This window comes from Scardinius erythrophthalmus, assembly GCF_964197995.2.
Source record: "Scardinius erythrophthalmus genome assembly, chromosome: 15".
Classification (NCBI taxonomy): Eukaryota; Metazoa; Chordata; class Actinopteri; order Cypriniformes; family Leuciscidae; genus Scardinius; species Scardinius erythrophthalmus.
In genome coordinates, this window is record NC_138235.1 from 32,357,530 (window position 1) to 32,501,708 (window position 144,179).

The following is a 144,179-nucleotide window of genomic DNA, read 5'->3' on the forward strand; positions in this document are numbered from 1 at the left end:
TGCATATTACAAAGGCGTTTTCCTCCCACTGGAATAACATGCCCCAGTGAATCGTTCACAATAAGACTGGGAACATGCATCAGTCAATTTTGATTTCATGTTGAGGGGAAACTGTATCCACTTTAAGGAGTTACTCATTGGCATTCCTAAATCATGTGCTACTCACTCAGTGCATGTCACTTTGTGAATACACAGAGTTCAAGGAGTGAGAAAAAGAGGGAGAAAGAAAAAAAGAGAGGCAACGAATTAAAAACAGAAATTTAAGCTTGCCTCTGTTTCTTCCCTCTAGGCATTTTGTGGCTTGTGAAAAATGTGCTGTATATTTGAAGGGTGGAGTCACGTGACCCAGAGAGGGTTCATGAATCAGAGCGCATAATTATTTCTAAGAGAGACGAAAAGAAGAGAAGGAGGGAGGGAGGGAAAGAGAGAGAAAGAGAGAGAGAGAGAGAGAGAGAGAGAGAGAGAGAGAGAGAGAGGGGCAGAGAAAAGGAAAAAGATAGAAAGAAACGACCGTGTAGTGTGAAAGGGACTCTGATGAACGGAGAGCGCGAGCTTTTCTTCTCCTCGCGGATTTCAGTCACAACGGGTGAGTTTAACTTCCACAGAAGCGATCAAACGATGTTTTAAATAAGTTTAGCCTACTCTCTTATGTCTGTCAGACATGCTACATATAACAAAGGAGAAACCGGAGTGATTTAAAATTAAACTTGAGTAGGTGCGAAAGAGAAGCGAGAGAGTGATAAAAGAATCGTATTAATCGCTCGCAACTTTTTTGTTCGTTCGCTCGCGCGACTCGGTTCTCTTGAATTCATCTAATTGCAGCGCGTGCGCTGTGCGTGTGTTTTCATTTATTTTCGTGCGGCGTTGATGTTTGGCGTGCTAGTGTTTTCTCGATCCGCGATGTGTGTGAAGAGACTGGTTACGTTTCTCGTCCTTACGCATACCTTTTCCTAGTGAGTTGTACCACGACACACGTAAATATTTCTCTGACAGGTCTTTCTTGCCTTAAGTGTTGTGTTTAGCCCTCTGTGGTGTGGCTTACAAGTTTTAAGTGTTTGTTTGTAAATCTGAGATTAATGTGTGCAAGTGTTGTCTACCTACAACTTGTCAAGCATCTCATGCAACGTAAAAACGTTTAGTCAGTTAACCTAAAATGTGGTAACAGGTAAATTAACTTTTTTATTTTAAGTAAAAGATATGATTTAATGTTATAAACCTGGATACATTAAGAGACATCAATAAAGTGTAGTTTAGTTCTTTAAATGGATAGGGGATAACATTTTACAAATGTCGTTTCCTTGCAATGACAATGAATGAATGGTGACTGAAGATGTTGCACCTTAAAACAGATGCAAACTCACCATACAGTCCTACAACTCAGAGCCATTTGATAGCGACTGTGCAAGGAGCAGATATAAAAGTTTTCATCCACTCATCATTTTGACATCTGCCCTAGCTCTTAATGAGAAAAGTAGTCATTTGTAAACTATTTGGTTGATCCAATTCACAAAACTGATCTGAACTGAATGATTTGTTCCGGTTCTTGAGTTGCCTCAATAGTCCAGACACAGGAACATTGTCAGTTAAAAACTTTAATTCATATGGCTTCCGAAGCATGAGTCATGTGGATGCTTTTATGATCTTTTCTTAGTGATTCTACATCCCTCTTGAGGTTTGAAAGCATTCAGTTCATTATAATTACATGGAAAAAAACAACCTGGAAATTTTGCAAAACATATTCTTGTGTGTCCAGCAGACAAAAATAAAATTTCATAGCGGTGAGCAAGTAATGACACACTTTTCATTTTTGAGTGAACCGTCAAGGTAACAACACTGCATATTGGCGTTGTACAGTGCAATCACTTTGAACAAGTATTCCATTTGTTCCATTTTCAAGTAACAAAATGTAGACAAATTCACATACTAGTGTGGTTACGGAAGTTTTTGTGTTAGTCGTTTTATTGTATTACCTGATGGGTGAACTCACAGGACTGTGAAACTCATTGCATTGATTGTAGCACCTGTTCTTTGTGCTTTTCTCTGACTCACTCTGTGATCTGACAGAATTTGCTTTCTTTTGCTTTTCAACATGTTGTGTGTGAGATTTTCACGAGTTGAAAGGTTTTTTTTTTTAAAGTTTATGCCAGCAGTGTTTAATAGTGTCAAAGCCAGCCGTGATTTATGAGGTCTTCTTTTAACATGTGACAGAATGTTCACATCCAAACACACATCTGGGGCTGAGGAGAAGTCTGAGCGCGTTACAACATTAAAACCAACAGACTTACTCCACACATGCACAAACAAATGTATGCACGGCTCCTTTTTTTTAAAATGAGAAAGGAATGGGCCAGCCCTATTCTGTCTTGAGCTGTTTATGTCTCACAGATCAGCAACATGAGTTTACAAGAACTCAGACAAAAGAAGCAGAGACAAGGAAAAACAAACTATTGTCAAACCAGATATTCACGTTCCACCAAAACCAAAACTCCCACTCTGACTCCAGCGGGACTGTGCAGTCTGATCTCAGCGGTACAGTAACTGTAATGGAATACGGGAGTGTCTTAATGTGTTTGTGTGTTTGGGTAAACTGCTGTCATTATATTCTTGAATGTATTTTCCTTCTCTTTTGAGTGACAGTGAAATGTGTCTTTTATTCACACTATATCAACCAACGTTAACCGCAGTATTAGGTTTACAGAGTTACTTGCTGGATCTTCTAGTTTTTAATTATTTGTTTATGATTGACAGAATGGCCCTTTGTTTTTTGTATGCATGTTTAGGTTTGACTTGTTGCTTGGGCCATGCGTGTTATTATATGAATAAATGAATGTTTTCATTAAGGCATGCATGGTTAGACACAGCCCCCCCCCCCCCCCCCCCCCACACACACACACACACACTCACTGTCTGTCAATCTATCTAGATCCCAATTTTACTTCAGTCTAGCTCATCTGCCAGCTTTCTGACTTGGAATCATAAATCTAGGAGTTTATCCCTGACTCTCTCAGGAATCTTGTGGTGGGGGGGGGGCAAAAGAATATAAGTGGCAGGGAGGAGCTGAACAGGTGGTTTATGGGGGATCTGGGAAGGTGGAGGGGATTTTGTTCTGTACTCTGTAATTATGAAGGAAACCATCAGATCACTATTTCCCTTGTATATTTTTGCAGGTGTGCAGGGATGTATCTCTTTGACTGTGTGCGGATAAGACTTTATATGTCAGGCTGTGTGTGTGAAGGGGAGAGAGTGTCCGACATCTGCTTATAGAAGTTCCTGTGTGTGTCAGGGCTTTTATTAATGTGTCTATGCTAGTGTGTGTTTATACTCATGAGCGTGAATGCTTCCCCGAGCCAGTGCTACTGTAATGAGCGCCATCTATTACCTTCTATTGCCCTGATTAAATAAACTGTGTTCATCTGAAATGGCTAGTTTAGCTCAGAGGCCTTGTCGTTTGTTTTTATAAATCTGATTTCTTGTCTGATTACGCTACGTAATAAACCACAACTACAATCTAGCGGCGATCATGTTAATGCTCTGATCCTTAACCAATTATTTAACCCGGTTTCCCACAGAGGAATACTGTGCATACTGCAAGCGTAAATAAGCTCACTGGTCGTGTCCGTTTCCTCTCCGTTCAGCAGTTTTATTTCTTTTTTTTATGTTGTTTATTCGTTCTTGCAATGTGCGTGCACTCACCTTGTCCACATCACATCGTGGAACAGAACTGTCAGAACTGTCAGAACAGTCTTTCGTCCACTCCATTTATCCCATCACTCTTTCCATTGCTCCCCCTCTCTCTCTCTGTCTTCCATGTGTCACAACCACGTCCAAACCTCGGAAGTTTGTTTATTTATTTATTTAAACTAAATATATAACATATATAATACAATTTATATAAAATTTTCACTCCAATTTTCACTTGCTAGTAAATTTCACAAATAATTACAAAGAATATTTAAGTAACAGATTGAATTAAACTTGAAAAAACGACTGAAATAGCATTGTCTTGTAAAACATAATAATATATTTTTTTTACAACTTAGGTTTTTTACATTGTATATATATTATTTATTAAAATGTTTTATAAATAAAATCAATAATTAAAAAAGTTTATACGTGTGTAAATATATATATATAAATGATTATATATAATATTATTAATTAAATATAATATTCATTAAATGTTTTATAAATATTTTTCAAATTAATTAACAGTAATTTATATAGTAACAATAGTTTATGTAAAACGTTTTATATAATATGTATAAAAATAAATAGAAACATTTTAATTAATTCATTTAAAAAATGTTTTTAATAATATTTAATATTTTTAATAAAATATAATATATAATATTTTTGCTAATTAATACATATTTCTCTGACTGCTTCAGCTTACCTAGTGTTTCACAATCACTGCATTGATTGTTTTAGTTTAGAGAGTGAATCACTTTAAAATTTCAAATGACAGCGTGAAATGATATGCAGTGTAATTTGAGGTAGAAAGCTCACATGGTTTATTGTGAATGAAGTGTACTTGAGCCTTACAGCTGGGGCTGTGGCAGTACATACTTTTTTAAATTATTACCGAGGGGCATGTTATAGTGGCGTGATGGATATTATGGCATTATCAGTGTTGTACGGTGATTGGGTGTGAAGAATGTTTGTTGGGTGCCAGGAAAGGGCTCAGTGTCAGACTGGTTTTAATTGATGGGATATGTGACTCCGAAGCAGAAGATCATCTATCACTCTTAATGTTGTGCTACCATTTGACCTGTCAGAACGCAGAGGAATTCGAACGTGTCAGTTTTATCTCCCACAATAAAAAGGTTTATGAAGGTCTTTGTCGGAAATGACTGCCTGATGACAATGATACGCTTTGTTTAATTTTGCAGCGGCCCAATTTGGCAAGGCTATATTTTTCTATTGTTTATTAATGTCGCTTGACAGGACTGCAACCAATGTCCCCTGCTGTGGTGCTTTCATAGGGGATGAAGAAAAAAAAATAGCCTATTGAAAGATAAATAAATTAGTCATTAATAAGTTATCTTTCTGCATTGTGTGTGTTTGTATGTGCGTGTTAATGACGTCTGGCCTTTGAACCTTCAGCACTCAGTTCTGACCCTCCTTCTGACCATGTGACCTCCACAACGCCTGGAGGTTCCTCAGCTGCAGACTTTCCACACAATACGTCTCGTCTCCCAACATCTTTCTTCAATTGAATCCACACAGATTTCTTTCAAGGTTACAGCACATTGTGCTGTGTCTTTTTGTAATATCTCCCATGCATAACAAGCAGACAACTAGTTTTAACCATCATGGTTTGCTGTAAACATCCCTCGGACACATATGCTTGTGTTTTATGCAGGATGTGACAATTGTTTTCCCACAGAAAATATGCAAGCTACAAGCAGATCTCTTATTTTTATGGTCAGATGATGTGGTTTGTGTTTTCTTGTCTTTTTTTTTGCGTATTTAAACTGTTAGACTGCCTCTGAAATACAAGGCGTTTTTGTGAAGCATTAGTACTTTTAGTTAGTATTCTTTTTAGTACTTTTGGGCAGTTGTGGCCTAATAGTGAGAGAGTCAAACTTGTAATCCAAAGGTTGCGGGTTCGATTCTCAATACCGGCAGGAAACGACTGAGGTGGCCTTGAGCAAGGCAACTAACCCCCAATCACTCCCCGGGTGCCACAGAAAAAATGGCTGCCCACTGCTCCGGGTGTGTGTGTGTGTGTTCACTAGTGTGTATGCACTAACTTGGATGAGTTAAACGCAGAGCACAAATTCTGAGTATGGGTTACCATACTTGGTCTTCACGTAACTTCACCGTGCCTTTAATTCAGTGTGTTCTCTGAGAATCAAACCCCTAGCCTTAGTGTTGCTAGCGCCATGCAGCACACAACTTAAAATAAAGGTTCTTTATTAGAATTGATGGAGAAGAACCATTAACTTCCATGGAATCTTTCCATTGCACAAAATGTTCTCTATAGTGCAAAAAGCTTCTTTAGATTATTTAAATGTTATTCATATTCGTTCTTTGGGGGACCCAAAATGGTTCTTTTATGGCATCACCCCGTTTCGGAACCTTTATTTTTGAGTTCCGGTTCCATTGGGTTCCAATGATTCTGATTAGGTGAAAGTGTCTTTCTCTCCTTGTTTTTCCTTGCTTTTTTTTTTTTTTTTTTTTTTTTTTTAAGGAATGGAACAGTTTATACTTGCTCTTTAAGTGAGCTTGATGCCTCTCGTAGAAGTTTCCAGATCCCTCATCCACAAGACGTTTGATCTGAATCCATACGCCCCACTCTTGCGGCCTCCGCTATACAGTTCCTCTGTCTTTCTGGGGATGTTTGAGTGTATATGGTCGGATGTGTCAATCCGTCTTAGCGCTGATCGACAGCAGGAAGGCTAATGTGGAAAGTTAAAGTACCTTTTAAAGTAGAGCGCCGTGAGCTTAGAATGAAGGAGTGGAAATATTCAGAGTTGTAGACAGGAAATGAACCCAAACCGCCGTGCCATCCCAAATCCGTCACAGCTTTGGAGGAAGAATGGATTGCGGTTTTAGCCAGGCTGAGGGAGGAAAAAAATAACTCACCATCGGCTCAGACTGTTAATGCCTCCTGTGACGCCTCTTTTTTTTCATACTTTTTTATTTGTGTACCAGTTAAGAGTGACTTTTGTGAAGGCTCGACTTGGTCTCAAATGGTTGTTTTCCAAGTGAGAATGCGATACCTTCAGCGGTAGGGACACTTGATCCGTCCAGAGGCAATTCTCTCCTGAGTTGAAATGGATACTTTTTTTTTTTCTCTAAACACAACCTGCTTACCCTTTCGCAGTGGCAAACTGCAGCACTTCATAGAGTAGACGTCACCAGCCCCGGCTCGGCCCAGCCCCGAGGAGCCATGAATCACATAGAGCTGATTCTGTCAGAGATACACAGCGCATCACCCAACCATGCCAGGAGCATTTTCTCTCTCGCTTAATCTTTCTTTCTCTGTGGCTAATAGGCCTCGGCATGCTCTGCTAATGATGTGTTTGTTCTGTGAGGAGCAATGTAGAAACGGTGGTGAAATCAGGGTTTTGGAAAGTCCCGGCCTGTTCTTATAATCCCTGCGAAGGTCGGGTCTGCGGTGGGTGCCTGCCGTTGCCCTCCTCTCAACCCAGAGCGGGCTGAGAGTTTGAATAAGCGTGTGTGTAAGGGTCAGCCAGAGAATAGCAGTAATAAGAGAACATGTGTGTATGTACTTATACATATGTGCATGTGTGTGTGTTCGCCCCGGGGGCTTGTGCCAGAGAGAGAGAGAGAGGGCGAGGGCCCTAAAATGAGCTCACTTTCTGCACAGCCTGCCTGCCATAAAAGCAGAACATACTCTGTAAAACTCTTTGCCGATGTGACTCATGAAAATACACAGGCGCCAAGTGTTTTATTAATTCATTATTGTGTTTGGGAAAATTGTAGGAACACACAGATCCCTTTTCAATCAGTTCCCCTCTTTTCAAATGGTTGCATGAGATTTGGATTTTCCCTGGCTCCTTCCCCCCCCCCCCTTCTTTTCCACTATTTTTCTGCTTTTTTATTTTTCTCCCTGTAAAATTTTTTTTGGGTGTGATTTTGATGTTTTTCTCCACTGTCTCTCTCTCTCCAGCCGTTCGTCTTGTTTCTTTTCTTCAGCTTTTCATTTTATTCCCAACATTCTCCTTATTTTGTTTCTTGATGTTCTTACTACTGGCAGAGTCAAAAGTTCAAAAGACTTTGAGTTAATGCAAGCCCTGAAACTTTATAGTGAGAGCCAGAGTGATATTGTATTTCCAGTAGACTCTGTCTTTTTTTATTTAGACAATTTTGTAATGCTGTATTTAGTCCAATACGTACTCCTACTTTTTTTTCTTTTTTTTTTTAATTGCTGGACAACTCATTTTCCATACTATGATCAATAATCTTACTTTTTAAATACATTTAAAAATAAATAAATAAATACATTTAAAAAAATAAGTACATACATTTAAAAAAAGTACAAATTCAAAATAAAATAAGTAAATATCTTTAAAAAAAATAAAAATAAATGAAAATGTTTCTAAATAAATAAATAAATATATAAATACAAATTCATTTATAAGATATATATATATATATATAAAATAAATATAAAAATATAGTAGATATCTTTAAAAATAAATAAATAAATACATAAAAAACTAAAAATATATATTCTTTTAAAAAATAAATAAAGAATCTTAATTTTATCTTAATCTGAGGCTTAATCTTAGAAAATTGAGACAATTTTTAAGATTTATCTTTTGTCTATTGTCTTATGTCTTATATTTTTCTTATCTTAATTGACTTTTTTATAGCACAAAATGATATCTGATTATATTTTATGCCTTGGAGCATTTCAAATCAAATGGAAGTCTGGTAACATTCCCGGTGGATATATAACAAATATTTCCTAACCTTGACTGATATGTGTGGAAAACATAATTACGATATCATTTTAGTTCACATAACGATTTCAATTCAGCGAATAGAGCATTTGGCCCGAGAGCGAGCGGCTTCAATCTGCTGCAATTGCGAAGAATTTATTCTGTCCTGCCTCGGTCTCCGGGGTAAACACGTTGACTACGGCAATGTGTGGTTTTGAATGGTGAGCTCTAAATGATATCTGTTACATATGGAACAGTTCTGAGGGGTCATGGACAGAGCTGGAGCGGGAGGGGGTTTGGGGAAGGGGGGCGATGTGGGCAGGGATGGGTTCGAGGGCACACAGTCGCAGATGAAAACCAGACCTGGAGGAAAAGAGAGGGGGGGAGATGGCAAGGCCTTGTTGTGGCTGGCTATGGGCGTGTGCCTATCTGAAGAGCTGCTTCCTTAGACGTGGCCACCCTAGCTTGGATGCACATGTGGAAGAGTTTACTGTAATGGAACTCTAAATTAGTGGTGGTTTGAAGCTGCCTGCAGCAGTAGGCTGTAATTAACTGGCTCTGCTGAAAGAAACAGAACCAGAGAGGCCAGTGTGTGTGTGTGTGTGTGTGTGTGTGTGTGTGTGTGTGTGTGTGTGTCAGACAGATGTGTATACTGGAGCCATGGAAGAAAATGGCACATTTTTTAGCACGCATTAATGAATGCTTTTGCTTTACGTTCTTACAAAAATTTTAGGGTGTTTCTTTGTGTGCTATTATGTCCCGGGGCCTTTTTGTTTGTTTTTGGACTTCAACTTTTTTCTTTTTGTTATATGAGAGTCTTTTTAATTATACCTGCATCACTTATTTTTGCTACGTTTCAAATATATTTTATGTATGGCCTTACACTTTTAAAAAAAAGATGAGAATTATTAAAGTGATTATCTAAACAAGAAGTCCATATTTCATATTTATTGTGTGAAAATGATTTATATGATTATATATTGATTTACATTTTTTCCCTCAAAATATTACAGTTGTGGCATCTTAAAACAATTTAATAACATTAAAAAAAAAAGGGTTCACAGTGTCAATGACGCTTGAGATGAAATGAGACATGGTGTAAAGTCAATAAACATAAATATTACAGTTTTTATTTCCAGTCAAGCTGTAACTTTGTCAAATCATCCTAAAAGTATGAAACTATTATTTAATTGTGTATTTAGGATACTCAAAATTCTAGAATTTGCAAGACAAACGAGTCAGCCAGTTTATTCCAAAATGTTTTACAATGCCATTTCCACCGCAGAATGCAATTAAACACAATCTGTAACTTGAGATGTGATGGAAATGATATCATGAAAAATGGACAAAAATGAATAGAATTTTCCTTTGATGCATGCATATCCACTTTTGGACATTATTAGTAGATACCTTAAACTAATAAGAGTGAAAGTGTTTTAAGAGATTCTGCAAAAGTGCCCAAGTAACACCTTGGATGTACGTGTGTGTGTGTGTGTGTGTGTGTGTGTGTGTGTGTGTGTGTGTGTGTGTGTGTGTGTGGAAAGAGGTTTCTTTGGGTTTCATTGTGCGGATTACAGTAGAGCTGTGTGCATCTGTTATGGAAAGGGAGCACAGTATTTCTCTCAAATACTATGTGTTCAGGTGCAAGTGTTTTTATGCGACAGTGAGAAAAAGACTGTATGAATGTGTGTTTTGGAAAGCCCAGGCTTCTTTCCTGGCCAGAGTGCCGCCCCCCTAGTGCCCCCCAGTGCCCGGACTCCGTCACTGAATCAGTCTCCCTTTTTTCTCTCTCAGCCCGGTCTATGTTTATGCCGAACTCATGAGCACGATTTTTTCCTTGCTTCTTACCCTGATTCACAAACCACAGCACTTCCAAAAAGCGCTGAATTCTTTGGCTCAGCTCATTTTTCAAAAACCACATTTAAACAACAAGCCGCCAGCACCACCCACTCATAAAAATCACTCAAGGGAGAAGGAACAAAAACTGGAAGGGGACAGCCCAGCATTCACTACTGTAGTGATGAAGATGGGCTTTGTCTTATTGAAAAGTCTGCGTAAGAGAGATTTCCATTCATTGCACTGTTTTCCAGTGCAAATATCTAAACATTCATAAAACAAGATACACGTTTTTGAGAAGAGAAACGACGTTATATATTAAGCCATCAGAAATGTTGCCTTGTTTTAAATGAATTTGTTGTAACAGAATTTCTGGTTCCAGGAATCTGAATTCTAACAGAACTGATTGAGGTTTACAGAGTGTGTGGTTTCATTTTTGACCTTGCTTGTCCATGAAAAGTTAGATAGAATGAATACAAAAAGTGTTTGTGAGAGAAATCGAGTAGAAACGTGATGGAGATAATGCAGAACAGTTTAGCCACACAAGCTGTCACCTCGTCCTTTCGCTCTTTCTCTTTCAGTTGCTCTCCAGCTCTCATCTTCTCAAATGGAGCCTGCGTTGGGGCCTCAGGTCTGTGAGAGGGCCGACTGTAGTCGTGCAGGGTTGAGAGACTGGCAGCACTAACAGAGAAGCTCTTTCTTGTGGAGTTTGGGTGGTTTAAATCATATGGAATAGCCTGGAAACACCACAAACGTCTGGACACCTTTCAAAACGGAGCAGACAAGAGCGCTCTCTTTCTGCCCTCCCTCTGTTTCTCTTCTCCTGCCTCAACCTAACTTTTTCCTTGCCACTTTATTATTTTCCTACCTCCCCTTCATTTCTTTTTTTTTTGCTGTCTTTCTTTTCCTCCCTCCATTTTTACATATCACCCCATCCCCATTGTTTTCCCTCAGACTCCACCCTCGTCTCAAACACACAAGCGCTCTTTTGCAGTGATTGCTGGGTTGTTGTCAAACTGTTGTGAGAAACTCTCAGATTGCTGTTTGTGTGATGTTAGGGGTTTTTAAAAGATTAGTTCAACCAGGCATTAACATTTTGTTATCATTTCATTCCACATTGTTTCATTCCACACCTTAATTTCATTTTGAACAATGTACTAGTCACACATTCCACGCGATATTACAGTGACTGCAGCTTGAGCTTTCAAGCTTCAAAAAGGATGCAGATGATCCGTATGATTTATGCTCTCTATTTTAAGTATTCTGAAGCCATATGATAGGTTTGTATGAGGAACAGACATATTTATTGACTGAAGGCCTGGACTCTCCTTAAAGGTATAGTTCACCCAAATATGAAAATTGTGTAACTCACCCTTCACCTGTCATTCCAAACCCGTAAGACTTTTGTTCATCTTCGGAACACAAGTGAAGATATTTTGAATGAAATCTGTGAGCTTTCTGTCCCTCCGTTGACAGCTACGCAACTACCACTTTGTCGCTTGAAAAAGTTCATTAAGAGATCGTAAAACTAATCCATATGAATTGAGCGGTTTAGTCCAAATTTTCTGAAGAGACGATCACTTTATATAATGAACAGATTGAATTATTCACATATAAACATTCATCAACTCACACATCAGTTATGATAAACGGAAGCTCAAGCATGTTCGCTTGACGTGTGAGAACCAGTGAGGTTTGTTCTCAGTCGTCAAGCAGGTTTGGTTGAGCTTCTGTTTATGTTCGCTGATTAATATTTATATGTGAATAAAAGCCTAAATTCAATCTGTTCATCATATAAAATGATCGAGTCTCTTCAGAAAAACTAGGACTAAACCGACCAGTTCATATGGAGTAGTTTTATGATCTCTTTATGAACTTTTTGAAGCATCAAAGTGGTAGTTGCGTAGCTGTCAATGAAGGGACAGAAAGCTCTTAGATTTCATTAAAAAGATCTTCATTTGTGTTCCGAAGATGAACGAATGTCTTACGGGTTTGGAACGACACAAGGGTGAGTAATTAATGACAAAATGTTGAACTCTATAATGAGTGAAATAAGTGAACAAATTTTTCTTTTGAGTCATTCTGTTCAATGAATCAGCTGACTTGATTCACAAAACCAGTCTGAGTGATTCGGTTTCAAATTGGACTGGTCCATTTAACCTACTAAGCAGGTGATCCAGTCACAAGTGCTCTCAAATTTACTGGGAGTGACTAACGAAAAAACGAAGTAATTCGGGTTTGAAACAACATGAGAGTGAGTAAATGTGCAGTTTGTGGATGTGGTGCAGCTGCTTGAACTCACTGAACTGTTTTATTACTGTTTATTATTCTTTGTACAAATGCTTAACTTACCATATATGTTTCCTCCTGAAGGTACGCAGAGCCGTGACGCATAATTGAGAAGTTTGCCAACAGTCCGTTGAAGCACACGACAGGCCCGACCAGCCTTTGGCAAGGAACCGTCGCCATGTCAGCCAACCGGGAACGGCAGGTGGGTCACATGACCGGTTTCCCACCTGCTGTCTACCCCTTTGCCTTCAATTCCATTCGGAGCCACTCCCCCTTCGACCTGCTGGCCAATAGTAACCTGTTTGGGCGGTTTGGGGCGGACCTTCCCAAAGAGATGGCAGCGTTGTGTGAGTATTGTACCTGTTCTGCTTTAGTTTATTACATTGTAGAAATTAAGTTACTGAAAATGTTCACATTAGATTATTACAAAATTATTAGTTTTAGGGTGTTTCTTCTGAGGCTTAGTTTTTTTCTTCTACTTTTTAATTTTTTATCTTGTCTTGGAAACTTTTTAATCATGCCTGCGTGATGGTACTTTTCACATCAACAAAAAGATAGATCATAAAAATACGATTTTTTACATGGTAAAGTGCATTTTTAAAAATAATATATGTGAAGCAGAATGAATTTTGAAATTTAAAATGCATGGCTGGTGTCACATTCAGTTGAATTCAGACGAGAATTGTGGGATTGTGGCATAAGTGCAGTATGGATTGTTGGATGCTGCACATTTTGGTAGAAATAGTAGGATATACATGCAATGTTTAAAGTATACATAGCATGAGTAGCATGGTATTTCAGAAACATTCTTATTTTGCTGTGAATAAGTAGCCTGACTACGTCAGACTTCGTACTTCCGCTCAATTTCAGTTCGCTTCTGTACTCAGTCTGAGATAGCGACCACCCAGTTTTCCTCCGGCCTCAAAACAGCCGGCCAATCAACGAACAGAGGGCGGGCTGAGAGCCGTGACGTAGACGCTGATTGTACTGTGGATGCGTAGATTTGCTTCACATAATCTGCAAAAGTCGTTCACAGCCATGTTCACTCCGGTATTTCGCTCGATGGTTTTGTTTTCGCATCATACATGTGTTTACAGTGGAAGTTCGATGCGGCTGAGCCAGCGCATAACACACGTCATAACCAAACGTTATGTGATTGGCTCACGGCTAACCAATGATTTTAAACTTCAGACAAGCGCCCCCCCCCCCCCGCGAGAAAGAAAACGCTTTTCAATTATGCCCTTCCAGACTCTGTCTACGAAGCAAAGCGAAGTAGCAGAGTTTGGTATTACCAGGCTAGTGAATAAGTAAGAGGGAAAGAAAACTGTCTCTTAAAATAAATTTTTGAGCATCACCTGAAAGTGTCCTATAACTGTAATCTTTAAAAAAAATCTTTAAAATGTTTGCTAGATAGCTAGGTTTGTTCCCTGGATAAAAGGCATTTTTAACAGGCATTTTGACCCTGTAGTAGAGAGAAAATGTTCAGCATTTTATTTCTAGTGTCACAGGGGGCGCTGTTTTACATCCTACTGCAGAAGCAAAGTGTGTGTGAGAGAGGAGAGAGATACAACAGATGGCAGAAAGAGAGAGAGAGGAAAAGAGCCATTTAACAGATATTTTATGCTGCAAAAAAAAAACCTTTTTGTCGGTTTAATATGTCAAGTTTACATTTTATAGCATTCCAGAAAAATGGCGGATTTCACAAACCAGCTGTCAGAGTTTTCAACAAAAGCGAATCTGTTTTTTTGTTGTTGTTTTTTAGCTGAGGTGTAGTACATTCATTGGCTCTTTAGATCCAGAGTGTGTTGCAAGAATGTGAGCAGTCTGTGGATTGTTCTTGTTTAGACAGTAGCTTAGGGGAAAACACAAGCCACAGACATCTGAAATCTCATCTCAAGTCCTGAGGGGAGAATCTGTGATGGGTTTGGATGGCAACAACAAAGCAGAAGACTATGTGTTCCCCCTCCTCAAAACACACACACACGCACAGATATACACTACTCGCCATCTCCTGCTGTGCCTCTTTTACTCCTCTGCAAGTCTGAACAACACTCCAGCCTTTTAGATGTCAATCAGTACCCACCCCCCTACAGCTGCCCACCTAATCCAATAGGTATTTACAGAGAGAGAGAGTGAGGGAGGGGTGATGGAAGCACCTGGGGATGACGTCCTGGTGCGGTGGAATCCAGTAACACACCCTGCTGTGAAAACACACTGACGGATACACAATAAACAAGCCTTCTCTGTCTCCTGGTCATGAAAATGAGAAACATATTTCGACCTTGCATATGCAGACGGGCTGAATACGAAATTGCCTTTGTGGAAATCGCTGCAACCTTAACCTTATTTACATTCTTGTTTTACTTCCAATTTTTTTTTGCTCAAAAGGATAAAACTTATTCTTCCTCTGAAACCTTTCCGCTGATGTCACTATTGGATAATGTTAAGAAATAGCCGTTGTTTTGGCAAATCCAAATTCAGTCTGGCTCCTTTCTGACATACAGTACTGTTCAGAGGTTTCGGGTCATTACATTTTTTTTGTTTTTTTTTTTTGGAAAGATTTTGAAAAGTTTTATTCTGCAAGGATGCATCCAATGACATCCCACTCTGTTTTTCTACTTTTTTCTGCTTTGCTCTGAAATTGAACGACTGCAATAAAATGAGTTGCAAATGGTAATTCACAGTGACTTTTAAAAAGGCAAATTTAACTCATTTTTGAGTTGGAAACCATTTCTGCCTTGCTCTGGTCAATTGCATATCCAAAAGCACATTGGGCCCTAAGCAATGCCAGGAATTGGGTGAGAGTCAAGACCACAGAGGCCCTAATTTGCTTTTGGGGACGCTGTTTGACATTCTTTTTAGACAGGCATGTCACAAGTTGTTTTACTGAGCCATTTTCATCCCTGGCTCTGAGACGAGGGGAAAACAAAGGCAGACGAGCAATCGTCTCGGTGCTGTTTTTGCAGGAGTTGGTTTAACAGGCCTCTTCATTGTTGTCAGAGCTGTCTGTCGGCTAGACTGCAAAAATTCCCAGCTCATAAAGGCCCAACATACTGAAGGCCCTGTCTTTGAGTGCATCTGTGTATTATTTCCCAGAGAAGATAGTCATGCTTTGGCCAACTTCAGATAGGTGTGTTCAAGCAGATACGCTGACAGGTTCAAGCACCTTCCGAAGATGTGCAGTTGCACAGAGCTCTTACAAAACTTATTGACAGCTGGCATTGATTATTTTTTTCTGCAGTAACACAGTGTTGAAGTGAGTGATGTATGTATATTTGCATTTATACATTTGACAAATATTCATTCCCTTGTAATCGAACCCATGACCTTGGTGTTGTTAACGCCATCCTCTACTGTATGAGCTACAGGAATGTAGTCTCAAAATCAGAGACCTTGCCCTTGAATTACCGATCTGTCTGATTGTGATCGGATCAACTGAGACAGATCCTTATTCCAGATGAAAACTGGGACACATATCATTCTCTACACCATCAGTTCGCAACTGTTTTGATAGGGCTGTGACTACAGGGAAAGATAATAAAAAATATAAAAAATAATAAAACTGCACTTCAAAAAATTATTTTTCAAAGTTTAAGTTATTTACAACTTAGATTTTTTTTTACAGTGCAGTTTTTTTGGAGGACGTATTACAAGAAAATTTTAGAAAAGTCTTTTGTACATCAAAATGTCATGTTTAATTCAATGCTTTTTCATTGTAATAAATTGAAATTAAGTGAAAATTGTTTCTATACCAAATTTTTAAAAAACTTTTTTGTTTTAACACTTTGGTTTAGGGTCCAATTCTCACTATTAACTAGTTTCTTATTAGCATGCATATCACTAGGATATTGGCTGTTTATTAGTACTTATAAAGCACATATTAATGCCTTATTCTGCATGACCATATTCTACATGCATTATCCCTACCCAATACTCAAACTTAACTACCTTACTAACTATTAATAAGCAGTAATTAGGAGTTTATTGAGGCAAAAGTCGTTGTTAATAGTTAGTTAATAGCGAGAATTGGAGCCTAATCTAAAGTGTGACTGTTTTGTTTTGTTGCAAAATTGTCAGTTTTCCTTTTCAGCATTTGTCATAACAATAATTGCTGGGCCTGTGTAGTTCTTCGGGGTCAGGGTCAGGTATCCGGATGGTGTCAGGTGAATACAGCCTAATTATATAGGGCTTTCTTCAGGCTGATTAGTTGACTAATCATTCAGGAATACACTGACTAGTGTGATTTGAAGACATGTTGTTTTTTTCAACCCTACACCATGAAGCAGTCCTGGTCCAGCATGCTAATCCTGGTTCTCTCTTTCTGTTTGTTTTTTTAGCATGCTGTATTTTTTTTCAATCATATAACACAGAGGTTTCTCTCTCCTACTCAAGCTTTTGGGGTGAAATATCCATCTGTGGAGCTCTGCCGTTTCTTTGACACAGAGTTTATAAAGCAGCTGTGCATGTGGCGTTACCGGTCACTGTGCGCGGGTCTCCGTGTGGGAGTCTTACGTGCCGGCGTGCAGAAGCCGCTATCAGTTGATCCCTGTCATTATCGGAGCTCTTCAAACAAACTGTTGGAAGCCCATTACCAGCACTTACCATGTGATAGCATCTCAACTGAGCCCTCAAACTCTCCTGAAACCTTTTACCAATCAGGGGAGGAGGCCTTGCTCCAAGCCGCCAAGAGGGATGTTTTGAAAGGCTGCTTGGTCATTTCCTTTAACCAGACGGAGACCGTGTGGCTCTAATCTAATACTCCTGTTAGGGCCGTGCACAGTCCAGCTGTCTCTCTTGCTCATTTGCCGCACATATCAATGATATTAGTTCCCCTTTGGCTTGCAAGCTTGAGTTTTTATTGTTGGACTAGGGACAAGTTGTTGTGTGAAGGCATTTGTGTTGTATAAAAAAGAACAGCGTGCTTGTTCCAGCTTGCCATCGAGAGAAAGGCAAACATTTTGTTGTTTCACTGCCCCCGCAGGAATAGATCAGTACAGTCACACACTTGTAAACGCATAAATATGTGCCTACTTACTGCACTGTAAAAGTGCTTTTGTGCACGGTTATATAATTGAGACCATATCTTGTGACGTATTTGTATATGACAAACCGATTCAAAGGATCTAGATGTCAAATTGAAACATTATATGACAAGCACTCATTTAAGGGTTGCACTATAAATCAAATATGATTCCGGTTGCGATGCTTAGTGAAGTGATGGTTACAGCATTCCATGTTTTTTTGTTTTTTTTGTGACCTGATTTTTGCTGAGTTTGAGCATTTTAACCAATCACAGACATGTGTTTTGTGTGCATGAATGCAGCAGCCATTCCAAGACGTTTAAATTAGTATATAAACCTTTCAATAATGGCCTTTATGAAGAAATGTTTTGCAATCTGATCTGAATTATGTTTTACTTCATTTTGCTTTAGTACCAAAGTGAGAAGATTAGAATTTTCTGCCACTCACTTGCAATGTAGATGCTGTAACACCCAATATACACTGCAATAAAACAAGGTGTAGATGTGGTGTAAATTAGAACTGTATTTATATTCCAGTAGCTTTTTTATTATAATGGGAGTTTTACAATATACTCACTTTGGTGGCTTTTGTTTATAATTTCATCACAAGTGTATTTACTGTTCCTGTCTCATTTAGTGTTGTATTTATCTAACAAATGTAATTTTAAAGTAAATCCTAATCTTAATTGTGCAGCCCTAAGTGATCACACATAGAATAAAGGATCACTGAAAGGGAGATGTGTTCAGAAAAGAGGAAAATAGTGAGTCTGTGTCATTAAAAGGCCAAGGCACAAGCACTACATTGTATCAGATTATTTATTTACCGAAACATTTTCCCGTTAAAGTGTTGGCTTTCCTTCGCAGCTGGCATGAGTTTGTGTGCAAGAGGGATCAAAATGAAATGAGAGCAATGCGTGTGTCTGAACACTTCTCCATTTCCTCAGAGATTCCACCATCTTTCATCTCCACCTCTGCTTTCCTGCCAGGTTCCTCTCCGTTCCTTCACTCATCACCATCAGCACTTACTTCTACTGTAAACAGTCAGACAATGAAACGTTCTGGTGGATTAATCAGTTATCTAAGGATCTTATTTCTTATTGTGCATTTTCCAATACATTGTTTTTGGCTGGAAGCAGATGAAGTTGGCCATGAAAGATGATGGAGAATTCATTTTGCAACAAATTTTAATATCTTAGATCTTAATAATAGTAATATCACATCTTAACGTGGTAAATTTTCTGATTGAAACAAAATATTCAAAGTGGAAAAAATGTAGGCCGGGACCAGGATGGAGCCAGAATTGGATACAAGTTTGCAGTTTGATACTCCCTTCTGAAACATGACCGACTCTCACTTTTGAGGACACGGAGGCAGAAGGTCAAGGTCACCCATCTCAATGTATCCCAATGAAAACATTTATTTTTCCAAATCTAGTCTTTATTGGTTATTAATCACTGTAAAAAAAAATAAAAAAAAATCATATTATTAATGAACATTTGTTTGTCTTGTTTTCCAGTTAAAATATCTTGAATAATGATCTTGAATATAAGTATATTTTGTCTTACTGATCTGGCAGATTTTTCACTTGTTTTGCCTTGTTTATAACCTAAAGTGCCAGTTCATTAAGACAAAATACAATTAAATGAAAGATTGATTTTCTGATTTTTTTTTTTTTTTGCTTCACAAAAAAAGACAAATTAAAAAGTAATTAGTCATTAGTAATAAGTAATTTTTGCAGTGTTCCCACAGAGCAGTCTTGTGTTTTGCTGTTAAAAACACGAGACAGGTCAGTGGAACATTAAAGGGGGGGTGAAATGCTCATTTTCACTCAATCTCCTGTTAATCTTGAGTACCTATAGAGTAGTATTGCACCCTTCATATCTCCAAAAAGTCTTTAGTTTTATTATATTATATTAAGAAAGATTGGATGTACCGAGTCTTTCCGGAAAAAAACGAGCGGCTGGAGGCGGGCCGTGTGGGCGAAGCTAAAGCTGTGCTAACGCGCCGAGCTAACAACACACAGAGACAATAGATTAGAAGCAGTTTTACTCACCGAACCTTTATCATTGTGACTGCTCGATCCTTAAGCATTAGACGATCTGCAAATCCATCGATCTGGGCTTTGTTTATAAAACAATCATCGTCGAAATGCAGGGAACAAACAGTCTACACAACTCCGTTTATGCTCAGGAAAAACAAACTCCATCCACTGGTGCCTTAACGCCGGGTTCTTTGGGAATCTGTGCAGGGTTGTCTTGCCCTGGCAACCAAAAACACACTTCTTTGGTGACACTGACTTCCCAAAAGCCGGGCAGGGCGCTTTGATGGCGAACTGCTTTCGCTCTCTCTCTCTGGTCTAAGCGTGCGCGCGCGCCCGCGATCTTACCGGAGAAGTGCCCTTAGGACCCATATTAGGAAATTCCGTTACATCTGACGTCACACATACCCATACTCGAAAAAAACTTTCCGAAACTTGTGTCAAACCGGAAGGACAATTTTTGGCACAGAAATACTCCTTCAAACGTACAATTAAATTTATGAAACTTTGTCCATGTTTAGCATGGGAATCCAACTCTTTAACAGTGTAAAAAACTCAGTGTGCATGAAATAGCATTTCACCCCCCCTTTAAAAAAAAGTGCAAGGTCTAGAGATGTGCTTTTTAAAAGTTAAACTTATTTAAACTTGAGCGCCACATTTTTAGAATGTCGTGTCATGCTTAAAGGTCCATGCACACTGAGTCCGAAATTTTCGCACGTTAAGAAATAAATACGACCTCTTGTTTTGTCAATCACGCTTGAACACTGCCTCTGAAACTTTTGTCCGTCATAAAAAAAATTGGATAAGGTTCGATTTTCTGCGTTTTTCGCATCTGTAGCAAGCATTTCACAATTCAGAGCCACCGAATCACGAGTACGAAAAATTTTTGGACTTATGCTGCAAGAGCATCATGCACATACGTCTAGAGCGTGTTTACATAGAAAAACAACGTAAAAGTGGTGCATTGGAATGGAAAAATGTAACGGACCCTTAATGTTCTAATTTGAACACTAACTTAGTGTTTTAACTATTAGCAGGATTTTTGAAAGGCTGTATTGCCTACTAGAAGTAGCCTAAAACAATGCTATAACAATGCTAAATATATATTTGGCTGTTGTTGGCTAAAATAGTTTTTTACTTGTCTAAGTGGCCTAAGTGAAGTAACCAGTTGGCCTGGTTACGAAGACAAACACACACACACGTATAAATATATACAGTATAAATATATATAGAGTGCTTCAGTGCTTTGTCGTTTGTCATTGATAGAGGACGGTTCTGCTTTTTATTCTCTAGTGTGCTTGCTGTCTGTATTGCTGTAATCACACATGCAATGCAGGGCCTTTTGTGTAAAAGGGAATTCATAAAGTCTTTGTTAATATTTTGGCCACAAGCGACTCCCACACTTGTCTGTTTTTTGGAGAGTTGGCGTAACCGCAGTCGGAGTGGGAGACAGAGTCAGGAGTGGCCTCTCTCTGCCAGGTCATTAAGAGCTCAGTTTGGGAATTTTGCAAATTGTTCACAAATGGAATCTCAGCTCGACTGACTCTATCCCGAAAATCCGGTGGATTACTTTCCTCCCCTCTGCCCCTTCTGTACTCCTCCACTCCTATGTGGATTTCCTTTCTTGATCCCACCGTTCCAGGGAGAGAGACTATATAGCGGAGGGGATAGACTGTGCGTTAGGCTGAGGCACAGAGTGTGAACGAGCATTGAAAGGTAAAGAGTGCACTGGCATTTTAGCAAGATGACAGATGAAGATAAAGAGATCAGCGTTGAGAGGGGGCGGAGCTTCAATGTTTGCAACAGGCAGGACTGGGCACGTGCAGTATGAGGATTCTGCCATGGCGATCGGGTGTGGGAGGGGCTTCCTAGTGGATTTAGGGAGGGACCTTGTCCTAAGGGGTGTGGCCTAAAAGTCAGGGGGAGGAGTAGGTAACTTTTTGCCAGTCAAGATCATAACTACAAAACATGTGGTTTCCAGTTTTGAATACCTCATGTCAAAAGTCATGAGAATGCTAAAGAAGCAAGAATACTGGCATGCCAAGAGAGAGAAAGAAATGGCGGGGGGTGGGAGAAAGAAACAGGCACAGAGAATGCTTGTTTGAGAGATTGCCAAGTTTGATAAGTTTGTGAAAAGTTTTACTGTTTCTTTTTTATGCGGTGCAGAACACGAGGAGGCTGAGTGAGACTGGAACAGCCTGTCTTCTAGCCCTGTTTTCCCTTCTGGTCTGGTCTTCCAGTGACACTTCCAGATTCTCGGGGAGATGTATTGTGTGTACGAGTAAGATGTCAGGATAAGATTTCATGTCTCCTCAGAGCCAAACATGTGTACGATATTGCTTCAGGTGGACGCCATGATAAATGTCCGATGGTGTTGGGATGGGAGTTTTGGGACTGAGGCAGTACTGGTGAATACTTTTATGCCTCAAGCTAGTTTTAAACAGTTACATTTCAGTCACACTACTCTATTAGAAATGTTACTTTAAACATAAAAAAGTGATTTTGAAATGTTATTAACTTTAAGCATTTAAAATGCTGCAATGAGACTTAAATCAGTGAATCGTTTTTTAATCCATTCATTTGCATGATCTGTGTGAATTAACTGATTCATTAGAAATTGTATCTGTGTATATCTACAGTGCTGGTCAGAATTATTTAACCCCTTGGTAAATATGATCAAAGATGGCTGTAAAAAATAAATCTGCATGGTTAATCCTTTTGATATTTTATAAAAAACAATTAGCAAAAATCTAACCTTTCATTGAAGTAAAAGAATTGAAAGTGGAGGGAAAATGACATTATGAATTTTTTTTATTATTTATTTATTTATTTATTATTATTATTTATAAATGTTTTACACATTTTGGAGCTATTACCACACTACTTAAAATATAGTAATGTTATTTGCATCACTAATTTGACTTAATTACTCCCCTTGACTGGTGTTAGCAGCACTGGTGTAATATTTGCAACTGGTGCACTATTAATAATAATAATTACACAATTTTGGAGCTATTATATGTCATTACTAATATGTGGTTATGTTAGTAGCATTGCTACAGGCTATAGTCGCTCATATGCCAGGAATTCTGGAATGTGTTTAAACATGCATACTTTTGCATAGGACATGCTGTTGAAATTGAGTGTTGTAGAGCGTTTTGTGTGTGTCAAAGGTGTGTGTTTCATGACTCAAAATGTGTGTTTGAATGGTATGTGCATGTGTGTCAATATCTGCCTGTTTCCTGAGGGAGCTACAAGAACTAGTTGTGGTAATCTGAGGCGTGCGTGCGCAGACGGAGCTAAAATGAAGTGGTGTTCTGTGTCTCTGTCATCGCCGGCAATCTGTCTGGACACATCCACACACACAGAAACACATGACTCTCTGTTGCTTACACTCTGCACAAACTTCCTGAGCTGTATAACATGATACACAGATTTAAAAAACTAGCAGAATAGGCAATGCATGCTCAATCAATCCTTCCTATAAACATTTCTTCCCCCGGGGGAATTTTCTTGCTCAGAGGTTGCTAATGGAGAGGTTGCAGAGGACATAATGGAGTTAATTATGTTTCATTTAAAGGGATAGTTCACCCAAAAATGAATATTCTGTCATAAAAAACCTATTTGACTTTATTTCTTCTGTGAAACACAAAATAAGATATTTTGAATTTTAATTTTAGTTTAAAATACACTTAATATTTAGTATCGATCTGACTGCACTGACATTATTGGATGAGAGTAAAATGAAATTGAGCTGAATAATGAAGCTATTGTCTTTGTAGAGCTGCTTTATACAGTTTAAATTGTATACTATTCGTTTCATAATAACAACAATACTGTTACTGTCTTGTCTAAATTGTATAAAGCACTATATAAATAAATTTGACTTGACTTGAATTTGAAAAAACATTGGACCCCATTGAATGGACAAAAAATATTTTTTCTAAATATTACCTTCAGAAGAAAGTCATTACAGGTTTGTAACGACATGAAGGTGGGGGAACTATCCCGTTAGATGTCCCTAAAATACCTTGTAAATACAAATAGACACAAATACAACATAAAAGGTTTTGAAAGGATTTTTTTCTCAAGATAGAAATCTGAGAAGCAGGAGGCTTAATTTGCCCTCCATTTAATCTCATCGCTGTCTAGGAGAAACAGTTGAGATATTAAAGAGATCTCCTTTGTGATTTTTCATTCCTTTGAGGCCACACGCTTGCAAACCAGTCCTGGCTAATATCTCTAATGCATTGTGTCTGCTGTCTGAGGTCCACATCAGTGAGTCATGCATGTTAAACCTGATTCTGAGGCTCGGTTTGGTGACTGGACGCCTGAGATCAGCTCATCTGGTGCGGCTCGTCTGGCCTGGAAAGCAGAGATGACAGGGAGCCAGCTAAGTGAGATGGATTCCCAGCAGTTCTGGGTCTGTTTGTCATCGGAGTTTTGTCACATGACAGGAAGGAGGGAATCGTGTGTGTGTGTGTGTGTGTGTGAGAGAGAGAGAGAAGTATGGAAGAGCAAAACTGAACTAAACTGTCTTTAAAGATGTTCCTCTGGGTTGTTTAAAAAGTGTAGCAGGGTTGGATGAGTATAAGTTTGAAAACAGAAGGAAAACGAGGGAGTGGAGGTGGTGGAGAGTGATGGAGAATAGCTTGAGCTCCAGAGAGAGAGAAGGAGAGGGAGGGAGAGCAGGATAAGTTGGGGGAAAGTTAGTGGCCCAGTGGGGATTTCTTCTGGAGTTCAACCTCCTTGGCTGGGGAAGGGAGGGAGGGAGGGAGGGGGGGAGGAACTTGGGTCAGCACTATGAAGTTGGATTAAATGTCCAAGTCAACTCTTTTTTTTTTTTTTTTTTTTTCACTCTCAGACTACACTGAACAGTTTCTAACAAAAGATTTTCAGCGGGAGAGAAGAAATCACAGAGTTATAACAGTTTATGTCTCTGAATGACAATACACAGGCGCTTTTATCCATGAGGAAAAAATCAGTTTATCACAGAGGAGCCAACAGTATTAGCAGTACCGCAATATCGAATTTCAGCAGTAAGAAGTGTAGCTGTGGAAAAATTTGAGAACAGAGATGACGAAAAGTGTGGTTTGGACCCGAAGGAAAAGTCTGTGATAGTTTTATATACATCATTCATCTACATATAAATGCTAAAATACATTGTTTTTGTTTAATTAAAGTCAAACACGAGCTTTAACATGTTCGAAAAGGAACATTTGAAAGTAGTTGCTTTCTGTATCTTTGTTTTGTTTCCAATTGTATAAATATTAGGGCTGTCAAAAGATTAATCGCGATTAATCGCATCCAAAATAAAAGTTTGTGTTTACATAATATATGTGTGTACTCTGTATAATTATTTTGTATATATAAATACACACACATGCATGTATATATTTAAGAAATATTTGCATATACTGTATATATTTATATATAATTTATATTATATATAAATATAATTTTTTTATACACATTTTTCGTAAATATATACAAGCATGCGTGTATTTATATATACAAATTTAATTATACACAGTACACACACATATATTATTTAAACACAAACTTTCATTTTGGATGCGATTAATCGCGATTAATCTTTTGACAGCCCTAATAAATTTATAAACATCCTTAAAACAAAATTAGTTCACTTTAGAAGCAACATTGCATAAAAAATGAATATTAAAATATATTTTCAGAGTATATCTTAAATTAAGCTATTTAAAAAAAATATTTTTATTAAACTTAAGAAAACTTAAAAAATTTAGACTTCAGCATCTTAATAAAAATAAGTAACTATTGATATTAAATAAATACACTAGAATTAAAAAGTTGATAATATTCCAAAAGATTTCTGTTTCATACTTTCTATTCATCAAAGAGTCCTGAAAAAATGTTTTACAGTTTCTACAAAAATATTAAGCAGCACAACTGTTTTCAACTTTGATAATAATCAGAAATGTTTCTTGAGCAGCAAATCATTAGAATAATTTCTGAAGGATCATGTGACACTTAAAACTGGAGTAATGATCATCACAGGAATAAATTACATTTTAAAATATATTAAAGTAGAAGCTATTTATTTTAATTACAATAATGTTTCACAATATTGCTGTTTTTTTCTGTTTGTTTGTTTGTTTAATGATAAAATAAATGCAAATGAACATTGGCTTTCAAAAACATTTGAATAGTGGTTTATTTTTTTGAAAATGCATCTTTAATTAGGTGAAATGTTTTTAAACATAAACCTCAATACATTTTGTTAGATTGATGTTTAAAATAAGATTTTTAAAATGTGATGAGGTAAAGCAAAAGCTTAATTCCAAGTCTTAATATTTCATGCAGTTATGCTTCTCAAGTAAACTATCTTTTTTTCTTCTTTTTTCTTTTTTAGATATTTTACTAAAAGTTTTGCTCCATCTTAAAAATGTGTTAGATTTTATTATAATTCCACCATTGTACTTTTTGATCTGTTCTTTTGTTTGTTCTTTTGCCACCCCCAGCCTTTATGACACAACAATTACATGAAGAACCTCAGTGTTACAATTGATGTACTTTACTGTCTGCTCAAACAAAAGGTCCATTAAAGTGCCCTACTCTCTCTCTCTCACTCACTCTCTCTCCCCCACTCATATTCTCCTTCTCTCTCTCTCGCTCTCTCTCCCTCACTCCCTCACTCTTTCTTCCTGTCTGTGTCTATGAGGGTCGCCTAAAGAAAATAAATGAGAACCATAACAAAGTCAAGAGCCACAAGATCAATAAACAGCCTAATGAATACCATTCTCTGCGCATGCCCCGACGTGCTCCGAGAAGGACTCTTTGTTTCTTTGTAAGTGTGAAAACGCAAAGGGGGTTTGGGAAAATGAAAAGCAGAATTCCACAGAGTGGGAGATTGTGAGTGTATTTGGAAGGAAGGGCAGTATGTGTTTATAGAGAGCTCGACCAGCAGCGCAGATTGACAGGAAATGGTGTCTTTTCTTAGGCGGCTGGGCCGTACCACTAGCAGCGGGCCGACGGGGGTGGGGAGGGGGGTGAAGATGGATGAGGCAAGGCCGAGACGCAGGCACCTCTGTTGCTCCTGGCATTGTGTTCAGCTGTTTGCTTGACTTGAACCCTGGTATGGCTCCGTCCACTCCCCAGCTGTTCACTCATTGAAAGCCATTGGCACTGACACTGGCAGAGCTATTTATTTCATTAGGGGTTTTTTTTCAGGTCATGTAGTGCTGATTGCCTGTGTTGTGGAGGTATATGTGGTTTATTAGGGGTAGGGGGAGTAATTTGGGGCAACTAGGATTGTGGGGGGTGAATGGCAAGAACTTGTTGAATTGACTGGTAATCTCTGAGCTGCTTGTTACACGATCTAGTGTTTGTACACCAAACCCAATGGTCATGGTCATGACAACCTGAAAAAATAAATAAATCAAAAAACATTCCCAAAAGTTTCTATTTGTGTTCTGCTTTAAAGTATTTACTCGGCTAGATATTGTGTAGAGTAAAATTTGCCGCAAATCACCACAGTAACATCTTATGAGTGTGCAAATGACTTTAATATGTATAATCGCTTGCTTGTAGAATCTTGGTATCTGATATAGAAATGGAAATCTATCCCAGCAATCTATTAAATGATTCTGAACAGCTTGAAAGGTCATGCAAAAAAAAAGGTCATTAGTCAAAATAGTGTGGGAGACCTGAATAGTCAGTGTAGATGCCATTTGAATTTGTACTTGAATGAAAACAAGGCTATGAGGAATGGAAGTACGTTTCATTTTAAAGGTTGTACTGTATGGTTACTAATTGAGTTTTTTTTTTTAAATAATGTTTAATTTATTAGAATATATAAAGAAAAATATATATATTTTTAATTATTATCATATTATTATTGTATTAATATTAGATCATACATATTAAAAAATAATTGATTTATTGGTTAACTGTTCCTGTAGACCAATAGACCATCATCCTGGTAGACACATTTAATTGCGTTCACAACCTGATTGGTCGGCTTTTATGACGTATTGCCAATTTTGAGACAGAACTTACCGAACATCCAAAACAATGCTGTGTGCTGGGCAAAATGTGCAGCCTACATATGATGGTATTTTGACCAGCTGAGAACTCGTGAAGAGCTTATGAAATGTGTAAAGGAGTCAAAACAGCGGCAGGAATCCCTCCGTCACAAACACAAACGAAGATCTGCTGCGAGGAGAAGCGCTTCTGATGCCTGTATCAAACTGTGATGGGGACATGACGAGAAAAAAACGATATGCGTGAGCATTCGGTCCTTTTTAGGGTCTCATCTTCCTGTTTTTGGTTCGTTTGCATGTCTTTGGTCCATGCTGCATTCATATTTCATTCGAACCGAGTTTGTTTAGAAGTGGACAGTGACCCATCTTTTCAGCGGGCTCGGTCCACTTGTTTAGTGCGCACCAGGGTTCGGATGGCAGCGTTCACACTTTCAAATGAACCACAATCGCACCAGGGTTCGTTTTAATCCAAACTTGCCAAGTGAGAACATACCCTAACTATTTAAATCCATCATTTATATCGGCCGTTCATTTAGAGCAGCCCATGTTGCCCCAGTTGTTTTACACTCTATGAATGACTCATTTTTGTAGTTTCATCTGCTAAGTAAGCAACTTCAGCTTTAACCAAGTGTATGGTTCTATCCCCTCACAGCTTCATTTTCACGCATGTCAAATGAAATTGACGCTGTCTACTGACTGTAGTCCATGGGAAGAGACTCAAATTCATCATGTCTTGGTTGCAAGTGTGAAGACAAGCCCTGACATTCCTTCCCAAGTTCATCTTCCTGTTGGTCTCCTGCTTGGCGTCCTCTAGCGCATGGATTCTCCCTGCAAACTGAATAAAGTTCTTCTTTTAAAAGCTTCTATGAGGGCCAGAGGGGGCTTTGAATATTCGCCACATACTTAATGAGGTAGAGACAGCAGCGGCTATCAGTCATTTACTCTGTTTTTGTGGAGACAAAGGCGAGAATTTTGCCCTGGCATCTGCTGCTTGCACAATGCTCACTCTCTCTCTCTCACTCTCTCTCGCTTGCTCTGGACTTTAATGTGGTTATGATTAGAGACGGGGCTGAGGGATGGGTTCGGGGGGTTGGGGGGGGGGGGGGGCTCATATGTACTGCAAGGGAAAAAAGGGGGAGGTGCGCAAAGCAAGAGCGCCTGTTTGTGTGCAGTGCGTGCTGAAATATGAATCACAAAAGAGACAAAAAGAGGCCAGCTAGAATCAAATAAAAGTTTGTCCTCTAACCAGATCAGAGCTGGCAATGCAAACACACAAATGGCCCCTCCCTGTGGCCCTCTCTCTCTCTCTGTCTTTCTCCACCCTCTCTCTCTCTCTGTCTCTCTCTCTCTCTCTCTCACCCCCCCCCCCCCTTCTCGATCACCCTCTCTCTCTCTCTCCACCCCCCTCTGTGTGCGCAGGACTGAGGCAGTTGGTTCGCTCCAGTGTGTCTGAGAGCCGCGAGTGCTATGTGGGGCTGTTATTTAGGTCTGTTACAACACGCTAGGAGCAGCTCACCCCGAGCAACCAGCACCGCAGATCAGCCGGAGAGGGAAAAAGAAACAAGCAGCGTGAGAGAGAGAGAGGAAACGCTTACAAGAGCAAAAGCAGCGGGATCAGGCAGCACGTATATCCTGAGTAGAGGAATTCCAGCAGGGGATTTAGCGCTGTCGTAGCTGCGGGTGTTGTTATTGTTTTTTTTGGTGACGCGAGGCAATCGGAGGCGGGTGGGCGACAGGGACGCATCATGTTCGACTGTATGGAGGCTCTGGGCATGGGTCCCCGCCAACTCTACGATGTCACCAACCGGGGTGCATGCATGCTTCGGAAGGCGAGTCCCTTCTACGCCGGACTGGACCCTTTCGCTTGGACAGGGACGGCTAGTGTACGCTGTAAGTGCCTTTTCTTATTCATTTAAACGGGGCCTCTGATCTCACGTTGACCCTCTGTGCCAAACGAACCACTCGAGCTGCATTTATCAAGCTGCGTTTGAGATGCTGTTTGAGTCGATCGTTTTCCATGATTGTCACGAACAGAGTCTGGTTTCACCAACAGTGTGGGTAACCTGATTTTTGACCTTGCCAGTTGATGAAAAGTTAAACAGAAAGGAAGTAATGTGAGAGGGAGAGATGAAAGAGAGAGTGTTTGAGAGAAAGAGAGAGAGAGAGAGAGGTGGGTGGGGGGGAACCTGACACTGTGCTATAATTTCAGTCATGCAGATTGCATTTGTCTTCTTCACTTCACAATTGTGCCTGACAGCTCTGGTATCCCAGCATGCCTGACTACGGCTCAGCCCACACAACAGCATCAAACAAGCGTAAAAGTAAAAAAAACCGAGAGGGACATTACTCAAGTATGTCTCACTGATGAAACTCTTAGATTGGGAATTAGAAAGCGGGTTGGGTGATTAGACTGTGACAGGAATCCAAATGGCAAATAATAAATAGTAAAGAATTGGCTTAAATCTACTGAGTGGAAAGTTTAGTAAGTATGAGAGCTTGAAACCTGGAAAGCTTTTCGTTTTTCTCTCTCTGTCTCCATTTCAATAATTTAATTTTTCCTACCTCCGTTCCAGACTTTAGACAGCCTTTGGCTCTAAAAACAGCACTGCTTTAGCAAAACTGGGGTCCATAATAATAGGGGACCAGACTGAGAGAAAGGGAAAATACTGCAATACAATGCGACACTGAGGGAAAAGAACTCAGATGTCCAGATCTGTAAACATAGCCGTTACCCTTTTCCCAAAATGCACGCCGCTCTTGTTGTTTTCCATTTGTATTTGTCGAAGCTTCTGCTTTTTGTTCCTCCTTCTCGGCCTCTGAGGGCAATTCATCTGTCTTCATTAATCGTGAAAGACACCAACGTTTCAGTGGCTGTCAGCCACACTGGGTTCTCTTTAATGAAGACAGATGCCCTGTCTGAGCTCGACCCGGAGGGGAGGGAGGGAGGGAGGGAGGGAGGTCCATAATGCCTCTTCTCCTTGGCCAGAGCCCTGATGATAACAAGATGAAATCTGTTTATTTAATCAGTCATGTCTCACCAACGCTACACAAGCACACAGTCAGGGCCCACGATGGAAAACGAGCCCTCCGAATGCGCCACTGCTGCATCTCGGATTCTGTTCCTTCCTGGTTCCAGCAAATAGTGGAGATCGAGAGGCAATTGGACAGATCCTGCTGCCCTAAGGGAAGAGCAGAAGCGGTGTACTGTTACAAGCCACCATCCCCAGTAACCTCTGTAAACAAGACTAGTCTATCCGACCACAGGATACACTCAGTAGTTGCCTTTCATTGTCCTCTTTGACCAGATTAATCAATGTTTTAGTTCAGTATTACAGGCCAGCTGCAATGCATTTTGGGTAATCTTCTCTAAGACCTAAGTTTGTCTCACTGTCTCTTAAAGTTTCATCTTTTTTGTGTCTTTATTTGATTAGTGAGCAGCAAAAGGGTGTAGGGAGACATTGCAGGCCAAGACTCTAACCTATGTTGCCCACATGAGCACCATGGCTTATTACATCTGGGAGATTTTATCACTTTTTACCTAGTAATCTCTCAGAAGAACGTTTCCTTCTGATAAAAAAAAGATTTCTGCAACTGCCACTTTTTTACACTTTGTTGAATTTTAGCCCACAAGTAGCCTTTTCTAGACTTAAGACTTTGTGTGATGTCTTCATAAACTCTATAAACATTCTGGATTGTGCTGGTCATGTGACTACACTACTGTTCAATAATTGTTGTTTTTTATTCAGCAAGAATGCATGAAATCAATCAAAAGTGACAGTAAACACTTTATTTGAGTCCTGTTTCAAATAAACTCTGGTCTTTTGAACTTTCTATTCATCAAATAATCCTGAAAACGATATTAAGCAGCACAGCTATTTTCAACATTAATAATAATACAAAATATTTCTTGAGCACCAAATCAGCATATTAAAATTAATGAAGGATCATGTGACACTGAAGACTGGAGTTCTTGGAGATATTACATTTTAAAATATGTTAAAATAGAAAAGTTATTTTAAACTGAAATAATATTTTTTACTGTATGTTTAATCAAACAAATGAAGCCTTAGTGAGCATAAGAGACTTTCAAAGACATCTTACCGACCCCAAACTTTTGAACGTACATGGATATTCTTATGTATTTGATATGCTAATTGTACATGTGTGTATTGCATTTAGATGTTTTGCTTTTATTTTCACAACAGAATGATTGAAATGTGCCAGTCTTTAGGTTGGTAATGGCTTCCAGGAAACTTGAACCACACAGTAAACCTTGCATTACTTGCATTGCCCTGCACGATTCACAAAACCCCTGCTGCCTGTTTGAGGTGAAAAGCAAGATAATCTCAGGCCTCTGTCAGTGTGGCCAGTCTTTCCTGTTTTTATGTGCAGCAGTTCAAGACCTTTGCAGTTTTAAAAAAAAATTCAATGTCAGAGGTTACGGAGAGGCTTTGCACGGGCCAATGTCGGCTCTCGTGACTATGTGAGCCGCTGTTGTTCCATCCCTGAAAGGAAAGAGGGCTGAAAGAGCTTTTTTATTAAGCAATCTTTGAATGTATTGAGCCATATGTTACAAAAAGGGAAGTACGCAGGTGATTTAGTAATCTATACCTAAGAAAGATAGCATCACGTCTGCTCTTGATTTCCCTTTTTTCTTCGCTAAGAGGTTGCTTATGATGTGCAACACTAAAATTTCACCATTTTGTTAGACTTTTGGGAAGTTTAATTTACTACACTTTTGAGATTTTGCTGGTTTAAATGAGGACTAGAATTCAGGATTGCCTTCCTGTCCTGATCACTCGGGCTCATTCACACACACACCATTGTTTTCTGCAAAGTGTGCTGTCCGCATCAGAGTCTGATAAGCTCTCTGAAACAGAGCTGTGCATGAAAGACAGGGAAATGAGGGCTTCCTGTGTCCGCTGTCACATGTAGCCCTCTCTCATTTTTTGTATTAATGGAAGAGCTCAATTATTTCGTTATAATTACAAAAAGATCCAATTAAAAGATTAGAGCACCCGACGAGGCAGGAGAATAAAAAATGATCCTTGATTGATTCGATGCTTGTGGGTGTGTGTGTCTCCCAGCGTGTGTGTTTGAGGAAATAGGAAAAAGTGGTGGCTGTGAGGGGTTCACACTGATTGCCTCCCAGTCCAACAATAGAGAGATACTCTGTTAGTACTCAACAAGCCATGAATAATGCTTTTACTTGTTAACTTGTGTTATTCAATCTTGCACTTTATTGCTAGGACGTTTTAGTCTACAAGCAAGTGTCCCTTCTAGCTTTGGGCTAAGGAATATCATTTCTGATGTGTTTTAGCCCTCAGTGGTGTTTTTCTGTGTGATGTCCTAATAAACTCTAAAAATATTCACGCTTGCACAATTCTGTACAGGAATATGTGGCTTGTAAATGTGCAAACTAAGGATGTACTAATATAAAAATTCTGACTGATAAGCCTATAATTATTTTCATGTTATGGCCAATAACTGATGAAAAATTTTGTCTAAATAAATGTAAAATATAACACTAAAATCAGTCATTTTTAAATGCATCTTTGTAAAATGCATCATATAAAAATTTATATTTTTGCCAAATATTACAGTGTTATTAAATGATTAGTGAGTGTTAGATGACAACAAAGGTGATCTACATGTAAAAATAGGGGAAATGAGCATCCACAATTACATATCCAATGCACAACGTGAGTTTTCAAATGTCGAATCTCATGAGACCCACAGTGTCTGTGCTGTCATTTTGTGCTTACATCTTGTATGTCTGCACCAATGAATTATGCATAAGGTGTTTCGGTGTGTTTTGATGATTTAAAGGTGGTGCAGTAGCTGTGTGTGGATGGCCGTTGAACCCTGTCTAAGAGGGAGTTGAAGGCAAACCCAAGAGAGGAGGCCTGACGTGGCCGCTGAGATTCCACAGTGTGCCGCTGGAATCCATTTGCTGCTGTAAGGGCAGTTTATAATATCCCGGCAGGGTCAAGGAACTGTAAATAAGAGAGATCCGCCTCGTAGAACAGCAACAATGACTGTTTAACGCTGCTTGAGGGATGGGTGAATTTTAGACCTTGTGTGAAATGTTGAGACAGTGTAATTGATAGAACCAAAACAAGCTCATGGTTCTGTTTGGTTCAAACAATTAGGGTGAGTTCAACACCTTGTTGTAGATTTCAGGACTACCTCGACGGTCAAGCCACGCCATTGCAGAGTCCAAATTTGTCCCACGTTCTATTCAGGAAGCATTGCTAATTAGCTAATCTTTCCTCTTCACTTTCATGGGTCTCTGAGAGACACAAACAAGGCCAGGCATCATGGGATTGAAAACTCTGGGTGAGGCTCAATGGCTGTCATAGTTTGGACATCACCTCCCTTTTGTCCAATGATTTAGTGGATGTTTACTGAGTGCTCCAGTGCCTGGTTGGCAGTTTCTCTCTGGGGGCGAGGTGTTGGCAGGATCTTTGTCAGTCTGAAACCATGTGTGAGCTCAGTGTGAGGAGAGAAGTTCTGTTACCAGTGTGTTGTTGACTGACGGCTTGGCTCCGTCGTTACTAGGGCTCACTGTTATGTGAAAATGTTAGCCGAAAATATAGCTCAACCCCTCCCCCCAATGTTTATCTGCAGAGGTGGCCGTAGAATCTCCCCGTCAGTTAATCATTGGTTTTATCTAAAATGAGAATCAGGTTGAGGGTCTAGCAGCACTGTTGATGAGGTGATGCTTCTCATGAGACATTGATTCTGGTATTGAGTCTTGTTTCATTGTTCAATGTTATCTCGATGCTTTTTGATACTTGGAAAATCTGCACATTGTTGTCAAGCCTACAAAGCGATAACAATACTTTCAGACTGATCTTATCAGTGCTTTCATGTAGTCTTGTAGCTCTTCTCACAAAAAAACATCCTGTTGTACGATTGGTCTAGGGATGTGCAAGGCTGGTCAGCTAGTCATTCACTAACTGAGTTAATGTAGACTTTTTGTTTTTGCTTTGGTATTTTAATCTGCAATGCTTTAAAGGGGATTTAAGACACCTCTGAGATTTTACGTGCTGTGGTTTAGCATGCTAAAACTGTCAGTAGGGTAAAAGAAGTTTCCCTTTTAAATTCATCCACTTCAAAGCACCATCTCTACTGCCATCAAAAACACCGCTTGAATTACTAATTCACCACCTTTGAATATACATTTTAAGACTATTTCTGTCAGAATGACTTCTTTTGCCACTTTTTAAGACACCATATCAATTTGTAAACCCTCAAAACCCCTGGTCAAAATCTAGCTGTTTTTGAACACAACACTGCATCCTATGTTTTTTACATGCAGATGGAGGTGAAGGGCCATCCTAAATCAGCCATAAAAGATAAATGGATACAAGAGCTCAAGGATGCTTGTTAGGGCAGACCATCTGTACTTTACCCCCACACATCCATCTTTTTAAACGATCATCTGCTGTCTGAAGACTCAGCGCAGTGTTTAGTATGAGCAGAGAAGACACCGTCTGTCTGGTGGATGATGTCTACGGATCGGCTGATCTACGCTTCATTTAGAAAAGCTGTGTTGGCTCTAAATAAAAAGCGCATTGTGGTTTAGATTTGTTTCTCAAGGTGACATCCTTCACGATTACGGGTGAGATCTGTCTGTTGCTCTCCGGGGTTTCGAGAGGACATCAAACCGCACGCAGTGTTGATCTGAAACTTCGCAATTGCCAGTTTCCACGAAGTGTGCCCATCCACACCCTGACATCTTGGGCAGTCACAGAAGGCGTGCTGCCACACTAAAGTGAAAAATTCCACTAACGTAAGCACACATCATATTGTAATTTCCCCTATAGTCAAAGCAGAAGTTTCTCACAGACTCGCCCTTTGAAAGAACAGAAGTGTGCCAGGCTGTTGGACTGATAGTGAAAGAGCCAGTATTTATACACAAGAAACCCTCAGCTACTATGAGCATCGACCGCAGATCATTTAGGCAGCAGGAAGCCACAACTCTGTTGGGCCCACTCCTTATGCAAAGCACAGTTTAGGATTGAGCCTATGCAATTTGCTACACAAGTTGTTTGCTAATTAGGCATCAGGACAATTTGTTGAAACCCAAGCAAGTCCAAAACTTCTGCAGTTTACTCCAAAACTTAATTTTGCAGGATTAAGGTATCAGTCTTTGTAATTTGGCTGCTTCTACTTTTGTGGTTTCTATTGTTTGGGGAAGGAAGCAATAAGGACCAAACAAGGAGCTCCTTTGCCCCAGTTCTGAGCCGAGAGACACTTCAGGCTGTGACTGAAGCTAAGTTGCCCGTCTTAAAGCAGGTGTGCACAGACAGATGGTGAGAGGAAGTCTTCAAGGACCAGAAGATCAAAGATAATGGTTAGATGAGGCTGTCTCGCTGCCTGTTGGCTTGATCAATGGCTGTGTCCATGGAGGATGCATCCAGCCATTGGAGTGGAGAGGAATTAGAGGAGACACTCTCACTCAGGGGTTGACAGCACAGATGAAGCCTGGTAGGGGTGCTGGAGATTCAGTGGAGTTGCAAATTTGGATGTCTGTACCAGAAATCTGTCTAGTCTGAATCAGGCCTTCATTCCCGGTCTTTGTGCGCTGATTACCCCTCACTGTCTGTTTGGATGGAGTCCTACTAGAGGAATAGGACAAAAGTCCCTCAAATGGTTTACTAAATGGGCTGTGTTTGGAACTAGTCAATAAACTCTTCATTTGTTCTTTTCCAGCACTATTTTGGCTGTATGGTTCTTTAGAGATTAAAACAATTTCTAGTAGGTTATAGTTTCTTTGAAAAAAAAAAAAAAAAAGAATAGATGGCTTCCTAAAGAACTAGGGAATTAAAAATGTCTTTATGGTGGATTCCCTATGGCTTTGGGCTATAAAAACCTTTTTGATTCTAATTGAAACTTTTATTTTTAATTAATTAGTCTTTAAGTGGACGCTTTTATCTAGAGCAGCTTACATATTGCAAATTACATTTATTATAGAGACAAGCCCCTGGAGCAACCCAAGGTTAAATTACTTGCTCAAGGGCATGATGGATCCAAGTAGAAAATCAATGGAGTTTGTGAGGCTTAAACCAGCAACCTTCTGGTTACCAGACCAGAAAAAAAGACATCTTTGGTATAATAGAGAGACCACTATCTGTGTAAGCCATAGTTGAAAGGGTGTCTGATTGCCTGTAATCCAGGAAGGACTCAAGTGTGGGCGATTGATTCTCTGAGTCCATTGATGTGTGAGCGCCACTCATTCAGGGGTCATTCAGGCCAAATGCTGGCTCACCTTCATCCAGACTTCATCCAGACAGTCTTAAATGAGATCTATGAGATGCTGCCATGTAGGAAGTCAGCATTGAATACATATTGAGGGTAGTTTAAATTTAAAGGGATAATTCACCCAAAAATCATAGACTCATGTCGTTCCAAACATCTATGGCTTTTTTTAATCTACAGAACACAGTCCATACACTGAATTTCAATGGAGTCCCCATTGACTGGCAAAAAAAAAAGAAAGAAAAAAAAAGTGGTATTCCAGTCATACCTGTTCGGAATGACGTGATGGTGAGTAAATGATGACAGACTGTTCATTTTTGAGTGAACCATCCCAGCAAAGAAGGCTGCTCATACCTGCTGTCCTTTTGCTCACCCTGTGTGATGGCGCTGGCCTGCAGAAGACCTAATCCTGGCCAGCTCGATGACTGAGAATGTTAACTGCATGCATATGTCTTCATGTATGTATTCATGCCTGTGTGCTGGTTATGACATGAGGGTGTAAATTCCTCCAGCCTTGTCCATTCTGGGGTGCATGTAAATCATTCTGTCTCTCTTTTTCTGTCTTTCCCTCTGAGCCATCTCTTGGATGGCAGCCCAGTTTTATCACAGGGCTTCCTTTCAGAAAGGGCCTTACTGCAACAGGAAGGACTCCTCCTTTTTTACAGGCCTGGGATGAAGCACATGAGAGGGAAGGATAGAGGTAAAAAAGTAGAAAAAGGGGAGGAGAGGAGGGGGAGATCAGGTAATGAGCTCACAGACAGCTGTTGACAGCAACTGCTACTGCTCAGCACCTTTAATAAAAGCACACACACACCTCTCAGCTCCATAACTAACACATATGTTGTACCGCATCTGTCGTGCAGAGACATAATTTTTTTAAACTGGCCTCCCTAAGTAATTTTACGAGGTAGGTAAACCCCAAATGAATTTTTTTTTTCAATTTTATTTATATGAAAACAATTATTTATTATTGGCATTGGTCAGAATTACATTTTTTATTTTGTCGATATGCGAGGGTATGGATTTTTTGGTGTTCAAAAATATTTTTCATTAGCATACATTTTTGGAATAATGGAATAATAGTATCTGTAAATTGTTCAAATCTTTGTTTGAATGATTGTTTCTCTCAGTACATAAAAAGTGTCTTTTAAAAACATTTTTTACATAATTGTCAGGTTATTGGCTTCGGTCAGAATTTTTTTTCTTATTTTGTCGATTAGGGAGGGTATGGATTTTTTGGTGTTATTTGGTGCAATTAGCATTGTTTTTTTAGTAAGTTTGCTATAAAAATGGAATAATCATATCTGGAGATTGTTTCTCTCAGTACATCAAAGTGTCTTTTCTTTTTTAGTTCTTTTTTTGTCTTTTATTTACATAAAATTAATAATTGGCATCAACCAGCTTATTGGCATCAACCAAATTTTTTTTTATTGATTACTGAGAGGTTTTTTTTTTTGCATTCAAAAACGTTATTATTTCTCATTAGCATTTACGTTTTTTTGTTAGTTTAGTTAGTAAATTTATCATTTTGCCATTTACCAAGTAATTGACAAAATATTATCTGGAAATTGTTCAAATCTTTGTTTGAACTATTGTCCTCTCAGCACTTCAAATCTTTTCATTTAATTTACAAACAAATTTTTTAGTTTTTTTTCGTGTTCAAAAACATATTCCATTAGCCATTAGCATTAAATTATTATTATTATTATTACTTGGTCTTAAAGTCAATTTGCCAAGTAAATGGCAAAATACGATCTGGAATTCAATTCTTTGATTAAATGGCTGTTTCTCTCAATACATCAAAAGAAATTACTCTCACTGCAATATGTGAATTTAGAAAAGTCGAAAAACAGCTTGCGGTAAGATAAAGCCTGCAATCAGTGAGAATACATCCAGCGGAAAGAAACAGTGATGCAGTGGAGAGGAAGGAAATGAGGTTGTGTAGTATAAGGTGGTACGATGACAACAGCATGTGAGGAGGATCTGGGTGATGGCAGGAAGCCGTGAGCAATGAGACACAGAAGCAGAGAAAGAGCCATGGTCGGTTCCCCTCATCAGGAAGTTGGCAGCCAGGAGGACTGTGTGTCCTTGCCCATCAGGCACCGCTCGCAGAGAGGGGGCCTTGCCAGTCAGTCTATCAATCACACCGCTCCAAAAAACCTGGCCAATCTGTGGCCCGTCTGCTGCACTGGCTGCACGCACAACAAAGCAGTCTGTCCACCCAACTCTGCGGTATGGGGTTGTAATTTGAGGCGAAGCAAAATCATGGAGCTTTCAGTGGAGGGAAGCAGGATTATGTTCTGAGAAATGCAAAGCGAGCGACACGCAAATACACGCCCAACACGCTGAAATACTTAAGAGGAATTGAGACGCAGAGAACTATATTTGCAAATCAAATGGGAGTCTTTAGAGACACTCGTTGGACGGGCGCCCATGCAGAACTGAACACACACACGCTCACATGCCAAGACTAGATTTGGGAACAGTGCTCCACTGAAGATTCAATCACACCCTCAGTCACGTACACAAAATCTGCTCTTCTATTGTGAAAGAATAGTTGTTCCACAGCCAATGCGTCATATGCGGCTCAGCTAAAAGTAGTGTTGCAATACTTAAAACACATGAAGCTGACACTTGTTATTTTGTGCTTTTTGTATACTTGTGATTGTTAGACTTCTAGACTGAACCAAAATAAAGAAACTCAAGGTCACAGCTCGCTTCCTGTTACCCATGAGGCTAACCCAAGTTGTTTATTGTTACCAAAGTCGTTTTTTTAGGAAATGGATTTGAACCTAGATTACTTTTTGCGGCAAAAAATTAAATGTTTATAGTTTGTATGCATGTGCATCTGCACGGCATTGTGGATATTGACCCTTACCCACTAGATCTTAACCTGTAAAAAAAAAAAGATTTTTTCAGGTGACTTAATTGCACGTTACTACATGTACAGTACTTACTATAGTGATAACAGGAAATTATGCATAATTGCAAGTAACTAACCCTAAACCAAACCCTAAACGTAACTCCATAGTAAGTACATGTACTCAATTAATATTACTCAGTACTTATTTGAGTAAGTACAATGTAACTGTCACCTTAACCAATCAAGTGTAACCAAGTTTGAAGTTGCAAGTTTTTCTACTTCAAAATTTCACATTTAATTTAATATTATTTGCTGTTTTTTTTGTAATTGTTTGTGAAGTTGACTGGAACATTTCAGATTTTCTTCAGTGTAACTAAATATAGATGTTATTAATACTATTTTTCTTAATATTTTTTATTTTATTTTATTTTATTAATTTAACAGTTAAAAGTTTTTTTTTTAATAAATATTAAATATTTTATTTTTTATAGTATTTGCTTATTATTATTTACTAAATATTTTAAATGTAAAAGTTGATTTTAAAAATATGAAATAAATCTATACTTTTAGTAATTCAAATAAATGTTTTTTGATATAAATATTTAAATGCTTTTGACACCCCTGTTTTGGTATGTGTACATATTTTGCCAGCATATGATCATCGTGTGTGTGTGTGTGTTGGGGATATAGTGTGTGTGTGTCTGCTTGCAGATATGGCTGTTTTCCTACCACGGGGGCACTTTGTCTAGGTTGACACTGGGATTAGCATAGGAAGGTCCACCTGGAATACCTATGTACAGAGGATACAGAAAGACCAGTTCAGGACAGAAACACAATACCAGGCAGGAAATGAGCAGCATCTACTGATAACTGCAGTCGGCCTCTACCTGTCCCTCCATCAGCAGCCATCCGCCCTCTGCCTTCGCATTGTGATGCAAATCAAGTCCCTGGCTGGAGAGCTGATAAGGAGGCCTCTCATTTCAGAGCGCTTTGTTTCCCTAACAGAGGAAAGCTTAGCAGAGAGGGCCTCCGGGCTGACACAAGAACCCATCCCATTGTGCACCCTGGGAGAAGTGTTGACTGATATTTGGGAAGAGGTGTTAGAGGGAGGGAAAGCGACCGGGGTTTTTACGGCAGGAACCGTCTCGGGTTGTTGAGAGATCCTGATGGATTTTTATCCCCCTCCCATTCCTTTTTTACTGCTAGCTACTCAGACGGTGTCAATCAGTAGCCGTTTCTTCTCGCCACATGCAGTTTGCGGTTCTTTTCAGGCGCTTGTCATTACCAGCATATTGCCAGTATTGCTATATAAACAAATGAGTTCACGCTAGTTTCAGGAGAGAGCATTGATCCTGCTGTGCAACATTTACTTCAAAGCATATACTTAGTATTCAAAACACGTTTGTGTTGAGATAGCATACATGTTGGTGGTTTATACAGGAATTATAACGTTAATGTGACCTAATGTGAGCCTTTTTGAGTTTGTTTTTCACTCATTGTGATATTAATGCGCTTGTTAGTGTTCCCAAAATCATGAAATAATTAAGCTAGATCTTATTCTGACAAAATTACTCTTGCACACTTTAAAATTGAGTGGTAAAAAATAAGTAACTTGACATTGCACAATATTTGGGAAGCAAATGTCATGCACATTGATAGATCAAATGCAATTAGCTTTTTTTACTACATCATATACTCAGAAAGCTTGTGTATTTCTCATTCTCACTTAAAGAATAAGTGATTTGTTTGTAACCATGGCCATGAACAGAAGGCCCTACTGTATGTGAGCTCGACCTTAAATAGGACTATTCGCCTCTCCTCGTTCACCCCCTCCACCCTTGTCCCTTTTTCTGTTTTCTATCAAATTCCTCTTTTTATGCCCCCTTTTCTTCTTTTGAAGTCTCCAAACTCTTGTAAAAAGCCAAGCTGGTGGTTTTTGCTGAACCCTGTGGTGGGACGGAGAGGGAGGGGTTGTTGGTTGAGTTTAGGCTTTCCATTGAAGGTAGTTGAAGAAGGTGGGGCAATAAAAGTTAGAAGTTTAGAGCCTCCCTGTTTTTTATTTTTTGTTTTTATGATTGGGCCTTTTTTTTTTACTAGCTCAGGCTACAGCTGGTGGTGTGAATGGCAGCCCGAGGTGTCTGAGTCTTAATAAAGACCCCGCCAGCCGGGCTAGGGCCTCCAGTCCAGCCATGAGACCACCTTTATAGGCCTAGCTTACGAGCAGGGGCCTCTATTAAAACCTAGCAGGACTGCACTGAGGAATTTAAGGCCGGGAAACAAGAGAAAATAGGGTTTTGTGTGTCAAAAGATGGCAAGGGTGGGGGCTGGGGGTTTGGATTTTGACTGACCAAGGGTCACTAAAAGAAACTATTTGGCATGTGAAAATGTAAAAAAAGTCACGTTAAGTCACCTTTATTTATAAAGAACTTTATACAATACAGATTGTTTCAAAGCAATTATAAAACTAATTTGATTCAGCTATAAAGCAGCGCTACAGAATACAGTGTCATCATTTAGCTGAATTCAGTTCAAGTTTGTTCTTGTTGTGGAAAATGTATTTTAGGGTTTGATCTGGTGTGATATCTCAAAGTCATGACTTTCAGTAAGGCTTGACATCAGAATTAGTGTGACATGAGACACTAGTCCGTCCCACGTGCAAGACCCTGAGTGCAGGGTGGAGTTGTTCCCCCAGGTTATGTGACAGAGATGAGCAACATGTCTTATCGGCTCCGCTTATCTGTCGGCTAGTGTTAAACTGTTTGTGTTTTCTTTTCATTCCAGTGTCAATCACCAGCCTAATCCCCTAAAATCCTGACCCCCTAAGGACGGGGTAGGCTGGGGGGCGGAACTTGAGGGAGATGAATTCTACAGACATGTTAACTAGATTTGACTTTTTACCTAGTTGGCAGATGCTTCTTATACAATACCAGATTTAAAAAGCAGTGATGGGTAGCGCCTTGTGTGTTTCTGCTCGGGGGCATCATGAAAAAGGTTTAGCGAGGAATCATGATGGTTTTCAAAGCACTCATGGGTCTTTGAAATCGGATACGGTTTAAAAGGTTCACGGGAGAATCTTTTCTTCTCTCCATGTGGCGTTTAATATCTCCCTCTCATTAAATCCTCCTGTGTTGTGTAAATAGTGTGAAGTGATGTGATTAAGCGAAGCGTCTGATGTTTTCTTTTCTCTCCTGTTGATCTCTCTTCAGCGGTGGAGACCCAGAGCACCAGTTCGGAGGAGATGGTGCCCAGCTCCCCTTCTCCACCACCTCCGCCTCGTGTTTACAAGCCCTGCTTCGTCTGCCAGGACAAGTCTTCTGGGTACCACTATGGTGTCAGTTCTTGCGAGGGTTGCAAGGTAAACAGCAGAACTTCCATCGCCCGTGGCCTGGCAAATCTCATGTTTTTCATGAGTCTGTTAGACACTTTGTCTTGATGTTTGGCAAAAATGTGAAAAATACAGAGAAGCGTGGAGGTTCATCTCTCGCACATTAAAAATACTTGCTAAAAAAGTATTTTCGCACCTGTCAACAGCAAGAAACTAAGACTGATTGAGGAACTTATGAGGAACAAAAATGCTTATGAAAACACAAAATGTCACTTGAAAAGGTTGTGCAGTATCAGCATAATGTGAACTGTAATGTGATGTAATGTGATGTAGTATGAGTAATGTGAACAGTACATTAAAGCAATGAGAGGCAATGCAATGGTCATTTTTACTATGTTTAAATGATACAATGTGTTGTACTAATTACCACTGTGGTGAAATACAACTATGGTGAAGGCTTCAAGCAGCCTATTGCTTTTAAATGTAATAAAATGATGTGTTCAAAAAAGTTTCTCAAGACCTATTTTAGTTAAAAGCTGAAAAACGTTTGACTTGACACGACATCTTATCAAAACACTGGAAAAAAAAACGTCAAGCAAATATTTACATACAAAAACAATTTAACGGAAGCAAGAACACATTCTGTGTGAACATGCCCAGTTAGTTTCTTTAATCCAATGGTAAGCTGTTTGCAGCAAGTAATGATACATTTTTGGCATAATATCTATATTCTATTTATTTAGGTATAAGGGCCGTTTCATCACTTTGACTTTTCAGATTTTTGACCAACAAAAGCAATATTACGTCAATAGCATAAGACAGTTCTGAATCGGCAACTTTGAACAATATACTGACAGCTTGTATAAGAGAAATGATAGGAGAGGAAAGGTGGTTGACCTACTCTTCAGCTGACCTACTAACACTCTCTCTCTCTTGGACGTCTGTTGTAGGGTTTCTTCCGTCGCAGTATTCAGAAGAACATGGTGTACACCTGCCACCGTGACAAGAACTGCCAGATAAACAAGGTCACACGCAACCGTTGCCAGTACTGCCGGCTGCAGAAGTGCTTCGAAGTTGGCATGTCCAAGGAAGGTGAGTGTTCAGGCCTTTGCCAAGCACGTGAGCTTATTGGTCTTCTGCCAAGACCCACATACACAAACACAAATATAGAGATGGGACAGGAGACAGACGGGGACACACTTATATAGGCTAGACATACAACCCAGAGACACACAGACAAATTTAGAGTCATGAGACTTGAGACCCGGAGCACTGGCATAAACAAACTGTAGATGACTATAAACAGCCAGTCGAGACACTTGAAAACACAAAAGAGAAATAAAAGTTCAAACACAAACCAATAAAGCTGGTTAGCATAGAGGTTAGAGCTCAACATGAATGTTCACTTCACAAATGGGTTTCGTGTCTGCAATTTCACCCACATCAATCCATCCACGGTAGGTGTGATTTCTTTGGTAGCCTTTCCTCTAGTCACTTTATTACTTGGCACTAACAGATTTGTGTTGTAACAAAGACAATAGCCTGAGGTTGAAAGAGCGAGTCTGGGGCATGTGTTTGTTCATTTGCCAGGGTCACGGCGATGATGTCACGGGGAGAGTGGCACATTGGCCCTCTATGTGTCCACTGGGACATGTATGTGTGCGTTTATATGTATGGGATGTGTGTAGGGGCCGGGATCACATTGTGCTTTTGCTATTACTGGATATCCTGAGAGGAAGGAAAGAATGGGAGGGGGGGGGGTGCGAGAGAAAGAGAGGAGGGGGTTAAGGGTTGGCAGGGCTGCTCTCCCTTGGGTAAAACTCACCAAAACACCCACAGTGTCCGATCTGAGGTAATTTTTCCATGTATTAGTGATTACGTTTAGGATTCGGTATCCTAATCTGGAGATATGCGATAACACAACAAGGCCCTGTCCCAAATGGCACCCTAAGCACTCGCGGTCTTCTTTCGAGTCTGCACTTTAATGACGTACCGCCGCTTTCACTGTGCGGGCTCGGCAAACGTGCGCATCGAGGGCGCATATCGCCCACAAAGGGGGTGCTCGCGAGCACCTTTCTAAAGCCTAAAATGACAAATGGGACACCCTAAGGTCTTATGGACTTAACGGGCACGCGGCAGCCATTGTAAGTCCACAAGACCGAAAGTGCATATGAAGTGTGCCGTTTGGGACAGGGCCCAAGTGATAAATGCTATCTAAGTTAAACTGAGTTTGTTCTAACAGGTGACAAGATGAATCTTACAAAACCTGTCAAGAACATCACCTCAAAATCAATGGAAAAAAGTAAATTATATTTTACATGAATTTTATACAATGAAAGTATATATTTTGTAAATATATGAGCCTATTTTTAGTGGCATTTTTATGAAAAGAAATCACATTTTCTGTTGCAATTATGTATTTATGTTTATGTTATTTACAGCTGTGGTCAGACATATTGACACGCTTGGTAAATATGATCAAAGAAGGTGATGAAAATAAATCTGAGTTGTTTATCCTGTTGAAGTGCGAGAAAATCACATTATGAAATAAAAAAAATTCTTTAATACACAATGGCCACAATCATTATTATTGGTACCCCTAGAAAGTGTTATGAGTAAAATATCTGTGAAGTATATTCCCATATACTTTTGGGAATATTTTTTTTTCACACCAGGGTGACTAGGAACATGAAATTATACAGCCATGACTTCCTGTTTCACAGGAATCTAAATGAGGAAACAGAGGCCACATTCCCTTAATCATCCATCACTATGAGTAAATCCAAAGAATATAGTTGTGATGTGCAGCAAAAAGATTGTTGAGCTTCACAAAATATAAAGTGACTGTAAGATAAATAATAGCTAAAGTATTGAAAATTCCCATTTCCACCATCAGGGCGATAATTAAGAAGTTCCAATAATTAGAAATTTGATTAAAGAGGAACAGGAATTATGGCATTATGAAAGAGGAAGAGGAAGTGTGTCTATATCGTCTTAATGCACGGTGAGAAGGAAAGTTTGAGTGGCCAAAGACTCTCCAAGGATCACAGATTTTTTTGCAGACTTTACTTAATTTTTTACGCATTGCAGAAAATAGTTCAATCTTGGGGTCAGAAAGCCTAAATAATAATAATAATAATTATTATTATTATAAATAATTAAATAATTCAAACAGCACCGAATCACAAGTTGTTTGGGAGGGTTTCAAGAAAAATCATCTGCTCTCATCCAAAAACAAACTCCAGCATATTCCGTTGTCAGGCACGACAGAGACTTCAAAGGGGACTGGATTCTATGGTCAGATGAAACGAAACAAAAAAAGCCCTTTTTGGCAGCAAACCCACCAGATGGGTTTGGTGCACACAGGGATAAAAAGTACCCCATGCCCACGCTTAAATATAATGCTGGATCGTTAATGTTGTGGGGTAATTTTTTGCCGGAGGTCCTGGACATTAGTTCGGATTCAAGGAATCATGGATTCTATCAAATTCCAACTGACAAAAAAAAAAAAAAAAAAAAAAAACTGATGGCCTCTTCTAGAAATCTTATAATGGGTTGTGGTTGGATCTTCCATCTGGACAATGATCCAATACAAACATCAAAATCAACACAAAAATGTGTCACTGAGCACAAAATGAAGCTGCCATGACCATCATCCCAGTCCCCTGACCTGAACCTAATAGAAAATGAGTCGGGTGAACTGGAGAGAAGAAACACCAACATGGATCTGGGAATATGAAGGATCTGGAGAGATTCTGTATGGAGGAATGGTCTCTGATCTCTTGTCAGGTGTTTTCCAAACTCATCAGGCATTATAGGAAAAAGACTCAGAGCTGTTATCTTGGCAAAAGGGGGTTGCAAAAAGTATTAAATAAAAGGGTGCCATTGATTGTGGCCAATGTGTATTAGAGAAAAACATTTATTTCATAATGAGATCCCCCCCGAATCGAAAGGTTAGATTTTTGTGATTTATTTTTTAAATGAAAGTTTAGATGGATTAACAATGCAGATTTATTTTCACTGGCCTCTGATCAAATTTACCAAGGGTACCAATAATTCTGACCAAGACGTATGTCATGTTGGTTTTTGTTAATTTAGTTAATTTATGATTTAAATACATGATTTAAAATAGTCATTGTACAGTATTAAAAAATAAAAATCAGTAATGAAAAGCACAATAGCTTATAGAATAAAAAAAAGAAATATGCTTTTATTTTATTTTATTTTTGGTGTGAAATGTAAATTGGACATGTTTTCAGTAGAGTCAGCCAACAAGACTTGTTTTGCTGAGCCTGGTTAGCAAGTTTAAAATCCTTCTCCTTATAATTGTATATTAAGCAATGTGTTGCAGACATTCTGAGGAATTAAACCCGATTAAATCATCTGATGTTTTTTCTGGCACATCACTTTGTAAAGTTTCACTAGGTTGCACATCCAAGTGCAAAGATCATAGTTTGGCAGTTTGTAAGTGAACCTGACTCACTGTAGAAGTATTAAGGAGCCTCTCTTTGTGACTTTCAGCTGTGCGCAATGATCGAAATAAGAAGAAGAAGGACGTGAAGGATGAAGTCGTTCCGCCAGAGAGCTACGAGCTGAGTGGGGAATTGGAGGAGCTGGTCAACAAAGTGAGCAAAGCACATCAAGAGACCTTCCCTTCACTCTGCCAGCTGGGAAAATACACCACAGTGAGTGTTTTCTGAAAATGAGCGAATCTGTCAGCAATGGAATGTGGAATTTATTTATAGCGGTGTAAACTGACCATCTCAGATGTAGTGTGATAAACATGTTCCTTTATTGAAAACCTAATTTAAAGGAACAGTGCACCCAAAAGATAAAAATTGTCATTTACTCAATCTTATGTTGTTCCAAAGTTTTTTCTTGACAGTCTTTCATTATAATTCATGTAAATAAACACCGGGGCCATCAAGCTCCAAAATGACACACAAAAAAAAGAACCATAAAACTCATAAAAGTGGGCCACATAACTCATGTGCTGTATTCAAAGTATTTTAAAGTTATGTGGTGTGAGGAACAGATGGAAATTCACTTTTTTTTTTGTACATTCTGCAAATTTTCACCTCGTGTTTCATGGGAGAATGAGTCAAATGGTTTTGGAATGACATGAGAATGAGTATATGATTCTTTTTTAATAAAGTCGGCATGAAATGGAAGTTGCGACAGTCTTTTTCTCTATTGTGACATATATCTGAGTGTAATGGCTTCCTGAACAAGAAAATAAAATGTAGGGCGCCCTCGTACCAGTAAACACATCATCAGAGAAGAGATGTTGCTGAAAGGGAAGAGGGAGGGGAAGTTGTTGTTTTTTTAAAGATAATGAGGACACATGAATTAAAAAAATATTGATCTACACAAACAAGTACTACAATATTCCATAAAAAAATAAGAATAGTCCGTTTTGATTCCATGGTGACATGAAAATATTCATGCATTAATATATTAACCTCCTCTTCTCGTTTTCTTTTCATCAGAACTCAAGCTCAGACCACCGGGTTCAGCTGGACTTGGGCCTATGGGACAAATTCAGTGAGCTTTCAACCAAGTGCATCATTAAAATTGTGGAATTTGCCAAACGCCTTCCGGGCTTCACCACCCTCACCATCGCAGATCAGATCACCCTCCTCAAATCAGCTTGCTTGGACATTCTAGTATGTGTGCCCTCCTTAAAGAAACTCACCTTGATGCAGACCATGCATTTACAATGTCACATTCACATAATATTTTACCTCACATATATATATGTCTGTCTCTTGTAGATGCTGCGAATCTGTACACGATACACACCGGACCAGGACACAATGACCTTTTCAGATGGACTGACCCTCAACCGGACTCAGATGCATAATGCTGGCTTCGGCCCGCTCACTGACCTGGTGTTTGCCTTCGCTGGTCAGCTTCTGCCCCTTGAGATGGATGATACAGAAACTGGCCTCCTCAGCGCCATCTGCCTAATTTGTGGAGGTATTACACAAAGCAATTTTGTTGCAACACTGATGCCATCTAGTTGAAGCAACAGGAAAAGTGTACTCATTATAACATAAATTGAGTTAGTATACAGAATTAGTTTTTAGCACCTAAAAAATGTATGGTGGCACTATTATACTGACATTAACCTCTTTCTCTGTAGACCGAATGGATCTTGAAGAGCCTGAGCGTGTAGATCGTCTGCAGGAGCCCCTGCTGGAGGCTCTGAAGATCTATGCACGCCGCCGCCGACCCAACAAACCCTACATGTTCCCGCGGATGTTGATGAAGATCACTGATCTACGTGGTATCAGCACCAAGGGTCAGTTTACTAGCCAAAAAATAGCATTACTAGATGTAAATCTTAATGAAAATCTTTAATATTTTCATATTTAAATTTCATACTTAAATATTTAAATTAAATAGTGAACTTACGGCATATTCATACCAAGAGTGCCAACAGTATTGACAGTGGTTTTGCACCCCAATGGTGTTCCCACAGAGGGCAAAGCAAATATGCACGAGCCTCTGAGAAAAGTTTGCATATTTAAACAAAAGCAAAATGCACCTGGCCAGGCTCATTCACATGCTTCAATGCAAGATTTGACTTGCCTCAATGCAAAATACAACTCATTTGACAATACAGATAACAGAATACTCTTGGTTTGATGGCAAATACACTGGTAAAAAAGTAACAGATTGTCACTCTCATGGAATGGAACAATGGAAGTAAAATAGCATCCAATATATATAATATGTACACTATCGTTCAAATTCTTTTCTGATTTGGCACTCAATAAACATTTCTTATTATTATCAATGTTGAAAACAGTTGTGCTGCTTAATATTTAGTGGAAACTTAAATAGAAAGTAAAAAATAGAAATCTTTTGTAAGATTATAAATGTCTTTACTGTCACTTTTTATCAATTGAATGCATCCTTGATGAATAAATGTATACATTTCTTTTGAACAGTCGTGCATATGTAAATATCATAGAGCAAAGAATAAAAATCAACTTACATTGTGGGGGAAAAAGTAGTATCAAAGTAAAAAAAAATGGTGTGAAAATCCGAATAGGCTTTCACTCTCTGCTTTTTGCAATCGCTACCTTATTTCTTACCATTATGTAGATGCCACCATCCTGACAAGAACTGTTTGTGTACAACAGGAGCAGAAAGGGCCATAACTCTGAAGATGGAGATCCCAGGCCCCATGCCTCCTCTCATCCGAGAGATGCTGGAAAACCCAGAGGCCTTCGAGGATCAGACCGAGTCCACAGAGAAGAAACCAGAGCCCGAACCACCCGCTCCTCCACCCGCCCTGCTCACTATGAAGAAAGAGCAGGAGGACGAGGACGACAGCTGGGCCACAGAGAACGGCAGCGAGCCTTCACCGGAGGAGGACGACGACGACGACGACGATGGGGAGGAGGAGAGGGGCACAGACAGTGACGGAGAGGCCTGGGCCGGCCAAGAACCCAATGTGGATGTGTCCAGAAAGAGCCATGGAGGAAGAGCTCAATGAGGAAGCTTTCTCGTTCCAGGGCAAACGCAGAGCCTTACCTGTACAGACACTCCTAACTCAGGCCACTCGGTCAACGATGAGAGACATTAGTGAGTCAGCTTGAGGAAACTCACATAAAAAAACCTCTTCTCAGGACCTCTCCCGCAGAACGAGAGGAAAGGCGAAAGACAAAACAACTGGCTTTTCAGACTGCCGCTTTTATAAAACTTGTTTGTTTGCTTTGAAAAGGAGAAGCCAAATGGATGTATACCATTAACAGCTGACTTTCAACGGGTTCAAAACTAGTTCTTTCAAAAGAAAATACAGGATGAAATTGAAAACTGAAAATGCTTATCCTTTGTTCTGTTGTTGTTGTTGTTGTTGTTGATGATGATGATGATGATGCTTTCGAATATCATTTGGACTTTTTCAGCCTTGAGATAGTTTGTTCTCTTTACATTTTATGAATAAGCTCATACATATCTATATATACCTTCATATATTTTTTTTGTCCTGTATTCTATTTTCTTAGTTATGTTTTGTTTGGAGAGCTTTCCTGGGCAGACCTACAGAAAGATAATCGGATTGCTATAAGTGGCAGACCTCTGCTGAGTCTTTATCCAGCTGCTTGGTTGGGTTCTTGGGCACTTTGGCTCAGCGTTAGATGTCATTGATAATCAGCTCAGTGGCTGGGTTTCTCCCGTCGAACGATCCGTGTTTTTAGGGGAATGCCATTACGTATCGGCTTTCATTACGTCATATGATTCGCTGCCAACTGAATGGTGTGTCTGTGCCAAAGTTCGCAGCTTGTAGGGTTCGACTCCTGTCAGGGAGCCCATTTCCACATGTCCATTACCTTCAAGTCTCTGCATCATGCACATGATGTCATACTGGACCGGTTTCACTCAGAGCGCTCAGGCTGAAGTTATGCAGCACTCGAGTCAAATTAAAAAAACGGCGAGCACAATGTTGCACGTGTCATCGTGGGATTTGACCTCATCTGCCTAGACGATAATTCAGGATAGCTACACAAATGCATCTGGACGATTTTCCGAATCTCATGCATCATGATGAAATGCATACCTGTACTAACACACACACACACACACACACACTTGAAAAGCATGCTTGTTGTACTACATATATTCAGAGCTCTTGCTATAAAAAAAGAAAGAACATGAAATTCAGACTCAGGGCATCTCTGTAAGGACCAAACGCTTGCTGTCTGGCGACAGACTAGAAACAGGCAATATTTATGTGTTAGGTTATAGAAATCCCGCCGTGTCACCATGAACTGAACTGAAATAATTCTGTGTATCTTACACAGTCATTGCAGAACTATCATCTTCATCTTAGAAATAGATTTGGTGGTTTTTTTTCTTCTTCTAATTTTATCTAATATTTTAGTCCATTTTATTGCCAAAAACACACAGTATGCAATTTGGTGGTCGTGTGCCACTGAACATTAAAAGGTATCAGTCTCAGTCAAGCAATACGACTATGACCAGAACTCAGCTGTGTGTGTGTGTGTGTGTGCGTGCGTGCGTGTGTGTTGAATGTGAGGATGGCTGCACTCAATAAGCTGTAGTGTAGTACATTATTAAATGAATGTCATCACGCTGGTGCTGTCAGAGAGTGTGTGAGCTGTCATACTGACCTCTTCTCCTTCAGAGTTGCGCCACAGCCACACGTATAGCAAGCGGAATGTTGAGATTAACTCTTTGTCATATTTTTCTTGTTCTCTCAACTTGGCTAATGTATTGTCAGTCCTTTGTTCGTGTTCAACAAATTGTTATATAAAAAGCCATATAAACAATAAGAGGCACAATAAACTTTTTTTTTGAGAAACTCTCTTTCGCTCTCTCCTTGCCATTCATTTACAGTACTTTAATTCATCTAGTATACACTATAGGAATAGTTCAGCCAAATATTGAAATTCTGTCATAATTTACTGACAAGCATGCGCTTTCACTGCCATTGACATACATGAATCTCAAAGATATTTGACCCCAAAATCCACATTATAGGGCCTGTGATTCTCATTAATGTTATATGTAAATATTTATTAACTGTATTACGTGTAATAGAACGATTTTAATTAGCTTCAATTTGTGCCAGTTGCATTACAAAATATAACTATGATGTATAATACATTACAATTTAATCCATCCAATCACTGAAAATCCTTTTTATCTAAATGTATATTTAAAATGTGTAATCACGAGTGTAAATAAATACACACTTAACTCTTTCCCCGCCAGCATTTTTGAACATTTGCACAAAAGTTGGCTTCTCAGATTATTTAGTATATTTTTATGCAACATGCAGTATTTCTTTAAAAAGAGAGAACAGACCTTCTTAAAAAACTCGATTTATTCTAACTTCATGCAATAATTTTTTTAATCAACACTTGAATGTGGGTAAAATTCATTTAAAAAAAAAAGCAATATTTTGAGCTAAAAGCTCAGAAAATAGCGTTTTTAGTCAAAGACTATATAGATGGAATACATCAAGTCCATCAACAGCAGCCCCAAAGCTTGCACAGTCCCATAGATCGTTCTAGGTTGACATTTCATTCGGTAACATTAGGTAGTTCACATTTATATGCTGTTAATATATGCATCTGCTTATCCATCTTATTTATTGTTTACACGTACATGCTATCACTTGTTTCTGCTTCTTTTTTCTTGTGTAATAGCGCCCCCTATCGTATAACAGTGAAAACACAGAAAGCCTGGAAAGAGTTACATTTAAATGTATTAAAAAGTATTACTAGTCTGTAAATACACTTTTTAAACATACATACAAAAGTTTTAAAAGGAATTTTAATTCATCTTGCCGCCAACTGACTGTCGTGTAGTGTGACTGCACAGTCAGGGATGAACCTTGGACGAGGCTTGTGTGTGAACTGATTCAAAAGATTCGAATCAATAGGATTAATCTACTCTCAATTCCCAATTTGCATATTAGCTATATAAAATAATATCACAGGGCAAAACTGGTTTCATATGATGTAAGCAAAAAGTGTGGTGAAATTAAATTAAATTAAGCCATTTATCTGACGGGTCTGAAAATCCGTTAATGACGTCATCGTGTATTTTGTTTGAAAGCGGGGAAGAAGATCCTGAAACAAAGCTGCAGCCAAAGGAAGATTTTGATGTGAATAACGACTCAAAATTCGGTCTGTACTTCACACAGTACTATAATTTATCTTTAGAAGATTTGAAATATAGTGGCTTAATCGTATGGAATATATTCATTATACTTTATATGTTTTCAGTCCCTTTTCAAAATTGACAGGCCCCGGTCACACTGTTCTACGGAGGAAAAAGGAAAGCAGCTTATTTAGTGTTTTCCAGAAAATTTTACTCGTCTTGAACGACACGAGGGTGAGTAAACGATGGCCGAATTTTAACTGACATTATTCACAATGAAACAAAGTGTGTGTGAAACATGATGAAAGAAACATCCAAATCCCCAAGCAATTACGTTAATTCGTCCAACAGAGGGCGATCGCGCACCACAGATTTGCTCTAATGACCCTGCTGGCTAGAGAACTACTGCTATAATTTATCAAACGCTAACCACACACAAACACTACTGAGACCAAAACTAATGGATCCTGCCAGTGAGCCCTCATTTGTCTGCATGTGTCATACAGTAATTATCCGAGGACAAAGAAACATCCTTGCATTACTCATACAGGAGCATTAAAGACTTAGACATGAGGCAGGATGAGCAGAGGTTATTGTGGTAATTTAGTTTCATTAAGAAGAAATAATTGAATCTTTTAGATAATTATGTGATAATTAAAAAGAAATATATAACATGTTAAATATTTTTAATTGGTTACATTAGCCTGAAATAACGTCGAAATAATGTAGTCTTTTTTTTTTTACCAGCCATAAGTGATTATGGATAGCATATTTTATTTATTCAATAATAAAAAAAGTTTCATATTATAATACCAAGCAAAATTTGAATCTATTCAGGTGTATCTGTAAGTGATTACCTGAATGATGGAGATCATAGATCAGGGGTGGGCAAACTTTTTGGCTCAAGGGCCACACTGGGTTTTAAAAATTTGACAGAGGGCCGGCCCAGTAGCAGATTATGAAGCACGATCTCATGAAAGTGCGTATCTATACCACAAATTTTATTTCTCGTGCCATTTATATGCCAAAAATGTTTTTTTTTTTTTTTTTTTTTTTTTTTTTTTTTTTTTTTTTGCGTGCATGCTACACACTGTAAACCCCTTGGTTAGGATTAGGGGTGTGGAGTGCGTGCCTATTACACGCCATAAAGTGCATATCATATGCACGCGAAAACATATTATGCACTACAAATACAATTCGTGGTATTCACACTTTCATAAGATCGGGCTGAGCAAACAGACAATGTTGTGGCAATGTCTGTGTGAAATTCAACAACTGAGAGACGACATTCTGACAATAATTTTTTTTATGCTAGATATCCCCTATTTAGCATGTTATGTTTTGATGTTAATTTTTAAAGATGTTAGATAATTATAGCCTATACTGTTTAAATATTGTTTATCCTTATTATTATTTAATGGCCTAACAGTAAATTAGAAACAAAACATCTGCAAGTGTACACTTAGAAGAGTAAAAATTACAGGTTACGTTAATTCAACTTTATTAAAACTGGCAATTTGCACTTCCAAAAGTCATACATTTGTGGAAATAAACGAATATACAAATTTATTTTAAGAATAATAAAATAAAACATAAAAGGCAAAGGGAGATCAGAACATTTAATGAAAAAAAAAAACGGGTTCTGTACATGGCAGACAGGGGAGCGTAGTCAAAAGCCGGACGATAAAGGTCGGTAAACGGAATCAGTCAGGATACATCCACAAATCCAGAGGAGCAAAGAAACTAAATAGCAGACAAATCAAAGGAAAAACTAAGGTGTGCAAGCGGTTACCAAACATTTTTTTTCTCATTGAGTTTCCAAAAAAGGAAAAAACATTAACGTGCAACAAGTCTATGCGCTTAAGTCGCTGTCTGTTTGGTTTCCATGGTGACGCGTCATTGCTTGTTACGTGACACACCGCAGCCACAACAGCGCTGAATGAATGATGATCTGCTTTTATGTCATTTTTCTTTTTTTACATTTGTTAGCTATGGCATGCAATATCTGATATTCCGATTGTCAAATATATGCAACGCAATATATATATATATAACGCAAAGTATTGCAAGAAAAAAGGCAAAATTAATGCGATCTTAAGACAATTTTTTTAAATACTCGGCGGGCCGGATTAAACAGCCTAACGGGCCGCATGTGGCCCGCGGGCCGTAGTTTGCCCACCCCTGTCATAGATATATGACCACACCCTTTTTATGCATGCTTTTATATTCTCAAAACCCATAAAGCACAAGTCCATATGGATGTATTCATGCATTTGAATTAATGCATGGACACAGTACTTGAGGGATTCAGACTTGACCACTTTATTTGTAAAGAGCACAAAGGGGCTCACAATATACAAATCTATTTATTCATAGCTCACGGGTATTGTAGTAAACATGGCTATGGCACTCTTAATTAAAAGATTACTATAATTAAGTTTCATTAAAAGGATCAATAAACTAGGGCTAAGATTAAAAACAAGGCCCATGCATTATACACTGGTTTACAAGGACCCCATACATCCAATCCCAATGAGATGTTGCCATGGGAACACAAGGCAGATAGGCTGAGGTGATGGATTTAAAGAGACAGGACATGTTTTTCTATCCATGGCAAACATGCTCTGCTTCCTGTGGTGTTCAGTGCATAGTGCTGAGAGTAATGAGAGTTAAATGAAGGAGAAAAGAGCAATAATGAAAGGAGAGAGCAACGTCTAGGCTGCAGTTGTTCAAATTACAAAAACAACAAAGAAGGCACATGTGGAGAGATTCATCCATTCATTCTGATTAAAGCCATTTAAATGGTTATCAATGAAAAAAATAAGCAGAACTGATTTTTTTTTTTTTTTTGTGGAGTTGTGCATGCCTTGGCAAAACCTGCTGCCATGGAGTTTGCAAGGATGAATTATGGTCGATTGTTGCCCCATTTCGTCTCCCCTATACAATAAAATTCACCCTAATGTTAAAAATAATTGCATTTTCACATTTCACGTCAACTGCAACTTGAAATCTGTGAATTTATTTCTTATTTATGACTTTAAATCTCAACATTTTATGCTTGAATACAAAGAATTACAGCTTTACCGTCTCATAATTCCAGCTTTATATTTTGCAAATGTGACTAGTGGCTGATAAAAATTGAATTTATGTTGGTCTTCAAAATCATACTGTAGTAATTGTGAGATGTAAAACTACTTTTTTAAAGAAAGTTGCAAAAATAAGAAGTGAAGTATTCATTTTGAGAAAAAGTCACAATTACACAATTGTACCGTGTGCTTTATATATTGCTCTCAGTATATTATAATAGTGACAAAAACACAGGCTTGTATCAAATCATCAACGCTGCTATAATAAGGTGTCTGGGAAAAATAACATTTTGTTTTGTATTGTGAAAACAATCAATGGCATGTATTGAGTAATGTCAGTTTTATGTTTGCAGTATCTTGTTGTTTCTTGTTGTTCCACGGCAGTGGCCCGTGGTTCATGTAGGTTGTCTACAAACCGAAAGGTTGGTGGTTCAATCCCCGGTTCCACCTGACAAAGTGTCGAGGTGTCCATGAGCAAGACACCTAACCCCAGCTGCTCCCGACGAGCTGGATGGCGCCTTGCATGGCTGACACCGCAGTTGGTGTATGAATGAGTGAATGAATGGGTGAATGTGAGGCAATATGTAAATGGGGCTTTGGTGGCCATAGGTCTGTGAAAGCGCTATATAAATGCAGTCCATTTACCATTTGTTTCTCTCAGCTCGAGGATCCAGGCAGTCACAGTAGGAGGTTGTGAGGGTGTTGCTATGCAATTGCTAAGGTATTCAGAATAGTTGTTAGGTGGCTGCTCACTGATCCACCGCTAAGTCTATCTATATTAGGTATATACCCTGCTCCTTTAGGGCTTTTCACACTTGAAATAGTTAACCCTGGGTCATTGTAAACCCCAGGTAAACGAAATCCTGTTTTATCTTGCTTCACGTTTCACACTGCTCATAATTTACCCGGAGTTAACAATTCATTCTGGGTATTCATAAGCTGATGTTTCACACTGTACATTCCTAAACCATGGGTTATTGTCCATATTTGCGGTGCCAGTGTCACTGGCTGGACAAACGCAGCAAGTGACCTCTAATATTGCGCATAATCCACATTGCTGCTGACTGTAATCAACTTTTCGAACTATAAAGGTAAGAATGAAACGGTCACGTTTTCCATCACCGTTTGACATTTTTCCTATCATATGCAGAAACGACATATGTTTATATCGCGCAGTGTTTCTGTGACTGCCCAAAGCACGTGAATATGATTGGTTGTCGGTTGCTAAGCATCTAGTTGTAACATTCTAACACCTCATCTTTTCACAGTGTATAAGTTTGGCACCGCAATGCGGAGTTAACACCGCAAAAGAAGTGGTCCTTTTAAATTACATGTGTGAAACGTTCCTTTACCAGGGGTTAAAAATAGGGTTAAGAAAGGTGATAACCCAGGGTTAAGCGCAGTGTGAAAAGCCCTTTTTATCGAATTTTTAGCGCAATTTTCCACCGGACAAAATTGCGATTGTTAACTCATGATTTCTGTTCTGTCTGTGCGCACCAATCTTGCACTTCTATCTACTCCTCAACCAGACCACCTAGAGACTTCGGGTTTTCGGCATTATGTTAAGGAAGGTCTAATCTCGGGAACGCACAAAAAAAATCCAGGAAAAGATTTACTATCTCTTAGTGTTGTGATCCCATGACGTGAGAAAATTGCGCTAAAACACTCACCGAGTTTTTATTACTTGTTTCCTAATAGTAATTTCTGGCTAGAAATGACATCAGAAGTGAAAAACGTTTCTCAACTTTCAGTCACCAACTTTATTTTTGTAGCCCAACTGTCACAGAATAGTACGCACAGGATTGTGGGATATCAAAGGCAGTGAAGGATACATCTATGCTTAGGATACATCTATGTATCTTTGGAGACAGGAAGTGAAGCTAACTTTGAGTTTGGATGTGTCTTGATACTAGACTGGGTAAACCCACCTTGATCTGCCGGTGATTTGATTTCGCCCTGCAGCTCAGGCTGGAAACCAGTACATTTATCTCTGCTACTTCCTTTACAAATTTGCGGGAACCGATCACAAACTGGCTTATCCACCTGGCACGCTATTGGCGGGTTTAATCCAATCCAATTCCAGAGCCGTTACGGCTCAGTCCAATTCCTTTTAACCTCTCGAGGATGCTCAATGGCTTCTTTTTAGCAAACAAATTGCTTGAGTGGGTGTAAATATCACTAACTTTTAATGTTTTTTTTTTTGTTTGTTTTTTGCATAACCTGCAAAAATCGCTCGATTCCATTGCTGCTTCTGCAAATCTCTGATCAACACGTTTGGTTACACGTTTCCTGCCTGGAGTTTTCGCGTTGCTCTGCAAAGTACATCACCCGGATCGTTGGTCTGATTGGTTGAAGGACTATCCAATTGCGTACGGAGTCATTTGAACTATGCCCATTGATCACGCCTCTTGTGCAGTAGAAAATACAGAGCAGACTCCCCAGACCCATGTTCAATTTTAGAAGATGAGCTTGGTCTAGTGATAGCCAGACTATCTTGATACCTTACTTGGAATGTATTCTCTGAAGGCAGGAATAGTTTCAGACGCAGCCCGTGATTTGAGGTATCATTCATATCCATAGCATAAAAATGCAGAATTGTTAGTTATATTAGTAATAATGCATCAAAGTTTAGCAAACATTACTTTAAAAATTAAAGGTTTAGTTCACCCAAAAATTACATTTCTGTCATTAATTACTCACCCTCATGTCGTTCCAAACCCATAAGACCTTTGCTCATCTTCGGAACACAAATTAAGGTAAATATGAAGAATTATTAATATTAAGATTAATAAAGGTGTTATTTTTGTTTGTTTTTCGCTTCAGCATTAAGGTTGAACCCCTGTAGTCACATGGACTATTTTAGCGATGTCTTTACTACCTTTCTGGGCCTTGAAAGTGGTAATAACGTTGCTGCAAAGATAAACAAAGGTCTTACTGGTTTGGAACGACGCGAGGGTGAGTAATTAATGACAGAAATTTTATTTTTGGGTGAACTAACCCTTTAAGATGCAACACAAAGTAAATTCAGAATGAGAGTAAGGAATAAAAGCGTTCAAACAAAAAGAGAAAGAAACAACTCAAAAAAATATATAAAGATGTAAAAGAAAAGAATGAGTGTAATATCTTGCCCAGCAAGAGATCATAGTCTACACTGGTTTAATGCCGCTCAATCAACTCGTAATAAAATACAAAATGACCCATAATATTTTTTGCCTTTCTAATGTTAGAGAAAAGATTCTAGCTGGAGGTGTTCTGGAGAAGGAGATATGTTAGACATTCTCTACAGGAAACCGAGGCAGTGGCTTCCTAAAAGACATGAAAAGGCAGAAAAAAAAGGAAAGAGCGAGAAGGAAGGAGGGAAGGAAGGCAGGAAGGAAGGAGAGCAGGTAGTATGTTGTAATGCCAGGGTGCAGTGCTGTGGCCCCAGGCTCTTCATATCTTTTACATTTCTAATTAAAAGAGATAAAGAGTGAAGGAGTCATCAATCCTACAGTGATTTCCCTGTTAAGGTTTTAGAGGCAGCCGTAAAGCAGGCAGCCCGGCTCCATTGATTTTATAATTATCTCCCGTCATGCTGCTAGGGGAGTGAGTGTGGAGAAGAGAAAAAACATGGGAGAGCTAGAGAGGGAGTGGCATAGGAAAAGCAACAGAGGAAAAAATGGGGTGAAGGTCAGCAAAAAGTTGTTAAAAAGCAAGAGAGGATAACAGGGGGGCAATGGTCCAATTCTACACAAGTATCTTTACAGGTAAATCAAAAGCTTGCATAGTGCATCCATAATCTAACGTACCTGTAGGACCTTGTGCTGTATGAGTAAAATGATATTCTTGTGACTAAAATTATCCTAGTGAAAATAGACCTAAATAATTTATAAACAGTGATATGGATTTTACTATTGTTGTAAACAAAGTTAAAAAAAACAAATTTGATTACAAAATTTTTAACTGTAATTGTTACAATAGTGTTTTGTTAATTTATTAACCTCAGTTAATGCATTAGTTATTGTGAATTAACAATGACAAACACGTCTACAGCATCTATTCATCTTGGTTAGGGATGCAGTGATATTACAGTTCTAGCCAATTACCAATAAGCCAATAATTATTTTCATGTTATGGTTGATTACCATTAACTGGCCGATATTAAAATTTAAGTGTTATTAAAATAGTTAAAAATGTACTTTACGTGAGCATAGATGACAGCAAAGGTATCTAAATGTAAAAATTGGGGAAATGAGCATGGACAAGTAAATATCCAACTCAAAACCCTCTAATATCATCCAAAATGGTACAGATAAACTGTGTGTCCCTGATTTAGGTTAATGTTAATTTCTGCATATACCAATACATTGTACCATTTCAACAAGTTGTATAAATTAGGTAATGTATAGTGAACAAACATGAATGAACAATAAACAATAGTGTATTTATAAATTAATATTAACCTACAGTAATAAATGCTGTAAAACATTTTTAGTTTGTTGCCTGATGCAAATAATGTTTAACGAATTAACACATGGACATACAACAAACATTACATTATTTTTTTTTTTTTTTAATGAAACCCATCCCACATCCTGAACAGAACGACATAACCTAAAAACAAGTTAGATAAATGAAAGTAGGAATAACTACATAAAATGCAAACAATAAATCAAATTCTCTGATTGTATTGCCCTGAAATGACTTGCGTTCTGAAAGACAATGTCTCTTAAACATTACTGAAACTCATGAAAGTGGACAACCATTACTTAGGTCTAATCTTAACATGTTCCCTGCCATAAACAGGTTTACGGTTGTAGTATAGTGGCTAACAGGAATAAAACAATTTTGCTGTCAAAGGTTTTTGCGTCTACTGGGTGATCAAACTAAGATTTCAGTTTACATTTCAGGTGAAGTGTATCATGAAAATGAGAACTGTTTTCAATCTCAGATACACTAAGAGTCTCTAGAGTACAGTGACCAATGCACAATACAAATACAGTAGGATGATGAATACAAAGTGAGCGGTGTTTCAGTGAGGTGTAATGGTAACATCACTTTTAAAGTCAATACAGATTATGACATGTTGTATAAAAGGCAAATAACATATAGGTGCTATTTAAACTTTACCCTACAGTAAACGGCAAGAACAAATCAACCAAACTGAAGTTCTGTGAGTACAGTGAGCTCAACCGGAAAATGTTTCAAACATTAAAAAGAAAAAAAAACATTTTAATGTATGATACCTTTTCACAATATTCCCCTTCATTATTTCACTTTTAAATATATGCATTAAAATACTCTCCTCCCTGTGAATGTAATTAAAATTTAATTTTACCTCAGGTAATGAGCTTCACCAACGTTTAAAGACGGCCAAATAACGTTCTCCACATGATTTAAATACAGCCAAATAACGTTCTCCACATGATCAACCTGAAGCCATCACACATCCAATTGAATTAAACATGAGATTTCTTGAATTTAGTGAGGCACAATTTAAAGCAGTTCAATTCATACCTTAAAATAAAATAAAAAAAACCTTCTTACAGTACTGCAAAAAGTTTCTAATGTATCTCCAACCCAAAGAGGAACAATAAGTAGTTAAGCTAAGTACATTTAGCATACAAATAGTAATTTCATCCTTAATGTAAAACAGTGTTTCAATACAATGCAGGAAACTAAGATGAAGCACCAAATATAAATTTTGAGGAATTAAATGTAATAAATTCATTTATAATAACTAACTGTGCCTAATACCCCCAGTCTCCATGCTCAAGTGGATTTCCCTCAAAGAAGATCTTGCGCATATGAATTTTACACGAGGATGACAGTAAACTTCCTGAAAGGAATCAAAAGTGCCACTCATTACTCTTACATCTAAACAGAAGGATCAGTCGCTGGTGTAACCCATTGCACATAATCATTGTATGTGTGAACTTTCACACAGTCTTTCTTCAAACAAACAAAATTTCAAAATACTTCTACCACAAGACCCACAAAATGAAGAGCACCCGAACTAAATCTTACATTTAAAACCTGAAAAGATCTTGATGACATTGTGCTTTACATTATTGCTGATGCAGATTAATGATAATTGTTATATCCATACAAGCCTTATGACAGAACTCAAATAAAACACAAGAAAATCAAGACTGAAATAAACAACTCTAACACACACAGAAACACACACATTATTTCCTCTGCCTTAAATACAACCTTTCCCTTGATCTACTCGTTACAGACACTTTCTGCTTGTCAGTTGATATGTGTAAAATAACACGTCCGTGCAAGTTACCGTAAAACTGCGTGCGACATAGAGAGGTCTAATAGCTTATGCATATTCTAAGTGCATATAAAGTGTAAAGCAAATTGCATATTTAAATACTCATGTCAATATAATGTAAAGCGCAAATGCTTCTAAATACAAAACTCGTAACACGTGTTGCACTAGTGCAAAGCCATCCACGCTGCACTGGCCCTCCGGTCCTGCAGTTCTGCTTCTCACCACTCGGGACTCTCTGCCAGATCTCTGCATGACAACAAACACAACAGGACAAGCGTGAGTTTGGGAAGAAATGGTGCATTTATAGATGGCAGAGGGTGAAAGAGATGGATAGAGAGGGAAACAGACGGAGGGGGGTGGAGGTGTAGAGTTAGGGAGAGAAAGAAAGAGGGTGAAGGAGAGAAGTGAGGGAGAAAGGGTTTTAATGATGCTGAAAATTGGCCGGTGAGCGCTGACTACCCTCTCAGTAAATCATTGCTACAGCTTCCTGTCAACTTATCTGTCCTCTTGTCCTCCCCTCACAGAACTCCCGCTATCCATTCTCTCACTCTCTTCTCCCTCACTAATTTTATGAGGTGGTATTCAAAACTTCCATCTCCTCACCATATTCGGACTGTCACCATAAATAAAGGCCTGCATTAGCGTGTGCGAGTGTGCAAAGACAGAAAAAGAGACAGACTGTGACAGGGAGATATAAAGCGAGGCGTTGGGGAGAGAGAAGGGCCGAATGTTTTTTGCGACAGTGACATATTTACTCATGTGGGTTGTGTAAGAGTATATGTGAAAATCTATCTGAGCCTGTGTCTGCAGGTCACAGATAACGACAGTGTGACTGATGGGGTTTATAGACAGTGAATGTGTGTTTGTGCGTGCTGTACCCGAGGGTAGCGTCTCTGTTGTCAGGCAGGAGAAGAGCTGTCTCCTCTCCATAGCTGTGTCCTCCTGACAAAGCAGCCTCATACTCCTCCTCCTGTAAAACACACGCAGTCACATTTGCATGAATAAAGGCCCTATTGACTACAAGTCTGAAGAACAAGCACAACCAGATTTTTAGAACGCCATAGTGTATCTCTATGAACTACTTCATACTGAGTTTGAAATATAAATCTGAGATCATCTGTAATTTTTGTATTATTGTTTTTTTTACCTGAAGGTCAGTGCCAAAAAATCTTGCCAACAATTCATAGATTAACAAAAATGTGGCGTCTGGTTCAAGGCATCTCTATGAACTCCAACATATTGAGCTTGAAATATTATTCTGCAATATTCTAAGGTTTTATTTTATTCTGAGCCTAGGTTGATTCTCATTCTCTGTTGAGCCTTTATGTTTGATGTGCATGTAAAAATGATTCATTTCGAAATGATTTTCCCTTTCAGATTCCTAATCAAACCTGAGCATCCACCTTATTTTTCAACATGGAATTAAGATATTTTCTGTGAATGTGCAAGACTTTCGATTCATTTGCCACTATTAATAAAACCAATGTGTTTAAAAATATGATAATGAATTAAAATATGATAAGTACCAATATAAAGCAGCATAATAGACTGTTTTGAACAGGTAAATTGAAACCGGAAGCCAGTGGCTGTGCCTTGCTCGTATGTTAAAAATTAGGTGGATACAGATATTATTGAAGCTTTAACCCTCTACTGTAACATAAAATTTCTATCATTAACTAAAAACTAAAAGTGTTTTGTAATTGCGCTGTTTGGTAACATTCGAGCAAAAATGCATTGTAGAAAGATAAAATAAAAGCAAGATAGATTTTTCACCATTTAGAGAATCCTAGCTTGTGATAATTCATTGCATTATTCATGTTTTATATCTGGGGTCTTTGAGACCCCAAGCACAGTCATTTTTAAGTAATGCCTTTTTATAAAGGGTGTTGAAATCCTTCACTTCCCTAGCAGACACTTCCCAAACAGAACATGAAGGTTAAAGCATTCAGAAAATCTAATTTTACTCAGTGAAAACTTCTGTATCCAGAGAGTTGGTTATTGTTTGGATGTCAGAAAAATTAATAAATGAATAACAATAAATTGTATACTTAAGCACCTTTCCAGAACTCAACGTTGTTCGTAAAGTAATGCAAAAACTTTAAGCATCTTACATCTGTGAATAGCTTTAGTGCAAATTGTTAGCAAATATTTTATAGCTTCGTTCTTTTGTGTCATTTTGTCACATCATTGATGTGAAGAGCCCTTGAGGGTGAGGTCACATACAGATAAACAAACAAACAGTGAGCCAATTCTTCCCTAAATGCTTTTTATGCAACCACAAAAATATCATATTTGGATATGCTGCGATTACTTAATGACAAACCCTCACCGACTCAGAGCTGTGAGTGTGTGTGTGAGCACTGGGCTGGTGTGGAGATGAGAGGGGTGCAGGTTGGCTGATGACCACCATGTTCATGCTGGAGGGGTGTCTGGGAGAGGGTGGCGGGGTGGCTGGGAGCAGCAGGTCGGCCTGGGGCTGCTCACACAGACTGTAGTGGTTCAGAGGCCCAGAAGAGTGTGCGTCCTGCAAGGCCTCAGGGTTCTCATCCTCAGAATCTGATAGCAGTGGGCTTTCTGCTTGACCTGAAACCAGGAACGGCAGATGAGCTTTCACAAGTGTCCTAATAAGTGTTTTTTTAATGAAAATATTTTGATTGTGATCATATCATAAATATGTGAATGTAATAGAACTTACATTAAATATAAAAAAATATTGTAGAATTTACCATATTCTTCATGTCAGCTACACATCCAAAATAAGCTAAAAATGTGATTCTGATTTAATTAAACAGAGAGCAAACAATATGACAAACCTTTATATGTAAATATGTAAACACGCTTAAGTCGACATTGCATTCATGCAACAGACGTCTGTAATTAGTTATAGAGCTTAACTGTTGCAAATGTAAATATAACATTTTTGACACTATAAACAAATCTTTTTTTATTTTATTTTTTTATTGTGTAGCACTACTTCTATGTACGATTTTCCTGATTTGCACAACTAAAACTGTTGTATAATGCTTGCTGTTGTGACTTTTGATTATGGGCATAAAGTCTGAACAACTTTGAAGGTTGCACTGGCCAAAAACCTGTTCGACTTTACTACTAGAAGTTGTGTAATGCAAACCAATTAGATTGTAGATTGCCATTTGCCATTGTGGGAAAATGTACAATTTTTGTGCAGAATATGTCATGTGTGAGCGGTCTGAGGTAAAAGTTAATGAGTCTAAAATAAAGCAGTGTTATATTATGTTGTTTTGTAATATGGCAGAGTTGTGTGCTTCCGGGAGGTGGGGTTGGTGTGCTGTGTTGTACGGTGGTGAAGTCTTGTCATTGTGCAGGGCCGTATAACGCAGTGTTGTGCAGTGGTGTGTGGCATTTTATGATGTGGCTGTCTGCCGCCTGGAGTTCTGTGGTATTGTTGTGAGAGGGCAATAAAGAAAGGAGACAGACTCACAATAGTGTCGTTGTGTGTAGTGATGTTTGTACAGAATTAAAGAAAGCACAGTGACTCACTGCTCTGCAGCAGGGCCGTCTCACTCCATTTAGAATCGCTCAGCACCTCCAGCCTTCTCTCCAGCTGACGGCTGTACTCTATCACTTCCTGCACGCACACAGTTAACAAACCTTACATTGTATAGAATGAAATAATGTCACACTGTTATGTTTAAAATACCATACTGTCCGTCATCCTGTCCCTAAATCAAGAGCGCACTCATCTTAAGTATACGTAGATTCATTGTTATATCCATTTGCAGTTTCCTTTTTTCTTATTTTAGAAACCCCTACCTAAAATCTTTGTAAAACTGCTGTATGTTTAAAAACGTAGCTTAATATATTTTAAATATTCGGGGTAATTTTCAGTCTAATAAGGTCTGTGACACACCAAGCCAGCAGTCAGCCGTCAGTGAGCATCTGTCAGGCTAGTTTTTGCCGTGTGTTTTTACACGTTGGCGACAACACAGTTGACTTTCATTGCTGCTAGTTATTTGATGTCGCCCTGGTGTGTCACGGCCTTAACAGAACGGAAAATGCATTTTCAGGAATGCATTTACAGTGAACGGCCAGTTGGAAAACATAGAGCATGGAGGAATAGAGCAAAGCAAATAAACATTCAAGATATACAAATTTATGTTGAAGAATAAACATTACAACATTAGCCTACATATACAACTCTTCTGAGTTATAAAGTTTTATTCAGATTTGAACCGTACATCGTGACTAGCAAAAAATGTAAAGTTACTTAAAGGAGAACTCGGCAACTCTAGCGAACTCTAGTCACTTCTTCGCTGATTTTCCCTTTTGTTGTCGCATGTTTTCCCCACGAGCTCCCCCTACAGCTGTGGGGGGGGCGTATATTTCACAACACGGTCGTAAAAAACTCACTTGCGGCGGCCTCCTCCCCCTCTCTACCGCTGCTCATGTGCGTTTGTTTTGATCGGAGCAAGCCAACTGTATCGTGTGGAGCTATGTCTACCGAGGTGGGTAATCTGGTAATACATCATACATGCGTGTGTTTATGTTGAATTGCCGTAAAGCGATTCATGTTTCGTGCTCGTTCTCGCTTCTCACGAGACTTCCAATTTCTATTTTGCCGGGACGGTAGTCCCCAAGTTGCAAGGTTGGTTTTCCGCCTGGGAACGCTGGGGGGAGTGGGGAAAGTCACCAATATCACCAGAACAGGTTGTTTAACCATCCAAATGATTTCTAGACAGTTTTATTAAGTTAAAAAAGTTACCAAGTTCTCCTTTAACTTGGTACCCCCACAGGGATACCATAAAGGAATGCCACATAACTGCATATGCATGACCACACGCCTATGTTGATGTTCTGCAAACTCCATTCATGGCTATTACATATGTAACATACTAACCAGATGTTCCTCAACCTAGAAAGGATCATTTAAAGTTTATAGCTCACATAAGATTTATTTACTTAAGAATTTATGCAATGGCTACCAAAAATACAAGCTTCAGATTTCTGTGTTTAAATCCATCTGCCCACTCCCCTGCTCTGTTTCCAATCTATTTACAATGTGGAATATTGCTTTAAACCAGGAGCCAAACGCTGTCAGACACACAGACAGCAAAACATTCTCTTGAGAGACAGGTTGTATCTGGTGATTAGGACTAGTACAACAGCATGTTTCTGTTATGCCTTCAGGCTCATGTGAATGAGAGGGTTGTTTACTGATAAATTGAAGACAACTTCGCTGAGACTGAGCAAACTTTTTCAACTTTTTGGTTGACCTGTGAGAACCAGTCTTTAAAGATGGCTTTGATGAGAATATTTTTGGTTGACCTGTGACAATCAGACTTTAAAGATGGCTTTGATGAGAATATGATAGCACGGTGAGTTTTGTGAGAACAGCAGAGATCTTGCCTGTATTTCTGTCTGCAGCTGCTCCTTCTCTTTCTGAGCCACTCTAAGACTGGCCTTCAGCTCCTGCAGCTCACGACGAGTCTCGCTTAACTGAACCTGAAAACACACACACAAATTTCACAGGAGTATTATAAAGTACATGTCTTTAAATGTTTAGCTTCACATTGAATAGCAAATGTAATTCATACCTTAATTTACATTATATAAATCTGTAAATGACTTTGGTCATTCTAGGTCACTAATCAAATGTAAGCAAATGTGCTTGAAACTTTTTACAGTTGAGATAAGGCTTTATGTCGTTGTTTCAAAGAAATGTGTTAAATAAATGTTATACCCGATTGCAGTCTTTCTCTCGTCCCAACTCCACTACTGCTTTTTCTCTCTCCATCCTCGCCTCTTGCAACATCTCCTCCTTTTGCTGGATCTCGTCATTAAGGCGTTCCAGGCGGACTTTGTCCATCTGACAGTTTATGCAGTCACTTCAATTAACGACAGTTTTAAAGTTGCCTTTGTGTTTTTTTAAATATTTTTTTGCTACACGTACCTCAGTGTTCTGCTGCAGGGTCTCTCTCTCCTGTGCCCAGTTGGCTCTGCCCTCTCTCAGAGACAGGCTTGCATCTGCCAGCTGAAGTGTGAGCTGCGCGGCCTGCAGACGGGCCTGATGGAGCTCGGCGTGTGTGGTGTCCCTCTGAGCGACCATGTCTCTCAGCTCCCCCCTCAGAGTCTCCACACAGCGTTCACTCACGTTCAGGCGCTCTTGAACACTCCGGAGTTCACTCAATGCCACTTCATTGGCTGCCTGATCAACAATGACACAGATACAATCGTGTCATGCTAAAAAAATGTATTCAGTCTAGAGGCAGTTAGGGGGCTTGCATGTCTTCTAGCATCCATCTGTTCTATTTTTTTTTTTAATTGCTGGACTATACAGACATGGTTCAAATGCTTCACATCTAACAGTTTTCTCAGCATTTCATGCTGACTAAAACATGTGACCAATTAGAAGAAGATGGGAAGTTGTATACAGTTGATATTTAATAAAAATAAATACAAATCAAATCACTTGCAAAAAATACACTACCATTCAAAAGTTTGGGGCCAGTAAGATTTTTTTTCTAAAGACATTAATAGTTTTATTCAGCAAGAATGCTTTAAATTCAAAGTGACTGTAAAGACTAATTTGTTACAAAAACTTCAATTTCAAATAAATGCCTTTCTTTTGAACAGTACATTAATCAAAAACTGTATAATGATTTCCACAAAAATATTAAGCATATTCAAGATTGATGATAAGAAATGTTTCTTGAGCACCAATTCAGCATATTTGAATGATTTCTGATGGATCATGCTAAATTTCTTTTAATAAAAATACAAATCTTACCGTGCCAAAACCTTTGAAAAGTAGTGTACACTATAAAATAATATATTTATATGTTGAGAAAAATTATCAATATATGTTGATATTTTGTCAGAATGGCCATCAAAGTAGAAAGACTACTGCTGCTTTCTGCTCCCATATGGTGTATTTACAACATCGACCAATATGCTAACCAGCCAAACCCCTTATTAATAACATGAACTTCATGGATAAATGGCATCAAGTATCTGTTCTGAGACAATACACCCTGTGTACGAATATCCAATGTGAAAGCTGGGATGTGAAAACTGCTGGAGTGTTACCTCCTTCCTGTGAGCGCTGTTGAGTTTGTGTGTGAGGGTGGTGATGGTGTCACGGAGCTGTAGAGCATGTGTATCTCTCTGGGCCAGTGAACTTCTCAGACTCTGAAACTCTGATGAAAGACTGTGCAGCTCTTTCTCTGTCTGTTCCATCTTTAACTAGTATAATACACAAAACAATGGCACAATAATGACCATGTAGTTGTGTTTATGCTTATTTGTGTACAAGCGTGTACAAGTTTTAGCTGAGAAACCTTCAGGTTCTCGTGTTCATCCTCATCTTCCTTCTTCTGAGCTGATGCCTTCTTGGCCCGTTCCCTCATCCTATGCAGAAACAGCACACAGGAGAACCAATGTAACCACGTGACTCAAAGAGACAATAAGACCCTGTTTACAGCACTAAACCGACCTCTAGAAGGGGTCCAATGTGTCTTGTATATAATCCAATCACATCAATGACATTTGGAGGAAGTCAAAGATGCATATGGCCACAATATATGAAACAATTATGTCCTGATGTGTCCCAGAGAACACAGGAAAACTACTTGCTTATATAACATGTACAAATTAAACAATGATTTTACTTTTCAGAAGTACATCTTAAAACAACAACACAATTCAATACTCAAGTCATCAACGTGCAGTGACAATTGTATAGAATATGTGCAGCCTTTAGTCATTTGAAATTATGTTCAGTGTGTATTCATGAAATCGAAGAAAAGCTTTAGGAAATCAGATCAGAAGTGGTCATTGGAGATTAGTCAAGTAGAGATTAGCACATTAGCCTAGTTGTATTGGAGATTAGTCAAATAGAGATTAGTAGAGGTTAGCACATTAGTTGTAAACAAACATACAACACAATCAATGTAGTCTGAATCACAAACAAATAATTCTTATTAGCTCTTATGTGTTATTTTTAGTAAATCATAAATAGTGATGCACTGAAAATATTTTTTTTTTTGGTTTCGATAAAACGAAAATGAAGTTTTGGTAATTAAATTTAGGTAACTGGGTCATTGAACTCGATATGCTATTCAGGGTGTCGTCATAAAGTTCTTTGGCAAATAGATGCTTCTTGATTTTTTTAATTATTTTTTTAACATATTGCTACTGTAGCATCATATTTGGTCACATTGAAGTTCGACTACACTGTTGACATATTGTAGTTTATCCACGCTATTGTAGCTTATATTTTCTGCATGAAAAAGACACTGATACAGTCAAAACGCGTCATCAGAGAAGCGCAAACTGTACCAATGATTTTGGCCATCCAAAACTATACTGCCCGAAACTGTTTTTTTGTTTTGTTTGTTTTTCACTTTTCAGTGCATCGCTAATCAAAAACACATACATCATGACTGTGACCAGTGTAGCTTGATTTCTGAAATTAGTGTCTCTTATGAGCTGATTCTTTCAATGAATACCTCCTCAAAAAAACAGGTTAACAATTTGAATTAGTCTCAACCGCTGCCCTGCATAATTTACAGCATCAACAGAGAATACATTTCTGTCGTATGTAAAGCAAAATGTTCATTATGACTGAAATGCACCCAAATTAATTGGAATCGAATCTGTTACAAATGTGTAGGGCTGGGTAATGATTCAAAGATAATTCAGAGTAGAAAACACGAAGCCTCTCACCTTTCTAGGTCAGTCTCTCTCTCCAGTCCTCTCTGGGTCAGTACTTTAATGTCCTCTTCTAGCTCTCTGATTCGCTGCTCATTAGCTTCTTTTTGAGTTAGCAGAGCTCTCTTCTCCTCTGTCAGGGCCTCACCGAAATCCTCAACTTCCTAAAAGAGAGAGGTGTGATGGTAGTGAGATATTTAAACTAAACTGTAACACTAAAAATCGTTTAACAGTTAGCTTTCCGCCAGTGTGTGTGAACATATACACCACAGTAAACACAGTAAAGACAGTAAAGACAAAATATACACAAAACCCTGACCCAGGGCTGACCACACAGGCTGATGGAATGAGTGTTTACACTACCTTCTGCTTCTTCTTCATCTCCTCTACTTTCTCTATATATTCCCTCACTTCCTCCTTCAGCACGCCGATCTTCCTTTCCAGCTCCTTGCGGCTCTGCTCCCAGGAGCTTCTGTCTCTCTCTCTCCTGCCTTTCTCCCGCTCCACGTTCTGGTCTGCTGCTTCAAGAGCCTGGAGCAGCTCAGCACGCTCCTTCAAACACTCCTGCAGACGTCTCTGTTTGGAAGAATGACAGAGAAAGATATTAGTAAAAAATACAAATAAAGAAAACCTATTTTTAAATGAGGTCTGCCTATCGATTCAAATGTTTAATTATTTACCTTATATGGTAAATAAAATATAAAACAAATTAATTATATATATCAATATTAGCTTTGAAGACATGGCATTACTGTAGCAGACCAAGTAAATCAAATAAATGATATAATAAATCATTTAATGTAATTATTTGGGCTGGGTATCGGCAAGGGCCTCACGATTCGATACATATCGTGATACATGTGTGAAAATAAAAAAACGAAACCAGGCACCAATATAGAACCAGTACCTAAGTAGGCTAACCGGTATGTAACCGGACAGAATCAAAACGCAGATTTCGGTGCCACTTAAATGCCTCAGCTGTCTGTTGAAATATTTGCCCTCTGGTTCTCCGAAACGGATGTAAGAAAGCATCATCACCGCATGTGATCGCTAGTTAACTTTTTGATGCGTACGATCATTCACACCGGTGTTATTAGAACGTTCAGATCATGTGATCATCAACTTCTAAATTCAAATTTGCATTTGCGCGTTGGCTAGCACTGAGCTAGAGACAGACGCTCTCAGCACTGTCATATTATATCACAACTATTCAGTGTTTTCAACCACATAAGGTTTATTTTAGGTTTCAGACATTTAAATACACATAAGTACTAGCACAACAACATTTATAGTTTGTAAAATACACACTGATGTCTATGGAAGCGGCAATAACAATCCTTTCAATTATAAATTGATGACGTGTTTAGATACACATTATGTAGGTAACTATAAAATTTACTCTGTTCTTCTCACACTTCACCAGCCACCAGTGAAATAAATGATCACGATAGTTAGCTGTATCGATATTTTTGAACTGCCCTAGTAATTATTAAGTTTATTGTTAAGTTTATGTAATTTAAATAATTGTCTTAAATGTCTTCTTTACGTATGCTATATCAGTAACAAAACAGCATTACTGACTTGGTTGGAAAGCTCTAAGCTGTTCATGTGATTCTCAAACCACACAAAAAAACTGCACATTGTGGAAATGTTAAAAGGAGACTCTCTGTCTGAGGTCTGCAGTCTTCTATGGATTAAAGTATCAATACACTGGGACATCTATTCTATTTTTACCCTTTCTTGGACAAACAACAGTGCCTCTCAGAGCTGTCCAAAAGAATGAGAAATCCCTTTTATTGTAGTACTGTATACATACTGTAGTTTAGTATTGCTGCATACCTTTCTGACTTGCTTAAAAAAATAATGAAATATATTATAACCTGGAAGTTAATCAAAAATACAGCGAAATGGTGCATTAATTTTAAAAAGCCTTTTTTTCACTGTGATTAAAACTTGAGACCATTACCATTTAGGCTTTATGCTAACAATCACACCCTTGTACCAGATTACCAATATTGTTTGTTTTACATATTTATTTATAATATATGATAATATATACTGTTTAATTTAACTATAACTATATATATAAATATATATATATAAATATGTATATGTATATATGATTGGCTGGAAGGTATGCATTCAAATCGTTTAATGCACAGGTAGTTCCAGTCAGTTTTATCACCATTCTATATTAATGCATTGCTTTCATTTAAGTGCACGCACACACACACACACATAAAAACATTCAGGAGCACAGAAACTTATCAATGCTGCCCTGTGACTTTTATTGATAAAATAGCCTCGCCGCTGAATCATTTCTCCGCAATAAGGGAGTAACACCAAATGCACAGCTTCATTATTAGTAGAAGGATGCTGCACAGACACAGGAAATTCACACACGCATCTCTCTCTGTCTTGATAATTAATTCAAATACATGCTATAATTCATTCATTCATAAATGTAATCTTACCGCACTGCTTTATCTCTGTGTCTGATTTAAAGATCTAATGAGCTGCAACTGACCAAATGAATCATTATTTTTAACTTTCTGATCAAATATTGTGCTGCAAACATCAATAACTTGTTAATGTTGGCAAATGGCCAAATGCAGGAGAATCCACGGCTAGCTGTGCATTAAACAATTGGAATGCACTCTGCTAAATGTATGTGTTGTGTGTTTCTTTGCCTCAACATCATGCATTATAATCGCTAGCACAGCTAGCCACGGGTTATCTCTTACATATATCATGCATACGGAGAGAATGCTACAGCCCTAGGCAACTGCCATTGTCTTATTGTGAAACTTATAATTTGTGTAATGATGGACTGAATTAGTCTTCACATTCTTTGAGTTCATCTGACCTGCAGTAGCTGGGCTCTGGGGATGACCAGCAACATGTCTTCGCCCACTTCCTCTCCTTGGCCCTCCTCCTCCAGAGTCATCAGCTCCTCCATGGGCTTTGGGGCTGAGAAGGTAAAGGCAGTGCTGCGAGAACAAGCCTCTCCCCTTCCATCCACATACACAAACTGGTACTGTTGAGCACTAGGCCCTGGTAGGTAGGAAGCTGAAGAGGGGAGAGAAAAAGAGTGCTGTGAAAGGCCAAACACAGGCCAAAAAAAAACTATAAACAAAACAATTGTCGTGTGGTCTCAGATTTTTAATATAGGCAAATTGTATTTGAATATTTCCTGTCTGGTTATTCATAGTGAGAGAAGTTTGGAGATTTCCTACACAATCACATGAAGCCAGGGCCACTGGTGATGACCTCATCTGGCTTCTCCTAAACGCACTCTGTCTCCATCACCAATATTCACCACAAAATACAATGCTGCCATTCTGCACTGTGCAAATCTCAGCCCAGATGATACTTTCACATGCGCTTGCAAAACTCGGTCTAACTGTTCACAGTTTTGGGGTCAAAGTTTTTTTTTGTGAAAGAAATTAATACTTTTATTCAGCAATAATGAATACAATAATGCAGCCTTTGTTAGCATGAAATACTTTAAAAAGAAACATTTGAATCGACCTCAAACTTCTGAATGGTAGTGCATGTTACTTTAAAAGAGCAATATATAGCGCGCCTACACCCTGCAGTTTAATTACTATTGATGTGCTTTTCAGAAATAAGCTAGTCATTAGGTTGTCTCAAAGATTAGTTAACCACTTGGTTAGAAGGAAGCCCTGAATAAATAGGGCCCACTAGACACTGATCAGACATGCTTCTTAGGGGGCGTTCACACACGATACACAACAATTTAAAGGGCTGTCACAGGGTTTTACAGTGCTTATGATAATGCACGCTACAGCACAGCACAGTAAAACCTTTTAAAAATAAATGGCATCTCTAAATTCATTCTTTTTAAAGCATTGCCAAAACAAGCATTTTAGGTTTATTGTTTAAACCATTTTTAGAGAAGCAAGTCAATCTAGGGTAATTTGGGAGCATCCTAGCCCTCCCTACTAATAATTAACTACAGGCGAAATCCTTTGTGGCATTTTATCTCTTTCACAGGTCATCTGAGGACAAACATTTGGTAATGCACTGAATGCATGAGCCCAGCAGTTGGGTGAATCAATGCAAGAAACTGTAATTAGCTTCTTTAAATGTCCCTAAAGCGCACTATTCTTTATTCATACTGTATTAAGACCATCAGCTGACTTTCAAGAGGGCTTGAACACCAAAATCAATGCTTCAGAGACCTTGGAAATTGACGCAGCAGTTCACGGAGGTCCCCTCTTTGTAGTTGGATGGTGCTACTGCCCACACAAACGTATGGTAGTCCTTGATTGATGACCAGCCAACCTGAGGGTAAAAGAAACAGATCAACTTTAATTAAGCAAAAGAGCCACATCAGTGCTGAAAAGTCCTGGAGATGGTTCTCTCTTACTTTAAATAGTCCAACCCAGTCATTACTGGCCCATGTGTGCTGTGAGTTGATGGTGTAGTGGCAGTCCACTCTGCTCTGAGGGAAGTAGCTACTTCCGACATTGCGAAACTCCACCCCCAATGTCTTCTCCATGGCAACAGAATAGTGATGCACCTAGGTAGTTATTAAAAATTAAAATAGAAATATTTAGTCTAAAACTATTTTTCTCATTCTCAAACAATACGTCATTACATGAAATATTAGTATTACAAAAAAATGGCCAATGAACTGCAACAAAGTTACTAAAAATGCTTAAAAAAAAACGTAATACATCCTTAGTAAAAGACGTAATACATAGAAAATACAATATGTTGAATTTTATCCTAAAATCCTGATGTTAAGAAAAAGTTCAAAGACATGTGCTTTGAAGAAGTGTGGCTGAGGTAAAAGTCAATACAGTAATTATTTTGTCTTAAATATAAAAAATCTTATTTGTATGCCTTTACTGTCTCTATCCAAATTCACAAATATACATAACTTTAAAAGGATTTAATTAGTCCCCAGAAAATTGTATGGATATTATTATCGAGGCTTACTGAGGACAGTAGGGGAGAGGTGGATGTTGCGCAAGTGAAGAGGTACTGTTTATGTTAAACTATATAACGAGTTCCTTCCTGCGGATGACTGAGGAGGAGTGCAGACTCTCTCACCCCGGACACACATCAGCTCTTAGAGAGCATTTGTGACACAGGCTGTCAGGTGCCACAAATGCTGTGACTGACTGTGTGAACTGTATAGATTACAAGTAATGACAGGTGGGCCCATCGTTAGCAACACCTTATAATAAACTACAAACTCCATATTTAGACTCTCCATGAACAGACCAAGGACGATTTCTGACGTCATCTGTATGATGTCAGAAACTTGCAGCTTAACTCCAGTGCTCAGTATCAAGCTTTATCTTCAAAAGAAATACCAAGGATCATTTGATTCCTCATCATATGAGTCGTTTAAAATAAAATAGATGGTGAAAGTAGTTTTTTTTTTAAACACTAGAAAACACAAAATTTATTTTAATGTACTTTTAATATTACTTGACACGTGACACCAGATTGTTGTGGCACAATAATTGCTGACTTACGAAAATAAAATCTTTCTTTGCATTGCAAACAATCGTGGATGGCTATTGCAAGCGAGGCCCAAAGTTAGAAACTATCTCAAGTTACTCGGTACAGCGTGACAACAAGAAGAAAAACAATGCATAAGCAGATCTGACACTTTGTTACAGCAGTTAAAAAAGAAAAACATCACAGCCTTATAACATTGTTATCGTCAATACACATTCCATGGGACTGCCTCTAATGGGATTGGATGTTATAAACATGGCATGCTTTGTCTTTAGCTGCGTGCTACTGAACATACTGCAGTTTTTTTTCTTTTCTTTTTTTCTTTGTGGAAAAACCGCAAACGTCGTATAACAAAACTCACCCAATTTAGATTAGATAACCAGAACAATGTCCTCTTGAAAACGATGTTCGGTCATATAGGAGAAAACATCTATGAGACTGATGACAAGTGTAATTTACACCGACACGTTCGCCGAGATGAGCTGTGCCACGAACATCTCACAACAATAACAAAAACAGAAGCATGGGTGCTTTGGAGAGGCACGCTGCATTGTGGGAAATGAAGTTCTATCACTGATTCTGAATCATGTCTCAGACACTCAAAAAAACTAAAATCCCCATCTGTAACGAGAATGCTTTGAAGGTCGATGTGAGAAGTCAAACGTCATGGTAACGGTACAGCGATTGAAGCTCTGATTGGTTCACGTTTCTCATCGGATTCATCGTCTTAGTTTCTATTGGTTAAATGTGTATGTCAATCAACTCTTGGCCAATGCGATACGTGTTCGTTAAACACGCATGGTGAAAAGCAACACGATTGCGAAATGAACTAGTCTGACTCATTTCCGCGAATAGGCTCTTTCGAACAGTTCGAAACATCGATAACTAAAAAGTGATATTCTTTGAAATAAACTCTGTCATGTATTTGTGTTAATAAAAGTGTCATACAGTCAAGTCAACTTATATGTTCTATTTGTAATAATTTTGCAAATAGGCTACTCTAGTAATAATATATCGCCCCATCAGTCAAATCTTTGGTAAACTTAAAATGCTCACACTGTCAGCTCGGTTCTTGGCTTGCTGCAAAATTGACATGTCAGAAAGAGACAGCTCTTGGTTCAGTGAGTCGGTTGACTCCAGAATCACTCGACCTGATTCGGTTCGTTTCGAACAAATCGTTCGTTCGGTCGGTCTGTTGTAACCAGTTCAAACTATTCAGTAAAAAGATCCGGTTCAGAAGAGCGATTCGACTGTGTCTGGTTTCCAAGAGACATGTTATATAATATCATAATATTCGCATACATAATATAAAGCACTTGCGTGGGACATATATCACTCACATGCTTGTTTGATGCCTGCAATGGCTTTTCAGGGTTATTCTACTTTGATTTCTGCTGTCTCAGTAGGCTGACACACATTCTGCTGGAGTAAACAGCACTCTTCATTTGCTGACTCACAGAAACTTGAAACTAGAATGCTTGGCCATGAAGCTGAAAAGCAGATGCTAAATGCCTATCATTTTTCAATGATTCTTACAATAATTTGTCTCTGACATTAAGGCTAACTTGTAGCTCAGTTTGTGTAATAAAGAGGTGAAATAAATGTATTATAGGCTATATTTAATCAATAGTTAATGGAGTTAGATGTTTAGCATTTTAAAGAACCGAGGAGACACCTCTTTTCCAAAACATTAGTTGTCTGATGTTCTCGTTGTGAACACAAGATGGCAGTGTACTTTTAGGAAACAGGAAAGAGCTGCGGTGTAGCTGTGCATTGTCCTCTAAGATTTTTCTTTAAAAATATTACTATTTATAAACATATTATTATTATTATTATTATTATTATTATTATTATTATTTTAATTGAATGATAGTACAGCTAGGTTTAATCACAGAAACCTTTTTTTAAAATACATTTCTTTATTGACACTATAAAGTGTGCCCATACATTTATTTTCAAATAGATTTTTGTAACGTCACTATATTTCAGATGTAAATTGTAAAGACACTTATACACATGTAAAACTCACTTTATTTTTCTATATAGCCTGAGTAATAGCTTGGCCAGGCATGCTATCTTTCATATTCGAGGCATTATTAAATGCATGAATAATTATATAGCCTATTGCTGAAGAAGTTTCTCGAGGAATTTGGCACATACAGCACATAGATGAGCTGGTCTCATGGTGATATTAGGAGGTCACAAGTCAAAGTGATACATCCTAAATGAAGTGCTGACTCACATGCCTTTGATGTTAAGGATTTAGGGCTTAAGTGAATATTTCACTATTTTAATATATTTACACTGTCCATTGCACTGCATGACATTTTGGAGTCCTCTAAATCAGCTTCAAAATTATCAAATGATTTAACCACTGATAAAACATTGTCTTGAATGGACATGCTGTAAACTTCACAGGTACTGGACTGATCATTTTGACTGAAAAAGGAGATGGTTCCAGACACGATTGCATTTTGGGGGTTATTTCAGAACCCTCCTTGTATGAACGCCAGTTTATCTCCTTATTTATAATTCTTGCAAAGAGATTGTTTCTTCAGAGGTGGAAACTGGACGTGATTTTAACATTTGATGTGCGGTTAAGTGAGCTGGTGAACATTATACATATAGAGAGAAGACAATACAATTTATTATAAACAAATGATTGATTGATTTAAAAAAAAAAATTTTGAAAGCCTTTTAAACCACCTGGGGAATATGATCACTTCATACTGGCTTGTGCGCTGTTTTGTGTTTTTGTAAATGTATTTTAGTTTGTTAATATCTCACATATCACATTTCCATCTATTTCTATTGTACCATACTGTTTTCCCCCTTTTTTGGACCTCACATTTGTTAGAAAGTGTTAGAAAACAAATTATTAATGTACTGTCACTTTGATTGTGCATGTATAATAGCATCCGTATAATAGAAGTATAATAGAACCAGTTTGCCCTGCAAGGAAGGGAGTCGTAGCCATGCACTGCAAACAAGATGGCCACCCTCAGCCTGTAATTGCATGCAGGCAGTAAATGAGGCAGCCCAATAAAGGTGCTGAGATTGTTTTAACAGAGTGAGCTTGGCTGAAATGGGTGGAAGGCTGCGTGAGAGGCAGGCAGGAAGGGGGGAAGGGCAGAGGCGTGTGATTGATGGCACACAGACAGTGTGTTACCGACCTTGCTTGATGACGAGTCTCCCTCAGGCCCATGACACTCCTAACCTCGCTCCTCCTCCCAGGCGCTCCATGTCAAGTGTTTCTGAGGAGATCAATGAGAAGATCTGGTGCAGGCCAGACTTATGTTGGCCAGTCATTTTATCATCTCATTACTAACCTGGTCAGGGATTCCTCATGCTTGTTTTATAGATACTGCAAAACCTGAAGAATGATGACTATTGAGTTTTTGTGGTAATTCGAATTGTTTTCTACAAATCAGACCTTTGTAACCTGTATTAACATTCATCTACCATGTTTTGATAGGTAGGCTACTCTTTATCGTAACTTTATGATGCTTACAGTGCAAATCCATTATAATAATAAGAATCATTGTAACGGGTTCTGTTCATCAAAGAATCCTGAAATAATGTGTCACAGTTCCACGCATAAATATTAAACACACCTTTTTTCAACTTTGATAACAATAAATGTTTCTTAAGCAGTAAATCAGCATATTAGAATGATTTCTGAAGGATCATGTGACACTAAAGACTAGAGTAATGATGCTGAAAATTCAGCTTTGCCATCACATATATATTACATTTTAAAATATATTAAAATATAAATTGAATTTCTTCAGATTTTAAATTGTACGAATATTTCACAATATTACTGTTTTTACTGTATTTTTCATCAAATAAATGTAGCCCTGGGGAGTGTAAGATACTTTTACATTTAAGAAAATTTTAAACTCTAATCTCACAGACCCCAAATTTTAGAAAGATTTATTTTAGTGCTGTCAAATCCATTAATCACGATTAATCGCATCTAACATAAAAGTTTTTGTTTACACAATGTATGCGTTTATCTGTATATATATATATATATATATATATATATATATATATATATATATATATTTGTGTGTGTGTGTGTGTGTGTGTGTGCGCGCATGTCTGTGTATATACACACACAGAGAGATATATAAAATATATCTAAATAATATATATATACACACGTACATATTATGTGAACAAAAACTTTTATGTTAGATGTGATTAATCGATTTGACAGAACTTAATTATTATTATTATTTTTTGCAAAAATGAGTTTGATACAACAATTATTTTGGATGACTAATGTTATAATGGTGTTCTGCTTTAAAAATTTCTTTATTGATGGAAAAATAGCCATGCATGACAAAATATAGCTTATGAACCATGTTAGAAAGAGAAGTGACATCTTCTGTCTTGTGTGACGGATTACAGCGTCTGAATGAGTGCAGTGAATGCAGATGACATGCAGTAGCTTGCATTTGGTTGCAACATGAGTGAACTGACAACGGGCTTTCTGGGGCGGGCCATTTTTCTTGGGAGGGTCGGTGTAAACATCAGTAACAAATACACGCCACACCCTGAACATATAGCCCTTCCTGTTGGAAAGAGAGCATGTGGATACTACTGATGAAAAACAAAGAAAAAATGCTATCTAAAGTGAATTATAGAAGGGCCGGGAGAAGAGAGGTAAAGTAAGATCTTAAAGTCAATCAAAGACCCCAGAAGGGTAAAAGACAAAGAGAGAGGGAAGTACGTAAGTGACAGAGATGAAGGGACAGAGAGAGAGAGAGAGAGAGCTGGTGTGCCAGAGAGAAAGGGAGAAACATGAAGGGGGGCAGCAGTATTTAGTATGCACGGCCAAGCTGCCCCATCTGCTTAGCACAGCAGTCCCCATCGTATAACTGTCTGTAGGCCGTGGGCCGCATAAAGAATGTCTCCAATTTGATGTAATTCCGCAAAATTAATGACAGCTTTACCCGGGATGGGTCGTGAGGGAATGATTAGAGTTTGATCATCCATCTGATCGGTGGCCATGCCTGGCCCAAGCAGCACGTTGACGCATACTGGGTACACCCTCGCCAGGGACCCGCACGCACAGACCCACTGACAAACATGCACAAAGCCGATGCCAAACTGGCAGGCTTTAGCCTCTCATTCGGCTCCTTTAAATGAGGTTTGCAAACATACCTCCGCACAAACACACTGTTATGGCAGGAGGAATATCTCTTGTGTGCAGTGGCTGGGCTGACCTCAGTTTTAATGCTGCTCCAGGCAGACCTGCGCTGTATTTCAAAGCAAAGGGGTCCAACCGGCATCTAATTTACTGAAGTCTGAGGTCGCATTGTGGTATTTTACAAGAGAGCTTTACTGTGGCCATGATTGGAATTGGGTATGAGTTTAAGAGAGATGGGGGCGGATTGGGAATTGCAGAGGGGATTGATCCAGGCAATGGATAGAGGGAGTTAATTCCTGGATGTGTGATTTTCCTCCTTCCCTTTCGTTCCCGATCCTACCCATCCCCCACTCTCTCTATCTCTCTCTCCCTCTCTCTCTTTCTGTCTTCCAGGGACCCTACTTTTACAAGCGAGCAGGGGCATTCCGTTTACTAGGGGGCCTGGTGCATCTCTCTGTGCTGGGGACATTAAAGGGGAAGCCGGAGTGTTATCAGTGCAGAGTGCAGGGCTTTAGATCAAGGTCTGTCGTCTGGCTCACACTGCTCTTCTGGGTTTGTGCTGTTGTGTGGTGTACTCACTGGGTAATTTAAGTGAGCCCACAGATAAACAAGTGATTGATTACAGCGGTGTGTAAAGGACTAGCTGCCATGGTGGTTGGAGAGATGGCACAGATTGCACTGCAACAGACAACCATTGCTAATGCCCTGTGCTTGAACACCAACTGTTGAGCAAACTATAAATGCCTCAAAAGTGATGGCAGTAAGAGCGTAAGCAATTTGCTTTGAAAATGTAAAGGTGGCTTTTGTTCTTGCATATAATTGCTGAATGGAAAAGGTTTTTCACGGGATGGAACACAGCTAAATTAATTTCCCATCTGAAAAGACTCTGGGTTTCAACCAAGCTGGAAAAGCATGACTGCCAGGTACCTGCATTAAAGGCAGAGTGCCAATGCACTTTTAAGCGATGGCTCCGGTGCAGATTTCTGGGCATGCTGGCACATTTCCTAACAGCGTTTTGATTTTGTCCGAAGAGCTGTCCAGAAAAATAATTACATGTGAAAGAAACGAAGATTGACAAAATGAGGATAAGAAAATGTTTTGCTTGTGGTTGGATGGAATTGATTCACATAAGCTTGTTAGAAAAATACACAGTGTTCTGTTTGCTTTAATGACTTCATCATGTTTTCAAAATGTGTCTTTTTTTCTTCTGTTTTTATGTCATTACATTTGGCTTGATTTGTGTTCTCTCTGTATGCTTTTTTCTGTATACATTTGCATTCAGTAGTTGCCATTTACCCCTTGTATCATTTTACCCGTGCACCCACCCTCCGTACCCTTCTTTCTCTCTTTCTTCTCTCTCTCTCTCTCTCTCTCTCTCTCTCTCTCTCTCTCTCTCTCTCTCTCTGTCTCTCTCTCTCTCTCTCTCTCTCTCTCTCTCTGTCTCTCTCTCTCTCTCTCTCTCTCTCTCTCTCTCTCTCTCTCTCTCTCTCTCTCTCTCTCTCTCTCTCTCTCTCTCTCAGTTTCTTTCTCCTCCTCCACTTTTTTATATTTTTGGCTGAGCTGGAGACCTTTCTCTGTGCTGTGACCTTTAGGTTTTAAATGAAGCCCCTCTGCGGCTTGTCTCTCTTCATAGACCGCCAGTTACGAGCCTTGGGAGGACTGCAAAAAAATAACGATTCAGATGAAATGGCCCCTTTAAAAAGCTCTTCCAAATTCCTTTTACATTTTTCCTCCCTGTCCTACTGCCTTCCCCTTTTTTTCTGGCCGCATTAATATTCACACTAATGAGGAACATCCTAAAGAGCAAGCTTTGGAAAATCTCAGCCAGACAAAACAGGCCTTAAATAAGTATTTGTACACACAAATGCAGGCATGGTACAGTGAAACATACTAATACAGTGAATGCTCATTAATGATGGATTTGAAACAAATGTCAAATGATTTATAGGAATTTGGAGAGCCTGACTTATGATTATGTTTGCCAAAGATGTGACTGTTTTTTTCCCCCATTTAATCACCCTTTATAGTTGCCCTCTATAAGGGTCAATCATTGAGGCTTTATTTTAAATCCATGCATACATTGGCAAAATGGAAAATATTCCTTTTATCCACATGGGCTGTGTTTGGAATAACATGGAAGCAGTTTGAGCCTCCTGCTTTAAGTTCTGTGTACTGCTAACTATTCATCATGTATCATAAGACAGATCTCAGGGCTCCGGACTAACTTTTTTTTACTAGGAGCTCTGTAGCCCCTGACTGAAAATTTTAGGAGTGCAAGTATAAAATTTAATGGCACACCTTAAATCAGCTTGCAATGCAATTATTCAAATTTCCCCCAAAATAACTGTAACACTGACAAATTATTTAATAATAAATAGACTTAACGTACAGATATTACAACGTGCAGTTTTATTTTAAGTTCACAGGGCTCCAGACTAACATTTGAGGGCAGCAGCACCGGAGCCACTGAGTTCTGCAAAAAAATATCTGGTAGCACTGGGGCTGACAATAAAGCACTAAGCTTAATTTAGGGTGTAGATGAAATAAACTTTAATTATTAAATTTCAAAATGTCTTAATATTAATTAAAAACGAGTGAAAAAATTATATTAGGGAGTGAAAATAGCCAATAAATATCCTACTGTTTACAATGGTAATTTATTTATTTTATTATTTTTAAATAAGTGTTTAAATAAGAGTTTTCCTACATCTTAATTTTTTTTTAGTTTTAGGACAATCTTTGAAGGATGAACAAAATATGTGTTGGTCATCACATTAAAAATAACATTTATATATGATAGTTTTGAAGTGCTGGAAAAAGATGTTGTGCGTTTGACTATTTCTGTCACATTATGGTTACAGTTACTAAATCCATGGTGAATGTCGCTGATTTGTGGACTGAAAGCCAGTGTTTCTCCTGTTTTTCACATCAGCGCTGTTTGATCTGATATCTATGGTTTATAACAGAGAATTCTGCGCCGAATCGGAATGTTTCTCACTGCATCTCGCAGCGATGATGTTATTAATTCTGAGGCGAATTCAATAGTTTTCTTCACAGAGTCTGGATCTCCTAGTAACAGTGTCGCGTGATCGAGATCGGCCCGCAACTTGCAAGTTCGGGGCGCTGCGCTGTCTATTATTGGTCCTATTATTGGTTTATTTATAACTAATAAACGGTCCGTGAAGCATAAATGAGTAGCGCATTTTCGTTCCGCTTTCATTTTGTTTAGATTCGCTGCTCGGCAACGTTGTGGAAGCATTTGAACTAAACTAAAGATGGTCGCAGTCTGGAGCACTGGATCTGAAACATGGGGAAAAAACAGATTAAACTGTTTTATTTTTATTGTGTATTGTTTGTGCTATATTCTTTTATATAAAAATATATATTATTTAAATAATATTAAATCTTTTTATAACATAATTAAAGTTTAAAAAAAAGTTAAAGTTGTCACTTTTTGAGGGTGAGCAAAAACGCACCGCTTTTGTGTGAGTCCCTTTAAATGCACATGAGCTGCTGCTCTCAGCACAGTGGGCGGAGCTTCAAGAGCTCTTGTTCTTTACCTCACACAGACATGCACTTAAAATTTCAAAACCTTTTAGCCTTTTATGTTCAAACCGAAGTCAGAAAGATGGAGAGACAACATTTCTGAATGGTTAGCTGATGAATTTATGTAGCTTATGTGTAGTTATCTTCTAGTCATTGATTAGCATATTCTGTCATGATAATCTATAAATCATGTTCTGTTGGCGGGTGTATGTCAATTTTAGGGTTAGTGATGTCACTAACCCGGGAGGAAGCTTGTGTAGTCCTTACCAGCCGTTTGTTGTAGTCCTTAAAAAACTATTTCTTTAAAAGCAAATATCTCCTTTTGCTTTAAACGTTGAGCATTGTAACTTTACAGATGGTGTTTATGCTCAAACAGCAACATTACACACTAACTAAAGTTAAAAGAGTGAAATCATAATCAACCACCCCTTTAATGCAACTGCTTACGGGGGGTCTCGGACAGAGAAAAAGCAGCGTAAGCATTGACGTGTTAAAGCATTTGCATTTCTGATGTTAACAAACTGTATTTGTGGTATGGTGTGAGATGCCCCGCCAGTACAATATAATGTAAACACAGATAATAGAACTAGAGTGTGAGCACATTTCTTATGATATGACTCCTGTAAAATTTAATCAAGATTTTTATGAATTATTTTTAATGTCATGTTTGTTAACCAATAAATGGCTATACTAATACTTTTTTTTTTTAAATTGAAAATAAGAATTAAAAATGGATATTATTTATTGTATTAATTAAACGGACAGTATGGCATTTTTCGCCACTAGGGGTCGCTAACCTATTTACAATTTGCAATTACAATTTACAATTTTACATTTGCTAAGAATTATGGATCTTGTCGTCAACGTCAAGCCGACCGATCTAATAATGTTTATGGATGACTGAATACATCGATGCTTTTATCATGACTGTGATATGAAGCAGTTCGGGATTGCTAAGAGACAGCTATCAGCTCCAAACGCGACGCGAATCCCGCGGATATAAAAGGAATATGGACATTTCATTCTACCGAACTACACGCAGAATTACTACTCACAGGTCAGTTTATTAGACAAATTAAACTTGTGAGGTAACGCAGCGCTGTTTCACTTGGTCTAACATTACACTAGCACACTAAACTGCATTTGAATGTGTTGAAATGTATGTGTTAGTCTGTCTGTATGAGACTAGCAGTAAACTAGATCAACATTAGAATAACATACAGATCATATTCTAACATTTTATCATTGTTGAACTATATAAAATTGATTAGTTTTATGTAAATGTGCTCACCTGTTTAATAAAGTACATGTAGGAGCGGTCGAAGTCTCGGACGTGGAGCTCTCGTTTATATACTGTCTATGGGAGCTCTCGGCATCTCTAGGCATTCTCGTTTTAGTTCTCCTTTTTTATCCAAAGTCTGCTTGCCATGGTCCATAATGTTTGAACGGAACAATAACAGCGTGCAAATAGACATTGCGAACTACAAAGTTGTCCGCGTCAGAAACTTTGGTTACTATCAGAGGGCTCTGGTTCATAGCTCTGGTTGCCATGGCAGCACGAGCGGAAACCAGGGACAATGCGGATATGACGCCATTGGCGGCGACAAAACGGAAATAAAGAAACGGGACGTTTCTTGAATTAAATTACAAATTTCTTCTGGTTTGAAAGTTGTTGGAAACAGTCGGGATAATGTAAGTACTAGGGATGGGCATTCGATTAAATTTTCGTAGTCGATCGTCGGGAGAATTAACGATCGACTATCGATTAATCATTAATATTTTTATATTGAAATTCATTATTTCTTCAACTTTTTATAAATTAAAAATGCAATGAAAATACAAAAATACAGTTTGTTTGTCCTCGATGAGATCTTTATTACAAGAAGATCAACTTGTGGCATTGAAACTGCACGTTCGGTAACGTTATACTTGAAGATGCCCTGCGGTGCTCTAAAACAGCGGAACAGCGAGCCGGCGTTCTTAAACAGAGACCCATGGCCACTTCATCCGTTTTCTGTGATCGGATAACTATCCGATCGTGAAAAGACCAAATGTAAATGCCCTCCGAAACGCATTCGAGGCGGATTTAAACCCGATCGCTCAAACCACTAAAGGAGGAGATCTGAGACGCATTCCAGACGAAACTGGACAAGAGTAAATGCATCTGGTTGTTGAAACTATTATGTAAATTTGACTTATCCCAAAAATGCTAAGAAATAAACATGTGAGAGCGTTTTATAGGCCTAGGCTATATGTCATGTTATAGCCAGATATGACGGCGTTACTGGAACACGCATCACCACAGATGAGCATCTATTCAAGCCAACGTGCAAACTATCGCAAATCAAAGTGAAAGTCATTCATCAAAACACAATCATCTTCATTAAAAGTAAAGAACCGAAATGATCTTACCAGGGCTGTTGCCGCAATATTGTTGCAGTCTTTGATTTAGAAATTTTCGCTTATGATCAATAAAATGCAGCTCATATCAGTTGCTTTCGGACGTGCAACAATTTAAATATGTAGCGCGGGAATTCAAGATCGGATTTATATCCGTTTTGCAAAAACACATTTATATGACCGGGTGTAAATGGAATCGTTTTGATAAATCAGATAGCTATCCGATCTGAGAAAACGCATGAAGTTCCCATAGAACTTCTGCACCAGTCCACTGATTTCTGTTGAGAAAGATAAGCATGTTGACATGATCTGGGATCAGATGCGACCGCAACCTGGTGACAGCCAGTCAGCCGCTGAAAACACCCGCTCTGAGGGGACTGACGTTGCCGGGATGCACAGGTACCTCCGCGCTAAAATCAATTCCATTGCTTCAAGACTCACACTACGCAACGCAACCTGCATTAGATTAATCGATAACAAATAAACGTGATCGACGAAATTCTTAACGATCGATTATCGATCGTCGATTAATTATGCCCATCCCTACACAACTAAAAAATATATATAACATAGATATAGTGATTTTTGCTATTTTTAAAGCAAAAAAGTTACATATTGTGCCTTTAACAGTCTTATTATTTTTTTATATGAAAGAATAAGTGAAAGATTAAGCTAGCTAAAGGTTAACTTAGAGAAGTGAAATGAGCATGCACATTATCTATTAAATATCCAATTTCAACCGATACCGATACATTTAAATCCCTAATATCGGCTGACAACCATGGTATATTATACTTCATATGTTTCTGTCTTTGGAAAAGTGGAAGTTTAGAAGCATTTCAGTCAGGCACATTTCACTGCTAACAGAACGATGCCTTATTAATTCTGCTATACACAAAGCAATCATCGTGAGTATGAACAGCACTCCTGTTCGTTACGGCATTAGCAAGTACTTGTCCGGTTATCAAGGAAAATGAGAGCAAATTAGGTACGAGAGCAAGCATGGAGGCCAAACACATTTGTGAATGCTCCAGGATTCAGTTTTACACCAGACAGTGATCAGTGGGGTTCCTAATGGGAGCCAGGTAATCAGCAGGGCACAATTACAGATCTAATTGATGTACAGAGTGAACACACACATATGTGCTTGCAGTGTTTGTGTGGCTAAATACAAACAAACAAGCTTGTTTCTCACACATGCACACCAGTGTTATTCAGGTAAAGTTGATGCTCCAACTAATGACTTTCAACATATCCCACATGTTTAAATGTACATCAAGGACATGAAACTGATTTAATAACTGAACTGCATGCATGCACTGTTAACTGTTGCAGGTCAGCAACGAAGCAATGACCACCATGTACAGCATCAATGTTGAGAGTTTTGCTCTGGAAGACATTAACACTCCACTTTACTGCATTAGGAAGATTGTTGGGTTTGAGCACTTTAGAAGCACACATTTTCCATTTTCAAATTCCTTCTCGTAAAATTCCCACCACCTCTCTAGACACCCAGAACGGAAAAAAGAGTGATGGAAAATTTCAGGGAGTTTGAGCCTAGGAAAGAGATGAAAACAGAAAGGTGTTGATTCTGCAATTACAAAACGTTAAAAAAAAAAAAAAAAGAACAACCCTGCAGGGTTTTGAAAGCATTTACTAAAATTACACTGAAAGCATTAGCATCATGCTAAAGCTAGATGTACTCATAGACTCAAAGACCTAAACTAATAAAGGAGCCTCTGGGAAAAGATAGATAGATAGATAGATAGATAGATAGATAGATAGATAGATAGATAGATAGATAGATAGATAGATAGATAGATAGATAGATAGATAGATAGATAGATAGATAGATAGATAGATAGATAGATAGATAGATAGATAGATAGATAGATAGATAGATAGATAGATAGATAGATAGATAGATAGATTCAAGAAGCATTCATTGTATTTGTATTTGTAAGCATTCTCAAGCAGTAGAGCATGGTGCTAGCAACAAAAAGGATATGGGTTCTATTCCCAGGGAATGCAATGTGAGTCATTTTGGAAATGTAAAAAAATGTAATAAATGTAAATGTAAAAAATAAGTAGGAAGGTATGTATGCAGAGAGAAATGAATGTGAAAGAATGGAGAATGTGAGAGGTGCTTTGCTGCGGGTAAATCTAACACTGCTTCTGCAGTGCCATGACAGTTGGAATTCAGCATAGTGATATAATATATACAAATATATGTGGACATCTGCATTCATAAAAATTTGGAGAGAAAAAAAGCACCAACTTGTGCACGTGCATGATTTGTAGCAGAAAAGGAAATTCTCAAGCGGCATTCAGTAAGGCACTGCCAACACATAAACAATACCTCACCAATTCAGGAAGAAATGTTGGTTCCACTGACACATAAAAAGAGCAGTTTGCCATGGAGACATAAACAGTGAACACATAAAAATTTAGCCACATAAACTCTGCACTTAATGTCTGTCGTGTTTACGGTGAAATCGGACATTTCATCAAATTCATTGTCACAATTTAAAGAGTGTCCAAATGAATGCCACATTTGGGTAATCTGTGGTTTTTGATGTTGTTCTACTGGTGAAGAATGCTTAAATGCACAATTAAAAACAAACACCAGTCGTTATGGCTTACAATAACTGAAAAGAATTATAGTGTTGAAACCATAATAGGACAAATTCATGGTTAGGTTTTTTGAGAACCTATGAAGAATTTAATAGTATTGCAAATTAATCAAAATAATGCTGTTATGTATTAAATAATAAGACAGAAGAGATTGACTGATAATTAAAGCCAAGGATCAAGGATGATACTCAAGCCACTATTCCATATTCAGCAGCAAGTATTTCGTACAAGTTTAAGTACCTTAAATATCACTATAAAACTATGTTGATTGAACTGTAAATCTCCCCGAGGAGTCCAATGAATGTAAAAGTGATTTATTTCGGCAAAATCAAAGTCAGTTTGACCAGGCGTCCAATTCATTTCTGTGATATTTCAGTGAATACGCCATGTAATTCATGCAGAGCGAAAGACCCTCCCTTTGAAGGCATTCCTTCGCTCTGAACACACCCCGCCATTGTCAAAGAGCTGCAGCCTGGCCACCTCGCAGAATGTTCTAGTTCGGGTTCAGTGGAGCTTAGAGCCTGAGGGAACCAGGAGGACACCAATTCTCGCTCCTCAGCCTGCAATGCGGTGACACTGCTCGTCACCGACAAATATACGTTAGCCTTCTCTCAGATGCATATATACAGACACGCTCACCCTCCCTCTCCTTATCACAGAAATAAGCATTTTTACAGAGTTTTAGCTATAAAAAGGCAGGAGCAGATAGGCCATAAATCTGGTCATAAAAATGTTAAGTTGTCAGAGGTGCCATCAGCTATCAATCGTGTGGTGGGAGGCTGGTGGAGGGGAAATCGGTGATAAAAAACAGCATTTTAGGGAAATTATGTCTAGTCTTCCATTTGCAAAGTGCTGCAGTCGTATCCCGCCTGAATCTTAATCACGGGCTCCGGTGCGGGCGGGTAGGAGAGAAGTGTGTGTGTGTGTGTGTGTGTGTGTGTGTGTGTGTGTGTGTGTGTGTGTGTGTGTGTGTGTGTGTGTGTGTGTGTGTGTGTGTGTGGTGCAGGAGACTCAGGGAGGGTGGGCCGGTGCCTGAGGTGGAGTTGGAGATGGGGGGAAAGAAATTATACAACTAGCATAAATCTCCTCCACAGTCTCCCAGCCCAACACACACACACACACACACACACACACTCTCTCTCTCTCACACACACACACACAGACACATACACGGCCTCTCTCATCATCATCTCTCTATCTCCCACTTCATCGCATCTTTCCCTTCCTCTCTCACCTCATTTGCACTCTTCCTCCCCTTTTCTTTACCGGTTCTCCCTACATCTAATCTCTTTTTCATTTTCTCTATCTATCAGTTATTTTCATCTCCACTGTGATTCGTTTCTTTCCTTGTTCCATATGTTGGCTGTTTTGATGCCTTCTTGTTGCCTCTATTCCTGACTGGTGGATACAGATTGACATGTCTGAGTGAGATTTTCGTGTGTGTGTGTGTGTGTGTTTAAGAATATTTCCTCTTTTATTATGCATTCTGTCACAAGGTGGCATTTGTGATGGGGCTCTGGATTACATGTTCATTTATTGCCACTGAATTGTAACAGCATAGTTAGATTGATAGATGTGGAGTAAAAAGCGGAGTCCTGTTCCTCATTGTTTTTCTCATTGCTAGCCTGTTAGGCAGAGCGCCACTCACTGACTTGATGAATGCCTGAATTGTCAGATCTGCGGCGCCGTTTTTTTAATTGAAGGTAATTTTCTTAATTAATTTGAAATGGCTCCAGAGTGCTTACAAGATGAGTGATGCCCCTTCAAAAAGGACACAAACATTAAAGACATATGAGACACAATCACGTTTTGCACCATTTGACATTTTTGGGTTAGCATAAGAAACAATGCTGGGGTTGGCATAAGAAGAGTACTAAAAACTGATAAAAAACTGAAAAAGTGACTAGAAAAAGTGATAGTAGGAATCTAAAATCAGTCAGTCATAGATTTTGAGAGGTACAACAGTAATACAAGACGTGTACAGGATCTCAGAATATCACATAATCAGGGTAATTTTTTTGTATTGTTTGTCATGAGTTCTTAGTATTCAGACATATTACTAATTTGACATACTGTATGTAAGCACACAGTTTTCAGCCTGTTTTAGTTTCCTCAGTCAGATGAGAAAAGTACTTGATGTCTCAGGTGTTGTGCTGCCACCTATAGTCTCACTATAGGACTGCAGGCTGAAATCAGTTTCATGAATATTCTAAATTATGAATTATGAAAAACAGTTTTACTTAATTAAAAGTGAACACATTCTTGCTGAAAGTAAATGTATTGTGAGCTATAATTTTATTGGTACTGGTGCTTGTATTTGGTCAAAATACATTTATTACATTTAATACATTCATTTGTCTTTGTATTGATAGTGTTTGTTTTTGAGGAGTAGTGATGTGAAAGAGTAGTCCCCGAAAGTGTCACTTCACATACATCCTTTGTGCCACTATAGATTTAATCAAACTATACACACATCAAATATAACTAATATCCATATCATCACCTCTAATTGATTTATGAGTTAATATATTATCTTTATTAGCACATGGCTAGCACAAATAAGCAAACTGTAAAAATAATTGACTGAATTGCTTAAAAAATAATAATCACAAATTTTTAAAATGTTTAAAAGAAATTAATGCAAAAACATTTCTGACATGCCGGAACATGAAAGTCTGAAACATGAAATGCTGAACATTTTGCATGCAAACTAATTAGATTTAATTATAACTGTGGAGTAAAATAAAAATTGTCAAACAGCTGACATGTCAACATTGCTACTGTAGAGCAATGGGACGCCTCCCAACATTACACACTTTGAATGTCTGCTTTCTCTAACACACCATATTTGGGTCTTTGAGTCTCTGCTAGCAAGCTGATGAGTCAGTTTAGTTATGTTTGACTATAGGAAGACATACAAAATCTGTATTGCTGGGGCCCTTCTAGAACAGGGTTGTTAAACCCCTGCTATGGAGGTTTTGGGGAAGGGCAGTGTGCTGCAATACTTCATTATGCCGCCAGAGGGCGGTGAAACATTCACAAAACACATGAAACCATCAATTCTGCAGAATTCAGTTCCAGTGCAACTCTTTCAGTGTGTATATCTACAGGAATGTATTTTGAGACGTATATTTTACAGTTGTTAAATTGTATTTATTATTATTAATAGTAGTAGTAGTAGTAAAAGTAATAGTTGTGATAAAAGCAGAAGTTGTTGTAGTAGAAGGGGTGGTGGTAGTAATAATGATAATATAAAATATTTATTTCTTCTGTTTATGAGTCTTAAAGTTTTGAATTCCTTGCTGGACACCGACATTTGTGAATGAAATGAGCCATGTTGCAAATAATACTCTTTTGTCTCTCAACTCTTTGAGACTATAAATACATATATCCATGGTTCATGTCAACTTATAGGCCTTTAACAAGGTATTACTCCCAACATTTTTCATTTAAGAGTTTGTGTTAAATAAAAAGGACTTTTTTGAGGCCATCTTACTGTAGCCATCCCAAACCGCAGCCAAATTACAAACTGCCAAATCATTTGAGATGTCTTTGACTTTCCAAAATAAGCCCGTAAGCTGCAGCTCAATGACTCTCAAATGTCACACTATAATTTTTCCAGCCATAAAAATGTGAATGGATTTGTATTTCTTTTTAATGTTCAGGCAGTTTATCACTGATAATTATTAGAGGCAATAATGTAACAGTATATAGAAACTGTTAAGTTAACTCATCACGATGCCCTTTAAAATGCAAATGTCTGTGTTAAAAATATAAAGAGATTCATTGTGGCTTTATTTTCATTTTCAACCACGCTGTTAAAAGAAGAGTAAGAAGAGTAAACGGCTCACTTTAGCTAGTGAAAGACTAGTTATGCAGTATGAAGAAATAAAGAATGTTTACCTCATAAAACAAGATGATTTACACACACCATTTATTCACATTAAAATTTCTGACCAACGTTTCAAGAGAATGATGATATGTTGTGAATTATATGAGAGATTTTTACTCTCTCTCTCTCTCTCTCTCTCTCTCTCTCTCTCTCTCTCTCTCTCTCTCTCTCTCTCTCTCTCTCTCTCTCTCTCTCTCTCTCTCTCTGTGTGTGTGTGTGTGTGTTTGGTGTCTATGATCTTGGGTACGTGGTTTTAACTTGTTTTGTGGGTCTGTGTCACTTCTGGTTCCCCAGGCCTCCATACAAGCTTGGTCATAAAATGTTTTTTATTTTTTTTTTCAGGGCAACTGTGTTAAAAGGAACACCTGTAACTCGATTCAGTGTTCTGGGCCGAGATGCCAATGGCATCTTTACAGCTCTTGGAATGAGGACACACACCTAAATAGACACTTTGTGTACACGAGCGAAGCAACGCACGGATACGCATTCCCCAGCCGTAGAGAGGCCATGATGTTTTAAAGTGTGCATGTGAATAGGCACCATTTTGGCTCAGTGTGTGTATGTGTGTGTTTGCACAGGCCTAGCACAGAGGGGGATGGGAGAGCGTGTGAGAGCCCTGAGGATTCCTGCTAATGTTTTAGTCATTCGCTAGCCCCTTGGCTGACAGACACATTCAGTGCAAAAAGCATTTGAACATCCACAATGATTTACCATTTATTTGGACATCTGCACAGAGCTTTTGCACCTCCAGCAATGTCTTGTATTTACGCACAAGCGCACAACCTGACCTCTGCTCACTGTTGCACACTCCCCCTCTTCTTGAAATGACTTTCAGCTGATTCACCAGCAAGGTATCCGCCGCACAGTCATCTCACCTGCCCGGTCGTAGCACTCTAAATCACGTTGTCTTCAGATCACACCTAACTCATGCGGTGAGTGCTCTCTGGCCTCGCTAAAATCTGCTGCCCTGCTGACACCCAGCACATCTTCACCAGCTGGGCTCATCAATCCTACTGACAGCTGCCTGGTACTGTGCACAGGCCTGGATGGCATCCAGAAAAGGAAACCAGTTTTTCTCTCTCTCTCGCTGACATGACATCCACACCCTGCACAGAAAATACCCATCCTTGTGTAAGTGTCTGTGCATGACTCCATTCTGGTAAATATGGAGTGATATTTGACATTTGCCCCCAGAAGCGGTAGCAAAGTAATTTGTTGCACTTTTCTGTCACGCTAGGCCACAGCTGCGGAGAGTCTAAGAGTGGGAAAGGGGATGGCCATCAATGACAGGTCTGAGTGCTGTGTGTGGGACTGCCTGTGTGGCATGTGTGTTGAAAGCGATGGCCAGAGGCCTTCTGTCTTTTCAAAAAATATGGTGTTATTAGCCCCCGTCTGTCCATAAGAGACACACATGCACACTCGCACAAACACAGCAGGCAAGCCATAATTAGCAGAGAAGCAGACAGACAGGATAATTGGTGGACGCTATATGTTCACAGCTCTGGTTCAAGTAGGGCTTGCCTCAGAGTGTTTTACACCTCAAGAGGACAAATAGCTTGAGGAAGCAAAGTACGGACGGATTTATTGGTCACCTCTGAGTCTTTTGTTTTGAAAGGCCGACAATAAATCAGAATGTCAGCTTTAAAGAATGACTTTGACAACGTTTGACTTTTGAAAAGTCCATTTTTTTTTAAACATTGAAGATTTTTTTCTATCTGTACTGTTTGCCATTTTTAAAACAGTAAGTGTTCAAAAGCAGCAAGAAACACTAAAAGGGACTCGCACTGGCACCATAAGCCTAAAGCGTAAAAGGGACTCGCACTGGCACCATAAGCCTAAAGCGGCACTTCTGATGTGTTCTTGGAAAGGCATCAGTAGCAAAAGCGGTTTTGAGATCGTTCGATCTGTACCACATGCATTAGAACATTCTGACCACTGTCAACAAAATCAATGGCACACAAACACAAGACCACTAAATTCCTTCCAGTCTGTACTTTTCAACAATATTCATAGTGCTTTTCAGCAGTAAGAATATGCTTGTCTTTTTCGACTGATGAAGGAAGAAAGCATGGGGGGAGGTGAAGGTAGCTCAGAGGGAGGGAAGAGAGAGAAGGGGAAAGAGAAGCCGTGGGGGATGCTGCGTTTGGACATGACATTGTAAAACCTGAAGGCCTTTTATGACTTTTAGTGCCAAGGAGAATATACCAAACAAGAAGATCTCAGCTTAACGTCGCAAACCTGTCTTTCTGCCTCTCTTTATCTGTCTGTCTCTCCGTTGATCTTTCTTTCTTTCTGACGGCACAACATTTTTTAAGAATGGTGGATGATGTAATTAGTTTCATGTGGGTTTCAGGATCTTTTGGCATACAAATGTAACAGCATGTTGTTTGAGACATGTTTACAGCCAAACATTATGTCTTCCTATAAAAGTGTTGTGTGATAAAAGAACACTGGTAACTGTGGGACAATGATTAACATCACAAGGATGAGAGAGGAAGTATGAAGTGAAACTGGATCTGATCCAGTTTTGAGTCTTGTGGGATTTTGAATGCCCTCATATCTTAGAACAAATTCATCTGTGGGGAAAAAAAAAAACATCCCAATGCTGCGATGATATTAATGAACATCTCAACTATAGTGCACTCACTGGAAGGTTGCTGTGGAAATCCACATTCCTGAATAATGGATTATTAAGGATTAGATATAAATTATATCAGTAGACGCATTATATAATGTCCAAGTTCTTGAGGAACAGCTCAGATTTGTCTGGAATGAAGAGAGCATTTATGATGTAGTGAATAGGGAGCATGCGTTTGCTTCCTGCTTGGCTGGCTCTTTCCTCTGGCTTCAGACTTGCTCGATCCAAAGGGCAAGACCTTGGTTTTGGCCATCGCTGCTGTCTGTTTACCATCCCTCCTCATAAACCGGCCTGCCGTGCCATCCAGCCACCCCTCAGGTACTCATTCAGCCTGCGGCGAGTCTCAGCCAGTCAGCACAGTAAACACCCAGATGGCATTACCTGAGAACAGCAAGCCATCAGGAAAAGCTATTAAGACAAGTGGACTGTACCGCATGGACTGACAGACGACTATGTGTGGTGGAACTGGATTATATAATGCTTTTGAGTGGTTACATTTGGACCAAATACCCTTTGTATATTTAGAATACCTCTTCAAAGAAGCACATGTTCATGACAAATTGGTCTGTTGCAAACAATAATTTAAAAAAAATAAAAATACAAAATCATCAGTAACAGCTTTACTTTAAAATAAGTTTTATTTATAGTATTTACATTTTTATTGAAATGTATAATAATACAGGCCCAATTCTATACGAGCTAAAATTATTTTCTGTATTCTGTTGCTTTGAAATTGTAGTGGTCCATTAGTTTGTCTACATGGGATTGGATGTAAGCTTTTGTATAAGCCAGCTCATAAGATATCTTAAGCAAGCATTCATTTTCTCTTCTGGCATTTCAAGAAATTAAACAATAAAAAGTGACTGAGCCTTGAACCAAACTGATCTGTTAAGATCAATCACTAAATTAGGACATTTGTTTCTGAACGGTGATAATTCTGAAATGACATGAAAACAGAATTACTTATATCTACAGTGGGGCTTAATTGAGTTAATATGTAGAACAAAAACTGCTAATTTACAAAAATAAAAGAAAACCGTGTTTACATAAAATATTAAAATGATTTGGGTTTCATTGTCTTAAAATGACAACACACATGCGCACATTGAATAAAACTACAAAACGCCAATGCACAATTACAAATAAGTACTGTAAGATCGAGTTTGTGAATTCTCCGATAGACCTGCATTCAGTAAAGTTATACTGCAATAAAAAACAGCCTAAATGTCTCTGGTAAAATTTGGAAGAAATTAGTGAAAATTTGTGTGTTGGCTTTGTTTTCCTATTTTCCGTTCGTCCGAGAGTAAAAAGTAATTATTTAGCCTACGTATATGCACACTATGATTATAGGTCACTCTGATTGTTACGAAAATAAGATTCGATGGCATGAAATCTGGTAATCTAGTGACTAATCATTAGCGATAATTACAGCGGCCTAGAAACTTGTGAACTTCATTGATTCTATGTGGAATTAGCAGCCTTGCAGGAGAGTCAACAAACTACTCTGCAACTCTTCTTAAACGGTAAGCTAAATGTTTATATCCTTGGCCGCTGTGACAAAATTGTGAATTTAGACTTTTTCATATAGGCTATTGAGACTTTCAACTGTATGATCCCCAAGTTATGTTCTCATTCTTTTCACTGGAGATGATAATTGTTGGAATTATTTCCAGAACGAATCGTGTGCGTTAACATGAATGTATCTTTACAATTCAGTCACTAATATTAGTTATTGCATTTTTATTGTTAAATTTCAACTAATTCTAATCGGCTAACTTAAAGGGATAGTTCGGCCAAAAAATGTATTATGTAATTAATGACTAACCCTCATGTCATTCCAAACCCGTAAACTTTCGTTCATCTTCGAAACACAAATAAAGACATTTGAATATCTAAGAAATTTCTCTCCCTCCATTGACAGCTATGCAACTACCACTTTGACTTCAAAAAGTTCATAAAGAGATCGTAAAAATAATCCATATGAATTGAGTGGTTTAGTTCAAATTTTCTGAAGAGGCACGATCGCTGCTGAACAGATTTAATTTAGACTTTTATTCACATATAAACATTCATCAATGTGCACATTAGTTATGGTAAATGGAAGCTAAGCATGTCAGCTTCATTCTCTTGTTACGCAGCACATTTGAGCTTCCTCAAGAACCAATGAGGTTCATTCTCATGTGTCAAGCAGATTCGGCTCAGCTTGTTTATGTTCACTGATTAATGTGAATGTGAAATGTGAATAAAAGCCTAAATTCAATCTTTTCATCAAATAAAGCAATCGTGTCTCTTCAGAAAATTTGGACTAAACCGCTCGATTTATGGATTAGTTAAACGATCTCTTTATGAACTTTTTGAAGTGACAAAGTGGTAATTAATGTGGTAGTTTAGCTGTCAATGGAGGGACAGAAATCCCTCAGATTTCGTAAAAAATATCTTCATTTGTGTTCCGAAGATGAATGGAAGTCTTACGGGTTTGGCGAAACACAAGGGTGAGTAAATGATGACAGAATTTTTATTTTTATTATCAGCTATTAGCTAATCTTTATTGAGACAGTTTGTATGCACTGTAGCAATTACATTATTATCCTTTGTTTGAATTGTTTTGTCATTGCTTTAATGTCTTCAATATCATGTATGCAAAATTATAGTCAGGTCTATTCTAATGATGTGGTATTTGTTACACTTTACAATTTGACTACTAAATTAAATTCACTGTTGCATTTCTCAAATTCATTATTTGCTCATTTAACTGGTAAAGCCCTGTCAGCCCTCTGAAATTTTAATATATATTCAAGTGCTTCATGATCCCATTATATATGGGACAAGTACCATCCCAGATATAGAAGATGTTGTATTTAACATAAAATAGCCAGATCACCACCTATTGTATTGATCCATGATCCATAAATAAGTTTAATGCATATACCTAACCATTTTTTGTCTGTTCTCTTCCTTTGTTTGTGTGGGAGTGGAAAGGCAATAAATGCAAGCTATTGCATGTGGCTTTGCAACAAATCCAAATGTTTTAGTATAAGTGGGAGTCAAAGCTTAGCCAAGAGACACAGATAGTGACAAACGCTCCCTGGTTATTTAATTAGAGGCGGCTCTAATGTTTTCCATGTTTCTCTGGAGTGACTGGCGTATAGGGAGGGGGAGCGGTGACATCAGTGACTTTAACTGGAACCAGATGGAGACTAATTAACAAAAGGGCAATGCTGTAATGGAAACTGAATCAGTGCTCACATACAGGTGTCAAAAAAGATAGAGGAACAATACGGAGTCATAACTAAAGGAAACAGGAGAAATCACACCAGGTTGCCTCTCATGGAGCTGTTTCAAGAAAGAAATTTTTCCTTCATTGGGTCATAGTTGGAAACCAGGAGCTTAGCTTGAGTACTTCAGCAGTGTGGCTTGGGTTTGAGGCCTGGCCTTTACTACTTAAGGCACAAACCAAGCAAAATTTTCCAAAAGCTTATTGTTTTGCATGACAACGAAGTCTTTTGTCATTAGTATTATTTTTTTTATTATTGTTGAGTGGAATAACAAATGATGCTTGGTATAGACATGAGAGGAGACTATAAAGGAGTGGGTCAGACATGGTTGCGTGAGGTTTCTAGATTAGTTTCTAAACTAGAGGTTTCTGGGAAGTGTGATAAGTGTCGACTGATTAACACTATGTCGTGTTGTATTCTGCAGTCAGATGCAATATTGTCATATAAAATGCTTGGATAATAGCTGTTTATTAGTGTAAAATACTGATACAAGTCTTTAAAGGGTTAGTTCAACCAAACATTTTAAATCTTCATCATTTACTCAACCTTATGTCATCCCAAACTCATAAGACTTTCATTCATTTTCAGAACACAAATAAAGATATTTTTGATGAAATCTCAGAGATTTCTGTCACTCCATTGACAACTACGCAACTACCACTTTAACACTTCAAAAAGTTTATCGAAGCGAATCGAAGTGGTTTAGTCAATTTTCTAAAGAGACTCGATCGCTTTATATGATAAACTGATTAAATTTAGGCTTTTATTCACATATAAGGGTCAATGATATGTAAGGATTTTCGACAGGCCAATTTTAAAATACAAAAAAATAATACCTGTTGCAATTGTTCAAACATTAAGGATGTTGTGTACACCTAAATTCATTTAAAAAAATTAATTTAAGTGATTTTAGTGTTTTTTCATCTAGATGAATTATCTGTAGCCTTAAAAAATGTCATGTGGTGCGACCGTGATTTATCTTAAAATTAATTAATTTCCTTAACATGCTTAAACATTTTTTACAAGTTCTTAGTAATTAAAGTGTTTAGAAACCAAGTTTTGCATTTCTTTTGAGTTTTTGTAAATAGTGATCTCATTTTTTGTTCTATAATTTCTGAGTTGCCTTCTTAAATCTAGTTAACAGACTTACTTTTCCTGTAAATCACATAAAACTGATAGAAATGTTTTAAAAATATCATTTACTAAAGCATACTGTATCAGTGATTCATATTTCAGCCACAGAAATAAAATATTTTATTTTAAATTTAATACAGTGATTACTTTTATTGGTCGCACCACATAAGTGGCTGCTCCAAATGACACAAAGACCTTATATAGTTAAAAATCTATTTAAAGAAATCAATGAACAATACATTTTATACAAAAACATAGATTTAAACCAGATTTTATAAAAATTTCACAGAATTTTACTAAACATAAACATTTTATAAAGATTTTTTTTAAAATAAAAATCACATCACAAACACAAGTGCCTAATTTAATTTGACTTAGAATTTCTTTCTAACAAATAATAATGTTATAGATATAAATAATTTCATAAAAGTATTATATACAGGTAACATTTGGGGTCAGTAGATTTTTTTTTAAGTAATTAATACTTTTATTAATCAAGGACATATTCAGTTAATAAAAAGTGACAGTAAAGATATTTAGGCTATAATGTTACGAAAGATTCTATTTCAAATAAATGCTGTTCTTTTGAACTTTTTATTCATCAAATAATCCTGACATATAAAATGTCTCAGTTTCCACAAAAATATGAACGTTGATAATAATCAGAAATGTTTCTTGAGCAGCAAATAATTAGTGACCCTGGATCACAAAACCAGTCACAAGTCGCACAGGGTATTTGTGGCAATAGCCAACAATACATTGTATGGGTTAAAATGATCGATTTTTCTTTTATTCCAAAAATCATTAGGATATTAAATAAATATAATGTTTCATATTTTGTAAATGTCCTACTGTAAATTTATAAAACATTTATTTTTGTGAGTGAATATAGCAATATCGCAAACATAGATGGACCACTTTAAAGGCGATTCTCTCAATGTTTCGATTTTGTAGCACCCTCAGATGCCAGGTTTTCAGTTGTATCTTAACAAATCTGTATGTAATCTTAACAAATCATACATCAATGGAAAGCTTTCATATGATGTATAAATCTCAATTTCATATGATGAAAATCTCAAATTTACCCATGTGACATTGACCCACTGAGTGGTTTTGTGGTCCAGGGTTATACATATTAGAATGATTTCTGAAGGATCATGTGACACTGAAGACTGGATTAATGATGCTGAAAATTCAGCTTTGATCACAAGAATAAATTACAGTTTAGGCTACTATATATTCACATAGAAAACAGATATTTTAAACTGTAATAATATTTCACTCTTCAAGGTACTCCACTCTTGCTGCAGGGTCAGAATTTTTTCGCTTGGCAGTATTATCTGGTAAAATAAATTACAATAGTTTTAAATAAATAAATAAATAAATAGGCAATAATAAATACACTATGCCTACTAATAAATGGTTTATTACTAAACTGAAATTACATGTTCTATTTTTTTTTTGCATTTTTCTCATATTGTACAAAGAGTAAACATAAACAGTCTGAAATATATAAAAAAATATACCAAATTGCATAAAAATCTTTTCCAAATGATACTAAAGTGAAGTACTTTTTTAATATAAACCGTCAATTGAATATAAAAGCATAAAACTGCCAATCTAGGACATATATCTATCATGGAAAACAGTCTTGAGTAGTCGCACCACATGATATTTGGTCGCACCACATGACATTTTCAAATTCAGTCAAAATTTACAGGCACAGAATTGGCCACCTAAGCAAAACAAGCTAGCTTCCCAAAAAAAGGTCACTATGAAATTTAATACAAACATATATTTGTAGAAATAACTTTAATATATTTTTTTAGGTCATACCACAACCAAATGTGGCAACTACATACCAACCATTACAGAGGTTTATTTTCCAATTTGAGAGAATTACAAACCTGCTTGCTGCTTCCATGGGTCCTTGGTAAATTGGTATATGATGTAACTTCCTGTGTTTAAATAGTTTTTAACATAAAAGTCCCAAAATGGTAGTTCCTTGATGGTCACACCACATGATATTTCATAAAATGGACATCATCGGACACAGTTTTTTTTTTTTTTTTTTTTTTTTTTTTTGTATAATGTGATGGAAATATAATTTTTTTTAAAGGATTACAAAACATTTTGGAAATCATGCCAAATAGTGCAGAAAATAAATCTGAATAAATTCAGAGTAATTTCAAAGACGTTTTCAAAACAGAAGTTATGGCCGGACGGTCGCACCACATGATGTTTTGACACTTAAAAAAAAAATAATAAAAAAAAAATAAGTAAAGGTTTTTGATGAGTTAAAGTGAGTACATACATGGGAGAGGTACTTCAAATATGCAGTATCTTTTTATGCATTTAAACCCGTTTTTGCCTGAAAAAATGCAATCGGACAGAAAATTTAGGCGTCACGTCATTGACCCATAAATATTGATCAGGGAACATAAACTGAAGCTCAACCAAACCTGCTTGATGCGGGAGAACAAACCTCTTTTAAGGAAGCTCAAACGTGTTGCGTAACGCATGAGAATGAACGTCATTGGTTCTTGCAGAAGCTCAAATGTGCTGGTAACACACAAAATTAATCTCATTGGTTCTTGCTGAAGCTCAAAAGTGCTGCATAACACATGAGAATGAACCTCATTGGTTCTTGTGGAAGCTCAAACATGCTGCACATGAGAATGAACCTCACTGGTTTTTGCTGAAGCTCAAATGTGCTGCTTAATGATTTTCACTTTCTCCATCTCACATTTTTAATGACATTAAATGTAGCTTTAATCTCTCAATGCATTTTCTAACTAAAGCACAGAAATTATTGTACATTGTGGTGTTATCATTATATGTCCACTGTACAGTCTTTGCTGTGACAAGAAGGACTATAATGGCTCGTTTCCATTGAGCGGTAAGGTACAGTACGCAATTATTTCCGTTTCCACTGTCAAAAGTTGTGAATGGTACCAAAGTGGTACTGTGGTACCTAGCACAGTGGTATGATACTAAAGGGTGGAGCTAGACTCACCGCAGAACGTTGATTGGTTGACAGAGAATCGTCACTTGCGCGTGCTATAGGGGAATTATGACAAAAGAGGCGCCATTTTTGAATACAGTTTGAAATACAATAATACTACTGTTATTGTGTCACGAAATGTAGTTTTAAGAGTTTTTCAGGTGAGAATGTAGTTGTTTAAAGCTCAGATCTGTGGTTTATTTATAAAGATGTATGAAAATTTGATCCAGGTTGTGAGATCCATTCCAATCACCATACCCCGCCTGAAACAGCCTTTCCTCCGCTAGTCCTTCTGACGTTTGCCGCTGACTCTGAAGTCTCTGTAGAGGTTAAAGGGTAACTAAACCCCTGGTCAGAGCTTGACTCCACCCACTGGCAATATTTGAAAAATGCTGGAAAAGTAGGCAGAGCCCAGTGGAGAGGGGGCGTGCATCTGAGACGTATCTCTCTGTAGGCAAGGGCGTGGTTAACTGGTACCCTCTGACATCAGAGTGTACCACAACTTCCAATAGGAAAATTCAACTGCAGTAGCCACTGTTCAACCTGAAGAGGGCAGCACTCAGACGTTTTTACACCATATTTTGTAAAATTAAAACACTTTAAACACAAATGTCAAAAAAATTACTTGAATCAGTGAACAGCACTAATAAAGCCCCATTCTTACAGAGCATTAACTAAAAAAAGTTGGTTTAGGGTTTAGTTACCCTTTAAGCATGAGATATAATTTGTCTTGTGTATATCTAACGGGCGATCTTTTCACTATATTTAGGCTATTTAACTTTACCGTTGTAACATTAGATTAGAGCGCTGACTTTGTATGTTTGACTGAATTGTTTGCTTTATTTCTTATTTATTGTACCTTTCACTTATACTTTTTATAATGGCTATTAGGCTATTGATAAAACTGAAATTTAACAAAAAGAGACAGGGTACGTTTTGTCATTTTTAATTTTATTACAGTGAAGATGATCAGAGTACAAATGCACATATTGCCTGAACCATATTCATAAGTTTAACATTTTTAAAATTTAAACGAAAAGTGGCAGGGTTGTGTTTTATATTTCGTTTTTTTAAATAGGCTAACGTTATACATGCAGTGAATATAATCAATATGAGTTGCCGAACCACATTTGTGTGGTTATAATGTTTAAGATTTCTGTAAAATAAAACGAAAATAGGCAGAGTGGTGTTTTATAAAATAGCCTATTTAGTTTTATTGTTGACTAAAATATACATACAGAGATAACCGGAGTAGCAGAGCGAGCTGAGTGACGCTTTCAAGAACGCGCTGTTTCACTTGCAGAATTACCGGACTCGCGTCCTCGGGAGTCATTCTCCTGAGTCGGACTTGGCAAGTCCGAACTTTGCGTAGTCTACTTGGTATTGAAAAACGCCTAATTTCGGCGCTTGTCTTCTTTTGACAAACATGCCGAGAAGCAATAACAAGTAATGCTTTATATCAACCATTGTTGTTTACTATGCAAGTTCAAGTTCAAAACGGTGCGCAACGTTTTGCTGGTTTCCGGGTTGAACGTCATGTTTTCTGGAAACGGTGTGCAACGGGGTTTGAGATACATTTTCTCTTGTTTGGTGGGTGTGTCAGAACTGCAGTCCAATCAGCAGCAACATGTATATAAAGCACGCGGTATTAAAGTGAACTCGCACAATGGGTTCAAGGAAAGTAATTTACAAATGTGTTCGATGCAGCTCGGTATACGCAACAACTGAGGATATAAGAAGACATGTTTGTCTTAAGTTTTATTGTAAAAATATAGGATATCAGCATAATGATGTAGTTGTTTATATTTTTAGCTTCATTGCAAGTGTATGATATTTGGTATAGAAATAAACAATGGTAATTAAGTGCTTTTCCTAAAAATGAGAAAGAAAATACAGGGTATTAAAACAGTATGAACTACAAATAAAGTCAGTATGCGAGGCTAAATAGATATGTTTTAGTCTGAATTAGGTAAGATGTGTGCTTCCATTTCAGTTTCAGCAATCCCTTCACTCGATTGGGATATTCTCTTTTGTTCTAGGCGGCAAGTGCAGTAACTGTAACATCGGGCATATTTTGTTGTAGCCTATTAAACACATATTTAATACCGACTTCATCAGGCTCCGAAAATTCTTCACAAAGAACACAAAGAATGGCCTTCTCAGCTGCCATAGTTCATCAGAACAGTGTGTTCAACGCATCACCGTTTCTGTTTAAAAAACGTTGTGCAACGTTTTGTCGGGGCTGAAAGCTATGTCGCTTTCTTTTTCGCGCGAAAATGACGTCGATGGCTTCTTTCCGGCATAAACTATACCCAGGGTTGCCAGATTGGGTGGTTTTGCAATCTATTTTGCGGGCAAAATGGGTTTGGGCGGGTGGATAAAAATTGGGCTGGTTTCGGATCAGTTCGGCGGGTTTTTGTTGCCGAAACACCGGCACTTCAGAGCCTTCTTCCGGTAGCAGTCTCACTCACTCACACAATACAACTCTGGCTGACGTCCCCCCTAACCTCACAACAGACACTCCCAGCACCGCCCGCCCCTCAAACAACACACTATATCGCGAGGTTTTCAAGCTTAGCTGACTGACACTGCGGTTTCATGACAACTCTCTCTGGGTCAGCGGCAGGGCCAACACAGATTTGAATGTTGCGATATGATTAAATGGAATAAGATCGCGTGGGTGTTTGAATCATCACAGTATTTTAAAGATGAATCGTGCAGCTCTATAACGACACATTTCATCCTCTGTTGAAACGAAAGTGACTAACTTCTGTCAACCTCATCTATGAGCAAGGGCAAAAATAATGCAATTTAATTTGAATGAATATCTGTAATATTCAGTTATCTTAAAGTAGGCAAAAAAAAAAAAAAAAAAAAATCGCGATACCTATAGGTGAATCGATTTTTTTTTCTCCCAGCACTAATATGCATGTTTCATGTTGCCATTTGAAATTATTGAAATGTTAAAGTGACTAGGCTAATTTTTTATGTCCATATATTCACTCAATGTTTTTATGTTACTTTTGTTCCAAGCGACTTTTATTGACAATAAACAGACTCATCGATAGCCTAAGTTGATCGCATTATTTTCCGTAACATAAGCTTATAGTTTAATAGTAGAATAGTCTGACTGAGGTCAGTGTAGCATACTTTGGCATTCATTTGATTGAATATTGTTTCTAATATCGAATAGGCTAAGTCGAAAAATGGGTTATTTTAAAGCTTGTTAATGATTTCAATATGTTTAAACAAACGAGAAACAAGCCAAAAACGAAATTGGGAGTTTTTTTGTGCATTCTCGCGGTTTATGACGAGGTTTTGGGCTGGAAAACCTTGCTGGCATCTGGCAACCCTGACTATACCACGCCTATCAAATAAGGTTACTGTTGGCGGTGGAAACGCAAGCCGGATCAGGGTTTACCGTCCCGAATCTTTCTGTATTGTATTGTACTGTACAGTACCGTTCATAAGTGTGTTTTCAAGGTTCATATCCATATATTTGGTGTTGTACCTTATAAACACCATGGAGGGTTGAAGTCATCCACTGATTTTTGCTTAGACTATGATTTATTATTTATATGAAGGAAATGGTGCAACTCGGAATAGTATTTTATAGAGTGATGTTAGACTTGATTACAGAATTTTGACACAAAACTTGGGCTGCGTTCCAGTCCACTTTTAGACACGCACTTGCAAACTTCGCTATAAGCACTTCCCTTCGGGGAATCCCTGCCGCCATTTTGAAGTGAGGAGGGAAGTTTATATGGACAGTATTAAACAATTTCGTAAGGGGAAAAAATAAATAATAAATCAACCCCATAGTGAATTCTAAGTGATCAAGGGCTTAGAACGTTCCAATTCAGCTTATTGCAAAGGTTCCGCCAGTAGTGGGCATTCATCCGAGTGAACGAGACGGAGGGAAGTTAACGAGAGAAGGGCATGACAATTTTGGACTGGAATGCAGCCTTGGTGGCTAACGAGAAGAATCGGTGCTGTTTTGATTCACGTGCTCTACAAACTGAAAAAATGTATTGTTTGGATACTCAATAAAAGTCATAGTAACAGAGTTGTTGGGTTGGGTTTTTTGTTGTTGTTGTTGTTTTACATATGGTCTTTTTGTTTTTCTTTACAACAGGATATTGATTCTTAGATGACATGTCATCATAACTAGACGACCCTTATCTATTATCATGCAAATGAATAGTAGTCTAGTTAGTATACAGGCTTGTAGAGCAATTGAATACTTGTAAACTTCACCATTGCATGAAATCTCCCCTCTAGCTCTAATTTCAAGTGCATGTCACTGGGAAAGAATCATAGAAATCAACAAAATTGGCATTAGAGACAGATTTTTTGGCAGATGGAGCCTTGTATCTTTGTCACCATTTTGAGCCACACATTAAAAGTGTATTATTACTTTGTGTTTCTTTGTGATACATAGCTGTATGCATTGATGCCAAGAGCCTCTGTAAAAGCTGTTTGGTTATCACACTTTTTGTTTAAAGGGACTTTTATTGTGTTTCCTGGTCATTTATCTTGCTTTTTATAGATATAAAATATCTATAAAAATATAAATCCTATAAAATTGCTAGTAAGGTGCATTAATACAATGCCATTAAAAATGATTGCTTCACAGTCAAGCTACTATCAGAAAAAGGGTGCTTGCGACCAAAATGCGAATACCTCCATGGACCACTCAGCTGTCAGAGATGATATAATCATAGACTATTTCATTATGAGATCACATTTTGTACACTAAATAATTATTTATTGCTCATTATGAAGAAATAAAGAACAAAATAGGTCTTATTAATGTATACCATCTTCCCATATTTTAAGTGCTACATGTCTAAGTTTTTGACAGTTCAGCTCCAGGATCACCTGAAGGCTGAAGCAATAGTTTACTGGTTAAAATTGTTATGTAGGTTAGACACACAAAGTGACCAAAGGCTTGTACAGCCATGGCACTGAGTTATGATTGATGCATTGTTCTTATTTTTATTATTTTAAACATTGAAGTTTGGAGCTGAAAACTGTATATTCAGCTTTTTATCACAGCAGTCCTCTTCAGCACTTGCTGCTGTGCTGTGGCGGTGTTGATTCTTTCTTTGTAAATGTATGCTCATTTTTCATAACAATGTAAATGTTAGGTTAATATTAACATGATTGCATGAGTTGCTCATTTTCTGAAGAGTGTATTTTTATTTTTATTTTAAATATGTTCTCCTATCTCAAAATACAAAGTCAACAATAAGTAATGCATTTATAGGTTTATTTCTGCCGTCAAAGTACAAACGTTGTGACTCTGTAGCCCCATCAAAACATCGGTTTGTTTGAGCATCCACCCTACCTGACACCACAACATTAATTTAACCAATGACAATAGCAATGAGTTTGCCTGATCAATGGTTAAAAACAATGTTTTTTTGTTTTTCAATTATATATAAAAAAAAAAAAAAAAAAAATATATATATATATATATATATATATATATATATATATATATATATATATATATAAAAATTGACAATTTTCTTGCAGCTCAAAGTGTTTAGTCTCATAGCATTTACAGCTCAGGAACTTCTGTGGTTCCGTGAGCAAGTGAAGTGAATAGGAATGTTAACAGGTTTTCCAGGTTTTATGATGAACCTTCTTGTGCACTACCAACCAGGGGTGCGTTTCCCAAAGCCAACCATGGTCGCAAGTTACCAAAACAATTCTACGTGAGGATGCTTTTGGGAAACACACCACAGGTTATCACACTTGGATATCACAATCGATATGACAACACCCCAGGATATCACAATCCAACATTCATGGTGCTTTGATCCTATAATGTTGCAAAGCATTTAAAAATACTTTTATTTTCATATTCCATGTCAAAACCATCCATCACAATAAAGTAATATACACTGGTAAAGAGCCACAATAATATGGACAATAGCGTTATTGGAACTATATTTTACTGCTTAGAAAAGGCAAATTCTCACAGATGAAGTTATTATACTGTATTGCTGCCTTAAATTAAGTACAAGCAACTTGGATGTTTAAGTCATTTCAACTTAAATTACATTAAACTGACTTAAAAAATTGTTGAATCTTGTAAAACTTATAAAAAGTAGAAAAAATGCTTAACTTATTTTGATAAGTTAAAGCAATGTAAATACATATTTTCTCATAACTTATTGATTATATCATTTTTTTACAGTGTTTAGTGTTTTTTTGTACTTTGACTTTGCCCAGATCAGAGTTTAGGGTAGTCAAACCAATACCGTACAAAAGTGCAAGCTTTCTACTCAAGCTTTATTACTTTCTTTTCTTTTTCTTTTTTTGTGAAAATGTTTGACGAATGTTTGGGATAATTCTCACTATTAAAAATAGTGTGATTCCTTGTGCAGTCTTCAAATTTTAGGGGTTTGGGGATCCTGACAACCCATTTGAATTAAGTGAAAGAAATGTAATTTATCCTGATTTTTATTGATTGAAAAATGATTTTCTGTTTGAAGATTTTTAGTTACGCATCTCCATTCATATGTGATGGCACAGATTGAACACTGGCTTGATATAGGTATCCAATAAATAAGCATTTATTATTAAACTGGCGATTTGTTAGAAATTACAAGAAAGATGAAAGCTGTCCACTTGGAGTTTCAGCACAAAGTCACATTTTGATGACCATTCTTTTAAACTGATGGTGTCCATTCATTTTGCTCCCATCTCCCCCTCCACCTTAAACTATGTATAACTGGTGTAGCTTGCTAAAAGTATATATTAATGACCATCATGTAAACCATTGCTCATGGCAGGTACATCTTCCTGTGGTTCTCTCTCATCTAGTCATTCAGACTGCTTCATGTCGAATCAACAATGATCTTGAACACCCGCGACCTAAGATCACTGCAAGATGTCTGTGTTGTGGAGTTTCATCCAACATACACTAACACACATACACATACCCCACCAGCTGATTCTCTGATTTTATTGCTGACCACAATGAACCTTCACTGAGCCCTGCAGCTCCATCTCTTATGAAGTGTTCACTTACATTCACTGTCATGTCAGTATTTAGTGGTGAAGCATATGAGTGAGGAAAAAATGTTTGAAAAAATTGTAGTACTCAAATGTTTCTCTGAAAGTCGTCCAGTATGCCACATAGTTGAGGCAAATAAGGAACAGGGACATACCAAAACATTTCACATCTTTAATCTGCATGCCTTCTTATAATATAATGAGGCCGATTTGCAATATGTTTTGCCAAGTAACATGAACGTTTAAAAGAATGTGTTTGATTCGTCTCCATCCTCTGGGTGTCTACTATACTTTGCAGACCATCACGTGCTTCTACAATTGCATCCGAGCTCTTGCAATGACAGTAAGTCACGTAGGCTGCATTATATTGTCCAGCGTTCAGAGACTGTACATTATTGCCGTCGACAGTCATGTTAAGCCTTTCAAGCATTTAATATCTCACTCATGCATATTATTTTACAGCAGCAGGATGCGTTAATTATCTAATTAAGAACAGGATTAATTAAGGACCCCGAGTGCGCGCTCTGTTGATATAGGCGAATTTAAAATCACAGCTCCTCACTTCTGCATGCAGGGCTCTTCATAAAATCCCACGCAGGATGAAATGTTGCAAAATGCGGTTTTTCAATGCCCCATAACCACTCTGGATATGTTAATAAAAAAGCTTTAATTTCAAATTACATTTGGTTTGTATTTACTTTGCATTTATGGACGGCTTGACTGAGAAAAACAACTTTTATCCAAACAAGAATAGGTCTTTAAACATACCAATTAAATCAATAAAACCAATCGGAGTACTGGAAGCACACACATTTAAGTAGTTAAAATGTTTATTTGTAACTCAGGGTAGAATGGCTTTATCTGATGACCGTTCCACGCCTTTGTATAGCTCCAAACTTAATATTATCAAGATATGTTTCATGTGATTAGGTTCCATCATTTAAAATAATTTAAAATATTTGTAACAGGTTCTCATTTGCGAATGCGAATTCTCGTTTTGTGGAAATATTCAAGAAACACTTTGAATGTTCTCGGGGGCAACTTTATCAAACTTGCCTCTAAGCAAACTTTATTTGATTATTGCTGTTTAGCGAAGTTTATTCAGAAGACCTTTAGTGGAACAGCCGAATTGGATGGATAATCATGAATAATTTTGTTCAGCAAGATGATGGGTTAAAAATATTTAAGTTATTTATTTTATTTCTAATTTTATTTGAAAAATTAGTCGAATTTATCCACGACTTTTTCACGTTCGTGGCTCCCCAGATTATCACTAAAGTGTAAAGTTTTTGAACTGTAACTTCCAAATTGTCCTCTCTTTATGCTGAAATCCAATCTAATGCAAGGAAACAAAAGAAAATAAGTACACTTTTTATTGAGATATGTTTTTACAAGACCTATAACGTTTGAAAATATTGGTTATAAATGAGAAAATGGGGAACACTTAAACACTGAATTCTGAATGATAAAATGTTGTTAAACTTGGAGAGGTGATGAGTATCACTTACTGTTTTAAGTTTAACCCTAGACCGTTATTTGGTTTGTGAAGCTGCAATTTTTAGGTAGCTTGCATGGGCCAAAAATAACACATCCAATGTTGCACGTATAATCAAACGCAGGAACGGTCCAAAGTTGTTGTTTGGATCAAGACGAACGGTGAAAGAAATTTGTCTAATGCACCACTGAACGTGACTGAACGTTTTTTGTAAATATTGTTTAAATTGCAACCGCGTATTTTAAACATGTTTTTCTATACGAATGGAATTCTAATTTATCAACTGAACTACTAGAGTTTAAGAAAACAATATTGCACTTAGAAGCGTGTTTTAAAACTTCAAGACAAAAGTTGTGCATTCATACTGTGATTTATTTTGTTAGAGGTGAAGGGGTCTCCTTGCGCGTTCTCCTTGGCTGTCTGCTGTGAGAGACTTTGAACTTGAACTTTACTTGTTGTCCCTGTCCAGCCAAATATGAATCGATTGTGAAAGTGCTTATCGATTTTGTATGTAATACATACATTTAATATAATAACCGACTGCAATTTTTTATTGATCAAAAATGCTATTTTTTTCTAAATGCGTAATTTGTCCTTGCATAAACATGCGTTTAGGAAACTAGTGTCGTGCGTGCGTGCGAATTATTGGCTATTCCTGCCTGGTGTCATAGTTTAAAATGTGGTATAATTTTAGTGTTATAGTGCGATTTTAACTTTATTTTCATTTCGTACACCAATTTAGATGTCCTAAGAGCTACATTTTATAAAGTGCTCATTAGTGCTCAATACTAGTTATACATTAATGCCAGGGATTTGATTGCCTCCTCTTCCTTAAGAATAACTGTAGATTTGTATTTATGTGGATGGAATATGTTCAGACATATAATTCATCATAAGGTCGTGAAAGTAACTTGTTTTAGTATTTTCTAGTTCAAATTATATCATTTACTTTTTTAGATTTTGAGAAAAGTCATTTTACTTCTGTACGTATCTTGAAGATCACTTAAATTATACTTCAAGTCAAATGCAAACACTCAAGGACGTTTTTCATGCTTTTGTTGGCAATACTTGTGCCTTGACCTTCATCATGTTTTGTTAAACGATGTAAAATGCAGAGGGAGAACAAATTGTCTGTTTGGATTAATTTGCCTGTAATAAGACTATTAAAGCAACTTTTGTCCGTATTTTTATGGTGATTTCAGAAGCTATTTGTGCGTTATTTTTTCCTGAGGTACATGTTTTAAACCTAGTTAGAAGGACTATTCAAGTGTACACTTCATTACAGCGGTGAATAATAACAATAGCCTAACAAACCATCCAATTTCGTTTCCCTTTATAGTTTACGTACTAACTATAACGTAACAAAAATATGTAACAAAATATAGGATATATAATATCTAGGCTACTTATGTCAGAGGCGGTCGCACAGTGTGAAAGTATGAATTCTGAACGGGTTTGATGCAGTTAGCATCTTCAAATAATGTTTTGTGTAACCCAGCGTTTCTGAGTATAAAAACGTCTATTTTGTATTCAACAATTCCTTGTCCTTAAAGTTAGAATTAACTGTACAGATTCTCAAAATATAGATAAGGAATACAAAGAATTAAGTTGCGCGTCAAAGTACCATGAGAATATCAAAAAATTATACAATGGTACAATGGAAGCTGTACTCCTGTAGCGAAAATAATTGTGTCCAGTGATGAATTGGAGGCCAGAATGACCACCACTTTTCATTATGTGTCCACAAACTTTCCTGGACTCTCTGATGCGTCATATGGATAATTGTAAATCTGAGATATAACTGAATAATATATTATTTTGGGCTGTTTTTCCAGAGATTTTCAGCACTGTTAGAATATGCCAGATTTTTGTTCTCATCAATGTTTTTAACATTCCATCGTTCAGCTCTTTGCACGTCTCTACACACATACCACTCACAATTGAGTTTTTATAGCTGCACAGATGAAGCTATTACACAACATATATTCACATGTACTATAATAACAATAACAAAAAGTGAATTTACACACATCCCTTTGTTTCCTCGATGATGTCTATGCTTTGTGATAGTGTTTTTTTTTTGTTTGTTTTTTGTTTTTTTGAGTAGTGAAGCTGCCCACTACTTTAGAGAAATCCTCTATGTACTGCACATTACGTTGGTTTTCCAGTATTTGAACTCTTCCCAACAGTGGCTGAGATCCAGCTTTTCACACTTAGGACAACTAAGGGACTCATACTCAACTATAAAAGGTGCATACATTCATATTAGAAACCAATATTAAACGTTTGTTCAGGATGATCGGTGTAAAATTTGTCTTGTGGGAAATATGTATAATGTCTAATGTAGGCCCTACACTCTTAAAAGTAAAGGTTACAAAAACCGAGTTTCGCCATAATGCCATAGAAAAATCATGTTTGGTTCCCCAGAAAACCTTTCAGTGATCATTTCTTAAAATAACCATTTTCTTTCTTATATGAAGTACAATTTAATAATCTAAATAACCTTTTGTGGAAAGGTTCTTCATGAAAGCATCGATGCCAATAAAGAAACTATTTTTAAGCGCGTACCTTATGTAGCTCTAAAAATAACGTGCTATTTCTTATATTTATTTAAATTCTGCAAGGGGGTTATACATTTAGTAGAGAAAGGTTGTGTGAAAACGTACGCACTCAACAGCACTACGTATATCGTCGCATGCAAATAGATGGCAGATTTTAGATAAACAGCAAAACTGTGTTTAATGAGATTTTCAGACTATTTTCTTATCTTTAGGTATTATTTTATACGATTATAAATAAATATATAATTTGATAACGTTTTGTAAATCAAAAAGGATTTTTTTTTCAGTGATGACTGAACGCCTGTGAAATATAACACAAAAAAACTGATGTTAATTGTAGCAAGTTATTGTGGAAATGCAAGCTCTTTTGCTGTTTGTAGCTGTTGCTACGGGAGAAAAAAACATAGTGAAACGTAAAATAACTCGCAGCTGTTCTAATTAATTGTTGAATTTTGTTGAAAAGACGACTATTCATCCTCCGTGTTTAAACCGCAATATGGACTCGCTTTGGTCGTTTGAAATAAAGATGAACATATTTGTTGGATTTTTTTGTAGCCTAAACAAACTTCTGTTAGTTTTTCCTGGTGAAAAACAACGAGCCACGACAAACGCCTATTTTTTAACCATATTTCTAACTCATTCCATATTAGTAGATTAGCCTATGTGTGATAGCAGCTACTATTTTATACAGTATAATATAATAAGGCCAGTGTATTTGTAAAAAGTAAGAACTTGAAGTAAATTTGTGTTTGTCGGTTGCAGTGTTTTGCAGGGGTTTTTTTTCTCTTGAAGATAAAATATTCTGAAATAATAGCCTACATTTAAAAACGCATAAAGCAATAGCTCGCAGCGTTACTTGGCCTATACAGATTTTTTTTTCTTATTCAAGCTACAAATTACCAAAGCACCGATAAAAAATGATCTTATAATGAAATTGATCCATATTCTAGCTCATATTCCAGGTTAATTTTCATATCCCACTTCTGGCATGGGTATTCTGGGATCCCATTGGTAGCCTAACTATATTCCGTCGGTCTTACATGGAGGGAAAACTCTATTTGACTATCTTAACCATATCTTTAAAGAAAAGATGTCAGAAACCGAGAAAGTTGCACTTACATGCTGTCGCAATTAACATGTCTGCAGAGGAACTGACCGCCTCCTTTAACTTGAACTTGGACTTCCGACTAGACGTGCCTGAAAGTGGGGGAGACATTCTGTGAGACGCTCTGACAAACGGACTTTTAGTTGCCATTGTAATGCAGCCCTCTGAATCTAAAGGACTTAACATGGTAAAATGAGTAACGCAGAAATTCCGAAGCTACACAAGTAGCCTACGAGTTGTCAAAACGTGTAGATCCTCTGAGTCAGCGCTTTTGGATTTTAATGTTGTTCCCAGTTTTACTACACCGACCATTTTGCATTCTCAGTTCAGTGTAACCTATATATTAGTGATACATAATTGGTGATATATAACAAAGAAACCTGATCGTGCATTTCTGTTTAAAATGAAGATCCTCGCCTGTATGCCTATATTACCTTCCCATTTCTTCCCATTTCTCATTATGCCTGACCGCAGATTTAAATTGTCATCTCACTTGCTCATGCTGCTCCTTCATATAAGCCACACATTTTACCGCATTGCACCGAGGCTGAATCGACGCAGGCCTAGTCTGCTGAACTATGCGAGATTTAATACAGATTTGTTCCTTCAGTGGGACGCTATTGCTTTCTGGAATAAGAAAGAAGGTCATTACGAAACAGCGTTTGAGATGTTTTGTTTCGAACAACTAATCTTTTAATACTTCCTACTCAACTAGCCTACTGTTCTTTTTTTAGGTTAAACTTTAAATTGAATGCTATTGGTATAGTGGTATACTATAGGAGCATGTGGCACTGCAGTGACATATTGATACATATTCATGAACGTTGACTCTGCAGATTGTTTTTTTTTTTCATAGGAGAATCAATTCCTGAACCAGGCCTGCAGCAGCCCCGCAAGAATGTGCATGCAGAGGCAAAGGTGTAGCTTTTAAGCGCCTTGAGCACATTACATTTTTTGATGCAGTGCTTATTGGCACATTGCACAGGTTGCGTTTGCGTTTTTGAAGACATTCGTTCAAAATACATATAACTATAGTCTTATGTAAACATTGAGTATTTTGGTGGGAAATTCATGGTTAGCCTAATAAAGAAAATCTGCTATGTTTGAACCATATTTAGCGTAACGTATCTGCATCGATTTTACTTGTAGACAAGGTATTGTAGAGAAGGTACGTACTTTTTAACTCACGTCTTTGCAATTTGACAAGTTTTTATTAATAATTTAAAAAGGGTGGAAAATAATGTTTAGATGTTATAGGCCTATATCAAGGCCTATATCGAGTGAGTGAATCTAATTTGTAATGTATGATTTACCCATCATAATGTAATTTTGTCTGACCAAACTACAGAACGTGAATATTCGGATGGTCTCTGTATGCATTAGAAACCAGAATAGAAGCCACCTTTTAATATGGCTGTGGCTAGCTAGCTTTAACTGATGTTGCAATCGATCTTTCACCCACTCCATGACAACGTAAGACGCACAGACACAACAATGCTGCTCCCAAATCCCTGAATGACAGATTTCCTTGTCTTTACCTCAGACAACCAAAACTTTTAAACTATTACTTTTACATGAATGAATATACAGATCAACTCAAGTCTGAGATCTATAATAGCCTAAAATATCCTGTTTAAATGTCAGAAAATGATTTAAAATGTTCATGCTTTTCCGTTCTTCATTTGTTTTCTGTTGTGTGACATGCTCATGTATAAATTTGAATGAAGATTTGGGCACAATGTGGATAGAGAGATGGATAAGAGAGCACGACAGGTCTACAATACTAAGTATGCCAGTAGCTGATAGATTGGTATGGTATTTAATACATCATAGCAGAGCAATGAAATTAGACTGAAGTTTTATAGTGTAAATAAAACAATATTACTTAAAACATTACTTCTTACCATTATATACATAATAGATGGCATTACAATAATTTGCTACGTGATCGACTATTTCTCTCTAATGGTCATAAAATAAAAATATTAGTTTTTTTGTAAATTATCGCTGCGTCGCCTTTAGATGCATTGGTTTGAACTGCACAGACAATGCTTTTCTTTTTCTTGCTTTAAAGTCTTTAAACTTTTTTTTTTTTTCAACATCACTCCCTGTCACTTTTGGCTTTAAAGTGTGATAATAAAAAAATCAGATATCATAAAGCTTTCTGATTGTAATATGTATTTGGGCATGTGATTAAGAAGCAACCTGAAGCACTATAACGGTAATTCAATGGAGAATGAAGGGCATGAAGAGTTATATTTCAGTGTACACCTGATTTCTTTGCAACAGAAAAGTGAAAACATCAGAGTCCAAGATCATGCTATTGAAAGCTCTTCAGTCAGTGACAAACTGTAACAAGCAGAGACGTGCAAGAAGCACACATAAGGAAACGTATAGAACAAACTTGTATGCTAGATCTCTGATGAATAAGACAAAACAATTAGGCTACTGAAAATGCATTAGTGTTATTAAAAGGAACACATTTGCAATGTTTGAATTAAATCGTTGGACATTTGAAATAATGCGTAAGTATTTTGCCATTCAAATAAAAATTGCAAGAAAGAAAGGTGCTTAATCATAGGCGCTAGTTTACATCGACACAAACTCACTCTCAGCAGACACAGGGACACTCACTAAATCCTCTTCCAGTTTGACACTGTGGTCACCGTTTTAAAGGCGCCGTGTGTTGAGACTCGATGGAACCTTTATGCCATTTTAGCGCTCTTACTGCTATTCAAACAATGCTCATTAATTTGACTGTTAATACGGAACTGTAATGTAGCTATATTGAGTCGTATATTTAACCATGAAAATGTACATAATATTTTAGTGAGAGGGTGAAGAATACTGATTGTCAAACATTTATAAAAAAAAAAAAAAGTGAAGTAGCCTATACAAAGCCCGAGATTACAATACGCAGAATTATTAATAGGTGTGTTAGAGAGGGGACGCCTTTAATGTGTAGTTGGAAACTACACAAGTCGCTTTAAAAATGCATGTTTCGGACTATCAACAGACAGGAATAGCACAAATAGTCAACAGAGCTTTTTAAATGATATACTGTTATTTCAAATATATTCATTAATATTGAGTTATTCCAAATTGTTTTATTCAAACAGATTTATGTGTTTTGAATTAATATTTTCAACTTGTACAGGAAGCAATAACATCGGAGCAAAACGTTGATCCGTAGGCTATGCGATGTTGAATTTGAAATGAGTCAGACATGTAAATACATTTTAGCTGCAGCTGTGCTGTAAATAATAGAAATGTATTTTCATTGATGAACAGAATTACTTTTCATGTCACTTGGGATTTTGTTTTATTATAAGAAGAGGTATGTTGTCTTAAATTTGTTATAACGGTGGTAGTTAAGATTGTACACGAGCTACGATTTGATTGTTGAAATCTACTTTTTAAATAGCTGAAATCTGATATTGCAATTGGTGGCAAATTGATCAAAATGAACTTGAGAGAGAAATTATCAAAAAGGTCATCCAGGGAAAATTATTCTACTACACAAGCTATTGCAACTTCACATCAAATATAAAAAATAAGGTAACAAATGTTCAACCAAAATCTCTTGCATTCAGATTCTTCCTTTTTCACATTCGTAATTTGTTGCTTTGAGGAAGAAAATGTAAAGAAGTCACTGCATTCGCCTAAACATTGTTCTGTTTTTCTAAAAAACATGGTTCTTTAGCGAAGCTCATTGAATGTCAACAAATCTGGATAATATAAGATAGAAGCTCCATAATTAACATGTCATATAAAGGATCTCTTCACAGAAACACGAGAGGAAGAAAGCAGATTCACCGGAAGGGGATTTCTGCATTGTTAGTCGTATTTGTCTTCCTACTCGTAACAGTTTAACAGTTGCCGGTGCACTTAAAAACACTTAAAAGTAGGAATTACTTCGGATTGTTTGCTAGTTTCTTTTCCCTTTTCCCAAGTTGTATCTCAAACCCTTTCAAACTACAGCGAGTTTGCATGCATACGAGTGTGAAGTTCATTCTTGTCTGTCTAGACTCTGATTACGACCTTGTTTGTCTGCGTTTTTTACCTTGACCTTGGACTTCCATGCAGCTGCCATTTGTAAGAATTGTCCATTCTTCAGTCTGTGAAGACAGCGGTGGATTTATCTTTGCAAATAGGAGTAATCAATGAACTAACTCATCAATATTATATCTAACGCACAAAACACAACACTGTCTAAAAGGTAAAAACTGTTCAAATTACCTGTAATACACAAGGACCGTCTCTCTCTCTCTCTCCCCCTCTCTCTGCCTCGTCGCTACACATTTGAAACTAATAGCAGAGGAATGTTTTAACAGGGAATGGCACTCTTATTCATTCCTCTTGAAACGTTGCATTGTAAATGTGCAACATCAGACCGGAAGAAAATCTTCATGATCTAGGGGCGATGCATTCATTCTTGTCATGACAACTAGCTGGGTTTGATTAAATATTATGTTGTATTCTACAATCTAGTATTAAATAAGAATACAAATGAGGCATAACAGAGTAAATTACTACCATATTGTGAAGACGCAAATCTCTTTTTATAGTGTGTGTAGGCTACTGTGTAATCATGACGGTGAATATTTTGTAACATAAGTCAGTGGGAGGCAAAGGTATTATTAATAGAATGTAAAAATGTATCCATACTTTAATTTCAGACTTTGTTTAGGCATATTATGCTGATTGTCATTCATTCATCCACATCTACACATCAACTTGCGGCCCTAAATGTTGGACGGTAGGCTATGGAAAATAATTAAAAGTGCAATTGTGTAACTGAATATACTTCAGGCAAATAATTTTATAAATTCGACAAAACATGCACAGTGCTGAAAAACAATTCGCAAATGAGACATTCTCTCAGGCCATTAGTTTCATAATGAAAATGACACGAAATGACAAATACCCTTTTCCCTCTATGTAGAATGTGTTTGATTCTGTCTGACCGGTTTTTTTTTTTTTTTTTTTGCAGGTTGTTTATTTTTATTATTAGCTATAGCGTTGTTGATCTATTTTTACTTGTTTCTAAAAAATGATTTTTACAGAAGATTAATTCATACGTGGCCTATAGTAAATAACGAGATCATGTTGGTATTTTCCCTCTCTGAAAATGCAACTTAAGCGATTCCGCTCATACAGGTTAATGACGATCAGCTGCTTTTATTGAAATAAAATAACTGACAAATATCTGAATTAATACGACTTTAATCATGTGCACTGTGCTTATATGCTACTCTAATTCATAAATAAAGAGTTTTACAGAATATATGTATGCTTTTTTGTATGTAGCCCATATGTATTTATATGTTGTTACAGATATGCGACGTTTCAGAATGTTGATACTGGAGGAGGCTAAATAATGAAACCGTGCATACTGCTAAGTGTCCAGACGTTTGTCGGCAGAAATGTTGAGGTTGTTTTCGTTCCACTTAGCTTGAAGCCTTCCCCTTTAAGAATGACTGACTCCAACTCTCTTAGCCAATGCCTGGGCACAGAAAACCTTAGAAGCCAGGCGTGAAACGTGAGCCAATAGTTGTTTAAAGGGATTATTCTTCCCACCCACAATCCAGTCTCTTCGGGCTAGTTAGCATATCACGTGCCTGCGCTTTAATGAACTGGACACATGGATATAGTCGTGCGCATGCGCGTGCGTAAAATGTAGTTGGAAATGAGGTATCAGTCTTGGAGTAGGCGACTTTTAAAAAGCATCGGCAGCCCGTGATATGACGACTTCGCTGGTCCTGCATCCACGCTGGGCGGACACCTTGATGTACGTGTATGAAAAAAGCCCGAATGAAAATAATCAAAATAAAAGCCAAATTATGGAAGGATTGAGCGGGAATTGCCCTGCGACTCATTGCAGGGAACTGATTTCACACCCCGCGCTGGGGCGGCATTCCGGCACCATAGCGACTCACCAGGGATCCGTGTACTCGGATATATCTTCCCCAGAAACCGGGCGACAGTGTCCCGCTCCTCAGACGTCATCTAGCGCCTCTCTGAGTTACGGCTACCCCTTTGGAAACCCTTACTACGGTTGCAGATTATCTCACTCGCACAACGTGAACTTGCAGCAGAAACCATGTTCATACCATCCAGCAGAAAAATATGCCGAGACGAGCAGCGCTTTGCCCACGGAGGAGCTCTCCAGCAGGGCAAAAGAGTTTGCTTTCTACCCAAGTTTTGCCAGCTCGTACCAGGCGGTTCCAGGATATTTAGACATGTCGGTGGTTCCCAGTATTAGCGCGCATCCCGAGCCACGTCACGATGCATTGATCCCCATGGAGGGCTATCAACACTGGGCTCTGTCGAATGGCTGGGATGGGCAGGTGTACTGTTCAAAGGAGCAAACACAGTCTTCTCATCTTTGGAAATCTCCGTTTCCAGGTAGGCTATGTCTTGCCACACTTGTGAAAGCATTCAAAAATGAAAAAAATCAAAGAACATGCATAACAGGGCTAATACGACTTCCTGTTATGATAACATAGCTATACTTTTTTTTTCTCCAACTGTAAACTGAACATGCAGAGCATTACCTTAATGAAATGTTTCGATATATATGCTTGAATAAAAGTAATCAGTTGATAAGACATTTGAACTTAAACCTCAAAATAATGCATTACGATTGCGCACCCACAAAGTCTGCATGAAGCTGTCAAATGTGCAATTTTTGTTCTATTCATTTTTGGCACGTGACAGTTGGGAAATGCTCAATTGGCTTTCCAGAACAAGAATTTGAGCAAATCCTAAACACAAGTAAGACTGAGTTTAGAATAGCCTATATGTTTTATTTACTCCCTCTCACATAAAATAGTAGGCTACAATGTTTGAGTGACGTATCTGGTTACAGAGGATAGTCATACATTAACTCAGATATTATTGAGTCACAGGATTCTTAAGACAGGAAAGTCACGCAATTTGGAACTTGGGTATGGCAATATTGCCTACCTTTGCTCCTCCCGTATAATAATATAATAATATGATAATAAAAGGTCTTATTTGTACCACGCATATAAATCTTTGTCAGCAGGGATCGGGAGTGGTGCCCCGCAACCTGTTATTGACATTTAGCGAATTCCATGGAGCAGCATTTTTTTTCTTTCTAAGAGCAGCTGGCGTTCTGTAGTCAAGTTATTGATTTTAGCTGTGGAGTAAAATTACAAAATGCCAATACTATGTAGGTAGAACTCAATATAGGCTACTGTCGCATTATAGTGGCTATAGTGAATACTTGTCACCACCAACACGCCCCTGACCCGTTTAGCAACCCCCCCCCCCCCCCAGAGGTCGTCACAGTAACACACAGGTAGCATATATTTTAAAATAACCACACACAAAAAAAGGATATAACAAAATAGGCTTTTTTAATGCAGTACTTCATGTGCTCATGCTGTTTTTATACATGCTGTTTTTATCATATCCAAACCAGTTATTTACAGTTAAAGTCTGTTTTGATCCGTTAGACAATATTACGTTTCTGAAAGAAAGGCAGTTGACATGCATCTGTCTTGTGTAAATGTTTTGTGCCAGAGTAATGACAGAGAAAATCATAGAATACATCTGAATGTGTCTGTGCTTCAGCTGCCAGATGAGCCTATAATATTCTTCACCTTATTTTACCTTTACTATGCCACTGTGAGGTAGTGATTTTGGGAAATGAATGTTGCTGAGCGTCAGTGTAGTTACATTATAATAAAAATACACGTGATTTTACATAACAGTATATTGTATTGTAACTGAGGAGTAGCCTATTTGTTTGGCAAGCACCTGTCATAAACTCTCAATTTTGAAAATACTTCAAATTGAGGATGATTTGGTCTTCCCACAAACCCCATCCATCCAAATTTTACTCGAGAAAGATTTATTGTTGTCAGTTTATCAGTGTTGGTTAAAAAACTATTAACAATGCTGGAAAAAAAAGGCTACATAACTTACATAGCGCTACATAACGCAGTCTAATAAATAACCTTCCTACTGTAATATATATATATATATATATATATATATATATATATATATATATATATATATATATATATATATATATATATAATTTTAGTAGTATATATTTTTTACATTATTTTTGATTCGATAAAGTAACTCACAATAGGAACATAAATGCCTATCTGTTCATTTATGACATTGGCCCCAGATATTTAAATAATTTGACGCGACAATTAAATACTTTATTAAATAGATAACTCAGTGTTTCCCCATGGTGTCAAACTGAGCAAAACTTTCACCAGTGGCACTAGTATAATAATGCTTCCATTCACTTTTTGTTTTTCAGATGTTGTTCCGTTGCAGCCGGAAGTCAGCAGTTATCGGCGAGGGCGCAAAAAGCGTGTTCCCTACACCAAGCTACAACTGAAGGAACTGGAAAAAGAGTATGCAGCAAGCAAGTTTATCACCAAAGACAAGAGACGACGCATCTCTGCGACAACCAACCTCTCAGAACGCCAAGTTACTATTTGGTTTCAGAACCGCAGAGTGAAGGAGAAAAAGTTTGTCAGTAAATCCAAGACTAATAATCACATGCATACTTGATGCATGTTTCGTACTTTTTTTCTCCCGCCAGCTTATATCCTTCCGTCCAGAAAGTCTGATATTTACCTCTGTTCAGAAATCATGAATGAAGAACATCCGGGCAGCCTCAAGCCTAACTTGTCTTCTTTCACTTTATTTAATTTAAAACATGCACACAGTACCATTACCGCTCACCCTTTGGCTTTTTGGGCATATGATACAAAACTGTGAAAATAAAGAGAAAAAAAAAAACATTTCAACTTCGTCCTTTTCTATGAATGTACATATATAAATAATAAATATTTAAAATTACACAAATATCAAAGAGACACATTGTTTACGTGCATCTGAAAATGAAAGGAGACGCGACCCTTCTGCATCTCTTCATATGTCCGTCAAAGCCAACCAGCAGAAAACACTCGAGGGGCTCAACACGCACGAGAAGAGAGAAAAACAAAAAACAATCGGACACTTTGGATGAATCAAGACTTGTATAAACTCTCAAAAGGCTATAGCAAATATTGAACTGAGTCACGAATAGAAACCGTATTTCGTGGAGATGACAAAAGATTTTGCTAGAATGAGCCTGCGAGACTTCAAAAGCTAAATGGTTCACTGTGGGATACATTGCTTTTTAATGCCGAGGGTAAACCATGGCTGCTAATATTAACTGTACAGTTTAATGCTTATATTATTTAATTTCGATTTTGCGTATGACAGGTCTGTAAAAAAAAAAAAAAAGAGGAAAAAAAAGGAATGTTTCAAGATCATTTGTATGTGTCCCTATTAGCAGTGAAGGATATGACTCTGCCATGCAACTGGAATGATTGTAAGCTTTTAAAAATCATTTAGTATTAAACATTAATGCACAGCCTTTTTGTTTTTATATAGAAATGTGTATCGTAAAGCATTGGAGCTGTTCACACAACTTGTCTGTATCTCTTTTCGTGCAGTATGTGAACTGTATTGTGGTGTTCAATTCCTAAAGTAATGAATTGAGACATATTTCATAAATAAAAATGACAATGGAATTTGTTGAGTACATATTTGTTGTTAATCAATGCATTATCAATGACAACGGTGCATGGCCCATATATGGCCGCTTCAGATGCATATCTGCCTTTCCGTCTTTCTTCATTAGTGAGAGTTTTCAAATGAGCTCTTAGATTGAATGTTTGTGTGTCAGTATAGGGTGAGGGCTGTTGAACAAGCGCAGTGCCAGTATTTTCGTTGCAAAAAATGAATTTTATTAATCAACACGAGACTCGGGCTTGCTTAAAATACGTAAGAAATATGCACAGCCTTAATATATGTTGGTGACACGACAAGATAATAACATTGGGAAAATGTCAAGTATGATTAGTTAACTTTTGACTCTTACATTTTCTATTTTAAAAACATGAATCTCTAAAGTCAGTGCTGAATATCATTTGAATCAGAATGCTCGCGCAGTGGGCTTCCACATATGCCTTATGCATAAAGCAAACAACACACTTAGCCTACATGTAACGATTTAGATAAAGTGTTTATTTACTTTATTACAGGGCTAATAATGCAATTCTTTGCTATATTATATTCAGTATTACATCATTCAATTTAAGCAAGGGTCCGTATGTCTTACTCGGACTACAATTGTAGCCTACTACAGTTTTACTAATTTTGAAGAATAAAGGTGAAAGAAGGCAAATCTTCAATGAAATGTCACTATGAATATGCCACGACAACATTCAGATAAGTTTGTTCTTCACAGTTTGGTACTGGTTCATGAGGACTATCCCGTTCGGCTCTGAAGGTATGGTCGGACTCGGAGGTAGGCTACAACATTCATTGATTGCTTAAAATAATTTCATTTTAAAATAACATTATTATTTTAGTAATACTACATTGATTTTTCAATAGTTGGTAAATAAAGCTGGCTGAAACACTGTAAAATGTGAACATTTAAATAATTTTTGTTATAACGCCATTTAAATGTAATGCTGGTGGCAGTGTATAGGTAACGCATATTTAAACGCTTCAACATCCTATTCACAGTAAAAACAAAAAATGCTGCCATAAACTTTTAAGTACAATAAACTTGGATGTTTAAGTCATTTCTTAAATTAAGTCGCAACTAGACTGACTTTACAAATTAGTTGAATCTTGTATAACTTCAAAATTAAAATTGCTTAACTTATTTTGAGTTAAAGCAATGTAAAAACATATGTTGCCATAACGTATTGATCATATACATTTTTACAGTGTTACATTTTTTTATACAAATATCTGTTTTTAAAGTTAGGGGGGGGGGGTTTGTTTGTTTTTTACAAGGCGTCGCTAACTCCCTTTTGTCAAAATTCTAAGAAATAAGGAATTCTATTAAATGTATATCAGAGTTATATAGTAGATGTATATACGAGTTATTTAAATATAAGAAGCATTATAAGAAAAATAAGTAGCTAATTTGGTAAATAATTGCTTACGAACGCTTAGCACGTATGAAGCACACACGCTGTAACTGGTAAAACTTTCTTGTCATCAGTCAACTATCAGCATAATCAGTATATTTTGTTGAAGTTGGTTACTTTGAAAACAGAGAAATATAATGTTAACTGCGTGATACTTAAGCCGTGTGTTTTAACGTCACGTGATCGCGCGTTACCCTTGACCATGACTATGCAGTCGCTTTGACCTTGACATCACAGAGTCTTGTGAATAATAAACAGAGGGGCTGGACACCACTGCCCGTGGTTTGTTTTCAGGCAAACAAGGTGTTATTTCCCTGTCTAGACGGCGAGAGTTAATGACATACCATAAATACATAAAAAAGGAAAATGCTCTGATTATCCAATATCCTTGTCATTGTGAAAATGTACACTGTGTACGTTTTCAGTCCCCCGTCTTGTACTACTTACACCATTTTTCTCTTCCGCGATCCCTTTCCCGTATAAGTTTTAAACCACCAGTGGTTGTATTCTCTCTTCATGAGGTGTAGGTTATATTGACCACGAAGGCAGGTAGTGCATTTACGTCTGCAAAAGACAGTGCTCAGAGATGTCATCTTGTGTTATCCACAGGCGCGCCGAGGAATGATGGGTACTTCTTACCAAATATCGAGAGATGCATCCTCCGCAGGGTCACGTCAAAAGGTACGGCTAGTTTATTTATTTGTAGTGAATGTGCGCATTGCCTTGGTGTTTTAAATATGGAAATGAGTAGGTCATTTATAAATATAGAACGATATGAATTTATTTTATGGTCTTTTATTGATGCACTTGTTCTGTCAAGCTACCATTTTCTGTCTGGTTAGGCGCAAGGCCTATTCAAAATACGCAAATGAGGAATGGGGGGGGGGAGATTACTTTTACTTTTTCGAAATATATATTTTCTTCCTACTCACGTGAGCGTCACAGCACGCTTTACAATTTTGTTTTCTTTAATTTATTGCCGAATGTAATTATTTCATCATTTATGCTCTCAGCAAAAAAAAAAAGAGTAAAATTTATTTATTAAATTGTTGGATTTCTAAAGTTAGAATACAAATTATTAACTCGATTAAACAACTGTATTTCTCATAATTAGTTGCAGGCTAGTTCAAACCTGTTGGTTTTGGGCACTATTTCTTGCTATTAAAAAATTATAGAAAAAGTCGTATTTTTTTACTAGAATTACAATAACACTTGCAGGTTTTGCATAGGACAAAAGTTGTTATTCTAATATAGAAATCGGATCGTTTGCTTATTTATGTTATGGATCTATCTAGAATTATTGCTCTTACTCTCACCATTGCATTGGTTTATTAATTGTAAACTCAACAATAAACGATGTTGCACTTATATGCCAATTGTCTTATATTACTGTTCAAATTTATTTAAACACACATACATATAACACATACATATTTTTTAAATGCATACATACCGATTTTTAAAGCAGGCACTCACACCGAATTTGAGAAAAATAAATAAATAAATAAACTCTTTTCACAAATATATGGTTTCAAGGGATATGTTACTCAAATTATAAATGTTCCGTGCAAAAGGCCTGTTCAGCAAAACATATGGGCTCACGTAGGGTTTTCTTTTATTCGCCGGTTCTAAACTGAGCAGCTGGAATGTGAAGAGAGAGATCAGTGGGTTGAGCAGAAAGGGGGCTGATAACCTCTGGTGGCGTATGGTGGAAATATCAGGAAGTGAGCAGTGTAGACTCAACACGAAGACACATGCTTTGCATAGGTCTTTACATTAAAGTCTGGCACACGTACTCTTACTGAGTATGTGTGTTTAATTTAAGAAGAAGGTAGCTAACAAACTAGGCTATATGTAGGCTATATTTGTAGTGCATATTTGATGATTTTGCTATAGTGTTTACGAAAAGGCCTGCTTACGCATACCGGACACACATTGAATTGTATGATTATGGGTTGTGTTGATTAAACCTTTACATTTATGCATTTAGCTGATGTTTTTATCCAAAGCGCCTTGCACGAGAGGAACAAAATCAATTCTTCAAATATCCAACAATGTTTCTAATACACAACGCCAGGTTTATTTGAAAACTGTAGATTAGGAAGCAAGTTAGTGTCTTGCTTAGTGCGGCTGATTTAATTCCCACATGTATATGATATATATATATATATATATATATATATATATATATATATATATATATATATATATATATATATATATATATATATATATATATATATATATATATATATATATGTATTATTTTATATATGCTGTATATTATATGATATGTATAATATTTAAGATGCATTGCATTGCATCTCTTGCAATGTGAACCAGATTTGCATCTGTCATGTTTTTTTTTTCTATTTGTATTTTATAAACTTAGAATATTACCAGCTGCACAGTCCATGAAAGTAAAATAATAAATAAATATAGAATAAAAAATTATATATATATATATATATATATATATATATATATATATATATATATATATATATATATATATATATACATATACATATATAAACAGAAACCTGAAAGGTCAGGTTTGCGATTTTTAAACGCGTAAAGTGTTGCAACGAACATCCTGATTTCTGTTTAATCACTTTAGCTACTATTGTCTTGTTTAAGCTCAATTTATAATTGCTTAATTTAATCAACAATTATACCTGTTATTTAAAAAAAAAAGATACATGCAATAGTGCAAACGCATTAGTTAAATTTGTGTGATCATCATACACACTTTTTATGGAAGTTGCGTCTTTAATTCTCTACGTTGTTTTGTAAAGCTGTGTTTTTATTGTCTTGGTCAATATTTTAGTTTACTATTGTAGTTAGCGTTATTATTAGTATTGGATTTTTAAAGTCTATTAGGATACCGAATTATATCATCAAACATTCATTGAGTTAAAGTATTTAAGAACAAGTATTTAAGAACAGGAATTTTGCATTTAATTCACATTTTAATGTATACGTTTTTGTTTCCTCAAGAAATTGGCCTCGGAGGACATTTACTGCAAGGCTTTCACCAAGCCAACCTGTCTTCCAAAATCAAAGACAATAAAAAGGCCTTTGTTTACGCTATGGCCCTGTCTGGACGGGAAAGAGATTCCAAGACAGCAATCTCACAGCGGCGCAGACAGTGCACTAGACACTGACCTTGAACTAACAACTATTTTAGCCATTTTCCAGAGATTTTGGGAGATATCAACTTTGGCCATCCTTCTGGTAAGAAAATATAATCTTTTAACTGTGACGTCTAAGCGATATTATTTGAGACAGTAGGTTGAGGCGAATATTTATTTATTTATTTATTTATTTATTTATTTATTTATTTATTTTTTTACTACATTGAGTTGTTGAAATGTCATTCATTCCCAGTGTGAAAAGAAGTTACTCTTTGAACAATTTGTTGTACTTTTATTCTTGGGTGGATATAATGAAACATGTTTTACTAAAAACTGAATAGACTAAGAAAATGGCACGACTGAATCTAATAAGTAGCGTGAGTGTTTTCTCTAAGTATAGTGACTAAATGTCTCTATAGCTTCATATTTGGTGATTAAATTTATAGTAACAAAAAAGTCCTGACATTTTAGAGAAATATCTGATAGCATTTAAAATGCATATGCATGTGGTGTATACATAGCATGTTAATTATAGCCTACATGAATCTGGTATGGAGTATAGTCTAGCCGTAAAACATGCACATGTGTATCTCAAATTTGGATGTAATAATCCTTGGGCAATTTATAGGGCAACATTTGTAGTCTTTTGGTTGTTTTGGATCTCTGTTATATTTGTAATGAGCTGAACACCGGATTTCCTTTGCATTTATAGCCTATATACTCATCGCCATCAATGAAGTTGTTTGTGGTTATTTTGTCTTTGTCGCTCTATTTGAAAGTAGACTAAATAAAAATAAATGAATAAATACACAAGTTGCACTAATCATAATTACAAACACGCCCACACATAGATGACACAAGCTTTAGATTGACAGCAGACGCAAAATTACCGTTTCTCAAAGACTCGTGCAATAAACTAGGAAAATACAAATGATTTAAAATGAACGAAGGCAAATATAATTTGCTCCTTCATAAATATATGTCAGCATGAGCATGTGAGCGTGAGGCTAAGCAAACGCGCAAACAAAAAAAATGTTATGACGGTATATATCAATCCGAATATAAGGCTATATATAAAAAATATTTATTACATAGTTTTTAAATATTGTAAATATGACAGCTGTATCCACATCTGACAACCTTTAACTTGGTTATTTGCATTCCACTTCCAAAGCAGAGATAAAAAGGGATATAATTCAAAACAGTGTTTTTGACACTAAATAGGCTACATTTAGGCTGAAAATCCCAGTGTATTTATTTATAATTACTAACTTGGAAAATAAAATACAATAACAAACAAAAGGCTTGAAAGATTGGACAAACACTGAATTTGCACTTATATCAACTTTGCGTTACCTAAACACACCAATGTGAGACAGAGGGTTTAATGCGTACTGTAATTATTGTCTTTTTGTCATCTTAATCTTTCATTTCGCTTCATTATGTTCTCAAATAATACACGTGACAATGACACGGCGTTGCATTTGATATGAGGAAAATTTGCTTGTATTTTATATATTTACAATCAAAAATCAATTAATGTGATCCAGTGTGGTGTATTTGGAGCGGCAGAATCATTTTAATGCCCTCTGCCAGCTTGTAAAATTCAAATAAAAGAATTGCGAGATGTGTAACAACTCTGCATGAGTTTGACTGCGAGTATTTATAGGATGTATCTGTTAAAGTTGTTCATGTGAGGTGTACTAGAGAATATTATCTCAATAGGCTACGGTCTTTTAAAAAAATCTTATAGAATATCATCTTCTTTTACGGAGCCAATGGTTTCAACCTGCTGACCCCACTACAGTAAATATGAGTGGAGTTCAGCACTGAGCATCAGTATTTCTTTAAAACAAGCCTGTAAAAGATGAACATCACATCTTTATATTCAACCGTAATTTGTTTGAAAACAATGGCGAAAATCACCCTCTGCTTTAAGGGGGAAAGGAGCTTTTTCTTTGTGGGGAAAGGGTGTTTTATTTATTTATTTATTTTATTTATTTATTCCATGTAATAAAAATTAAACGAGGCTAGGGACACTTCTATATATTTCTAAACAGGAAAGTGAAAGATGATCAGTTAAGAACCTTTGAGCTAGGGGAAAAGAAAAACAAGATTTTACATTTTTAATAAGATATTTTATAGTATTTTAAAAAAGCATATAAAACCCGTTATACAGAAGTTAATGTTTTGTTTTGTCTGAAATGGACCAAGTGGGTGGTACCTTCTAGTGTTCGAGTAAGCTCCGGCACGTGACGTGGAGATGACCAATCAGGTGCACCTCCAGGTTTAACTACGTTAAATGTCAGATTGCAATAAACTAGAAGCTGTTGGTCTGGCCCGCGGAAATGGGCGAGCATAATCTTCTTAATCCTGGGTTTGTGGGACCTTTGGTAAACATCCACACTGGAGACAGGTTTTACTTCCCGAATTTTAGAGCCTCAGGGGGACAGCTGGCGGGGCTACCGTCTCTCTCGTACCCTAGAAGGGACAATGTTTGCTCTCTCCCGTGGAATCCATCGGAGTCGTGCAATGGATATCCTCAGTCTTACTTTAGCAGTCCCGTATCCATTAACCCCTCTTTTAATCGATCCTGTGAAATAACCCGACTGGAGGAAAGCAAATGTTATTATGGCAATTCCAGCAACACCAGAGAGCCGTGTTCAGAGAGCAACAATCTCAAACGAGAGGAGCGAGCGAGAGATACATCAGTATCGTCTGATCACGGGATGCACAATGGGATGGGCAACAGTGGCACCTTCTCAAAGTATGATTATGGCACCGAACATCTGACCCAAGACCCGCCATCCTGTCAGTCGTTGGAGTCCGACTCCAGTTCTTCAGTGCTAAACGAAGGAGGAAAGACTTCAGCAGGCGATCCACAAACCCTGATATCGCAAGGAAACCACGCAAGCAATATCGCCAGTGGAGGAGGTTTGTCCCTCGCTTTTAATCACAACTGAAAAAGGCAACAGAAGCACATAGTACAAATGTTTTGCTCCAGCTTTTTATTTATTCCTTTATTTTGCATGACGGTTTATTTAGGCATTCACTGGCAACTGTTATGATTTTCCTACATGGATCTTGCGTGGTTGTTCAAGGCCACTAGGGGTTGCCCTAAAATGCTCCACGTTCACCAGTTTAAGCGCTCAGTCATTTATACAACCAGTAAACACAACATCATAAAATTCAACAATCCCGTTGCCAATGTTTGGCGCTGTTTAAAAAGCATAGTTATTGTTAATATATGTGTAGGTTTTGCTAAAGCTTGCACGTTATGTTAGTAAGAAGAACAGATTTGTAAAATGGCAATTGCTCTGTTTGTTTTAATGACTCGTAAACTGAATTAATATCAGTTGCCGTGCATTTAATATGCCTTGAAACCGCTAAATAAGTAGGGTTCTCGCAAAAAGGACAATTACCGCGTTAATGTACATTTAACTAGAACAGTAAAACGTTCTAAGACATTCTTTTTGTGTAAACAGATAAATTCGTCATATCGACAGCTTGCATCACACTTCAGATTGTCATTGAATCATGCCTCATTGTCATATAAACAGCCTCACAAAATAAAATGCACCAGAAATTTGTATTTTACGTGGCTTGATGTTTTTGATGTGCTGGCCTAAGATGTTTTGAAGCTCTCTCATGAACCCGTGCTATGCCCCTCTAGGTGCCCCGTGGTACCCGATGCACACCCGGACCCGCAAGAAGCGAAAGCCCTATTCCAAACTGCAGCTGGCCGAGCTTGAAGGAGAGTTCATGCTGAACGAGTTCATCACCCGGCAGCGACGCAGGGAGCTGTCTGACAGGCTCAATCTCAGCGACCAACAGGTTAAAATTTGGTTCCAAAATCGGCGGATGAAGAAAAAGAGACTGTTACTAAGGGAGCAGGCGCTGTCCTTCTTCTAAGGAGGCACACAATATACATTGCTCAATGCTAGTCCAACAGCAGTATTTAGTCAATGGGAATCTGCCATTGGCCCATTTTACTCTGAAAGTCTTGCCCTATGACGCATTTATGGGTACGCGACCAAATGATAGCTCCAAAAGTCTGCTTATACTATGTGGTATAGTGTTTATTTAAGAGGGTCTGTGCCCAGCAATTGTGGGCATGTACATGGTAACGTTTTAGTCTAAGTTTTGAAAGTAAAAAGCTAAGTCATCTCTCACTTTAGTTACTTTGAGTAATTAACTGCTAGTTAGAAATTCAGACAAATATAAGCTGTGAGATAGAATTTTGGACAGTAAAATGTTTTCTTATCAGTCTTAATGATATTGAAATGATCGCTAAATATTTATTGTCGGAGTGTTAAAAGATCTTTTAAAATGATAACACACTCGTGCCATGATCAGTGTTCTAAGCTTAAAAAATGACTGAAACTCCATATGTTGTCTCAACGAGAATCCTTAACTGTTCGTAATCTCCCAACTATGTTTTTGTTTTTTTTATTTTGCCAGTTATCGCTAAGAAAGAGCCTTTCAAACCCCTCAACAATAAGACGCGTTAAGCCATCAACGTCTTATCTCCGTTCCGCAGTCATCGCCACGTGTTCTATGGCACGTTCACGGTCACGGGCACAAAGTTAGTGACCCAACTCATATCTTGGGCCCTTGAGAACCAAACTGCAATTACAGAACAGCTTTTATGAATAGACTTTGATCTAGCCTGTGAAATGTCATTCTGACAAATGTGAGCAGATTACCTACTTCAACAACTAGATATTGGCCAAAGTGTAAATTAGTAGGCCTGCAGATAAGCCGCATAAACGCCATTTCCTGCTAATAAAATATGTATTCTTGATATACCTAGTGAAAAACGTTAAACTCGTCTCCATTATATTTGCATTATACCAGCATAAATTTCCCATTAACGATAGCTAGTCCCTTGATCTGCCTTATTTGGACATATTCGCTTAGGTCTACTTAATTAATTCACAACAACAATGCTTCTGGGAGAGAAATGCATGGTTAAGTAATATTAAGACGTGCAATGGTAAATTAAAACAAAAAAAGATTCATCAATTTATAACTGTAATGAAACTAGCAATCATACAGAACAGAAGAGATCAGATTTATATCCCAATATTCACGAGCCCGCTTTGCTAATTAGCGGGAACCATTGTGTTATTAGAAACATTATTTACTCAGATCATGGATTATATGCCAGTGAAATAGTTCATATTTGCTGCATGATGATAATGACTGTAGTTAGAAGGTAAAAAAAAAGCAAATGTTTCCGGCTATTTTTTTGTCAAAGGCGCATGTATTATTTTAAAACACCTTAAACTGAAAATAACGCTTTAAAATGGACACGTAACTGGTTAAAAGTTTGTATAATCTAAAGTAGTTTATTCGTTTGTAAGTATTATTATTATTATTATTAAGTATTATTATTATTATTATTATTAAGTATTATTATTATTATATTATAAAGGAATTTGTCAGAAGTCGGTGCTACGTTTTGTTTTCTTTTGTTGTTGTTGTTATTGATTGGCGACTGTCATTTGCTTTAAACCCTATTTTTGTGAATCTGTAGAAAATACAATTATATGAATGACATCAACAACTATATAAAAATTATCGTCACATTTCCCCCTCTTTGAAATGTTTTGTGAAATTGTCTCCGATGTATAATTTTTCTGTGTTGTTCTGTGTAATTTTGTGAATGCTCCACTGTCGCATTCCTTTGTACCTTGCAATTAAAATGTCTTGTAAATAATGTTCATGAATGTATCCATATATGTGTAACCTACAGTTTCTGATTAATAAAGTCTTTAAACTTCATTTTATTGACTTATTTCGTGATTTGAAAGGCCTATGAGTGTTATCGGAATCTGATAAATGTTACCTTAACACATTTTTCTATGCAGAAATAGCAGGAAAGCCGACTTCAGGCGCTCAAACGACCGTTTTCAGAAACATTTCATCGCATTATCCTTATTTTGACAGTATTGGCTCTTAATTATTTCAGTAGCTATAAGGTTAAGACGTTAAAAAAGCTTTTGTTGTTTCTAACACTCAGGAGAAAACTAAAAATGCAATCTGAATGTTTGCCAACATGGCCACATGTGCAACAATATTGATATGGTTTATCAAGTGGTTGCAAATGGTAAAGACATCCACCTAGAGGATAAATGGACCAGACGCCGAAACAGGGCCCCGTGAGGACTAACTGCTGGACATGCAATAGTTTGCTTGCTTATTTTGGAACTGTGGATGGTTAAAGACGTTTTGGACCGTGTTTTGGCGTTTTATTTCATTTCTCATTACTCAAATATCTAGTGTGAGAAGATTGCGTTTTCTTTTTGATTGTTAGGATTTTGATAGGCGATTATAATCATAGTATAGCCTACTTTTAATTGCTCACGAAAAGGAATTAGAACTTGTTGTACTGAATTTTAGGATCAACTTGTAATGTTTACCTTGTTCAACCAAACGTGTAACATGAAATTGTTGTAACTTTTTTTTTTTTTTTATTTTTTTTTTTTACTACATTTTATGAATGGAGAATCACTGATGATTCTCTAGGATGCAAATAAAGTGGATCTTAGGGATGGCTAGTGTCAAGTCTATTGGCTTCCTTTAAAGCAAATGCGCTGCAATCGTAACAATAGCATTTTATGTGCTTGCGGCGCTTTTGACTTTGAGACTGGCCAAATCTGTTTATGACGACTCGTCTCCCCGGCTCAGAGGTCATTGAGCACCTCGGTGCCCTTCACACAAAACTTGTGTAGTCATGTGGTTCACTAAGTGCTCTGCTCCTATCACAGACGAGTAGAGACGGGAGAAGTCGATTCTGGCGTCGCTTGCACTGCACACAAGATTGTGAGAGTGTATGTCTGTGAAAGGGAGACTTGCGTGTAAATGAGAGAGAGGCAGAAATATTTCTTGACAATGGGTAGTTTTATAAACGCTCTCTTTAAACGTGTATATGCCCGTCTTGACGTGCTAGTAACTTTAGTATTTAGCTTATGCAGCGGTTTGGTTACTTCTGTATTTATGCAGTGCCAACATTTGCTTGGTAGCGTTGAATAGGCCTATATTTGAAATTACAACTGAAACCGCACTGGAAAAAATACCTTCTTTCACGCTTATTTCATCTGATTAAAAAAAGGTCATCTTAAAAAAAAGTTATTGGCAAACCGAATGTGCCGAATACGAATCGTATAAATTGAATGCAAATTGTAGTGTAGTTTGTTCTAATTTGTAATTTATCTGGCTTAAAATGACTTAATACTATTATTTTAATAATGTTCTTTGTTTGAATTGTCTTTGTAAATTTCTTATAAACTTTCTGCATGACATTTTTAATTGGGCCTTATCTTCTGTTTTGCAACGATACATATTGGGCAGTAATGGCGGGGGTGAATGGTTCCTTATTATATTTTTTTATTCGTCTACATGTACTGCTGATGATGATTTTTGTTATTATTAACTTAAAAAAAAAAGACAATTAAAACTTCATTATTTTCTTATTTATTTACTTTATTAACTTGTACCTTTGTATATTTTTTACTAGCAGCAACATCAACTTTCAATCCAGTTGTAGGCCTATATAATATTTAGTATACAAATAGCCTATAAAGTCCTTCTTGCTTTTGGATTATAAAGCATTTCATGTATTTAACACATCAACAAGTCTTTAAATGCAATTTGCCTAAGCCATGGTACATTTTTCTGTTACTAAAAAGCTTCGGCACCACGTCAAAAATAAAAATATATAATATAAAAATAACTACAGCATGCATACTTAGGCTATTGCATGAATGTTTCTTTTATTTTTGTATTTATATACTAAATATATCATTGCTTTGACTAACTTTGACTAGAACGCATTCCCTTGCAGTTATTTTTAAGTGATTAGAAAATATTATATGGGGAATATTATGCAGCGTAATGGCACAACTCTATAGAGAAACTATACATATACTGGAAATCGTCACATGCTTGTCGTATGCAGAACAGCGCGAAACTAATGAATGCGTTTTGAATACGTTCATTAATACTAAAGACAAATGCTAATGTGTGATCTGCAATACATTGAGCAAATAAAAAAGGGGAAATGTGTTGCAATGAGAGAGAAAACCCGCACACAAACAACGCAAATATTGTTGAATGAAAGTTGTTATAACTATTCAGTTTTGAAGAAAGTAACCTCTTTTTGCAAACTATTGTTTTGACTGTTTATAGAATGTCGGGGCCTTCTTTCCGATCCCACCCCTCGCGTTAGCCCTGTCTTAGTGGGCGGGAGCAACTTACAAATTGAAGGTCAAGTTAGTGTGTCCCATATATAGGAACCAAGTATCCAATACCATTGGTGTACACAATTCAATCATTAATATGAAGTTACCAGATATTTACAATATCTGGAATACACCAGATATTTAATCGAATCAACCAATTCATTTTTATATAATGCGTTGAGTAGCCTATGAATAAACATTTCGACTCATTTTAGCAATGCAAACAATTCATATTACAAATTTATTTAACACAACCACCCTTCTTAAGAGATTATCTGATCAAATCCTAAAATGTATTATAACTAAATTAAAATTATTTGGTGGACCGGGCGAACATAAACATTTCCGATGTTCGTTGCGACTAACCTTTGTTCTTGCTAATCTTGGATCCAACTTCAAAGCGATCTTAGACGAATATCTGGATATTGTGTAAGTGAATCTGCTTTGTGGAGTAAGGTCCTGGAAATATTTACTGTGTTTTTACCAATGTAGCAGAGTAATCTGTAATGGTTTTAATAAGGCCATATCTGCCAAAAAAAAAAAAAAAAAAAAGGAGAGTGAAGGTAGGCTACTGGCCTTTTGTTATGTAAAAACGCTATGTTGCTTATAAACAAAGTCGTGCCGTAGACATGCGTGTCATATTAGTAGTTTTGTTGTGAGTCATACCTTTATCTTGTCATCAACAAGCCATGTGTCGGAAATCTGGTTTCCGCAATAAATGCCATTCCGTTTACTGTCATCGAATCATTTTGATCAACAAATATGAAGTAGCCTAAACATCTTGGTAGAATAAGCAGTGTAACTGAAGTGGCATTTGCATTTCAGTGCAGTTTATAAAAAAATGTTATGGGACACAACACAAAAATAAGGACAATTATTATCAGTGGAGTAATAAGGTTCTGACATGAAGAACATTCGATGCATATTTAGCGAGTTTTTTTTTTTTTTTTTTTTTTTGCATTATCCACCCGTGATATTTAACAATAGCACATTTGATAAATATAAATATAAATATAGATTACAAGAAAGGTTTTAGTGGGTATTCTTTAATTGGATATACACATTTTGTGGCTTCGTAAACCCAATTGATGTTTTTAAAATACTGTTATTGAAAATAACATCAATTGTCTATTTTTCTTTTATAATAGTAGAAGAAATTATCATCTCACTTTAGTCGCACATTAGGATTTTTATAGCCTATTATTCGGAACAAAAAAGCAATAGTCCTGTATCAGTCCAGTTTAGGAATTTACTTTTCGGGTGCGAAAACACATGAAAATAATTACATACAGAAATAATATTTTGTGTATCAGTATATAAGAACAACTGTGTATTAATATATTTAAAAAAAAATAACCAGTCTTCTTATGCGACAAAGACAGTAGCAATGGTTTGATTTTTTTATAATAATATATATATATATAGGCTATATATATATATGTATTTTGTTTATATAAAAATCACTATAGCGTATTTCAAAACGATAAGTTTCCTCTGTTTGCACCCCGTAGATTTTCATGGAAATGTACACAATAGCCATCTCTCTTGTAGCTAAATGTAATGTTTTAATCACATGTACACCCACTAACAAAATATTTAATATCACTCAATATAACAAAGATTACTTCGATTCATGCTCTGACTTTACCGTTTGAGCAACAAACTTCTAGGATTTCTATGAATGTGATGTTCATTTGACACAATTGGGCACTGGTTGCCTGTAGCTCAGGCTATGCACTCACGGAGACCTCTGTAAAAAGAAGGGCCATTTTTGTTGTCGCTTGAATCTGTTCACAGCTCATACGAGCGAGTTTAACAGCCCGACTTACATCCAATTAAATTTATCTAGGCCATGAGGGGACAGTAATGCTATTACACAGTTTCCCTTTTTAGCCCTGCTGAGGTTTTAGCCCTAGAGGTAAACTGAAGGGCCCTTGAGTGTTGCCTGCAACTGTTGTTTGGTCTCATTGTTGACATATCACGACTTCTGAATCGGTTTCATTTTCTGTTGATGTTCGATCGGCATGAGGCAAAAAGTATTTTTGTGTTGACGTACGGAAGAAAAGTCGAAGAATTTGACCGCCGAGGCAGGGCAAACACTGAGATTGACCGTGCGGGCCATTTCTCCGGATCTCTTTTCTGAGGCATTAGCCGCGCCGTTTTAGTCCGAGTAACATTAATACGTGACTGTAATTTTAACTCTATAATTGTAGACCTTAGCTGCAACGGATTTAAAAAAAAATCCATTGACAATGTCTTTAAAGCTCACTGTTCTTCATAGTGATGTCAAACATTTACAAGACCTCTGTCTCTCTAGACTTTAAACGCCTTTCTAGCTTTTTTTCCCAGCTGAACTTGCACCTTCAATTCAACTGCTACATCACAATATCAACAATTGTCCAAATCTCCAGCAGGGGCAGAGCATTTGTGGGGATATAGTGCTTGTTTAGAGAAAGAAAAGGGCGCAGCTTTGTTGAATTTCAGGGTCCTACAGCCAGTAGTATAGTGTTGAAGCTGTACGATTGCATCGAATAAGTTGACATGCATGTGAAACCTGTCTCCTGTAGAACAACTATTGCAAAATCAGGTACAAAACATGTCAGGTGCGGTAGTTGTTGTGCACTGCGTGAAAACAAGACTTTGTTGTGAAACGAGTAAGACACACAATGTGGGAACAACGTGTTAAGTTTTTCTGTAGTTATCTCGCAAAATCTTTCTTGCATTAACAAGTTTATGCTGAATAGAATGACTACAAAAAATCTATATTGTTCCTGATCATTAACAGTTTTACGATAGAGTTTTGTCTCAAATTGGTGACACGGCTATTTTTTTTTAGCTTGTTCAAAATAACTTTTATAGACCTGATTGACTGAAGCCTGAATAGTACAGCTTTCGTCAATCATTGCATTGCATATCTTACTAGTTAGATATTTCATTCTTTGAGCTTTTTTAATTGTTTACCTTGTGTTTGTTTTCTTTAGAACAAAGCATTTCTTGCTTTTCGGCCGTTCGGCCTTTTATGGCGGCTGCAGTGAGAATTTTAGTGGTCAAATTCAAGTGCTGGGTCTGGGCAGCTGTCTGCTTTCTTTGTACTTGTTTGAAGGCATATTGCACACCAACCTTTTGTCAATTTTGAGAGGGCTCCGTTCAGAGAGGACTCATAAAGAACTCCTTGCCACATAGCCTACCTCTTACACAAATACGCAAGTAATCTAGCAAAATTCTGTTTAAAAAAACGTTTTAGTTGCGATGTGCAGTGTAACTGATGAATATTTTTACAACAATCGATCATAGTTTGTTAATATGGACACTCTGAAAAGCTGCTTTGAATAAATAATAGACCTATAAAAATAATCTGTCAGAAGATAAACTATTAAAAACAATTGGTACCATAAACAATAGTAAATGTTATTAGTTTATATGTGCTGCTCTGTGAAATGCTTCCATGACCGGTCAGTAAATCTGTATATTGCATATCTGTACACGAACTAACAGTTAATTTAAAAATAAAATATTTTAAAACGACTGCTACATACTAAACTTTTTTTTTTAATTATTATTGTAGTTTATTTCACGAATTAGTTTGTGATACAACTACTGAAACTACTGAGTTATTTTTCAGAAGATTAGCATGGTCTGCAGTGTTAGCAGAATGTGTTAGTATAGAGTATAGATTTTTCCCTATTAAAAATGAGTTTTAAATGAAAAGCAATATTTTTCTTTAAAATTAGTATTTATCCGAATTCTGCAACAAAAATAAAACATTTTAGTATTGTTTTATTAGACGCTGGAGGGCACATATTGAAACTGGATAGTATGTTTTGCCTTAAACAGATGCCTCTCATAAAATGGTCTCAGAGATTTAAAATATCCATGGGATCATTTGACGTGCTTTGCACATATTAAATGCCAAAACGTGTAGTGCTGGGTGTAAGGAAGGTCGAACACAATAGTATGTTACACATAATTTTATTTTATTTTTTCCTTTGATAAAAGACAGTGTTTTACATTCACGATAGAGTCATCCTTTATGATAAGTGGCATCATTCATAGCTTTTATTTTTAGTGTCCTTGATTAAAACCAAGAGAAAAGTTTCCCCCGGTTTAAAATTAAACCACATCTAAAAACAAACATAGCCTAAAGCATCAGCATTAACTTTGTGTTTATACAAGCAATAACTGAAATCTCCGGGTGGATGTATCGTTTTCTGCATATGTTCCCAATGTTTTCATCTATGGAAAAAAGACAAACTCACAAATGTTCTATGACTATATTCAAGAATTGGGTGGAGCTGACACGTGACATCTATAAGGCATGTTTGCTTACCATACCATGAATAAATATATGCTTGATAGGTTTAACGCATATATAGGCTATATATATATATATATATATATATATTTATACATATAAAATTCTATGTTTTTGAACAAAAGCATCTTGACAATACGGTAAAACTCGACCCTTGAATATAAGCAGTGCAGAAATCAACACTACAACAGAATAATAAATCATACCAGTTATCCTTCTTTTAAAGTTGTAATAGTTTTGTTACATGCGAAAGTCTTAGATTAGAACTTGTAACGTTATATAAGCATATAATTGTGTTGCCTCAGACTCATAAAATCAGCGTTACTCAATACCTACACAGGCTCCAACACACATACACATAAACAG

General features: G+C 37.4%; 4 protein-coding genes across 8 annotated transcripts; 3 read left to right on the plus strand and 1 right to left on the minus strand.

The window, feature by feature from the left end:
• Positions 1–338: 338 nt before the first annotated feature.
• On the plus strand, positions 339–52,411 carry rarga (retinoic acid receptor gamma a). Of its 5 annotated transcripts, none has more exons than XM_081386961.1 (10): positions 361–586; positions 12,624–12,886; positions 42,956–43,104; positions 44,025–44,166; positions 45,317–45,376; positions 47,596–47,759; positions 48,564–48,740; positions 48,849–49,053; positions 49,220–49,378; positions 50,226–52,411. In XM_081386961.1, the coding sequence occupies exons 2-10, from the start codon at positions 12,718–12,720 to the stop codon at positions 50,579–50,581; spliced, it is 1,581 nt and encodes a 526-aa protein (XP_081243087.1). In that variant the 5' UTR covers positions 361–586; positions 12,624–12,717; the 3' UTR covers positions 50,582–52,411. The 5 variants fall into 5 exon arrangements, 4 of the variants coding, with proteins under 4 accessions (XP_081243089.1, XP_081243087.1, XP_081243088.1 ...); XR_014031720.1 differs by lacking the exons at positions 361–586; positions 12,624–12,886 and adding an exon at positions 29,039–29,509 and having other exon boundaries at positions 50,226–51,645; positions 52,076–52,411; XM_081386963.1 differs by lacking the exon at positions 45,317–45,376 and having other exon boundaries at positions 339–586.
• An 8,926-nt stretch (positions 52,412–61,337) lies between these two features.
• On the minus strand, positions 61,338–77,967 carry calcoco1a (calcium binding and coiled-coil domain 1a). The gene is made up of 15 exons (XM_081387485.1): positions 77,612–77,967; positions 76,145–76,297; positions 75,957–76,059; positions 74,618–74,820; positions 72,115–72,327; positions 71,767–71,915; positions 70,380–70,449; positions 70,129–70,284; positions 68,993–69,247; positions 68,783–68,908; positions 68,449–68,544; positions 66,583–66,670; positions 65,393–65,646; positions 63,942–64,033; positions 61,338–63,309 (listed from the first exon to the last, which is right to left on the minus strand). Exons 2-15 carry the CDS (start codon positions 76,274–76,276, stop codon positions 63,282–63,284), a joined length of 1,965 nt encoding a protein of 654 aa, XP_081243611.1. The 5' UTR covers positions 76,277–76,297; positions 77,612–77,967; the 3' UTR covers positions 61,338–63,281.
• A 44,795-nt stretch (positions 77,968–122,762) lies between these two features.
• hoxc13a (homeobox C13a) lies at positions 122,763–125,955 on the plus strand. Its single transcript, XM_081385783.1, has 2 exons — positions 122,763–123,532; positions 125,436–125,955. The coding sequence occupies exons 1-2, from the start codon at positions 122,869–122,871 to the stop codon at positions 125,690–125,692; spliced, it is 921 nt and encodes a 306-aa protein (XP_081241909.1). The 5' UTR covers positions 122,763–122,868; the 3' UTR covers positions 125,693–125,955.
• Positions 125,956–133,588: 7,633 nt separating this feature from the next.
• On the plus strand, positions 133,589–135,308 carry hoxc12a (homeobox C12a). Its single transcript, XM_081386340.1, has 2 exons — positions 133,589–134,189; positions 134,929–135,308. Exons 1-2 carry the CDS (start codon positions 133,604–133,606, stop codon positions 135,165–135,167), a joined length of 825 nt encoding a protein of 274 aa, XP_081242466.1. The 5' UTR covers positions 133,589–133,603; the 3' UTR covers positions 135,168–135,308.
• The last annotated feature ends 8,871 nt before the right edge of the window (positions 135,309–144,179 follow it).

Excerpts from the sequence above, each read along its gene's own strand:
- rarga (XM_081386961.1), top strand. The coding sequence starts at position 12,718 with ATGTCAGCCAACCGGGAACGGCAGGTGGGTCACATGACCGGTTTCCCA. Across the intron at positions 43,105-44,024 it reads GTTCTTGCGAGGGTTGCAAG|GGTTTCTTCCGTCGCAGTAT; the intron begins GTAAACAGCAGA and ends CGTCTGTTGTAG. Across the intron at positions 49,054-49,219 it reads CATCTGCCTAATTTGTGGAG|ACCGAATGGATCTTGAAGAG; the intron begins GTATTACACAAA and ends CTTTCTCTGTAG.
- calcoco1a (XM_081387485.1), bottom strand. The coding sequence starts at position 76,276 with ATGGAGAAGACATTGGGGGTGGAGTTTCGCAATGTCGGAAGTAGCTAC. Across the intron at positions 71,916-72,114 it reads AGATGAAGAAGAAGCAGAAG|GAAGTTGAGGATTTCGGTGA; the intron begins GTAGTGTAAACA and ends TCTCTCTTTTAG. Across the intron at positions 64,034-65,392 it reads ACACTCACAGCTCTGAGTCG|GAGGAGGAGTATGAGGCTGC; the intron begins GTGAGGGTTTGT and ends TGTGTTTTACAG.
- hoxc13a (XM_081385783.1), top strand. The coding sequence starts at position 122,869 with ATGACGACTTCGCTGGTCCTGCATCCACGCTGGGCGGACACCTTGATG. Across the intron at positions 123,533-125,435 it reads TTGGAAATCTCCGTTTCCAG|ATGTTGTTCCGTTGCAGCCG; the intron begins GTAGGCTATGTC and ends TTTGTTTTTCAG.
- hoxc12a (XM_081386340.1), top strand. The coding sequence starts at position 133,604 with ATGGGCGAGCATAATCTTCTTAATCCTGGGTTTGTGGGACCTTTGGTA. Across the intron at positions 134,190-134,928 it reads CAATATCGCCAGTGGAGGAG|GTGCCCCGTGGTACCCGATG; the intron begins GTTTGTCCCTCG and ends ATGCCCCTCTAG.